This window comes from Buteo buteo, chromosome 11, assembly GCF_964188355.1.
Source record: "Buteo buteo chromosome 11, bButBut1.hap1.1, whole genome shotgun sequence".
Classification (NCBI taxonomy): domain Eukaryota; kingdom Metazoa; phylum Chordata; class Aves; order Accipitriformes; family Accipitridae; genus Buteo; species Buteo buteo.
In genome coordinates this window covers 42,670,633-42,792,528 of record NC_134181.1, presented here as the reverse complement: position 1 = coordinate 42,792,528, position 121,896 = coordinate 42,670,633, and the positions used below count along the sequence as shown (strand labels likewise).

The window sequence follows — 121,896 nt, the reverse complement described above, 5'->3', positions numbered from 1 at the left end:
CCTGATTCCCCATCAGCATCCCTTTGCCAAAAAAAACCCCCATCCCACCTCCATCAGCCCTGCTTAAAACAACAAAAAAAAAGGAAAAAATACCCACATCCCCCCCAGCCCACCACAATTCTCAGAGGGGATCAGAGCCCTCGCCACGAGCTCCATTTAATCTCCCGGGGTTTTGCTGCCGGTGAGAAGATGAACAAGTGCATCCATCGCTGAGTGCATCAAGCCGCAGCGGGGCCGGGGGGGCCAGGAGCAGCCCCCCCGGGGTCGGGTCTTGCCCAAGTGTTTGGCACAGACGGTGGTTTGGTGAAGCTGCACAGGCAGCCCTGACTTGGGGCTGGCAGCTCAGCTGAGTCCCCGTGTCACCAACGGGGTTTTATCTGTAATTAATTAAAAAATTGAGGTCAATGCAGCGTATCGTTTATTTATTCCAGGCAGGCTGAGATCAGGCAGCGTCAGGCAGAGCCCCAGGGATGGCAAACACGGGGATCACCCCCCCAGGGCACCCCAAACCCTGGGAGGGAGAAGGGCACCCTGCTGCAAGAGGGGATGGAGGAGCCCTGAGGGACCGGGGACAGTGGGACCCCCAGAGCGATGGGGAGGGGGGAGCCATCCCGGCCCCGCAGGGAGCTGCCAGAGGGATCCCAGGGCCGCAGCCGTGCTTTCCATTAAAACCTCCTCCTGCCGTTAACTGCGGCAGTGAAGGGCTTCGCGACGTTTTTCCCAAAGAAAAAAGACCAAACAAGTCCCAGCTCCCCCTCCTAGTGCTTTGAATTTTTATTAAAACAAAGGAGAAAAACGTTATTTCTTCCGAGTACAACAGTCCAGGGGAATGGGAAAGCGGCTGTGCCAGGCCACAGCCATTCGAATCGCAGCCACGTGCGGGGAGTCGATCCGAGGCAGCGCGGTTTTAAATAAAAAGGGTTCAGGATGGGATCTACTACATGCCAAGCCCCGGGGCTGACCCTCCGGCTGACTCCGGTGTGGCTGTAGGTCAGGTGAGGTTGTGGGATGGAGGAATTGGGGGTCCCGAGGGGATGCGGGGGATGCCGGGGGCAGCACCAGCTCCGTGAAAGGGCAAATTGCAGCTGGAAGGGAGGTTTCCCCCCCTTGAACAGAGGGCAGGATTTGGGACGGAGACACAAAGGAAAGGTCAGGGCATCCCCGTTCTCCCCGCGGCCGCTGCTGGGGGCTCAGAGCTGTGAGCAAAGGCACCCGCTTAGGGACAGGCAGGAGCAGGCAGCCCCAGTGCTCCCCTGCTAGGACACAGGCAGCCCCCCCCCGGCTCAGCCTGGGGAGGCTCAGAGGAGCTGGGGGGGGGCCAGATACCGTGTTACAGGGTGCTGGAGCTGAGCACCCAGTGAAAAGCCTGGCCCTGAGTCCCCAGAGACCCCCTGGCCTCAAGCTGCCCAGGTTTGTCACAGTTTGCAGGAAAAAAAAGGTTTCATTTGGCTGGCACTAGCTGTTCTCCTGCTCCTTATCCCTTGCAGAGAGGAGAAGGAGGAGGAGGAGGAGACCTTCCTCCCCACCTCCTGCCTCTGCCTCCTCTCCCCAGAGAAGCAGCAGCCCTAATCCCCATAGACCGAGGTCCCTGCAGCCGCTCTAATCCTGCTCCCTGCCCGCCTGCCTCCCACCTCTGCCGGGCGCTGGGAGAGCCGGCGCGACGGCCCCTGATTTACAGCACTCTACTAGAACATGCTCTGTGTTCCTAATGGAGCTCCAGGCACCGCCGGCGCGGGGCTCCGGGGCTGGCACGGCCGCTGCCGGCAGAAGAAGGGAGCCAGGAGGGATGGCATCCTCGCCAAGGGAGACCCTTCGGCACGCTCCTCCGCCGGCTGCCAGGCTGGGGGGCACGGCCGCAGCCCTGACCCCGGCACCAGGGGGAAAGCCTGGAGGGCTGAGCCAAAATTCTACGCTAGAAAAATAACAAAAAGGCTGGGTGGGGGAAAAAAGGTAAAAAGAGAGACAGGGAGGAGGATAAACGGACACTAAGCTAGAAAACATCACACAGTCTGTGGGCGGCCGAGCCCCGAGTCCATCGGCGTGCAGAGGCTGGTAGCACCCAGCGGGGACTGGGGGGGCGATGCCCGGCTCCCCGGCCCCGGTTGGGGTACGCCGGTCTTGGGGGAGAGATTCCGGCTGGTGGGGGAGCCGGCCGGCAGGCAGCAGCGGTGCGGAGCGGCTGGTCGCTTCCTAGAGCTCCTCGAAGAAGGCCACGCGGGACTTGGTGCTCTGTAGGGTGAGCTGCAAGAGAGCAGAGGGGTCGGCTGAAGGGGGACGAGGCTGACTCCCCCCTCCTTCCCGCAAGGCACCCAGACCCAGCTTCACCCCCTCCCAGGAGGGCACCGGGTTGAGCAGGAGGGAGCTGCTGCCCCTATCCCCTCCTGGCCCAGCCCTGCCCCTCCGAAAACACCAGGGAAGGCAGAAGCAGGGACATCGTGCGCACCCTCAGCAGCCGAGCCCCCGGCCGCAACAAGCACAAGCCCGAAGGCAAAGCACAGGGCAAGGGGAGGCAGGTTGGGCTGGGGCAGCGTGACTGCTCTCTGCGGCCGACACCACCTTCCCCTCCCAAAAAAAAGGCTGCTGAGGGGCCGCAGATTCAATCAACTTAATCAGCATGGCTGCAGCTTTCAGGTTGTGGGATACACAGGAGCCTGGACCAAAGGTGCCCATCCTGGGCATGGGATTGTGCCCCTTGCCCTGAGGGTGGGGGAACACACGGGGCTCTTGCAAAGCTGGAGGAGAAACAATCTCCATCAACTGAGAACAGAGGAAGAACCACGCTCGTCTCTAAACCAACAGCTTCCCCAAAGCCTCTGGGCCAGGCAGGTACCCGTAACCTCCGTCACCAGTTAGGGACCATCCTCTGCCCCGTGCTCACGTCCAACCCCAACCCACCACCCTTGCTGGGACGAGCATGCATGCCCGGTGTGCTTCAAGCAGCCACAACGCAGCTCGCCACCACCGCCGCAGGACCTGCGTGGGGCTGACGCCTTCCCCCTGCCCCGGGACCTCACCCCAGACCTGCTCCCTCCATCCCGCAGCAGGATGGAGCTGGAGAGCCCTCGCTTGCAGGACTGTGTCCTCGGAGCCAAGGCTCTGCAGGACTTGGAAACCTGGCCCAGAAAGGTTTTTTTACAGCGCTAGCGAGGCTATCTGAAAAATAATACTCCATGGAGGAACCGCAAGCCCATTTTCTAACGGGCCAAACGAGAGACGAAAGAAACATCCTCAGTGGCGAGGAAGAAATCACAGTATTTACAGATAACCACCCAGAGGAGCATGGTGGGAGAAGTGCCACCTTCCAGCCAGCTGCTGAATCACCGCAAGAGTTTGCCAAACCAGCCGGCTAATTGCGAAGGCTTCGTTTCAGCTGGATTAAACAGCGATGCTTTCCGCTGGGGACCTGGTTTTGCTGAAACAGGAATCCTAGGATCACGTTACAGTGAGTTAAGCCCCGCGATGGAGCTGCCAAGTGCTCCCCCCTCCCCGCTTCCCCCCATGGCCTTTCCTTGGTAATTCCTTCACAGCTCTAATGCCATTCTGAAAAAATCTGTACTGCAGAGGAAATTTCTGCAGGGGCTTAACACCCTTTGCTGGCAGCATCTCCTGGGCCAGGGCTGCCGCTCCCCCTCCTTAGCATGCCCCTGCTCCTCCAGCATCCCCTCCAGAGGTGGATGGTGGGTGGATGAGATGGGACAGGGGCTCTGTGTGCTACAGGCAGCTCTGTGCCTCTTCTTTCAAGGCTGGAGAGGGGAAAAAAAAAAAAAAAGAGCAGGCAGCCCCAGCCTGCTGCCAGCCCCACTGATGGCCCCAGCGCAGGCTTCGTTTCAGCTCTTCTAGCAGAAATCCTGCCTGTGATCCCAGGCAGACACCTGGCTGGGTCACAGGCCAGAGAATTTGGCGTACAAAACCTGAGCGGACATCGCGGCGCGCAGCATAGTCCTTCCCTTTGAGCAGGGCTGCTGCAACGACCTGGTGCGAGGATGGGGACTGCGGTCCCCCGGCAGAGAAGGGCGGTGGGCAAGGGGGCATCGGGGGGCAGGAGTGGGGTGGGTGAAGCTGAGCCATCCCATGCATTTGAGTGAGTGCCAGGGCTCGCACCGGAGCCCATCCACGCACCACAGCCCAAAATGGGGCAGCTTCGCTTTCCCAGTTCAGCTGGGGAGACCTCTGAGAGGCCAGACACCCCCAAGGAGGAACATTTACCTGCCAGCTACCTACTTCCTAACGCCCCATCACTGAATTCATCTCTTCTGCAGGCTGGATGGCGAATCAAAGCATCCCACCACCTCCCCAGCCCACGGCAGCTCGCAGTGCCACTCTGTTAAAGCGCAGCACGGGGAGATGCCCCCAGGTGCCCCCCAGCAAACTTAGTGCTCTGACGGAGAAATGAAAGGAGCCAGATGATGCAGAGAGGGAAGATGTTTCCCCCAGGCTTATAAGGAGATTTGACTATTTCGAGCCTGCTCTCTGCCTTTAGCTACACGCAGCTCTCCACTAATCCCCCGTGCACTTTTGCGGTCCCGGGGTACCTCAAAGCACTGCTCGGGCAGCAGCCGCTGTGCCCAGAGCTGTGCCTTCCTGAGCAAACGCTGCTGCAGCGCTGCGGGAAGCATGTGGAGGCAGAGCTCCGAGAGCATCCGGCACAGGCGCAAGGAGAAAGAAGAGATGCAGCCCTGCTCTTTCAGCAGAGGCTTTCATCCGTGACTTTCAAAGGCTCCCTGAGATGTTCCGTGTTAATTTTTTTACCTATCGAGGGAAACTGAGGCACGGGAAGAGCAGCCCAGCTGTGGGCATACAGGGAAAGGGAGCAAACACAGGTTCTTGGTAAGATGGGGTCCCACAGAGAGGTGAGAGCACTGAATTTCCAAGAAGGCCATGCCCCATGGCTCAGTGGCACTCGGCAGCGGCCAGATTTTGCTATTTGAGAGGCAAAGACCACAGGGATTTCAACGGTAACAGAGCAGGTACCCGCGCTGCCACTCTCACTCCTGCTGAGGAGCGGAGGCAGAGGCACCCCCCCATCTCTCATCACCCCCATGTTACGCTCTAGCTGTTCCTGAGAAAGCCAGGAGGCTCGTGCAGTGCTGGTGTCTGGGCAGGAGGATTTCTTCCCATTTAGGCTCCCGGGAGAGGAGCCTTCGGCTGTCTTTCTTCCCAGTAACCTGGAAGGTGTTAGAAAAGCATCACACAAGTGGGATACAGGCACAGTTGGCATATTTCTCATTAGCAGGAGCTGGGTTATGGCTAAGACCTTGGCAGTGGCCAGCAACTTGAGGCTGCTCTGCCTCCACCACCCCTGGAGCGAAGGCATCTCCAGCAGCCACCGCTGGGACCTCCCGCACCAGGAATTGGGGCTGCCCGGCAGCTCTCAGGCAGCTGCCTTCTCACATCGGATTACAGTCAGGCACATGGATAAACAGAGAGGAAATTAGGATTGCTCTTGACTGCACACTGACCCTCCACCACCGATGCTCCGCTGTGCCTGGAGGGAAAGCTCTCGCCCTCCCTTTTTCTTTCTTTTATTGTTTTTCTTGCTGTTGAGCACTTGCAGGCAGGGCGATCCTTGCTCCCACCGCAGGCCGTGCTCAGGTGAGGTGCGGTGGGAGAGCTCTGCCACCGGCCGGTGCGGTGGTCTCGACAGCGAGCGTGGCACGGCTGCAGCATCGACAAAACCCGAGGGACGCGCTGGAGGAAGATGGGCAGAGCCAAGGGAAGCTCTTGAGGGCAGCGAGCCCCACGGCAGCCTGACTCATCCCACCCAGCGCTGCGGGGGTACACGGAGGTGCTGCGTAAGCCAGTGGGCACGGAGAGCCCTGCAGCCGAGCTCGCTTCCCATCTGCTTTTGGCTGCAAAAGCATGAGCCCCCGACAGCTCTTTGCAGGGAAATCCCACTCCCTCGCGCAGGGAGCAACCGGGTTTGTTCTTTTCTTTTCTTTTCTGCACCAGGACGTGAAAGGGAAGAGGAGAGCAGCGGGGGAGGAAAGCACAGTCCTGCTCCGGCCTCTCCATCGTCTGCTGGGGGAAAGCCCTAAGGTGGCCTCCAGCATCTCTGCAAACTCTCCGCACCCTCTGCCTCCCCTTTCCCTGGCCAGGCAAGGAGAAATAAATATATATACACCCGTACCGTAATGTTGTGCAGGCAAGGCAGAGTGATTAAGAGCAAGTTACATTCTCGTCAGTGCGGAGAGGGGGAAAAAAAAAAAAAATTGATTTACAAGCAGTATTATGATAATCTCCTTCCTGCAGGAGGGAGGGTGGGCTCCACAATGCACTACCAGAGCCATCAAAGAAAATTTAGAGAGAGAGAGAGGGAGCACAATTAAGCGGCCAGAGCTCACATGAATCAAGATACAAGAAAGGGAAGAGTCCCACTCCCTGCATTCCTACACTGGGGTTCCTCTGAGCTCTGCTTTTACCCAGGGCTGCTGGACTGATTTGATTTAAGAAAAACAAACAAAAGCAACCCAATAAGTCCCTCATAGCCAAACGCGGTTTAGAGTGGCTAACCCAATAACCGCAGGCACATAACTTCTGCTGGCAGGGCAAACTGAATAGAGAGAAACCACCCGGGCTCTCAGCAAGCCCACCGGAGCCGGTGCCCTTCCCACGCACTGGAGATGGGGCACAGGCAGAAGGGGACTGCAAATCACATCAACCTTCCCCCCATCCTCCCAGCTCCTGAGGAAGGGGGAGAGGTTTAAAATTTCTCATTTCCTTGCTTTTTCCTTGCTTATCCTCCAGGCTGGAGGAGAGGGTGACCCGTGCCACCCCTAGTGGCATCACCTCACCCCGTGTGATGCTGGGGACATCTTCCTGCTGCTGGGAGGGAAATCTACAGTCCCTGCTAAATCATCACCCTGTGCTGCATAAAGTAAACCCTCTTTATTACCCCCCTGCTCCCTTGAACATCTTTCTCCATCCCTGCCCACTCCCCAGTCCCCACCAGCCAGGTGGACTTTTCAATTCCCACATTTACTTTTGAAACTGAAACCTTCTTATTTTTCCCTCCCCACCCCCTTTCCAGTCCCCACCTCGCCGTTTCTCTGTTACTCCCACGCTGCTGTTTATTCTCTCCCAAGCACAACTTTCCCCCGGCCTCCAATGCTTTGATGAGTGCGTTTAAAAGAGAGAAGATGACGCTCCATTTGAAGGAAATGCTTTTCAAAGGCTGTCACAAAAATAGCTGATAGGCCTGACGTTTCCCAGTTTCCTTTCGCTCCTTGTAAACAAGGAAAGGAGGCTGCCGTGTCCCAGTTTAGCTGCCAGGGAGTTTCACTTCCCAGCTCCGAGGAGAACCAGGGCAGAAAGAAAATGAACCTAGCAGGGACACAGCCTCGCACACACGGGTATGTGTGGGCAAGACCCACGTGAGATGCACCTCCATCTCCTCCTGCACTCAGAAAATGTGTGCCCAGAGGTGTCTAGAGCTGCTCTGCTCACCAGGTATCTCCTGGCTCTCGCCTGCATCCTAGCTGTGTGCCAGGCAGGGCAAGAAGCCAGCATCTTCGCTCATCTTTTCTCTCTACCCTCACAGCTCCTGAGGGGATGGGAAACGCCGGTGCTGCTTCTCCTGGGAAGTCCCTTGCTGGTCGTGTGCCCACTCTGCAGCATGCAGCCTTCCCCTCTCCTGGTGGGAGTGGATTATACAGTGATGCCACGGCAATGCTGCAGTTCTGCATGAGACTAAAGAGCACCTCATCTGTGTCCAGGCTATCACAGGATCCACAGGAAAGGATGGAACCACCTGCGTGCGGCTCAGCCTGCTCTGTACCACCCAGGCTCCCTCCTTTTGCCCTTCCCAGAGCAGAAGTATTTCTTGTCCTGGTCCCCTCCCTCTGCAGGATGAAGGTCCAGAGGCACAATAATGTTCTCCTTCCCCGAAATGGCTGTGGTCCTCCATCTCCCCAGCAAACCACTGGAGCAAAGTGGACCCATTTCACGCAGGGGAGTCTGCAGGTCCCAGAAGGGGAGAGGTGAGGAAGGGAGTCCCCAGAAGATGACAGAGACCCCACAAGATTTGTCGAAGTCCTCGAGGGACATATTTCAGTCTCCTTCCCTAGCAAGATGCTAGCCAGGCACAGCTCGAAAACGGGCAGAGGGAAGCTGTCTGCCCCAGCACCAGCCTCCTGAAAACCTTCAGCCTGCCCAGATGATTAAGTAGCCCCATGACATTTGGTGGTGGCACAGCAGCTTCATATCTGCATCACAAGAGGCTCCGATAGCACTGCCCATCACCAACTCAGCAGTGTCCTTACACTGCTGTAGAGGACAGACCACAGCATATCTTGAAGGTCAGAGGAGTGAAGACAAGCCTGCAGAAATCCTCTTTGCTCTGCCTCGCTCGCCCCTCCGTGCTTGGCAGCCAGGAGCTGCTTATTGCCTAAACCTGAAGGGGACGATGCTGCATCCATAGGAATGTGGTAGAACATGACTGTTCATGGCCCAATGATGGAGGAATCCCAGACTAGTCTACTGGTGATAAATAAGCAGATTTCAAGTAGCTTATCCAAACTCCAAGTGCCTCAATGATAGGAAAAAACCCTGCGTTACCCAAGTTGAGGGCAATGCTGCACCACAACCAGGATCAGCCAGCAGAAGAGCCGGCAAGAGCACGGTCAGCAACACCTCACCCCACCACCCATGTCCGCGCAATCCCTGTGGGCACCAGAAGTGCTGGCCCCAAGGAGCGAGCTTGAGCCCCAAAGAAACACTGCATCCGAGAAAAAGCTGAGAGCTGTCAGAGCCTGGCAGGGAAAGGCCAAGCCTGCCTGTTGAAGGACCAAAGTACTGCTCAAGGACAAAGCCGCTTGTCTGGAAACAGGCATGGAGATTTGCTCCTTGCCTGGATACTTCAAAGGGCTTAAATCACAGTAAATAAGCATGACTGTGCAAGAAGAAAGCAACTGGAATGAAAGACCCAATTGTGTTTTAGAGCAGCAGCCTGTCCTGGGAGTCTTCCTACACTGGAGGATGCAAGGAAGAAGTGGGTTTTTTCATCTTCTACCACAGCATAAGCGGCAAACCCTCCCGAAGCTGAGCCAGCTGGAGTTAGCAGCACCAACCCACAGCGCAGAGCGCTACGGAGAAGGGAAATCAGTTTCCAGATGAGGTACTTGTGCTGTGCCCACAGAGCTCATAAAAAAGGATTAGCATGTTAACCACGTAATTAAACATGAAAAACTTAGCAGGCGTCTTCAAAGGCAGGCAACAAAACCCAGAGGTCACACCACAGCACTTGCTGTGCATCTGGTTTAATTATGGGGGCTCCTCCCAGGCACCGAATCGCTCCCAGCTGCTGGATTAGTCTTTTCACAAACTGCCAGGGCTTCATTTCATCTCCTTATGCTGTGGCCACAAGTGGATTTCGCCCCAATTTCACCTGCCATGGATTTCCTCAAACCAGTGGGATCGGGACAGCGGGTTTCAACCATGGCCAGCCTGCCCCGAGAGACATCCAATGCCTCCCCCCAAGGTGGCCCAGACCTGCAGGATCACCCCTCATTTTAGCCTCTTTCCCAAGGAAATCCTTAAAAACAAGAGCAGCCTGTCTTGGGAACACCCGCAGCCCCCCAGAGAGCAACTGGCGGCAGCCAGCCGGCACAAAACCCTAACTTGAGTGATTTACAGTGCTGCCTGCAGCCCTGAAAGGGCTGGTCTATTCAAGAACGGCACAAACCTGTGCTGATAGCTTCTGGGTACCTGCCAGGGAGAAGTCTGCATCTAAAGCATCCTCCTGCCTCTGCCACAGAGCTCCAGAGGTGCGGGGAAATTGCTCCACGGTTGGCTGTACGTGTCCCCCACGCAGGCAGGGCTGTGCAAGCCCTTAGAGTAACTTTTAAAGAAAGCCTTTTCCAAAGGTGCTTACCACCAGGTTTACCACCCGCCTTCGTGAACGCTGCTACTGCAGCATCTGTGCCGTTTCTTCCCTTAGCGCTGCCGCTCGAAACTCACTAAACCCTGTGGGTGTGCAAGAACCACGGTCGAGGATAGAGCAAAAAAGCCTTCCCAAACTCATCCTCCTGAAGGAGGGAGTCAATGCTCTGCACACACACACAGCCTGCGGATTGAGGGCAAATCCTCGGAGGAAAGCAGGCTCCGGAAAAAAAGAGACATGACGTTAACAGAGCAGGAGTCACCAGCGTGCTGAAGGAGGCAGGGGACAGGCAGCGGCATCGCAGGCAGGCAGGAAAGCGGCTGACAGCCAGTGTCCCTAGGCGTGATGGTGACCAACGGCACTACCTCCAGCACAGTCTCCATGGACCACCCCCAGCTGCAGCCTTGCCTAAGAGCTACCTGCAGACACCGGCTGTCCTCAACCGTCTGCTTTATGTTCCTGCGATACTTCTCAAACAGGCAGACGCTCATAACGCGTCCACGTGCTGCTCCGCTCCTAGACAGAGGTGTGCATTTTTAGCCTGTTATGACAGTTTTGGCAGCAGAGGGTTGACAGTGTTTGTTTGGGTTTTTTTAAATCCTGAATTTCTTTCTGCGGCAAACAAGGGGGAAGGTCCTGGTTTACTTCACTAAAGAAATCTTCAAAAGCCACCCTGCACCTCCAATGTATTCCCAGCCACCAGCAGCACAGCAAAACCAGGCACGTTTAATTATTTAAGCATCTACGCCTGCACTCCCCAATGATGTTGCCAACTCAACTTCTGCCAAGAAAGACATTTCCCAACACGGAGGATCAGGTGCAAAAATGCAGAGAGACTGTGAACGCTACTGAGGGAGCGAGAGCTGGGCAGGGCGGCCGCCTGCGACATGCTGCACGGGTTCACCATGGGGACAGGCAGGGTGCTGCACCGCGGCGAGCCCGGTCTCACCAGCACCGCACCCCACTGCAGTGCATAAGGAGCATTGTAGGGGTGGCAGCAATGGGAGCTGGCTAGAGCAGTGCGTATCGCAGGCAAGCTCATGCACGGGTTAGTATTACAGCCAGTGATCCCATCACCCCACGCAGAGTACCTTGGAATAACCTACTTTGCAGTCTCAAATGCAGATAGGTCTTCTGCCCTGGGCTTGAGGCTAAACCAGCAAAATAAAATGAACAACAACAACAACAACAAAAAAATCCTCTGTGATACGAGTAATGTCAGGTCATTTGTGCAATCTGTACAGTTTGCCCAGAGCACTGAAGTGATCAGCGGCTTCCAGGTGGGGTAGAGGGTTTGTATTATTTAAGTATTGCTAAACTGCTATCCCCTTTTCCATTTCCAGTGTCTTGCATTTTCCTTTCCATCACAACTGCAAAGACAAAAGCCCTCCTGACCTCCTGGTGGCATGAACAAAAGCAGTCTGCAATTTTATTCTGATGTGCTCCACTAATAGACTATTATTTAAAAACCTTTGCTTCTCCGGCTAAGATGCAGGAGCCGGGCAGCCTCGGCTCCCTCCTGAAGGGAGGGGACAGAACAAGACTCGAGCTTCAAAGGAACGAAAACTGACCGCACGGTCCCAATTACAGCGATGAGCCCTGACAGACATCGAAATGATTGCCCAGCCACCTTCTTTAAGTGAGACAAATGGGACCATCAGCTCTCTATGAACTCGTCTCTGTCAGAAGTTAAAATTTAGCATTTTCCGTTTAAACCAAGGACTCTGAGCACGGAGACAAAACCTAACAAAACCTACTGGGAGCAGAAATGTCTTCAGATTCTACGATGACAAAAGGGCCTGTGATGATTTTTATATTCTCTGCTCTGGTGGGACAGGAACCCGAATAGCTCAAGGCTAGCGTGGGGAAGCCAGGAAGTGAGACCCGCTAGATCAATTTTCCTGCCCCAATTCAGTGATCATAAACTCCCACCCATGAAAGTCGGCATCAACCGATATTTTCAAATCTTTTCAGACGTAACTCTCAGCTGGGAATAGTAAAGAGAGAAGGATTTGGTTTTAAAATGTGGAGTTGTTATCACAGCCTGCATCCCGTGCCATACAGATTTCTGAATCCTTCACAAGGACAGCCGCTAGCTGAAAGCCAGCTGGCTAAAAGTCTTTGCAGGTGAGTGGGGCTGACCACTACAAACCACTGTACCAATTATGGATGTGCCCTCAGTCCCTCGTTACACTGAGCCCAACTGGGAGAACAGCAGAGCTATTAAGCAAAGGAAAAGGACAGGACATAAAAATAAAGAACGGGCTTTGTTGTGACCTTTCAGGAGTGACCCCCAGGCTAGCAGATCCAGACAGCCTAACTTTTTGGCTAAGTTACTCATCTCAACCACATTTCTAGAGGCAGGTGGTTCCAGGGTCCATAGCACAAGGGAGCAGACATCTCACACACACCCTGCTAGCAAAAGGTTTTGCTGTTAGTATTTGAAGCTGCGCTACAGGTTACTGGAGAACAGATTAAAAGAGAGGATGAGGCTTTTGACTTTTTCTACTGAGAGCCCATAAGTCAGGAGTGGTTTTGCCCGCATTATTCACCAGATAAGGTCAATGCTGCTTGCCTGTAGGGAATGATTGCAATAGGCAGGTAGGGCTTTTCCTGTTCCTGGGGTCACTAGGGTAGCAGATCCCTTCTAACAGCATCCCTGTACAGCTTTTGTTAAGGCTCAGCAAGAACTTCAAACCTCAAGACCTTTGCATCCCTTCACACAGCACTGAAGAGACAAGATTTGATTGTGGCAAATATAAGCAGGACCACCAGAAGCTGAAATTCTCTGCACCCTGGTTCAAAGCTAAGCAGCCCAGGAAGAAAGCCTAGATCAAACAATTTTATTATAACAACTTGTGCAAAAGCTAAACCAAACGGAAGGGTTATTTTGTTGTTGTTTTTAAAGGATTTCATCAGGCGAGATACAAACTGGAGGCCTCCGATACCTTTTTAATAGTGTTGTGCTTGCTGTTGCCTCGGCTGGCATTCTCGTTGTGCAATATATCCAGAGCTGTCTCTCTCTCCTTTAGCTTCAGTGCTTCAATTTCTGTCTTCAGCTCATTCAGCTGCTCCTGCAGGTGCTTGCTTTTCTCCATGTACTCTACCCTAGCATACACAAAAAAGTCCTGGGTTAGTGCTGGCCAGCGGCAGATAGTGACACGATCCTGTGGCAGCCGATAACGGAATTATAACAGAAAACCCTTAGCTTCATCATTTCTGGTGTGTGGAACTGACATTAGTTTACAGCACACAGTAAACTACTCTGAGCAATGACTTGTTCATTATTAAAAAGAGGACCCAGACTGCTGACCCAAGAACAAAACTGAGTTCCATTACTATAAAAAAATAAAGCCAAGCTGGAGCTGCTGGATGATGTTTGTAAATCTCCCCATTTCTGAGTGAAGCTGCACCATGACATAGGTTAACATTGCACAGTTTCAGTCTACAAGATAGTGGTTTAAGCGCTTCTCTACTCCACCGCTCCCTCTCTCAAACCCAGCTCACAAACTCAAAGGCACGAATCCTTTCAGTAAGGAAGGACCCTGATGTACTGACTTCTCATGTTTCAGAGGGATTCAGCTTGTAAACCGTGTGGGAGCAAGCACTGCCCCCAAAATATCAGGTATCTTTTAGACACACAGTATCCCTGGGAGAAAGAAAGGTCTCCAAAAAAAGAAAAAGAAAAAAAAAAACCCAAACCCAGCCACTCTCAGGACTTGGCCATAACTGCCTTCCACAAGGAAGCATTGACTGGAGAAAAATTACACCATGCCAGCCTTGTACTTGTGATTAAATACTGAGATCCAGGTCAAAGTACCAGCAGACTAACAAGAACCCTTTCAGAGTGCCAAAATTTGTAGCAAGGTTTATCTCAGCACCCAAGGAAGCCGAACAGTCCCGGAGAAGTCAGCAAAAGCATGCTATTGCTTTTAGCATTTGGCAGAGCCAGGCTCTTCCTGCTTAGGAGAGTGGGATGACCTAGTTAGCAACCTGGGTACAGGAATTATCCTGTTATTTTCAGCTTCTATCTTTTTCCTTCTGGCTTTAGGAAAAGTTTTTAACCTCTGTCTCTAGCATAGTGGTCTGTTATTTCATACATGGGAGAGGGTACTCAGCAGAGGCAAAATAAACCACCCTGTGGGATCCAGGGGCATTTCATTCCAGCCCCAGGAAGTTTTGGCCGGAGCGCTATGGCACAGCCCTTCTAGCTTTGATCTACTACCCAATCGATGAACAAAGTACATTATTACTACAGAGATTAAAATCTGATCTGCTTTGATTTCTGCTAAATTTGTAATTTTGAAGGCTACACTTAAACCCTCAGGAAAACACAAGATCAAAGCTCATAATCACATCCAAACTTGCTTGCACACACTTTTTATATATAAACATGACACAGATTTCAAGAAAAAGGGTTAAAGCCCTAACACGGGACCTTAGCGCACATTTTCTGGACACACTGCAAATGCACAAGCACCAGCCTGCAATAGCTCAGCAGTGCAATAGCTCAGTGCACCAGCAGTCAGACTGCTGTTAACTCTTTCTACCAACACAGACAATTCAAGCCTAAAACAAGAGTCAGGTTAACCATATGGAGAGGAATTGACGGGTGCAGGGCTCAGCATGCTTAAACTCGCCTTTAAGCAGGCAGCAGAGATGCATCTGTGACACCAGGTCCCCACCCAGAGAAACAGTCAACCAGTAGCTACATCATGCTCTGGGCAGAGCTACTAATGACCTTGGTAAAAGTGAATCCAAAAGACTTCTCCCCCTTCCACCTCACACCGGTGCTCGTCTGGAACCTAAAAGTTACATTCAGCCCTGGTGCAATTCCTCCCACTGCAACCAAGGCACAAATCCCAGCCCTGACCCAGACTGGACGCATGCCACATACTTCTCTTTCTCGATTTCCATTGAAAGCCTCTTCATGTCCGTATCCTTGAAGTCAAAGGACAGGCTCTCATTGATGAGGTTGAAGCTTGGCAGGTCGGTAGGCAGTGCTGTTGTACTTGAGTTCATGGACTGCTAAAGTGAGAGAGAGTACAAATTAATCACATTTGGCCACACAAGTGTTCCTATAGCAAATATTCTGTAACACAGAGGTAAAATCAGAGTAACACCTAAAAATGCAGCTCAAGGTGCTACTTACTAATGCTGTAATAAGGTCCTGATCTGCTACTCACAGAGGTAACAACACACTGTTCCTGGAGCTGGGTATATTCTACCTTGCAGCAGCACCAAACTGGAAGGATCTCATCATTTGCATGGGGAAAGGGAAGGCACACGTGCATTCCTGATGCAACACAGCCCACAACCCCATTTGTCTGAACCAGCCTCAAGCTTTCTGGAGAGCAGATTAGGAGGTTCTTTTGTAGCTGGTGATCTTTTAACACAGCGGATGGCAAGCACTCCAAGGTGCTGCAGAAGCAGAGCAAGAAACAAGCCCAACATCCCAAGCACCAGATCAGCCTGAAGATCCCCTTGCTCCATTCCCAATTTGCTCTTCAATTCAGAGCTATTGCTCTTCTGGGACCCTGCTCTCTGCAGTAGTAAAGAGAAGAAAAAACACCACCTGCCTTCAAAATCTATTGACAAAACTTGGTAAAATCTAGGTTTTATCACTGCTGTGCCACTTAAAACAATGTTGGACAGAAGCTGCCTCTTGGAAGACACCTGACAACTATTTAACATTAAATCAAATTTAAAAAGTGCAAGCTGTGAACAGGGGCAACACAAGTCCCTGTATGATAGCAGAGTCCTGCACTCCACCGCTCCCCAAAGTGTGAGCAAAGAACAACGTAACTCCAAGGGTTAACTTGGGATGCAATTTCATCAAGGTCCACAGAGATGCACCAATACATTTTCATCTTCACAGTAATTTACAGTTCCAAGCGTTTAGGAACCACTGCTAGATTCAGTTGGAAATGCAGAGATAACATAGAGAATCACTCATATCACACCTGAGCAAGGATTTGGAACTTTCTTCCTCCTGCAAAATGCTGTGATATTCCCCACTGACACATGCTGCCTGGCCATCAGATTTTATCTTTCCTTAAAAAAATGACCATTGTCTCAGTCAAAAATTCTGTCACACCTCTAATAAATGGGCTCATTACCAGTAGAGGAAAAGCATCCTGACACAAGTCATCACTCTGCTCTTGCAATACGTTAGATGAGGTTGCAAGCAGCGGCACACATCAAGGGTGGCAGAGTGGCTTCAGATGGCAGACTGTGCATGTGGATTTGAGTCAGAACTGCTGCCAGCATGCTTAGCCCTTATTTTAGGTATAAGAAATCCAATGCAGCATCCAAAAGGTCACCCACCTCTCTGCTAGATGCTCCTTCTTGCTTTAAGGGATTCCTGTAATGAAAACAACATGCCCAAACCAGCCTGGACTGGAGGGATGGCAGGAGATGGTGCTGCAGAGACAGGCTGCTCTGGCAGCACACACCAAAAGCTGGTGGGATGGTTCTAGGGTACCTGCTCCAACAAACGAGATCTTGAGCTTCAGCCGGTTATTTCCTTCCCTCATTTCTCCTATTTGGGATACTCCAGGGATTGCTGGCAGCTAGCTCTGCTTCGGCAAGAACCACTAGCGCTGGGGCAGTGACAGATTTACTCTGCACAATAACCTGCCTCTTCCCTCACTGCCAGCCTGGAATTCACAAACAGCCAGGGCTCGTCCCCCGCTTGCTCTTTGGCTGGACAAACCTGAGAGGGACGACATTTCATTTACCCTGCAGAAGCAAAGCTGGAATGCAAACACCTAGTACAAGCATAAACAAGGCGGCACCTGAAACTGCATTGCCTGGCCTGGCTGGAGCATTACAGGTAGGTTAGACTCACACAACAAGGAAACACGATTTCTTACTCCCCTTTGCGATCACTGCTAGTGCGGAACATAGCCGCATTAATTCTGGAACAGGCGCTGAAAGGGACAGCTGAGTACCTAAATTCCAGTCTCGGAGGAAAGGGGACAGGTCTGCCAAAGCACTTAACTGATTTAAATACTTGCATCACATTGACATTCAAGTCCCTTCCCTGTAAGGCACACAGGTGTTCGCAAAGCCCTTCCCACGTGAGGTTCTACGATCTCTGCTGTGCGGGGGAGCCAGGATCATCAGAACCAGCCTGCTGGCCTTCAAACAACCTTTAGCATTTTTTTCAGCACAAGCTTGTTGTTTTTTGTTTTAAAAAAAACCCCAAACAACAGCAGTAACAGTTGAGCAGGAATTTCAGTTGCTGCAATCATTAAGCCCAGACGCCAATCTGTCAGGGTTACTACAGCCACTTCCTCGCCTCTCCTCAGCACTACTCTTTCATGTAGCAACCAAAAATATTGGTGGAGAAGTCAGAAAGCAGCAGCAGTGAGGAAGAGTAAGGAAAGAGCAAAGAAAGAGCATGCTGAGGGCTTTCAAAGGCACAGGCTTAATATGTGGAGCAAAGCACTTCCCTGCCATTTGCAATAATCCTGGACAAGTCTTGCACAAGGTGCAGAGATTTTTAAACCAGGGGTCATGGGGTGTCACTGGGACATGGGGTGATAAAGGGGACACAAACGTTTTCCCTTATGTGTTTCCTCACCTGGAACAAACTGCGTAACCCTGTTACTGCATTAAAGCAATTTCCTGCAGTTAATAGAGGCAGGCACCATGCTGACAGCGGTCATCCCTCTGGAGTACAGAGCAAGCGAGACAGACGATAGAGGAAGCACAGAGCAAGTCATGTCATGAGGCTTCCCCCACAGGGAGAGCTCCTCCTGTTGCTGCCACTGCCTTTACTTTGCTGCTCAGGAATCTGGGCAAGCTCAAGACGGCCACTTACTACTTCAACAGGATTAGAGAAGAGACGACTGCCTTTAGTCTTGCCGTGAGTGGTACCTGAAGGGCAACGAAGGAGGCAAAGAGCCGTCACCAAGTCAGTAAAGAATGAATTGCTCTCCCAGCCCTGACGGCCTGAGACTCAGATTCACGTCTTCTTTCCCATGCATCACCTATCAGTCCCATCACAAAAGCAGCTTGGGCTTCAAGGACTAAACAGACACTGAAACAAACTTTAAAGAAGCAGGATGGGAGACTAGAAAGTTACCCCCCTCAAAAAAAAATTTAACTGTTTCTTGCCTTTTCTGCAATGCATCCATCCATTCCTCCCTTCCTCTCCTGCTCTTGTTCCCCCAGAGGGAAGTCCTGTCTAGCTCTCAGTGCCAGGGGACGACACAGCACAAGAACTGGGACCACAGAAAAGAACAAGCTCAGCGTTACACCCTCATTAAGGAAGAGAGGAGCTGGAATCTTCCACTGTTTGTCAGAGCTGCCATTCACCTGAGGGACACGAGCGTCCCAACAGCAGCCTTCAAAACTGCTTCATCCCTCAGGCCACCCTGGGCTTATTCCCTCCCTTGGGCTGCGCTTGCCCGCTGGGTTCCTCCGTGTGCTGGCAGGGGAGGAAGGCTCGCCCAAATCCAGCTCTTTGAAGTGGTGCACAGGAACAAGATCTCAGCACATCTCACTTGTCTGCCCCCAAACACACATGCAGCAGAGTGATGAGAGAGGCCACAGGGGAAGGGAGAAGCGAGGCAGGCCTAACAGGGGATGGAAAGCCCAGCAAGGTTCTGTCACCTGGATATGGGCACAACGGTCACGCTTGCATCCTCCTGACCTTGGAAAACAACAGCCATCGAGTCTGTGCGACACGGTGCTCCTCCCGAGGCTACAAGAGGGGCAGGAGGAGTGGCAGCTGCATGAGGGGACCCTGCCACCTAACTGGGGAGGAAAAAAGCATGTCCCCTTCCCTCCTGGCACCAGCAGCCATGTCAGGAAGGCCAAGGCTCTTTAGGGAAGGGAGAGGATGCAATGCCATGTGCCTGGATGAGGCAGTTTAGCATGGATTGCCTCCAGGCAGATGCAGCTGGAGGGGTGGAGCTGAGCTCCGTGCAACCCTACAACATTCCCACTAATGAGGCTTTAACTCCGCAGGCAGGAACACAACCACCCGGCTGCTCACCAGCACAGGCACGGAGATTTACACAGAAGGGCTCGCTAGCTGTGGTTCTGCCCATTTGACTAAGGATAGACACAGCAACATGAAGGAACATGGATGTGTAAGAGCTGCCCAAACATCAACATTGGGCTGATGTAGCCATGCAGTAGAGTTTCAATGAGGACACTCCACCCTGTGCACAAGTTAAACCCAGAATTAAAGAACTGGTGGATCTCAGAATCCTAGTGACTTGTAAAATAAGGAGCACTCCAAAGCTAAGCTTTATCAAGCACTGAGGTAGCTAGCACTTGACTGAGTGTCCCATAACTAAGAGCACCTGACTATTTTCCATCACTGTCATTTTTAAAAGCTTCTGAACATTTTTGCAGGGAACTTCAGAGAATTGGGATGAAAAGTTACTTCATCTCAAGCCCTCCTCAGTCTGCTCCTCAAAACTTTCCAGAGGAGGGGGGAAGGAGCCTGCAGGTGCAAATTTAAACTTCAATACTAGATAGGTCGATAACTCCCATGTATGTCTGTTGAGTCTATTCCTGAAGCTGTCAAGCTCTTCCCCTTTGCCTCTCAGGACAGCAAGGCAGCTGAACTGGCAGCTGTGGCAGGTGTGAGCCGCGGGGAGGGGAGCACTTGATGGGTTTTGCAGGTCCTACCACACAATTAGAGAAGTTGAGGAAAGGAACTGCCAGACGGATCGGAGCAATGGTCATTTAGTCTAGCATTTCCGACCCCAGCAGCAACTGGGACCAGATGCTTCAGACGAAGGTGTGAAATCCTCTTAATGGGCAATTAAATAATCCCCCTTCAAGGAAGTTTTTTTCCAGCACATAGATGCACAGTAGCCAGTTTATGCCCAAAGAATGAATTTACAGGTTCTGAACAATGTTTATTCTACCTAACAAGAATGAGGACATCCTCTGTTTCTAAGTATTTAACCTTATTTTAAAGGCTATTGCTGAGCTGGTACTCTCCACAAATGCCAGCAAAGCACGGCTCTGACATGTTCGTTAAATTGGTTTAAAATTTGCTGCCTCTAATTTCACCAGCAGCTCACTTGCTCTTGCAGCATGAGGCAGAGTAGGTGGGGGAAAGAAAAAAAGAGCAAAGTGATCTTCTGCTGGATAGGGTGCCTGGATGAAAAGGGCAAGCACTGCTAAGGATTTCTGAACAGCTGCTAAGCAAGGCAATGAGATAGTTCGTACCCCTCCACTGACAGGATGGAGATACGAGACTCCTCCAGGCTACAGAGGAGGGCATGTTTATGGGCTAGGAACTGGAGACCACAATACAGATTGCTCTTACCGTGTAGGATGACTTGCTGGTGATCTCCAAAAGCTTCTGCTTTGCTCTCCGCTCAGACTCGCGAGCCTCCTGAAGGTCTTGCTTTAGCTGATCAGCCTCCTTCGCCCTACAAAGAAAAATAGCAAATGGCAAATGTTAGATTGAAGTTGAGAGGAATGAGAAGATGGAGAAGCAAGATTACAGTGTAGGTGTGGAATAGGTTGAGATTTGTCCTGCAACAAGCCCTAAACTAAGAAATCAGAACCACTGACATGTGGGACATTTTAAGTAGCACAAAAATCCAAGCCACAGAAGGGCAGCTCTGACACGGGCTCTGCATGAGCATCAACGAGCAAGGCTAAGGGCTGGAGAAGCGTGCCAAGATGCCAGAATGGGGAGAACAACTTCGGAAGTTAAGTTCAGACTTACAGGAGGAGAGGCAGTTTTATGACAAGTAAGTCTCTACTAATGATTATTTACTACATTAAAAAAGCAAAAATTACCCAAGATTGCAAAGTTTTGCCTACTCGCAGGGCCCAACAATTCTAGAATTAGTGTCTACCCTTGAGGGTCAAGGACCCCCCACCACAAGAAGAAAGCCAAAGGAGGGAAGGACACTTTCTCTGCCAGATTGAAATTTGAGTGGAGACTTCACAAGATAGAGACCAAGGCAAGAAGAGAAGGACAAGGGCAGCATTCTTCCAAGCAGAAGGGCTGACACCGAGCAAGCTCTCACACGGAAAGGAGTAATCAGTTGGAAGGAAACATGGATGATCTTTTACTTGCTCACTACCAAATGCACCACGGGACTTGGGCTTTGGTATCAAGAGGATGGAAACACCAGTTTTAACAAGAAGCAAGGACTCCAGGAGCTAGGGAGACCTCAAGGCTAACCTGAAACAGAGACCTCACAACTGGTAAGGAGAACTAAACAACTGAGAGGTAAATAGAGGAATAAAGAGAAAATAGAAAATGTGAATCTACCATCCAGAAGAAAAAAAAACAAACCCAAGTGTTATGCAGTGGGTGTTTGCAAAAATCACCCAAAAGTAGAGCTGGCTCCCGCTTGCTGCTGTCAGGGCGTGAGAGGCGTGGAAGGCAGAGTGCCAAGGACCACAGTACCTTCTCCCCCACTAGCTGACGGCCCCTTTCCCTGCTGCTTTCACCACAGAATCTCTCCCAAAGAAGGCTTCAGAGAAGGGTCTCCAGCTCCGATCCAGGGAAAGATCAGAGCTACCACTGCCCTGCCAGCACCGTTTCCCACTCAGGGGCAGCCCAGCTGTGACAAACAGTGAGATGGAGAGAGAGAAACCAGCTGAGCCTTGGGGTTGTTTGCTGTTGCACATGCACGGGAGGCCAAGGGCTCACTGCAAACCGTTGGATGGACTAACTCAAGGCATGAGCCACTGTTTCAGCTAAGTCAGAAGGGGGTTGGAAAGCAAAGCAGAGGCAGCTGCAAGGTTGTACCCTCTGACCTCCTCTCCGACTCCTCCGCCATTTTCAGTGCCAACATCTCTGCCTCTAGCACCTTCTGTTCCATCAGCCGCTTCTCCTCCTCCGTCCGGATGGCTGTGGCTTTGATTCGCTGCATCTCCTGTTCAGCCTCAGCTGCTTTCTGAGCCAGGAGCTTGGCCTCCTCCTCCGTGATCTGAGCCTTCTCAGCCAGCAAGTCTGCTGTCTCTTCAGACCTCATCTGAGAATTAAGGCACATTAAGCCATCAAGCACACTGTATGTCTCCCCGAATGTGCTTACAACCCCCGGGGCAGGGCCCTGAGCTGCTCGCTCCACACGGCCGCCATGGCTCATAGAGTCCCTCCCTTCCATCAGGGCCTGCAGCCAAGACCTGCATGTGCCCAGGCTCTGTCCCAAATCATCCTCCTTTGTGCTCCTGCCACAGCAGGCTAGCAGGATGAAATCAACTCCATCCAGCCTCCTGATCACCGTCCACCAGCAGCAGTTTGAGAATAGGACAGTCACAGCGTGCCTCCTAAAATGCTTCAGGAGTGGAAAGAGTGAGGAACAGCTGCAGTGCCTCGGGAAACAACCTCCCAGAGACCTACCAGAGCCTCGTTGGCCATCGTTGCCTCCTCCTTTAACTGCATCAATCTTCTCTCCAGCTCATCCCTTGTCCTCTCAGCTTCTTCTCTCATTTGCTTCTCTCGGGCCAGGCGCTGCCGTTCCATCTAGGAAAAAGAGAATCGGGAAAGCAAGGAGAAATAACACAAGGCTTTCCACAGGATGAGAAAGGGTCACTACCTGGGGATCAGAGCACAGGACTGCACTGCTGCCTCCTCTCTGCTTATCAACATGGGGAACTTCACTAAAAGGGGGTGACCTGATGCACCCTGCTCCTTTGAAAAGTGCCATTCCTGAGACAATCCCCTATCCTCTGATCAGGCTGTTACCCACAGCGCTGCCCCATAAGCTGCCTGCAGGTGATTACGTCCCCAGACAGTACCCTCCTACGCTGGCTCACAGGGTGGACTTAGACAAGCAGGGTCCCAAGAGCTCGAGCTACACCTGGAGTTTCTTACGGCAAGTCGAACAGACAGCAAGACTGAGCTTAAGGGCAGTCTGAGGGCATCTTCAAACTATCGGATATAGACACGCCGCAAGGCAGGAACTTGAAGGAGGTGGATAGCCGCCACTTTTAATCAGACATCTGACCCAGCATGCTGGAAACTTCTCTTCCAGTCATCTATAGGGGAGGTCACAAAGAGTGTGACCACTTCTAGCAATTCCTAGATACAATAAACTGCTTCCAGCTCGGTCTGTAGGAAATAGCAATGCTTCTCCAGGAGGGGAAGATCCAAGCTATGCTGAGACAACCCACCAGAATCTGCCACCTCTTCCCAGAAGATGCTGAGAGTGTTGCGCAGACAGAGTGTGCCCAGCAACTGCCTCTCTGCTAGCTAAGCACCTAAAGGGAGCCATCAGGCTAATTAACACACCAAGTTTAAGCACTCCAGTACGACAAAGATGGGTGCATTATAAATATCCACACTGCAGCTAGGACTTGCAGCATTGCACAGGCCACCTGCTGGGTTTAATAAGGGAAATAAGTGCGACAAGACACATTTCTCTGCTCCTTGGACACCAACTGTGTTCTGAAAGCGGGACGCCCACTGCTCTAACAGCTCCGCTTCCTTCTATTAAAGGTTCTCCTCATTAATTATCATTACGATCTGCATCCCACTCAGGACTTCCATTAACAGGAATTCCCAATATAAAAAGACTATCTGGAACCAGTTAACAACTGTGGATCCTGGGAAGGGAGGAGAGAGCAGGCGAGACAGCACGGTGGCTAGCTCGGGAGAGGTCAGCCAACCCAAGCAGAATCCTGACCTTTCCCGTAGAGCACAAGTGCTCTGGATTTGAGAGCTCATGCAAAGCAATAAGTTTCTGCTCACCCTCAGTGCCCTCACCTCTCCCAGCAGCCCAGCTAAGCGCAGGATCTCAGGTCTTGCTGGCATTATTCAAATACATTAAAAACTCACAAGATTGTAAAACCTGTCCCTGAAGCCACCAGCGCTTGGACACCACGCTGCTCCTTCCAAGGAAGACTTTTTGCTCCACTAATGCCAACTCCTCACTGACCAGAGGAACGCCCATGAAAAGCAAGAAGCCCCCCTTCCCCAGAGGAGCTGGCCTGGTTACCCTCATAGTGATTCGTGTCCTATCCTGTCCTGCTGCCCCACAAGCTACAGGAATGACAACTGCTTCAGGAGGTGCCTGCAAGACAAGCCACGTCACATCTCCAGGTCAGCTGAGAACCTCAACACCAAGTCCAGCACCATGCAGGCACCTCTGTGGACATGCTCAAATCCATTAATTTAGCAGTCCCTTGAGCATAAGGCCCTCCTGGGTGCAAGCGACTGCTTTGGTTTCTTCTGCTGCTATCTAGCGGCTTTATTGCGAAAGGGACATTTATATTCTAAGCACCAGTACTCAGATTAGCTGTGCAGGTTGCAGTGAGTAGAAAAGGTCTACGAGCAGAAAACAATGATTCATACAATCCAATTTGCTGATATATGCTCATCGGCTACACGCTGCTGCCTCCAAAGAGCCGTTTTCGCCGCCTGGACTGACCTGCAGCAGATAAAGGAGGCCAGCACCGAATTAGCATGCAGGCTGCACACCCCGAAATGTCGTCGTGCATTCCATCACCATGTAATTAGAAAATGAGGCGAAGAACTACGGCAAAGCACAGCTCCCCCTCACAACCCCTGCTTTAATTACAAGCAACTACCCCAACATACTACATCTTTCCAGCTACGGAGCGCAGGCATAAACCGAGGCAAGGAAGATACACACACACACTTGTAGGACACCCAGATCAGCTCTTCCCTCCTGTCCTCCTGGTTTTGTTCCCGAGTGTGGGGGCAGGACTCAGGCTGCAATCAACCTACAGAGCCAAGCTGAGAATGACTGGCGAGGTGGGAGCAGGCTACTAAAAAGAGATGTTCAGCTGGACCTTCCCTCAAAGCTGCTCCGTGTGCTTGATGTCATTCTGGAGACTGTTCCTTCCCAAGTTCATTTGCATTTCTGATTTTGGCTCACGGTCTAGTTATACGAGATGTCTCTCACCTGCTTCCTGGCTTTCTCCTCCCTGGCCTGTGCCTTCATCTGCTGGACCTCCAACGAGTCTGCCTTTCTCCTCCTCATGAAGAGGTCGTGGTTTCCAATACACAGCTGAAGAATCTATTCCAGTCAAGGGTGAAGAGTGGAGAGAAACAGCTGTACACATGATGACGATGAGGTAGTTTGTATTCTTGACACACAAAAACACTAGAACTGCTTTGCTTTGGTGCTTGTAAGCACTTCCACCCACTGATCTCAAACCCTATGAGCTCTCATACCCATATGAGGGCCAGGGAGCCAAGGCATAGCCAAATCCCACACCAAACACCAGCTCCTGGGCTATCAGATCTTTGCAGAGACCAATTTTCTATTTTCTGTGCATCCAGCACAGCACGGTTCTGGCAAGCGTTAGGCCAAATAATGAAACAAAGACTTCTACAACTCTGACTGGTTCCCTGGTTCTCACTGCCCCCTTTCTTTACGCTCAAGATGAACTTGCACCTTCTCCCAACTGCATGTTTAAAGCACTGAGATTTTAAAAAAAAAAAAAAAAAAAGAAAACCCACTTTCCATCTTGGACAGACAGAAGGTTTATCAAAAACCTCCTTGGACATCTTCAGATACCTTTGCTGAAGGGTTTTGAGCACCAATGTGGTTTCCTCTGGCACTCAAGGAGCACAAGGAAGGTGGCAATACTACAGGAGGGTTAGCAAAGCAGTGGGTACACAGAAGAGCAAAAGTTCTTTTCAGCAATAAAAGCAGGTTTCTAAACTTGGATTCTTTTCTAAAGGACTGATTCACATGCCCGTCTTCCATTTCACAAGTCACAAATGACTTCTCTGGAGTCAGAGGAGCTACAGCACTATGAAACTGATGAGCGCAGCAAATGAGACCTTTGTCAGGAAGCCCCACTTCCCTATGGCACGTGAAATACAGGACAGCCTATAACCAGAACAGCAAAGTTCCCCTCCCTCTCTTATAAGGATGGGAAAAATATTCCCCCCTGCCTTCTGCAGGTCTCTCGTGTGACTTAACATGGTGCACAGCTACTACAGAATCTGGATCAAAACTCCTCCAGATACCAAATCCAGAACACTAGCTCTAGCTGGTGTCTAACATGGATGCTGAACACAACAGCTCAACACAGCCCCCTCCATCCTTGTACAAGGTGAGTGTCCTCGGACGGGATCAGCCTAGGAAAAAAACAGGACTGCAACTCTGATAATGGTACATCCCAAAACAGGGAGATCTACATCACAAGGCAGAATGGAAAAGATCTGCAGGAGAAGAAGGGGGATCTGGAGCAAAGATGAGGGTGACAAGAAAGTTTTACTTACTAAGTGCTTCCACCACGCAGGTCAGCTGTAACCTGAGAGCTCAGAAAGGGAGCACAAAAACAGGAGAGTGGGAAGAGGTTCTGTGAAGGAGCTTGCCTTGAGCTTCCCCCTTCTCTTCTAGAGGCTATGACTGAGCAGTAACTGCTATACCAAATCACATCTACAGTCCAGCCAGACCAGCACACTCCGTCCAGCTGCTCAAAGGAAAAGCCCCAAAAGAAACTACTGCTGCAGGCAATAAAAATTACTCTGTCTCTAGACTTACCAGCTTATTCACACGCAGCTTTGATGAATTGAATTTAAAAACATCAATCTTTTTGTCCAATGGCTTAATCGTAAACTGAAAAGGAAAAAATAAAGAGGGAGAGAGTTATCAGAGAGCGGTGCATTTAATAAAAACACAGCTATAAAAGTCTTACTGAAAGCTTTGGTTCAGAGGAGGTCAGCAGTGTCAGACAAACAAGGCTGAGAGCTGTCCCCGTGGCTTTTAGCCAAGCAAGAGAACTAGTATCAAAAGCAACCAAGGAGACAACTGTTCCTCCGGTCAGAAAAAAAGCGAGTGCCACACAGAAGCAGTAAGAGTGCTGTCCACCTACAGACTGCAATGCCCGACAGCCAGTGTCCTCTGCAGAGCACCTTGCAGAGACAGCTCAGCACCTCCGGAGGAAAGGCAAAATGCTGCTCTCCTGGCAGCTGTAGAGAACAGAGAAGGTACAGCAGAAACTCATGACACTTCTGAACGGAGGAAGAACCAGCCCAGCTGCCCAATGAATGGGCAAGAGGGTTGCATTAGAAACACAGCAACAGGAGCTGCTGTCCTTCCCATTAACACCTCCACTTGCAAGGGCTCCCCAAAAGGATTTTCCACGCATTTTGTTCTCCAGAAGCCAGCCATGTCATAAGACTGCTCCGCAATTCAAAATACTATTCCCTCGCTCTAACTCGTATTTACACTCCGCGTGCCAACCGAACAGCTGTAACCATGGCCTGGGTTTACCCTCTCCAAAGAGCCTTACCACAGCAGGTCTCTCAAGAGGGTATAGGTGGCATCGCCAGACTCGAGAGTTTCAGTAATACAGCCCCTGGATAGACAGACGACTCCGAACTAACAAAAGGATACTTGAAGAGATGGAGCGCTCCACAACACCGCATTTTTTAGAAGGCATGCATCTATTTCATCACTCCCCCACATGTTACAGAAATAACCAGCTGAAGAGATAGCACTCGAGCAGGCAGTCTGTGTCCATTAAAGTAGGTCTATTTGTCAATACATTGTACTGCCTGAAAAGGGCTCAGCAGAACTCTCCCTGGCAGTGTTTTGCTTTGTCAGTTTAAGAGCCAATCTTTTAAGACTTTCACACAGGCAGACATGCGTGAACGTCCCTGGACTCAGGCTCCGGCAGAACCCACACCAGTCATTGAGAGCAACAGTACAAATATGCCAGGAGAGGAATTTCAGTTCCACATAAACAGTCAATCTTTGTTACGATGGATTAAACCCCTCTGTTGTGTTGACATAGCTGTCATACCCAGCCATTAAGTAAGCCTGTTTACTATCACGTCAGGTCTACCTATGGTCGTCATCTTACGCAGATGACTGACCTGATGGAAGGTGGCAGTCCTTTCCCCCAAGAGAAAGCTCTATTACAGTCTTTTGTCAAGGCCTGGTTATGGAGGCTTCAAGCCCCAGATTTCTGAAGGAATGCCTGAGCAGACAGCTTCCACTGCACTCGTCTGTCACAGGCAGGAAAGCCTTTGAAAGTCACTAAGTGCTGGGCTGTTTTGCAGAGTTATGAAGCTCTTTATATTTAAGGAATAAAACAAGTGAAGAGAATTCCAGCATGGCCTTACTACTTATAAAACTTCACAAGACATGCAATAAATGCAGCTGATGAGAAACCTTTAGCTTTCACCCTGATCAATATCATGTTTAGATTAGGAAACAATTTTTAATTAAGAAGTTAATTTTCTTCCTTACCATGACGGCAGCTGGTTTCTTTGAGCAGCTCTCTTAGATTGAAAATTGAGCCAATCAGTCTTCCCTCCACAGCCAATTTCATTGCTGTTCTCAACTAGGTTTGGTGGCGAACAATTCAGAAGATTCATATTTACACTCTGAATTTAATAAATATCTATCCAATAGCGGGCTTAAATTACTCAACTTCCTAAAAAGATTCCAGCTGTTATGCCAAGCCCAGCAGTCTGAAAACTGAAGATGATGTAATGATATGGCAAGAGGCAAGAGCTCTTCTCACCAGGAATACATCTCACTATATTTCATAATACAGTATATATACACAGTAACATACAGTAAAGCAGATGTCAACTTCTGAACTCTGATATTTGGGCTAAGCACATCAACAGCAATTTTGGTCTTTTTTGAAAAAATTACATAAGACGGTTTGAATGTACTCTAAAACCAAACAGGAGAATAGCTCCCAGTTGACCTCTTGTACGCCCACTCCTGGAAAGTTTCAGAAAGGCTTGGAATTAAGGTTTCAATTAGAGAAGCTGAGCTGCCCTTAGCTAAGCTGGTGATAGCAAGCACAGCAGACAGAGAAGCTAAGAGAAATAATTTTAAATCGCAAATGTGTTCTTACTGCTCTCAGGGAAGAGGGGAGACGTATCCATACCTCTTTATCACTGTATGAGATATTCCGGATCTCGTTCCACGGGAAGGAGATTTTAGGGGTCAACCTGTTGTCAGGGTCATAAATATGAAGACCCAAGGCGTCAACTCCAAGGAGCAGTTCAGTGCCCTTTTTGTTCTACAGGAGGAAAGAAAAGAGCAGAAAACCCTTTTATTCCACTCGGAGGGTCTGACGTGAACCATTGTTAGCTTCATCAACCAGCCTTGAGCAGCGACCCACCAGCACCGCATATTAAAAGAGCTTCGGCGTCCCCTGCAGCTAGCAGCAAAGCACACTGCAGCAGGGACTCTCAACAACATGCCGCAGCCATCTCCCAGGTCTGCTGGCTCTCCAAGGCTCCACTCATCCAATCTCACAGCAACACAAAAGATGAAGACTAACACAAGAGCTATGCCGGCAAGAAAACATGATCCACAACCTGCACTCACCCTAATCGCAAAATAGTTCACTCCGTACATCTCCAAGTCCTGAGCTATCTTCAAATACTCCATTTCAGCTTCATCTCTGTCAGACAAAAAAAAGGCCAGTATTACGATGTTTGGTAGGATCAGAGAGAGGGAGATGGCTGCTCTTTCTGATCCTAAGCACACACAAGGCTTTAAAGCCTAGACTGTCTCTATCGCACAGGTCAAGCCCGTCTTTGCTGGCAGGATCAATAGAGTCCAACAACAAATCCCACTCTGCAGCTTGCCAGCATCTTAATGGCCGCTGATGCCTGCCTAGCGAGATGCAGCACTTCAAGTCTTGCTTTGTCCATCTCCCAATCTCTTAAGCATAAATAGGAAATCCCTGGCTGGGAGGCCCCTGTTTCAGATCCATCTGACTTCAGGCTTATCCCCCACAAGGAGCATTTTACCACTCAAGGCAGCAATACACCTCATCGGTCTGAATCCCCATTTCTTTTCCTGGCCCAAAAAGCACCCTGACCCCCTAGGCAGGCAGGATTGCCTGCCTCCCTGCCCCTCTGCAGGTAGTCCCCTACTGAGCGTCAGTCCTAAATTCTCTCAAGGACCCTGTCAGTGACCAGGGGACAGCAGGGCACATACAGAGCAATCAAAGAAAGCCCTTTGCCCTTCATGAGTCTGCTACAGAGGCGTGCTGGGATTGACCCTGCTGTCAGCAGAGCTCATCCATCACCTGCCCAAGCTCCCCAAACCCTGGTGACTCTTCAGGCGAGGGGACTGACCCTGACCCACCACTACAGCACACACTCACCTCGCTCTGCCTCGGTGCTCTGCATACCAGGCTGTTATCCTTTCCTCCCACATCTCTGGAGTCATCTGGTACAGGTTTATTACCTGAGATACACAGGGAGACAGAGACCAGGTCACACTGCCGCTCTTGTCCCAGCCCCCTTAGCCAGCAAACAAGCCAGAAACACCCCAGCCCTGAGCAACCCTTCCCCAGCACCACGTCTGACCTCAAGGCAAGCAACTCTCAGCAGGGCACTCTCAGCCCCGTGCCCTGTGATCGCCCAGCGCTCGCTCAACCCTCCCAAGCATGCAGCACAGGCAAACTGTCCCTAGGCCATCGCAAGGAGATGCAGGCAGGATGAAACCGTGAAAAGAATGAAAACATTTGCTTCTGTTTTTTATTAAAATATGTCAGAAAGAGTTTGAATTCTCCTCTCTCAATACATCTTTTTGGATTGTTTGCCTTGGTAAGGAAGCCCGAGCAAAGCAGCATGCACCCCGCAGGCAGTCCCACAGAGACCTTCTCTGCAAAGGGTTCTGTTACACAAAACACCACCAAGCCTGGAAACCTACTCCTCCACTTGGCCGAGCTCCTTACCCGCTTTGGAAGCAACTCCTCCTGTGCCAAGAAGCCTCGCTTGTGGACATTGGGATCGTAATCGCCATACTGGAAAGAAGCACAGACATCATGCCCGCCCCACGTTAACAACACGGTCAAGTAAAACTCTTTACCCTTACACATTCACCCCTTGGGGAGAGAGCAAATGCAGACTGCTTACACCCTTCACGTAACAACCTGTTAGAGCAGAGAACGTATGCTGCTCGGTAAATTTAATAACCATGTTTTCTTTGTCATTTGATTGCTAATAGAAACTAACACTTTCCTTCTACTCATACAGCAGAGGTAGAAGGAGAACAAAACTTCCCACCATCAGTTGACATCCACCAGTTGGACTAGATAATCATTGTAGGTCTCTTCCAACTGAACTATTCTATTCTACTCTAATTACCATGCCCAGAAGACATTTCCTCCAATGCAAGGAAAGACTCACTCTATAGTCGAGAGGTCCTTGCCCTCCCACCAGTAGTGGGACGGGGAGTTAAGATATGGGCAAAGACCTGTCCCCAAAGACTGATCAATACCAGTAATTCAGGTGAGGCAGACAGCAGTTTCTCTGTCACTGCTCACCACCCTGATGAACAAATATTTAAAAAAATGACAGGAGTTTGATAGACTCCTCTCAGGCAGGTGTCAGCTTTTCTGCCAGAGGGTCTGGTGCTCAGCTGGGTCATGGAATCCAATTCAGATTTGTTAAGTGCATCCAGTAATTACCAGTATTTGTTTAGATTTACATCTTTTTGAGCAGCATATAAAGTGACTGAGAAATACAACTGCTTATTAACAGATTGAAAAGCTGAGTGTCCCTGCAGTGCATGTGAAAATGAATTTACCTCCTGTACAGCCTAAGAGGGCAGGAAACCGCCAGAAAATGGCACCTCAAATAACCTAGCAAGTTGAAGAGAAGAGGACGATGGATGTGAGGCACGTACACGAAATGCTGCGATTTTAATTCACCTGGCAAACAGGACTTCTGCAGTGACATTACCAGATTACACAAGACACGGCAACGTTTGCGCGAGTCACTCATTTTGCAAGGGAGACAGCCCTTCCCTCCCTGCTTTTCTGAAGAACCTCAGCTCAGGAAGTACAAAATGGTGACAATTTTTAAAAACAAGACACACATGATGGTCATGCAATAAGTCAGGAAGCTTTCTGTATCAGCCTCCTTTTAATGCCAGAACCATCACGTTGTATGCTAAAACCAGAGCTCAGCATCAAAAGTCTACACATACATCCTCTCCGCAGCCCAGCGAGCAACGTTTCATAAACGACAAGCAGGGATTAAAGATGCAAATATTGATTTGGAGCCAATGCAGATGCGAAGGAAGCATGCAACAATCAACACTGACTCAGACTTCAATTAATATAACAAAACTGCCAGGGATTTCATTCGGGAGGGTGCTGAGCAGCAGCAACTGTCTGTCTTCCAAGGTCTACAGAAGCTTGGAGCTCCTCAGAAAGCAGCACATTGCAGGTACACATCCCTTGAACCCACATCAAAAGGGAACAGCAATAAAAACGTGGCACTGGCAAAGGAAACAACTCCAATAACCTTGGAGAGGCAGAAAAGAAATCATTTTTAGGTGATGAAAATAATAGCAAATAGGATTAAAGCGATTATTTTCTCTTGTGATCTACCGTGGAGATCCAAGACTAAGTATGGATTATGTGATTTTCATGTGGTGAAAAATATTGCCATGTCCCAAAGGAATATTTGTACTGAGAGGGAGTCTGGATGAGAACATTAATTATTCACAAGTCAAAAATCAACAAATGGCTTAAGTATTGCAGTATATGTTGGCTCAAATGATTTGGCAAACATACTTTTAAAGACCTTTTCAATTAAATCATTACTTCAAAACTGTCATGGAATTTCAGCTCCTGTTAATTGAACTAAATGATTAATATTCATGGTTACACATGGAAGTTGCCTTTACCTCATTCATACACCTGGCTGACGTTGTCCTGGATAAACACAGGCATGTTCAGCTTCAAACTATTAACACCAAGTATTGTTTGTTTTGGGGAAAAAATAAATAAGTAAATAAAAGAACCCTTTGCTAGTGCTGCAAGATTTGCTGTGCTGAGAGGGCTGCAGCACAGCAGCAGTCTGCATTTAAGGGACAAGAAATGGAAGAACCTCCTGGACATTACTATTTTCTGCCAGGACACACTTTTCAGTAGATTCCACGTTTCTCCCGGCTATTTAAAACCTGAACCGCCTCCAACATCTGAAAGCAGTGTGGGTGGTTTGAATGCAGGGCTAGAGGGGAAAACACATAGTAATTCCCCAAATGAACACAATGATATAGAAATAAATAAGCTTTTGTTTTTATGACCCACACGCTTACTTTGTTATTGCAGGTAGGTGTGCAACAACAGTACAAACCAACCTGGCTGTCAATCAAATGGCTATATCAGATGCAAACACACCGCTATGTCAGGCTATTATGCCCCTAATCATGCAAATCAGCACGTTATTAGCGAAATTACTGTGCTCAGTGGTCGCTTTCTTGTCCAGAAAGGACATCGTTATCCTATTTAACTGGAAGGAGATGACCTGCAACATCTTTCTTCCCAGCTCCGTACCGAAGACGTGCTTTCAGCTTTCTCCTTTGCTGAAGAAAAAGCAGAAGGGGAAACCCTGCCTGGAGGAGCAGCAAGGAAAAGCGATGTCTGATGCAGACACGAAAGCACATTAGCAAAGATCAGAAAAGGCATCCCTCTTCCACCTTCTCACAATCTCTGTGCAGAATCAAGACGTGCAAGGTTAGGAGAACTGCTCTGACTCTGGCTGACCTCCTCCAGACGACCGAGTGTTGAGCACGTCAAGTGTGCTACTGAGCGCAAGGTCAGCAGCCGAGCTGCAAGAAGAGAGAGGGGAGGGCACAACAGTCCTGTACCAAATTACAGCCTGTTCCTGAACGCACGAGCAGAAACTGTCACGGCCAAGAGTTAATAGCGCTCAATATTTACCCAATGGTTTATTCATTTTGGCAACAGGAAAAGTCATCCCCTATGTATCCTCAGCTCAGCAGGTCAATGGAGAAAAAGCCAAGTAAGTGTTTACTCATGCACTCTTATTAGAGTGATGAATGTTTCACACAAATAGAAACATTTCTAAAAGCAACTTGTCTTTCCCTGGCTGATGAGTCTCTCAAACAAAATACGGTTTCATCAATATTCTGACTAGGAGGACAAAACATCTTTTTCTAGTAAATTCAAACATTCATCATCAAAGAACACCGCTGCATGTCACCCAGGGCTGCATTCAGACAAACCAGGCGTGGACTAAAGGGTTATGAGGAAGATTATACATCAACCCAGAAAAAGCCATGGTTAAACACCGAGGACTGGCCTCTGTTTCCAACCAGCCTGGATCAGGCCCTCTCTTCAGGCAAGAGAGCCAAAGCCCCCCTCCTGCACTGTCAGCTAAGAGCTACCCTGCCTCTTCTAAACTGCTCGACAGTCACGCTCCTCAAGGACAGGCAGACAGGCCAGACCCAGGGCACGGCCACCTGCCTGCGAGCCAAAATGCATCCCTGAACTGCATCCAGAGAGTCAGAACCGACCACGAGGTTACAGCAATAACGTAGCTGGGCTGCGATCAGACTCCAGTCACTCCTCTCCAAAGACATTATCTTTACATAAACTGGAGATTAGCTAGAAGACTTGTTAATTGAGCAGCAGTACATGTTGTGCATATGCAGGGATAAATTACTTTTCCTCCTGCAAGAACGTCCCCACTTCTGAACCTTGGGCTGCTCCCTCTATCCCAGGAGTCCCTCTGCTGTGGGCTGCTGCAAGCTGTCCAAGGCTGCATGCTGCAGCCTGGAAAACAGCGTTCTCTTAAATAAATGCTCAGCAAAACACACTGACTCCGGGTCCAGAGCAGAATTCAACTGAGGAACGAGGAGAACTTAGTAACCATTGACTTCTTCCTCTGTCTAGTGAGGCCAAACACCCAAGATCAAAACCCAGATAAAGGGAGAAACCAGGAAGAGCCCTTTAACACTGCAATAACATTTATGTGGCAAGCTGTAGCACTCAAAATAAAGCAGTTATCATGATGACAAGTATTCTGGGGGAGCAGTGGAGCTGCGAGTTCCACGGCTGGTTTGCCTCTGGCTACAATGGCAAGAGCAGGGAGGAGATCCAAAAAAGCACGGGCTCAGGGAATTCACCTGCTCCAGTAGTAAGCCACACTTGAGCAAGCACTGCAGCTCATAAGCTGAGCGCTTGCTAAAGAATCCTGGAAAGAGAAAGCAAAAATCTGTCCAATGCCTGAAGGTAGCCAGGAACCAGCCATGCGGAGAAGGCAGTAGCGCTCGTATAGTCCCCTCACTTCCCAAGTTTTAACAATTTCCCTGCCTTCCCCTTCCTCAGGAGGTGGGTACATTGCAAAGCGCCTCGCTTGCCAGGAGCAATGCTAACCCATCGCCAACGTCAGCAGGCCCTTGGAGAATCCCTCTGTGCCTACCTTGGCTTGGACAGCATAAGAGGCCAGCAGGACAGAAGCTTCGGGAGGACAGTAGATCTTCTCATCCAGAATCTGCTTCTTCACCTGCACGTAGCGGTAAAGGACACATAACACACATTTAGTGGAGCAGTGCAAAACACGACTGTCACAGCAGATGGTTGCAGTTTGTTTTAACTTGAGCTGTCAACCACACAGTTAACAATTTTCCTAACACTAATTACAATTCAGGCCCAGGAAGTCTCTGGTGGCTCAGAAGGGAAGGGCTCAGGCTTTCATGGGCCACCTTTTTCACACAGGTTTGCGAGAAGAGCTAAATTTATACGTGGAAAATGACAGAACCTATATCCTATTGCTAAAGGCAAGGGGGGGGGAAAGTCTTGCATGTAAACACAGAGATAAAACCTCTTAAGGCATAAGCTATGGATTGATACAACATCTATACACACCACTAAACTAAAAAAAGAAGCTTGCAGCCAAGTCTCTGAGCACACAAAGGTTTTGCTCTGGGATATTTAGGCCTCATAATGAGTCAGTGCTCACCTGTGCTCGAGGCTAATTCCCTCCAATCCCACCGGCAACAAGGAGATCTGCTCCGTGGCAGTGCTTTTAGCAGCAGGCACAAGCCCTGCGCACACTCCCAGGAGAGCCAACGTGCAGTTCCCAAAAGCCACAGCTTTACATTTCCTGGCTTCTGTGCATTAAAAAATTAAACCTGTCATGTTCAATATTTTTTGGTTTTGCACACTTAATTTTCCTGAATAAAGATAGAAAAAAGCCCATACTATTTCCTGGGAGACTTAAATGGATTGTCACAGAGATGCAGTAACATCAATTTAAATTTATAACATGCTTTGAGTCCTCAAAGTTGGTTACAACATAATCACAGAAGATATTCTCCTGCATTAAGATAAAAACAGGAGAGTTTGCAAGCTTACGTGGGCTCCCGTTTCCCATATGTGTTACAGGAGCCCAGGCTCCTCTCATCATCAGAAATCCTAGTAGAAAAGTCACGGTCTGCATTCATAAAATGTAGCTGTAACTGCTTTTCCTCTCTGATTTTCCTTTTCAAAGATGCCAACAGCATTTTTCCTCATCAAGGATAAAGTCCATGGCAAATCAGATATTTAAAAACAGCCCTATGGAGACACTAGTGCACGAGACGGACCCTGCAAATTAACAGCAATACTTTGCATTTAGAACTCCTTTAGCTGTGAAGAACAAAGATGAACTTTAGAAGACTGCGGAGTACCAAGAAGCTGGTGAGCAAATTTTGATATCCATTTGAAAGAGCAGGGCACACTGAAGTCTACACTGGTATGTCCAAGAGCATCCAAATGCAGGTTGCCTCTACTTTGGTGTAACAAACATAAGTATCTTTTTTTATTTTTATAACTTATTTATTTTAGAAACTTCAAATTAACAGCCACAGAGCAGCTGAAACATCCCAATAAGAACCTAGGGGTCTCACTAGGACTAGTCTACTCCCTGTAACCGTAGTTGACACAACCCTTTATAAGAAATTGTTTCAGAAAATTGATCTTGTCTGAAAAAGAGCTCCTGTGACAGAAGCTCTTTGTTACCAGCCATGCAGCACTGCTACAGCAACATCAGCTGAGCTAATTTCTCAGGACATGAAGTTTTGTAGCGTACTTTAAATACAGAAGAAAAAAGCCTGAAGATGCATTCACCACAGTTTCCAAATGCTTAACGTAAGGGCAAGAGTTACTGGGGCGGGGGGGCGGGGACCGTTACGATTCCCCCTCTCCTCTGCTTTTGCCATCGGTCTCTGACGGAGCTGTACTTCTGGATTTTCTTCTGCTCCAGTTATTTGAAGGCTGTTTGGCAAAGAGGTGAACCTTGCTGTACAGCCTGAACATGAAACAGGTTGGCTGCATTCTGTTCTCGAGGATCAAATTCCCCTGCTTCACATAACAATGCTATCATGTACAAAGGCAATTGCTGTCCCTCAGCACAATTGATATCCACACCCTGCAGAGAGGTGGACTCCAAGGCTGTGTGTGTCATTCAAGCCAACATCTGACAGATTCATTTCCCCTAGCTACCACACACTAGTATTACAAATCACCTAATCATTCCTGACAGCCAGTTTACGAGGTCCGCAAGTCTGGGCATCTGTGCCTGCTTCATCCAGACAAACCATCTTTGACCTATTTCAAGAAGTTCTTGTTGTTGAAGACAACTCCCTTCAGAAAGGTGTGAACACAACGATGAGGATCCACACTCTGCTGACCAACTTTCTGACCCTGGAACCGTCTCGCACTTCTACTCATCCTGGTTCCTTCTCCCTTGGGTTGGAAAACAGTGTACTGACATGGCTCCTACCTGCAGGAAGAACAAGTGCTGTGTGATTTCCTGGACCAGTTCCTCCTCTGCGTTCTCAGGATAAAATTTGGCCAGGAAGTGAAAGGTGACAGGCTCCTCTGTCGGAACATCGTGATCCAGAACCTGTAGGATACAAGAGCCATTCAGCTACTCTTTCACCTTCTTCAGCACTCCGTCTCTTGGAGCCAAGACATAGCTCCCTACTGTTCAGATCAGCACATCTTTTGTCAAGCACTTTAGACATCTAGAACAGACAAACCAACCTAAGTAGTTCAGAAACCATAGTTAAAAAAAGAAGCTAAGTTTCTTTTTTTGTCTAACTAAACATAGTTAAAAAACCAAACATTTCTGACACTCCTAACAATGCAAGAAAACAAACAAGGCAGAAACAAACGGCATGCGAAATGAGACAGCAAAGGTTGATCCTGATCTGCTGCGCACACATTGCCTCTACTGAACCTCGCAGAGCGATGCTGTATCCTGCTGCGCCACCATACGACTTTCTCGTTGTTTCCCTGCACTGCCTCCTCTTGTATTTCAGCGTTGTTCCTCGCTACCTTTCTATTGTGCTGGCACTGTCCAGTTCAGATTCATGTTAGTTTAAAACCTTGGCATGACATGCGAGACACCCAGACCTCCCTCACAGTCTCGATTACCGTCTGATTTTAGTGTAACATCCTTTGGATGCAAACAGAACCACATCTATCACTTCTCTAACCCACCCCTCGGCAACCTTGAGGCTTGCATATTTGGGAAGGTTTCCTCCCTTATCTCTATCTCCTTTTCACTCCCCTGGTTTACCTCCTCCCTAGCTCTTTGTACATCTCAACAAAAAAAAAAGCCAAGATGCAACTTCACTTTTCTGCTAAAGGTTTTGTCATTCATGGGCATAGGAAGAGAGACTTTTATGTTTCATTTGCATTATAGTCACCCTGAAGTCCAGCATCTCAGCATGGCTGTCTCCAAAATGCCTTAAGGGCATTCAGTGTGCATGGTCTGAGGCTTCACAGCTCAGAAAGAGCTGGGGTGGGGTATCTCTGCCAGCTCTTCCCCATTTGACTACAGATGCCATGGGGATGAGATTTAAATACACTTCACGAAGTTCACTTTGATACCACACATAACACAACCTCGGGTAATCAAAGAAAGGAAAAAAGTACATTCGCCTTTGTCATCCCACACGACCTCTCAAGGGAAATTTGGTTCCAACCTTCTTGTCCATTTTGAGCCAAGCCACCGTATCCTTGATAGTGTATTGAAGCCCGAAGAACCAGGTTTCTCGGAGTCCTAGTGTCCTGCATACTAGATCGAACAGGTCCTTCCCTTTCCACTTCACCTGTAGGAAAGCAAACAGGAAGCAGAGTTATAAAGATGGATTTCAGAACTCCATCTCCATTCAGCCAAATCGATTCTTTTTTCGCCTCACAATGCCTTTGAGATTGTGGAGAAGGCATCTGGTACAGATAAGGAAACACCCTAACGAAGCATACTTTATATCCTTCCATCTGATCTCATCTGCCGATCACCAACTCCTCCCTCACTCGGAAACCCAGATGTGATTTTTTTCCACCCCTGCAAACAAGACTGCAAATAAAGCCCCCCGTTTCTTCCTCTGGCACCCCACCGATATTCAACAGAGGACGTGAAGGGTCCGTTGAGGTTCCTTTTGAGCCATGCACTGCTACAAGCAGCCTCTTTCCAGCAAGAAATGAAAATCACTCTTAACTTCCCCTTAGTGGCTTTAATGTCTCTACCTATAGCCCCAGGAAGCCCTGCACAAACTCCAGCATCAGCAACAGGGTTTCACAGATAGGGGCGCAACACGCTCCTGAAAATCAGGAGTGAAACAATCTGTGTACAAAGTGCATTCATCCAGAGCTACTGACCCTGCACAGGTAAAAGGGAAAAAGAGCTCAGAAAAAAAAAAAAATTATTACAGAAGTCAGTGGTTCTCTTGGAGCATGTTTTGATAGAGTCAAACTGCGTTTTCTGCTGAAAACGTTGATGACAAAAGCAGCTCAGAAGCAGAGAAAATTGGTCCTGCTCAAAGACCGTGTCCTTCGAGCAATCTTGCAGCCGCATCTATGTTGTTACTGAAGTTTGCTCATAAAAACAGAAGGCGTTGGGAGGCAGAAAGGTGAAGAGGGACATAAAACAGATGAATCTAATATGCCAAAGCCACTTCGGTCTTCCATCTGCACGGTGGAAACAATTGCTGGACCGAGACATATGGCCATTACTCTAAAGCCCTAGGGCAAAAGGATCTCGGCACATTCTCTTGTCACTACAACTCAATCTTGGTACCACCTGGACAGCATCAATATTAATGCTCAGGCATGGCAGGGACTGCTGGTGCGGGTGACGCGCCGCTCCTGCTGTCACCCACTGCCGCCTTGTGGGCAAAGCCATTGAGGACAAGCTTATTGCCATTCTGTTGGCTTTGATTAAACGAGCATATCGCTATTTTCTCCCCCTCCCAGGGCACACAAACACACATATGCTGACATTCCCAGAATAGAATAAAGCCGACGCTACCCTCCAAAAACCTACACCCCCGGACGGTTCACAACAGCCTCTCCGCAATTCCTATCAAGTGCTGTCAACACCTCGAGGTCAAAAACACCAGGAGGAGCAAGTTTCGCAGTGTTGTAATTATAAAACCTTAATTTCACACATTTAGCTAGCCTCCAGTCCCCATGATGAGCTCCAGCTCAGCACAGGATGGCTCAGACTGCAGAAGATCTTTTCCTGACTATTATTTTAAGAGGGAGGTTAATTCGAGGGTTCAGACAAAACAGAGCGAGACACATTTAAACAGCTATTTTGTACCATTTCTGTAGGCACATAAAAACAGGCTGCCATCAAAGGGCTATTTCTTAACTAGAATTAAACTGCTTGGCATAAAGCATTATCAGCTTTTTTTTCTTTCTGCAAGACCACATTTCAGCCTATTGCTTTAGAGGAGCGATGGGTGCCTGCGCGCACACAGCCCTGCACCAAACCTTTCCCAGGATGGGCTCCTGCGTGCTGCTGACGGGACCATCTCCTCCCCAGACACTGCTCCGCATCCCATGGGATCGGTGTTTTGAACAACCCCAGAGCAACCCCACTGAGTCCCCCCCGAGCTAGGATTTCCATCGGCTGCAGCTCCCCACCAAACCACCCCTGCGGAGTTTCATGCAGGCACCCAAACCTTATTCACCACACTGCACCAGCTGGCACGACCCAAAGGTTTCCTCCCTAAAAGCAAGCCAGCAGTTAGTTTTGAAGACCAGCAGCGAGCATTAAAGCAAGAGCTTTGTGTGCTCCCTGCTGCGCCCCCCCCCCCCCCCCCCCCCACAATTTTGATTTGGTGACGGGAATATTTTAAGTGATTGCTTCTGCTGCTAGATTTTACATCACCACTCTGTCATTGCATGCCTAAGTTATGGCAGAAATATATATTTAACATTCCTGCCTGCACGGTGCTAAAGTCTCCAACCGTAACATTGCACAGCCATCCTCCCCGACTGTGCTGAATTACCTTCATTAAATATATAAATGGAACAGCAGCCACGTTTATTTCAACATACATGATTTCACTCCACACCTCGGTACTTAAAATAACGATCTGCATTCAAGTGGCATCTTTTGACAGCTGAACTCCAACTGTTTTACAGACGTTCAGGACCTCAGACCTCCTTAACCTTACTTGATAGGCCTCGTATCATTAACTGCCACATTTCCTGACCATAAAAAACAAAAAAAAGACACCCCCCCAGGCACGAGGAGATGAAGAGGGCTGCTGTCCAAGGCTGGGCAGAGGGCCTGGGGGAGAGCCAGGATGGGCTGGCAGTTCCCCATCCCATCCTCTGCCCATAACGCCATTCCCCTGCTCTGCACTAAAGTGACACCTGAAGCACAAAGACAATTTTGCAAGCCATTATGAGCTCCTGAAAACAAAACAAAGAAGCTTAGAGCAGAAAAATCCCCTCTCAGCCATATGCCAGAGCGGCTGGCACGATGCTATAACAAAGCCCAATCTCCCAATAAAAAGCTCCATCACGATAACCTCAACTCGACCCGCAGGACGGAGCTGGATGCAACTGCATCGCTTCAGCATCCTTGATCAGCCACAGGCATCACCTCTTGCATTTGCAGCTTTGCGTTCTCCCATTAGCATGATCACACACACAGGTTGTTAGATATATTCGGCGAGTCGTTGAAGGAATATGTGGACGAGCTGCTTTATAAACAGGGTAAGCGGTGCAACGCTGTTATTCTGCAGAGCTGGAATTTATGTTCTTTACTAAGTACAGAGTGCTTAGAATTTATCAGCACAGCATTTTAAGTAAACAGCACTAAACACTTAAAACTCAGCAGCCAGTGGCTAGAATGGAGTACTTCCAGTACGGGTTATTGGCATCATCTTTTTCTCCAGCAGAGACGTCGCGTTTGGCATCTATTAACAGGGTTTGCATTATTTATTAACCTGCACCAAGAGTCATTTCCAACTAGCAGGCAAGTGGACAATTTATTTTGGTGCACAACCCTTCTGTCAAGTTTCACAACAACTCCTTAGCTAACAAGTCAATAAACCAGCCGCAAAATCAAGCAGAAGGATTGTGAGATCCTCTTGTCATGGGGTGACAAGGGGGGAGGCCAAGCACTACAAAAAATGGGTGCCAGGGCACGAGAGGGTGCAACCACTCTGCATGTAGAGGGTTGAGCAGGGGGGGTCTACAGAGAAAAGCGATTCCCAAAACCACTGGCACAGGCCGACACTTTTCTTCAGATTAAGGTTCCTCACATGAGAAGCAATCCTTGGACAACACAGAGGTGCCCAAACCCCAGGTGACAGAACCTGGCTCTGTCCAGGGATGGTGAATGGAGATCTCACCTCCTTGTTGTCACAAAAGCAAACCACCGGAGCTTCAGCTATCCCTGGGGCCAGGCTGGGGAATAAGGCACAAAGAAGTGACTGAAGGAGGTTAAGGCAGCACTCACCAGCTCAGCCGCGGCATGCTGCCTCCGAGAGCAAACCCATTGGAACGGTCCCTCCGTACCCCACACGACACAACCGCTTTGCGGGAGGATCAGTATTGGGTTACAGAATGACCTTGAAGAAATTACTAACACCTATAAAATATTTTACTGCACCAATTTAACCTTAAATAATGCAGAAAATGGCTTTTCACCTTAGCAGATCGTTTTATTAAGTGTTAGTTCTGTGCTAGAGAGGAGAAGAGAGCACTGAGCCCCTGTTGTGATGACACGACAGTCTAAAAGACCACGCAGAAAAGGGGACCAAGCCCCAGGAAGAAGTGCTCAGCTTCCACCGTGTGATGTTCTTCCCATTTAGAAGAACGCTTTAACATGAGGATGTGACACCTCCGCACTGAAACAGGGAGGGAGATGGCAGAAGGGAGAGGGCAGGGGCTGAGCAGAGCATCCCTCCACTAACTACCTGGGAAACAATAAATGGGTAGCCTGTATCTGTTCCTCATCCCACCAGGAGATGCCCGAACAAACCACCCACAACAACTTACAGTTGAAACGGAGATAACTTTCAGACTGCAGACCGCATTTATTTCTCCTTCTGGACTTGAATGGTAACAGAAGTGCCACAGATAACCATTTATTTGAATTTAAAGCCCATTTAGAGCAAACAGGGAATCAAATATGCAATATTCTTCCATTTTTTAAAAAATAAAGTGATGTCAAATACTTTCAATTGCCACTTACTAAGCCACAAGACAGGGCTGTAAAAGTTATTTTTATTTACTAATGCTACACGACAACTCGATAATGAGCTTTTAATTAAAATCTATTTCTGTTAACCACCGAGGAGGCCAAAAATGCACCCAGGCATAACAACGCAGATGGTGCAGCCAAGCACATTTCGTGGTGTCTGCCCAAGACAGAGACAGAGTGGGGTACATGGGAGAACAAGCTGCTGCGGCTCTGGCCAGCCGGCACCGAAGCAAGCGGGAGAGGCGGAGGGGACAACAACCGACGATGTCCCAAAGCCTCACCTCACCCTACAAGTTGGGGTTGCACAAATTAAAAGTTATGGGGTCAGCAGCTTAATGCAGGCGAAGAAGCTCCAAGAGGCCAAGAGAAGGATCTTGGTTCGTGCAAGAACCTCTGGCTTTCCTGTACCAAGGATGCACAGAGATATAACGTTAGACGGAGCCATCTCCGTGCTGCCGTCGCATGCTCTGCAGTACAGCACACTCCTCCTCGCCCTGGGAAGGACCGAGCAGGGTAGTGATCACAGAGCCAAGCCTTACCTCCGTGCCAGAGCCGACTGCTGACGGACACCGGGTATTTCAGCACAAGCCTGCCCTGCTCTAATGATCTTTTGCACGCTGATGCAGTCTGAAACCAGACAGCTTACCCCAGGGAAAGCTGAGCTAGGCTTTAAGAAGCCGGCGCTGTCAACCTTGGGACAGAGGGTTAGCCTTGCCCTGGCAACGGCAAGTTTACCTCTGAATGAAGCAAGGCTAACCACGTATACTGTCAAATGCCTCTCTTCCAATCTTAAGGGCTGTTTGATTTTGTAAGAGTGCTGCCTCCCAGCTTCAAGTAGATTGTTTCCAGGGCTGCTTCCCTGTTCAAGTACTTTTAATTTCAAGAACCACCTACTTGAAAGACACTGCCTGTACAAAGGAGAAGGAAAAAAAAAAAAAGAGAGGTATTAAACGGCATCAAAACTAGAGCCTATACATCGAAAGAGAAAGACTTTCTATCCCAAATGCCTTCCCTCCTTCCCCTTTGCATCAACACACCTCCTCCGGATTAACCAGAGACTGAGGATCGACAGTAGTTTTGAACCATCATTGGAGGGAACCGGATAACACAGAGTTTCATAACCAGCTTAGAAGAGGCTGCAGTGGGACACACGGGATCCAGAGAGCGTTTCAGATCCAGGGTGCAGGCAGAGAGAAGCCAAAGAGGATCTGTGTTCATAATAAGTCCCATGTGACTTGCGCACAGCTTAAGGGAATGCAGAATTGAACCGCATCAAGCAAGACATCTCTGAAAAATTAATTCCCAAATGACACTGTTGTGAATCAGCAGAATTTCTGACTCTTTTTGGCATAAACCCCTCCAAGACATGAAGTGAGAAAACAGCCCTTACCTGCCGCGTCTCATATTTAAAGAGAGATCAGCAGCAACCAAACAGCACCAAGCGCTCGCAGAGAGCCGACGCAGGATCAGCGCAGATGGGCACGCTAAGGAACCAGAACATTGACTTGACAGCTGGTATCCCAACAATTTACTGAAGATCATTTTGTAGCTGAGGGGGATTATTTCTCTCAGCTTTTTAAAATAGCTGTTACTGCCCACAGATTCGTCTTTTCCAGTTAACTTTCTGCCTGCTTGCAGAAGCTTAGCAGCATTGAGAGAGGTCACTGCCCCTACTAGCATCACTGAGCTGCTGCTAAACATTTAACCAGGGATGGAAGGATCTTTATAAAACTCCTTCCAAGTATCCTGTGACACAGAAAGAAGCTGGGGGCACTCCACTCCCTGGTTTCCTTCTCTTGCCTTTTTATTTTGGTACAGTCACTGGACAGAGCTCAAAACTCGACCCTGATTTACTGTGCCAGCTCTTACTCAAAACCTTATTTGGCCCCAGATTTTCACCACCAAATCTTCACTTGCTCTCATTTCAGAGGATGAACTTTTGCAACTCAGCTACATAACTCCCTATGCCTGTTAACAAAGAGACTAACGCTTGGCCGCATGCTGCTGAAATTGGGTCTCATCTACTTACAAGCAAAGAGAAAAGCTTTACAACCAATGTCAGCCAACTGGCCCTGCACCGAGTGGGGCACTGGGCTAAAAAAGATCCCTTCCAACCAAGATTATTCTCTGGACAGAGAGGAACAGCTTAAGCATTGAAGCAATAACAGGATGCATGTTTAGATCAGCAAATACGTCAGACCAAACTTGCCTCTTCTTGCTGCTTGAATACTTAAACTCTTTCTTTAGGTTGGCTGTAAAGCTTTTCCATTCATTTTTATCTTAAGACCCGCAGAAGTTCCTGCTGTGAAAGGATTAAGCTTGGAAAGCAGCTGGGTGGCTAGCTGCACCTTGGTGGAGTAACCATCCCTGCAAAAGTTTCAGGCCCAAGATCACAGGCACGACAGAAAGGGCTAAAAAAACCCCACACCCTTCAGAAAAGGTGCTGTGGCTCCAGAGACAGAGAGCCACTAACCCGACTGACCACTGCAAGAGGAAGAAATGGGCAAAGCCATGCACAAGACCAAAAGAAAGATTGATGGGTTTTCCTATCAGCCAGGGAACTTGGCTCTTGGAGGAAAAAAACTGCACATCAGAGTGGGTGAGACCAACCTGACACCAGCCACACTACGCCACTGCCATCCCACTGGAGGGACGGGATGAACGATGCCTTGGAAGACACGGACTCAAAAATACCACAGGGCTTTAAGATGTTATGCCAGAGATAATGGATAACCAACTACCTCATCTAGAGAGGCACCACCAAAATCACATTACCTTTGCCACATCGACTACTTTAGTTTGGTTCAGGGCCACTGTCAGCAAGTTGCACCATCGGGGTGGCAACGGCAGAGGAAACCATTGGGCACGGCAGCCTCCTGGCACTGCGCTCTGAAGTGACATCAAGCCATTAGTGCAAGTACCACACCCTGGCAAGCTCTGCTTTACACTAGTGCTGCTTAAAATAGCTTCCCGAATCGGTACTCAAGCAGTGTACGGCCTATTGCCGTGGTAATCGCAGGAAAACATCAACAATAAATGTCTTTCAACAAGATTTCTCCTGCTCTGCTTTCCAAGCACAGAAAGCCGAGGGACTGCCCGGGCTATTTGAGGGTGTTCTCAGGAAGGTGAGGCAGCTAGGGATTGGTTTAAGATGGAGATTTTAAGAGCTATGCAAATGTCTATCCTTCCTCAAGATGTTATCAATTAATTAGGTACCAGGCTCAAACAGCCACCATGGAAGTAAAAAAAAAAAAAAAAAAAAAGAATACACTCACTTTGTATCTTCAAGATTTCCCCAAACAAATTATAAGTCTTTAAAGTGAAACCCCAACTGTGATTATTAAACTTCATCGCCATGTTAGAAAGATTAAGATTTCATTTCCATGAATTATTTTAGATTTAGGCTCAATTTAGAGACATCATTTGCAGAGTAAACAGATGCAAAGCAGGTTTAATCTCTTAAAATACACAGCTGGGAATTTCTACGGGGCAGATTGAAAAATTAACACAGAAAACCAAGGTCCCCCCCAGCTACTGTGGTGTTGGTGGGGTCAGAAGAAGAAGGACTGCTGGGACAGGAGTTGAAGCTCTACAGTTTGCACCGAGTGACCTTCAGTCCAGTCCTGAGAGCCAGCCATCAAGCCAGAGCAGGTTACATCTTACACCCCGTGGCCTCCACCATTTCCAGCTGCCTGGCCAGCCTAGAGGTCTCGAGTCTCTGCTGTCACCGCCTTGAGGTGAGGATGTCACTTCTGTCCTGCACAGCGGGGCTGGGAACTCTAACTCGTGACAACACAGAGCACAACTCAAGAGCTCGGGAACAAAGTTTAAAGAAAAAAACATCAGTTACATTAATCTCACACAGAAAAGCCACTACAGCAAAGCCCTGATTGCTTAAATGTGTTTACCAGCAACGTGATCAATACTTGTCCAGGAAGCCACTGGTTAAACTGTGCTGAAGACCAGCACGTGTAGCATCAGCCTCCCCAGAATGGCCACACACCCCCTGGACCACTCACCAGCCATGCATCCAGCTTCTGAAGAAGAAAAACGGGGGAGAGAGCAACACGGCAATGCTTGGAGCAAGGCTGGGAGTGCAGAGGTTGGGCAGAGAGACGAGCAGTGGCAATTTGCAACGGGGTGCAGGGAGGATGGGGTCTTCTGGAAGTGGATGGGACAGAGGGCATGGCAAGACGGCATGGAAGGATGACAGAAATCAGGCTGCTCCGCCTGGACCACAGCCTCTCCTTCCCGGGGACCTGCAGCCCCAGCACGCAGAGGAAATTCCTGCTGCCCCATCCTGCTCCAAACACCCACCTCTCAGCTCCCAAGACTCAAACAAACCATGCTCCCCCAGGACAGCTGCTGAGCAGCCAGGGCTCCCTGGCAAGGCTGTTTGGACGGGCAACCTGGGGTGAAGCCAAGGCGGCAGCGTGGATTAGGCAGCAAAACATTCATGCTCTCCCTCCTCCCCCTGCTCCGCTGCCATTTCCCATGGGCTTTGAAGCCTGAGGCAGGGAGCAGGCTCCAGCACACCGGGTGTGCAACAAAACCCAACCAGAGTTACAATCCTGGGACTACTGGCCTTGCAGAGGAATTGCTGAACCCCCAGCTCATTCCCTCAGTGGAGCCAGGAGGTGCCCATGGCCGAAGAGCAGCAACGGCAGAGAGGGAAGGGAGGAGCACAGGCAGGTGAAGCCAAGAGGCAGCGGTGGTTCCCCCTGCCCGGCTTGGCAGGGAGCGGCATGCCCCCAGGAGCAGGCTCCCAACAAGACCTCCAACAAGCCACAGCTCTCTGTCCCTGTCAGCACAAGGTACCATTCACAGGCCACAAAAACGCAACTCAAGAGCCCCCCAAACAGCACGACAGCAAGAATCTCGCTGCCAAGACTCCTTCCACTAATCCTCTAAAGAGTGTTTGTGCAGCAGAGGTTTCCCCCTCCCCAGCCTCCTGCTCGGGTCAGCAGTCCTCCTTCCCGCCTGAAGGAGCCCACCACAATGAAACACACACAGATACTCAGGCAAACATAGCGCTGCTTGCTGCTCTCCCATCTTGCCCTTTCAGGGCCTGAGCCCAGCAAACCTTCGGACAGGGGCCGGATCCCTTTAGGGAGGAGCATGGTCCTCCACGGATCATCGACTCTCCCACCCCTTTGACTTTGACTGAGGCGGGGCAGCCGAGACCACCACAGACGCAAGCTCTTCTCCTGGCTCCAGGTCTCACCGTGGGCTGCCGTGGTGAGGATCAAGCCAAGCACTTCCCTGGGCCACCTTGCCATCCCCTCCCTCACATTGGCCCCAGCGACTCGAGGCCGCAGGGTGTGTCTGATCCGTCCGCAACGTCAGGCGTTGGGCTTGGTGTACTTCTGCAGAGTCAGCAAGCCAAGGAGCTTTCCCCAGAGCCGTACAACTACAAGACAAAGACAGGGGCAGAGACCTGGCCGGCGAGCTGGACTGCTCGAATAAAACTCGCACCTCAAGATGGGCTGCACGGTGCTTGAATAAAACACACCTGGTCTGCAGCAAGCATGGTGTGAAAGAGCCCCATCACCCACCTGCACCCAACTACTTCCCTCCCCTCTGCCTGAGCGCTCTGCACTGCAGGACGACGCCCGAATTCCCCCATGCATCCCTCGTGCGCTGGCTCTGACAAGATACAGGAGACCTGAGCAAGACCATACATGCAGCTTGTGAGCGCCTTCCTGCGCTTCCAGAAGGGCTGGAGAAGTCTATCTGCAGCGACAAGCTTTTTTGGCAGGAACCTCCGTGAAAAGTCATCTGAAGATGCATGGTCAAATCCCACCCGAGAGCGTTGCCTTACTGCTGCACAAACACCTTAATCCCAACATGAAACAACAAGCGACCGCACCATTAGAAAGAAGAATTACTTACTTTTCATCATACATTATTACTGGCAGCCTTGGAAAAACATGCAAGAACGGAGCCAGGACACTTAAACTCTCCTGGCAGCGCAACGGTGGGAAGCTCACACCACTACTGTCTAAAATAAATCCTTAATCCCTGGGAAAGGCAGAAAGTTCTTCAGAGCTGACAACAGATTTCAAAAGCAAGAAAATTTATGACGACAAACGCACCTCAGCTTATGGGCACTGGAGTTCCATCAAGATTTGGACCAAACTAATGAAATACGTAACTATTGAATAAAAAAGTTAAACTGGGTAGAGATGGCTTTCAATGTTTTTGTGTCCAATCGCTCTAGATCGGCTGAAAACGCAGCAACAACAAACCAGACCCCCGAGGCCTGACAGCAACCGCCCAGAGGAGAATGTTTAAGAATGACCAAGGGCCCCCAAAAAAAAAGAAAGTGTCAGAGAAAAACCAGAAACAACGGGTGCGGGCACCCGGACACAGCCCCCCAGGAACACCCCTCGTCCTCGGGACTGAGCTAACAACTCATGAAAACGTGAAAATTTCGTTCTCGTGAGTTTGCGGAGCGCTTCGAGTCGGACCCTCACGGATTCAAGCCTCACCACCTGGAATACCGCAAGCCCCGGCCTCCTCGCGACAGCCACCACACAGTGGGCAACTTCAGCTGTGACGGCAAAATAAACCTGAATTATAACCGGAATAAACCTGAATTATAACCGGAATAAACCTGAATTATGGGCCAGGCGTGCCCGCACCCAGCTGTCCCACCCGTGCAGCCCCCCAGCGGTCACTCCGTGACCGTGTGCCTCCCACAGGGGGCCGGGGAGCCCACCCAGGGCAGGCCTGAGGCCCCCCCCCAGCACCCGGGGCACCGGGCCGCAGCCCACCCCCTCCCCGCTCCCACCAGCGGCCCGGCCCCGCTGCCGGGCCTAAGGGGAAGCCGCCGGGGCGAGCGGGGAGAGGCCAGGGAAGGCGGCGGCAGGGGACGCGGCCCACCTCAACGGGACCCCCCCCCCCCGGCCCGGGAGCCCCGTCCCGTCCCGCCGCCGCCGCCCCGGCCGTCACCTCGCAGCTGAACTCCATCTCGGCGTCCATGGTGGCGATGCGCACCGTGAAGGTCTTGGGCTGCTTTCTCTTCAGCGAGCTGAAGCTCATGCGGGACGCGATGGCCCCGGCCATGGCGGGGGGAGGCGGCTCAGCGCGGCGGCAGCGCCATGGCGGTGGGGAGGGCCCGGGCCCCCGCCGCTCCGGGCCGCGCCGAGCTGCGCCCGCCCTCGCCGCCCCGCTATTGGTCCCGCGCCGGCCTGGTCCCGCCCCCGCCAGGCGGGTGGAGCGGCGCGGCAGCCAACGGGAAGACCGGTGATGGAGGAGAGGGAGCGGGAGCGGCGGTGATTGGGGGAAGCGGAATGCCGCTCAAGGGAAGGGGGCGGGGAGAGGCGAGGCCGCCTCCCAGCGCAGCGGGAGGCAAGAGGTGGGGCGGGGCGGTGGCGCCCCCTGGCGGCGGGCGGAGCGGGCGGCACGCCGCGCCGTGACGTGCGCGGAGGGGCGGGGCGTCAGGCTCATGCGTGGCAGGGAGCGGGAGGGACGCGGACGGGCAGTAGGACCCTGCAGCGGACGGACGCCCCCGGGACCCCCCCCACGCTGCCGGGGCAGGGCTGCCCCCCGGTGCCACGGGGTGTCCGTGACCCGTGGGCTGTCCTCGATCCGTGGGTGTCCCCGCAGGACGGGCCGTCCCTGGGTGACGCCGGGACAGGGGGTGCTGCCCCCAACCCCCCCGCCCCCCCCCGGGGCAGGCACCCACCCGGGACCTTCTGCTCCCGGGGGGACCGGGTGGCGGGGGGTGCCCGGGCGAGGGGTCCCAGGCGTTCCCGGGGGGGCCCAGGCGTTCCCGGGGCTCGTCCCGCCCCGGGCGGGCGCTGCCCAGTTCGGCCCCGGGGCGGGTGGGGGTGGAAACTGGGACCAGCGGGCGGGGACACGGGGAGGGACGGGGACCGGGACCGGGACAACGGGACAGGACCGGGACCAGTACCGGGATAACGGGACTGGGACCGGGACCGGGACAACGGGACAGGACCGGGACCAGTACCGGGATAACGGGACTGGGACCGGGATAACGGGACCGGGACCAGTACCGGGACAACGCGACAGGACCGGGACCAGTACCGGGATAACGGGACTGGGACCGGGATAACGGGACTGGGACCAGCACGGCGATAATGGGACAAGACCGGGACCAGTACTGGGATAATGGGACAGGACTGGGACCAGTACTGAGATAACGGACCAGTACCGGGATAACGGGGCAGGACTGGGACCGGTACTGAGATACTGAGATAACGGACCAGTACCGGGATAACGGGACAGGACTGGGACCAGTACCAGGATAACGGGACCAGGACCAGCACTGGGATAACAGGACAGGACTGGGACCAGTACCGGGATAACAGGAGTGGGACTGGAGGGCCAGGACCAGCACTGGGATAGCGGTATGGGACTGGGATTGGAACTGGGACTAGCACTGGGTAATGGGATAGGACTGGGAGCAGAACCAGCACTGCGGTAATGGAACTGGGACCGGGGAATGGGGACCGGCACTGGGGTTGATAGGATGGAGACTGGGACCAGCACCAGGGTAAGAGAACAGGACTGGGACCCAGGTCAGCATCAGGATGGCGGAGTGGGACTGGGACCAGTACTGGGATAACGCGATGGGACTGGGACCAGCGTGGAGATAACGGGATGGGACTGGGACCAGTACTGGGATAACGGGATGGGACTGGGACCAGCATGGAGATAACGGGATGGGACTGGGACCAGCATGGAGATAATGGGATGGGACTGGGACCAATACCGGGATAATGGGATGGGACTGGGACCAGCGTGGAGATAACGGGATGGGACTGGGACCAGTACTGGGATAACGGGATGGGACTGGGACCAGCATGGAGATAACGGGATGGGACTGGGACTAGCATGGAGATAATGGGATGGGACTGGGACCAGTACTGGGATAATGGGATGGGACTGGGACCAGCTGGAGATAACAGGATAGAACTGGGACCACTACTGGGATAATGGGATGGGACTGGGACCAGCATGGAGATAACGGGATGGGACTGGGACCAGCATGGAGATAATGGGATGGGACTGGGACCAGTACCGGGATAATGGGATGGGACTGGGACCAGCTGGAGATAACAGGATAGAACTGGGACCACTACTGGGATAATGGGATGGGACTGGGACCAGCATGGAGATAACGGGATGGGACTGGGACCAGCATGGAGATAATGGGATGGGACTGGGACCAGTACCGGGATAATGGGATGGGACTGGGACCAGCTGGAGATAACAGGATGGAACTGGGACCACTACTGGGATAATGGGATGGGACTGGGACCAGCATGGAGATAACGGGATGGGACTGGGACCAGTACTGGGATAACGGGACAGAACTGGGACCAACTCAGCATTACTGGGATGGCAACTGGGACCAGCATGAGATAACGGGACAGACTGAACCCCGGCAGGAGCAGGCAGGGGAAGGGGACCAGCGGGGGGTGAGAACCCCCCCCGGACCCTCCTGACCCCCCCCAGCCTGCGGGGGGGGGACCCAGCGTCCGGGGAGCAGCGGCCGCCCCCGCAGCCCGGGCAGGGGAAGAACGGGCCCTCTGTCCCCGCGGGGACAATGGGGACATTGACGGCCCCCCCCGGCCCCCCCCCGCTCTCCGCTGCCCCCGCAGGACCCCCATGGCAGACGGTGACGAGCCCCCCCGCCGGGCCCCCGCGGACACCCACAGCCCGGGCACCCAGGTGGGCACGGGGGGGGTGTGGGGGCCCAAGGGACCCCAGGGGTGCTGGGGGGGGTATGGGGAGCTATGGGGGGGCATGGGGGACCCAAGGGGGGGGATGGGGGGGTTGTGGGGAGTTAGGGAGGGGGATGGGGCACCCAAGGGAGCTTGGGGGAGGGCAAGGGGGGGCCATGGGGGACCCAAGGGTGGTCGGGGGGCTGGGGGGGGTATGGGGAGCTTTGGGGGGGGCATGGGGGACCCAAGGGAGCTCAGGGGGGCTGGGAGGCGCATGGGGAGTTTTGGGGGGGTCATGGGGGACCTAAGGGAGGTCGGAAGGGCTGGGGGGGGCCATGGGGAGCTTTGGGGGGGTCATGGGGGATCCAGGGAAGGTCAGGCGTCTGGGGGGGCATGGGGAGCTTCGGAGGGGTCGTGGGGGACCCAAGGATGCTCGGGGGGACCGGAGGGGCCATGGGGAACTTTGGGGGGGTCATGGGGGACCTAAGGGAGGTCAGAAGGGCTGGGGGGGCCATGGGGAGCTTTGAGGAGGGGATGGGGGGCCCAAGGGAGCCCTGGGGAGCTCGGGGAGGTCATTGTGGGGTGTACAGGTGAATTGGGGTAGGGGGGCTGGTAGGGACCATGACAGCCCGGGGGGGGCCCCCTTGGAGCCCCCGCTCTGGGTGAAGCCCTTGCCCAGCCCTGCCGGCCTGTGCCGCGGGTCCATGCCTTCGGAAAGGGGGGGCAGGCGCTGCGCAGGGACCCCCGTGCCCCCCCCGCCATGCGGGGCTGGCTGCACAAGCAGGTGGGGTGGGGGGGCAGGGGAGGTTATGGGGTGGGGAGTCCAGGGGGGTGTAGGGGGTTTAGGGGGTGCTGGGGGGGTATGGGATTTGAGGGGATCTGGGGTGGGGGGTGCTGGGGGGCATACAGGTTTTTGGGGGACTGGAGTGGGGGAGGCCTGGGGGGATTTGGGGGGTCTGGGGTGGGGGGAGTCCTGGGGGAGGGTTATGTGTTTTGGGAGATCAGAGAGGGGGCATGGGGGGGGGGGTATGGGGCTTGGGGGATTTATGGAGTTTGGGGGATCAGAGAGAGCTGGGGGGTCTGGGGTGGTGTGGGGTGCTGGTGGTTGTTATGGGGTTTGGGGGGATCTGGAGTGGCAGGGGGTGCTGGGGGTTTGCAGGGTTTGGGGGATCAGAGAGGGTTTGGGGGGTCTGGGGTGGTTGGGGATGCTGGGGGGAGGGTTATGGGGTTGGGGGGATCAGAAGGGTTTGGGGATTTTGGGCAGCATGGGGTCAGGGGGGGTGATAGGCTGGGGGGGCTCAGCCCCGTCCACCTCCTCCAGGACAGCTCGGGGCTGCGGCTCTGGAAGCGCCGCTGGTTTGTGCTGGTCGATCTCTGCCTCTACTACTACCGGGGTGAGGGGGGGTCTGGGGGGGTCTGGGAGGGTAGGACAGTCTGATGGCATGGGGACTTGGGGATGAGGGGGGGCTTGGGTGACCTGGGGTCCCTGGGGGGGATTGGGGGTCCCTGGGGGAGTCGGGGATCCTGGGAGATTGGGGGTCCCTAGGGCAGTTGGGGGTCCCTGGGGGTCTCTGAGGTCTGAGGGGCCCCGGGAGGTTTGGGGGCAGCCGGTGGACCCAGAGGAGGTCCCCGACGTCCCCCCGATCGTGCTGGGGGTCTCGGGGTGCCGATGGGGGATCCCTGTGGGTTCTCCCCACCAAGACCCCTCTGCCCCCCAGACAGCAGCGAGCAGCAAGTGCGGGGCGGCCTCCCCCTGCCCGGCTACGAGATCCACGTCCTGCCCCCCGCCCCCCGAGCCCCCCGATTCCTCTTCACGGTCAGCCCCGGCCCCCTGAGTCCCCCGATCTGGGGGTGCCCTGGGTGAGGGGCACAAGGCCCGGACACCTGGGTGCCATCCACCATGGGCCCCCCCCCATCCCTAGGCTGAGCACCCCGGGATGCGAACGTACTGTCTGGGGGCCGAGACCCCCGAGGAGCTGAACGCCTGGGTCTGCGCCCTGCGCCGGGGCGCATCGCCCCTGCCCGGGTGAGCGGGGCACTGGGGGGCACGGGGGGGCTTGGGTCCATGGGGAGGGGGGTATGGGGTGCCTGGGTAGTGGGGAGGTTGTGGTAGGTTTGGAGGATCGCAGGGGCAGGAGGTGGTTGGTGGCTTTGAGGGGATGAGAGAGGGTTTGGGGGGCCTGGGAGGGTCACAGAGAGTTTTGGGGGGGGGTCTGGAGGGCAGTTAACTTCTTAACCCCTCTTTCTTTCCTCCCCTCAGCTCCCCCCGCTCCCTCTCCCTGCAGATGCCCCAGGAACCCCAGAGTGCTGGTGCCCCCTTGCCCCCATTGCCTGCCCACCCGGGTGAGGACCTGAGGAGCCCCCCTACTCCCCCTCCTCGCCGCCCTCCAGTCCCTCCACTGCCCCCCAGCAAGGTGAGCTTGGCAGGGGGCCACTGGGGTGCTGACCCCCCCCGGGTGACCCCCAAACCAGCCTCCTCCCCCCAATCTGTGGCATTTGGGGACTGGAGGGGGTGGAGTAGGTACCCCCAACCCCCAGCCTAACCCCAGGTGCACCCCAAGCTGCTCCGACACCCTCTGTCCCGGGGTCCCATAGGTGGTGGGGTGCCCCATGGGTGCTGGTGGGTGCCATGGTGCCCCCGGGAGCAGCAGCTGAGGGGTCTGGCCAGGGTGACACCCCCATACCCACTGTGGGGGATTCTGGGGGGCCCTGTTACCCCCTCCAGCAGAGTACCTGGGTGACCCCAAACACCCCAGGGCAGGGCACCCCACAGGGCTATGGGGCAGGAAGGGCAATAGGCCAGGCTGGGGGGCTATGGGGCAGGATGGGGGGTCTAGGGGGTGCGAGGGGGCTGTGGGGTGGGAGGGGGCTATGGGGCATGCTGGGGGGGGCTCTGGGGTGGGAGGGGGCTATGGGGGGAAGCCGTGGGGCAGGAGCAAGCAGCGGGCGCCCCGTGTCCTCACGGCAGGCGCCCCTATCCCAGGAAGAGGCCCCGTCGCGGGGGGTGCCCTGCGGGACAAAGGACACCCGGGGGGGGCCGCGGGGGCCCCCCGTGGGCGCCGTTGCCGCCGCAGCAGGTGGGTCCCGATCCCGGTCCCGATCCCGGTTCCTGCCCCAGTCCGGGGCGCTCCCGCCGGCGGGACGCCCCGCAGCCCCGCCCCATCCTGACCCCGCCTCCCCTAGGGAGGAGCCCGAGGGAGCTCCGCCCTCCTGGAGCAACGACCAACCAGCAGCTGCCCCCTCTGGCCGGCAGGGAGTCGGATGAAGCGGAGCGAGACACCGCGGCCAATCAGACACTGCTCTCTCCAACTGACTCTTTTCATTGGCTGCTAGCATCCGAGGGCTCGGATGGGGCCCTGCCCTTGCCGGGCACCGCCCCCCCGCCGTCAGCCAATGAGACCTCGGCCTGGCCGCGGGCGGGGGCGGGTGGGCGGGGTTCGGGGCGAGAAGGTGTGGCCGGCCGCGGGTCTCGACGGCCAATCAGAATCACCCTTCTCCAGGCCAGCTTCTGAGGGAAGGGCGGGGCCGGACTGAGGGGTGGGGGGTTAGGGGGGTTGCAGCGAGAGAAGGGGCGGGGTTTCCCCTTAGCCACACCCCCCCACCCGCTAGGCCCCGCCCCGCTGCGGGGGAAGATGGCGGCGGCGTTGCGGTGGCTGCGGCGGGGCGGCGGTGGCGGGGTCCCCGGCGGAGCGCGGTGAGCGGCCTCCCCCCCCCCCCCCCCGGCCCCAATTCCCCCAGGCCCCGCGTCCCCGCTTCACCCCGGTCCCGGTTCCCCTCAGCTGGGCCGAGGGGCCGCTCCCGGCGGGCGAGGCCCCGGGGCCTGGCGCGGTGCCGGGCGGGCGGGGGCCCCCCCCCCCGCCCCGTTGTTAATGTCTCACCAGACGGAGCAGCCCGGCGGGCAAAGGTCCGGCCGGCAGCGCGGCCCTGGGGCGGGGGAAGGGCCCTGTGTGTGTGGCTGTGTGTCCGTCCCCCCCTCCGCATCCCCCCCGGACTCTGCATCCTTCTGGGGTGGGGGGGGGAGGCACCGGCGAGGCTGGGCCGGTGTCGATCCCACGGAGGAGGGGATCGCCGCTGGCCGGAGTGGCTCCCTAGGGCTGAGGGGGATCCCTTCCTTTTTGGGGGGGTGCCCCCCCCCGCCATGGGGCCAGGCCTGGCTCTGATCAGGGCAGAGTTGGCCAAAATTCCCTGTCCCCCCATGCCCTCCGGGCCTTCCCACATTTTCCCTGCACACCCCCTACACAAACGGGCCAGGCACTCCCCCCTGAGATGAACTGGATAAAACCCGGTGAAGCCCCCCCACTCCGAGATGGACAGTGCTCCCTGGCAGCAGGACGATGCAGGCAGCTGCCTGCGGAACCAGGACAGCAGGACCGGCAGCATGGCCTCTGGTTCCTGTTCGGCCCTCCAGCCGGTCACGTTTCCTCCAGCGAGGGGGTGTCGGTGGGTGCTTGCCCCAACCCCAGGCCCACGGTGCTGACCCGCTGTCTCGCAGGGGTTACTCGAGGGACGCCGAAGGCAGCTGGTTCCGCTCCCTCTTCGTGCACAAGGTGGATCCCCGCAAGGACGCCCATTCCAACCTCCTCTCTAAGAAGGAGACCAGTAACCTCTACAAAATTCAGTGTGAGTGGCCCTGCTGGGAGGACAGGGGCTGGGGGTGAACGCAGAGGGGGTGCACCCTGCCGTGCTGGGCCACCCTCACCTGTGGGGACACCCCCCCCCACCCCAGTTGCTCTCCCTTGGGTCCTGCTCCCACCCCAGAGCCTCGGCTCCCACCCCAGCAGCCCCTCTCTCTTCTCCCTGCAGTTCACAACGTGAAGCCGGAGTGCCTGGATGCCTACAACAGCCTGACGTGAGCCCTGCCGCATGTTGGGGGGGCTGCCTGGCATCCTGGCAGGGTCTTGGGGTGCTGCTGTGGACTGAGGGGGGTGGGAGGGCTTCTGCAGAGCTCCTCAAGACCCTGGGTGGGTCTGTGCCCCTGCTCCTTGCCTCAGTTTTCCTCCCTGTGAAATGGGTGCAGCCTCCAGGGCTGCTCCAGGTCCCGTTAGGTCAGACCTTCCCATGCCCAGACCCCTTGTACTGGGCTGGGTGGGCAGATGGGGGGATCGGGAGCATTTTGGGGTGGCTGCTCCTCCCCCCAGCTACCCTCCCTGTGCCCCCACAGAGAGGAGGTGCTGCCCAAGCTCCACTCGGATGCCGACTACCCCTGCGACTTGGTGGGGAACTGGAACACGTGGTATGGCGAGCAGGACCAGGCAGGTGAGGGCAGGCTGGCAGTCGCTCCCGGCGCCTCCGCTGCCGGAGGGGCTGAGAGCAAAGGTGAAGACCCCTGGTTGTGCCAGGGGTTGGCTGTCACACAGGGGGAGAGGGGTGTGAGCTGCTGGGTGGTCTTTTGGGGTGCTGTCCCCCTTCCCCAGCCCCACGCTGTCCTTCCAGTGCACCTCTGGCGCTTCTCAGGCGGGTACCCGGCCCTCATGGACTGCATGAACAAGCTCAAACAGAATAAGGTACCGCCGGGATCGGGGCGAGCTGCCCGAGCTCTGCCCCTCGCCTCTGCCTGACCCCCCCTGGCCCGGGTCACGCTCGCCCCCACCCCGAAACCCCCGGCTGGGGCTGTCCCCAGGAGTACCTGGATTTCCGCAAGGAGAGGAGCCGGATGCTGCTGTCCCGCCGGAATCAGCTGCTCCTCGAGTTCAGCTTCTGGAACGAGCCCCTGCCCCGCCAGGGACCCAACATCTATGAGCTCAGGACCTACAAGTTGAAGGTGAGCGGCTGCGGGGGGCCAACCCACACCTCGGGGCGGCCTTTGGATCAATATACCTGTGGGGCGGTGGTCCTGCCTGGTGTTTTGGGGGGCAGTCCCCCAAATTCCTCCCTCCTCAGTGAGGAGACCCCAAGCAGGGGGAGCAGATGGGATCTGGCTGCTCACTCTATTTTTTTTTTTTCTCCTCTGTTTTCAGCCAGGGACCATGATCGAATGGGGCAACAACTGGTAAGTGACTGTTTTCCCAGCATGGAGGGAGCCAAGGTAGGAAAAGGTCCCCCTGGAGCAGGGGAGGCCCTTGGGCAACTCCCCCCTCCATGTTTCTCCGCTGGAGCAGTCATGCTCCAAGTCCCTCCATGTTTCTCCTGCTGTGCGCCAGGGCTCGGGCCATTAAGTACCGGCAGGAGAACCAGGAGGCAGTCGGCGGGTTCTTCTCCCAGATCGGGGAACTGTATGTCGTGCACCACCTCTGGGGTAAGCAGGCTCCCTGCCACCCGTGTCACCCCCTGGGTAACCCTGCCGTGGGGGCTGTATGTGTGTGGGGGGGTCCTGGGTGCCAGCTCTGTCCCTTCCCCGCAGCCTACAAGGACCTGCAGTCCCGGGAAGAGACGAGGAACGCGGCCTGGAGAAAGAGGGGCTGGGATGAGAATGTGTACTACACGGGTGAGTGGGACCCCCTGCCTGCACTGGGGACCCCCTGCCCACGGCGGGGACCCCCTGCCCTCACCTCGTTCTCGCTTCCTTTTCCAGTCCCGCTGATCCGGACCATGGAGTCACGGATAATGATTCCCCTGAAGATCTCACCCCTGCAGTGAGCGGGGGTCTGCACCAGGCATCTGCCTGCACCCGGAGGGGCACGCTCCCTGCCTGCGCTCCCTGCCTGCGCCCCGGCCCTGCTGGGGAAGGGCTGGGGGTCTCTGCTCCCCCATAGCTCCTAGCTCTCCTTTCCCCCCCCACCCCATTTTGGGGTGCCCTGTGGGGGATGAGAGCGGGGAGGGGAAGGGTGGGAGCCCCCCACCCTGCAGTGGGTCCCCACCTGCGGCAGGGGACAGCACTGCCTGGGGGGGCTGGGCAGACTGCAGAGATGAGGGGGGGGTCTTAATTATTCCTGATGGGCCCAGTGGGTGCCTTTCCTGCCAATTAAATATTTAATATGCCAAAGCCTGGCCCTCTTGCGGGGGGGGGGGGGGGGGGGTAGGAGGCTGGGGGTGCTCAGCCCCCAACCAGGTCTCACCCAGGATGGCATGGGTGCCCCCTGCACCAAGGGGGGGCCACCCTGCACCAAAAGACTCCCACCCATGGGTGCTCTGATACACCGAGGTCTCCCCCAAATCCCCAGTGTGCCCCCAGTGCCATTGGGGACCCCAGACCATGCCCCCCCCAAGTCCATGGATACCCTCAGTGCCACTGGGGACCCCCCAACCAGGACCCCACCATGCCTGCGGGTGCCCTTCTCCACCAGGACCCCCCCCAAGCCCACGCGTGTGGGGGGACACCCCCCACCCCCACTCCAGCGGGGCTTGTCAATGGGGGCGCTGACCACGCCCCTTTGCCGAAAACCACGCCCACCGCCGCGCGTTGCTCGCGGTCCTCCGGCGGGAGCGTCCGCTAGGGGGCGCCTTCGGCCGCTGCCGCTCTGCCCCGCGCTCGTTTGCTCCGCCGGCCTCATTTCCGGGCGGCGCTGAGGCGAGCGGTACGGGGGGAGGCGGGCGCCGCCGGTTCGGGGGGAACTGGGCCGAGACGGCGGGGGAGGACCGTGTCCCTGGGCTTGGGGGTCTGGGGGTGCTCTGGAGGGGTAGAGGCCCCCGGGCCCGGTGTGCTGGGGGTCTGGGGCGGCTCTGGAGGAGTATAGGCCCCCGGGCCCGGTGTGCTGGGGGTCTGGGGCGGCTCTGGAGGAGTATAGGCCCCCGGCCCGGTGTGCTGGGGGTCTGGGGGGGCTCTGAAGGAGTAGAAGCCGCCGGGCCCGGTATGCTGGGCGTCTGGAGGGGCTCTGGAGGAGTAGAAGCTGCCGGGCCCGGCGTGCTGGGGGTCTGTGGTGGGGCTGAGAGCTGGGATGGGGGAATTTGGTGGGGGAAGCTGGTGGGGAGAAGGCGGAGGGGCTCGCTGGGCTGGGAGAACTGCGGAGTTCAAGGCAGGGTGGCTGAAGGGAGGCCAGGATAGCCCTGATCCCAGGTGGCTTTGGCCCCCCACGGACAGTGGCTTTGCCTCTTGTCCCCCATTGACTGGCAGCAGCACCATGTCGTCGGACTCCAGCAAGAAGAGGAAACCCAAAGTGATCCGCACGGATGGGGGCCCACAGGAGGGCAAGCGGGGCAAGGCTGATGCTGACCAGGTAGGGCACCTGGCTGCCCACATGTACAGACAGAGCCAGCATGCAGTGGCAGGGTGCTTGTATCCTGCCTTACAAAGGGCTGTTCTCACACCTACTCTTTTGCTGGCCTTAATCTCCCCTTTGGAAGTTCTGAGACCATTCCCCTAGAGCCGAGCCAGCTTCCAATGCCTCTGAAACTCCCGCTCTGAATTTCTGAACCTGTTTCCATCTCCTTCAGGAAACACAGTGCTTAAGGAGTCAAACATTCCTCTGGAGACGTAGGGAGAGTGAGAACAAGGCTGAAAGGTCCCATGGGGGTTTGCAGGTTGCCTTAAAACACTCCCACGAGCAGCGGGATAACCTGTGTTCAGCCAAAGTGGAGACTGGGGTTGAAGTAGTAGTCACCTTCCCTGGTTTATTCTCTGTAGTAATTCGGCTATACCTGGTGCAGGACAGATACCTGTTTAAATTTACGATAACTGTATGAGAGGCTGCCTGAACTTCCCAGGCGTTTTAATATGTGATGGTATTTGCAACCGGAATTAAGTGAGTCATCTCCCGTGTGTAAAGTCTACTTGGGCATGGGATTAATGGACAGAGCCAGGAACCAAGACCCAGCAGTTTGTTTCCTAGCGCCCTTTCCAGAGAATGTGGGAGGAGCGAGCCATAGAAGGTGCTTTCTGTCTTTGCAGGATGTTAGGTACTACAGCGAGGAGTGTGAGGTGGATCTCCGTGACCCTATCAAAGACTATGAACTCTACAGAGAGACCTGCCAGGAGCTTCAGAGACTGATGGCAGAAATCCAGGAGCTGAAGAGCAGAGGCATCAAGGACAACGTAAGGAGAAGCCTTGGTGCTTGATTTAATGTGTTCTGTTCTTTGATATTTTCCCTTAATCTAAGAGGAATGGGAGCAGAAGCTGCACGGTCTTGAAAATGGAACAGCCTCCCTTAAATAAAGGAAAATATGATTAGGCTGAGGCATTGGTCTTGACTGAGCAGATGGTATGCAGACCATGTTCTTCTAAAGCATGTCTGGGATCCTGATGGGTCACACTGATGGGTCGGGGGCTCCTGGGGAAGGAACTGAGCCTCTCCTGACTGCAGTGGGGGTGACCAGGCTCTCACTGTCCGGTGGAGCCTCGACATGGCTGGGGAAGGCTTGCGCTGCGACCACCCATGCTGTCCTCTGCACGGCAGGGTGGGCACTTCAGGCTCAAACGCCCCTGTTCCTACTGCTGAGAAAAATCACTAGAGTGAGCCCGGAACCCCCCTGTTTATTTCTAGTGGGTGATCTGTGAGTCTGGCAGCGGGAGGCTCCCTTGGAAGCCCTGGTGCTGTTAACTGTGGCTCCTTGGCAAAGTGTGGAGCCCCCTTTGTGACAGGACTTGCAGGAAGTCCCTGCAGCAAAGGGACTTTGTGGTGCTAGTTGTTGTCTTCTGCTTCAAACGCCTCTGTCCTGCCACTCAGGCTTCGGAGATAGATGAGCGGCGGATTCAGAGCTGCGTGCACTTCATGACCCTAAAGAAGCTCAACCGGCTGGCTCATATTCGGCTGAAGAAAGGGAGAGATCAAACCCATGAGGTACAGAGCAGGCTGGGGGGTGATGAATACAGGTTGGGATTTAGTGGGATCAGAGATGGTGCCATTTCTGCCTGGTCTGTGTACGGATGCATGCGCACACGCGTGGGAGGAATTAAACACCAGCTAGGTTGTGGTTGTTGAATTAGAGGTTTATCAGGAGATTCTACTGTGGTGCAGCAGAAGCTGTAATTATAATGAATAACGAAGGAGCAGTATCTGCTTCTGTCTCAAGTATAACGGGGAGTCAGAAAGCTCTGTCTTGGGAGTCCTGGCATGCTGCAGGCCTGAGAAATGTGTATATGATTGGCCCTGAAGCTCCTTATCCAGAGTTCTCGGAGAGCTTTTCACAGTTCATGACCAACACTATTTTCATCGTGCTGCGGATGAGACTGAGGCACGGGGATGGGAGGGGACTCGATCTGTGTGCCCCAGCAGGTCTGCCCTGTTCTATGCCTTGTCCCTGAAATGTGCTGGAAGGGAGCAGAATCAGTTTGATGTCAATGATTGTTTGGTTTTCAAGTCCTTGAAAATGTCTTTTTTTCACAGAAATAATTGTTGCATACCCTAAAACCCACTGTCCCTAGTTGGTATGGTAAGGGGGAAGCTTTGGTGACTCTTGCGGGGTGTGTTTACTGGGAGGAAGGTAACAGAGCTTCATCCCCTGCTCTGGCCATGTCTGTGTTTCAGGCAAAGCAGAAGGTCGACGCATATCACCTGCAGCTCCAGAACTTGCTCTATGAGGTGATGCACCTGCAGAAAGAGATCACCAAATGCCTGGAGTTCAAGTGAGTTTGGCTGGGGAGGACGGGGAGTGACAGTGTGTCTGAGACGGGGTGGAGGCCTCAAATGTTTGACATCTCTTGTCGCATTGCCTGAGCCTGCTGTGGGGGCAGAGCGGGTGCTCCAGATGCCACCACGCAAGAGAGACTGAGTGTCCCAGAGTTCTTGTGCTGGGTCACGGGGGAGGAGGCTCATGTAGGGAAGAAGGCATCTGTTGCGATTGAGGGACAGTGGAGGAGAAAAACAGATAAATGTCAAAGACATGGCTATGCTGGTCTCTTCAAGGAGACTCTGGCCTCAGGAGTTTTCTTCCGAAAGGCAAGCCTTCCATCATGCCTGTTGCATAGGCAGCGCTCTAAGCTGCTGCCAGGAGGGCTGTATTTATACTGATGCTTCAAACAGTGCTTTGGTTAACCATGTGGGGAAGGCGCCTCTGTGAAGAGGGGGCCCTTGTCAGACCCTTCTCTCCTCTGCTGTGGTTCAGCTTGCTGATACTGTGGTGGCTCACATAGCAGAGCAAAGCTGGGGCACAGGGCACTGTTGGCATTGACTGCTCTCCTGTGAGACACGGTTGAGTTTGGCCATGCTGCAGCGTTTCCCGCTCTTCCCCAATCTGATCCATCTCTCCTTGCAGGTCAAAACATGAGGAGATTGAACTGGTGAGCCTGGAGGAGTTTTACAAAGAGGCCCCCCCTGAAATCAGCCGGCCTGCCATCACCCTGTCTGAGCCTCACCAGCAGACCCTGGCCCGCCTGGACTGGGAGCTGGAGCAGCGCAAGAGGTGGGTCAGCGGCATCTCAGTTCAGTGTCAGCCTGTCCAGCGCTGAGCATGTGGCACATGCTAAGCTGCAGGGCTCTTGGCAGACCCGGGGAGTTAGCTGCACAGCTACTGGGTGAAGCAAACATGGGTGATAAAGGTTTTAACACCCTCTTGAAATAATCAGCGTAGAACAAGTGACAGATTTATTGTGTAACTGAGCCCTTGGCGTGGAGGATCACCTTTTGTGTAGAGCTGGGCTTGGTATGATCCTTGTTTTGTAAATCGGGGAGTTTTCTTTCACTTGCCTGATGTAAGAGAGCCCTGAGGGATCCTGGGGAGCAGCAGAGCAACTTCCAAACCAGTGTGAGAGAAGCCCCAAGGCAGCCACAGCCACTGTGCAAGAGGGGCTGCCCAGCTGGGACCATGCCTTGTGTTCTGGGTGATGACAGCAAAGGCAGCTTGGCTCTTCTGATAAGCCCACGTGTTCTGTCACTGAGGCAGTGAACATCAGCACTGGCTGTTGGGTACAATGGAAGAAAATGAATTTTATAGCTTGATGTTTCCCCAGCGTCTACTTGGAGATTCTTGCAGCAGGAAACAGGGATGCTGCCTGCCATAGGGGTGATACTGAAGGATAGGTGGTTATGTGCTTCCATCCAGCATCCATTTCGGCAAGACACGCCATGCAGGGCAAAGCGATCCCTGTTTTGTCTGCCACGCTGTGGTGCAAGGAACAAAATTAAGCCAGCCTGACTTTTTGGCACAGCCCAGTGCTGCTGCTGTTCCTGCCCGGCTGTGCTCCTAACTCTCGCCACGGTGGGGAGCTGCCTGCGCAGTGCTGGTCTTGGCTGAGCTGCGACAGGCACTGTTGTCCTGGTGCTGGCAGCCGCCTCCTCAATGCAGGCTCTAACCCCCGAGGTCCCTCAGCTGCTGCAGGCAGGCCAGGTGGCTCAGCTGCTTTGTTGACTCTTGCCCCATGCGAAAAGCAAACATGACGCAACGTTCCTGTGTTTTGATAATAGCCAGCAGCTTTTTCAGCCAGGCGGCAGCCGAGACCAGCCTTCCGGAAAGATCAGTCTGAGCCTGCCTGCACGAGCAGAGCAGCTCAGCAGAGCAGACTAGCGAGAGCTGCTGCAGGTGGGTGCTATGTGGCTCTGCTGCCTCATGCTTCATCTCTCCCAGACCCTTCACGTCAAACCCAGCTTCTTCTGCCTGGTGGAAAGCACCGTGTTCTTGCTACAGCCGAGATCTTCCGGACAGCTCTGCCTGCAGCACACTCTTGCAGGGGAGTGTTCAACCTGGAGATCTCTTAAGGATTCTCCTTTAAAAATGGTTGTTCATTGCAAACTGCGTAGTGGGCAAAGATGAGCTGAGCTGAGCTGACCCTGTCCTGCGGTTGCATGTTGAATTGCTGAGAAGCCTTGCAATTCCCAGTCCTTGCCCCATGGTATCTAGGGAACACTGCTGTTCCCTTCTCACCACTGTTGTGGTGGGAAATAGCCTCTTCAGCTGCCTCAAGAGCAGATGCTGGTAGTTCTTTGGGCACTTTCTGATGCTGGTGGGGTTGTTAGCATTCATCCATAACTGTCATGTTGTGGAGTACTGCATTTGTCTTGGACTCTATTCCAAAAGGTGCCTCTTGAATGACATTACAGGGATCTGTGCTGCTCTCACTAGCTTGGGGAGCTCAGTAAAGGTGTCTGAAAGCTGGACTTCAAAACTGCTCTGTGTAGGAGCCTGTTGTGGGGCGTTGACCCAACACAAATAGTTTTGCTTGGAAGCAGAAGTGTTTCAGTCCTGCAACGTAAGGGCTGTTGTTCCCCCTCAGAGGGGGTTTCTCTGCACTGTGGGTGCTCTTGTCCGGTGGGCAGCAGGGTCCTGAGAGGAGAGTGTGTGAGCTTCCCAAACCGCTGCTCCCCCTGCCATGGTGGTGCTTTGTCCTGGGCAGCACACCTCCATACCCAGCTTTCCCTGCTCCTGCTGGGCAAGAGGTTGCAATCAACAGCAATAAGGAGATTTAGCGTGTTCTCCCTAAACATGAGCCTATCCAGGGCTCAGGGCGTCGTGGTGAGCTTGCATTTTCCTGGGCTTTCTACCCAGTTACAGAGAAGCACTTGCTAGCTCATTAAACCTCGACTTTCGTGGTTTAACTATGGAGCTAATGTGATGTGAAGTGACTCTGGTGATACAAAGTGGAAAAACCTCTTCAGGAGCTTGGTGGGGTCAGCAGTGCTCTGTCAGTGTGGCTTCTGGCAGCAGAGGCTGGCATGGGAGCGGATCTGTAGGAAGATCCAGTTGCTGTCCCTTCTCCGAGCACAACATGAGGCTGAGCTTCCGCTTTCTCTCCCTGTTTGTTTTCCAGCTCTAATCGGTTCCTTTCTGCCTCCAGTTGCCCTTGGTGTTAAGAGCTCTTTGTTTGTAACTGTCTCTGAGCTCTTCTGGTTCCTGCAGTGACTTTTGCCAGGTCGGGTGAGTTGGAGCCCCAGGTGGGCCCTGGCAGGCTTTGTAGCTGTGGCGGTAACTGAATTCTCACCCTTAGGCTGGCAGAGAAGTACAAGGAGTGCCTGACCAGCAAGGAGAAGATCCTGAAGGAGATCGAGGTGAAGAAGGAGTATCTGAGCAGCCTCCAGCCTCGACTCAACAGCATCATGCAGGTACTTGAGCTCTGCAGGAAGGGGAAAAGGCCTTTGGAGCCCAGCTGAGGTCATGCTCTGAGCGCTGTGTTAGAGAGGTGCGGCCCCTGGGCTGATTCTGCTTTGGAGATGTTTCACTCCCAGTCAGGGTGGATGAGGGGTAGATCTGCCCATGCTGAGACTTCTCTGGAGTCTCCTTGTTTATGCGGCAATTCCCGCAGAACTGCAGATGGAGGAGTCATTAAATGGGCCTTTCCCTAGAGAGCGACACACGGTTCCAGCCCCTTGTAATTGCCTTGGGAGGGAAGAACAGGAGAAGGAACTGGGTTATTTTCAGATCCAAAAGTTTTCCAGCAAAGGAGAGCTGCCAGCCTTCCCCTGGGGGCTCGCTGTGCCCGTGGCTGTGTTTAACCCTGTACCATGGCTGCTGTGCTGGTTTCCAGTCTCCCACTTACCAGCTTGGGATGAAGGAGGGGGTGAGGATGGCGAGCTGTTCTGTTCCCAGTGATGAAGGTTAGTCCTCTTGTTTCCCCAGGCCTCCCTGCCTGTCCAGGAGTATCTCTTCATGCCTTTCGACCAGGCGCACAAACAGTATGAGACGGCCCGCCACCTCCCGCCACCTCTCTACGTTCTCTTCGTTCAAGCCAGTGCCTATGGGCAGGCCTGTGGTGAGCACCGAGGGGGGAGCACAGTCCTCAGTGACACTGCAAGGAGGTGTCATCAGCTGAGGCTGGGGGGCAGTGCTCCCCCCACGGGCCAGATTTCACCCAAAGCACTGCTTTGGGGACACTTTGGGAGGTCCTTTTCGTCCCATCTGCTCTGCAGCTGGATTCTGCTGAGCCCAGAGCAGCAGGGTGGCCTCAGGGCCCACACAATGAGGCAGCAGCATTTGAAACCTTGTTTGCTCAGCTCCCTTGCTGGAAGAACTGCTTGGGAAGCTTGCTTCCCACCTCTGCCCCCCCTTCTCAAGGTTAGTGGGGACGTCCCTGCAGCCTGCGAGCTGGCTCAGTGCTGACGTGGCCTCCCAAGAGCTGTCACCTCATGGGGTAGGTGCTACGTTGTGCCACTCGTGGGTGGTGGTGACTCCAGAGCAGACAGTACCTCTGCCTGCCCTTGCAGAGTTCCCTCCCTGCAGCACACTTGAAAGCATTCATCCCTTTAGGCAGCTTTGCATTCTGAGGGGCTTTCTGAAGCCTCCCTGAGTTGGGAGGGATTTCCCAGCAGCGCTCAGGATCCCCCTGGGCTGTCTGCATCTCCTCTGCGGAGAAGGCTGTAGCATAGTGTGAGAGCTGCAATCCCACCTGCTCTCACGCTGCTCTGGGAGTGGGGCAAGCGGCGGAGGAGCGTGGAAGGACAACACTGTGGCATTTGGCCACACCAGGTCCCTGCTAATGAGTACCTGCAGCCCTGATGACCCAGCTCCTCGCTCCCTGCATGTGCCAGCCAGACCCTAACCCCACTTGGCTCTTGATAAAGAATTGGCCTTTGCAGTTTCCAGGGACAGTCCCTCAAAACCCAGCATTTTCCCTTCTCTGACCTCATCCTACTCAGGAGATCCAGCCCTTAGGTGGCCCCATGGAGCCCTGTGGACAACTGCGTCTTCCCACTGAGCTTCCTCTGGCACAGGGCTCTGCCTTGTGCAGCCATGAAGCGGGAGCTTTCTGGGGCAGAAATGCTTCTAACTACCTTTCCCATACAGAAGCAGACTTCATAGTTTAGTTTTCATGTCTCCTCTGTAGATAAGAAGCTTGTGGTGGCCATTGAAGGGAGTGTAGAGGAAGCCAAAGCCTTGTACAAGCCGCCTGAGGACTCGCAGGGTGAGTTGGGGTGCTGTTGCTGCAGGCAGGCTGCCTGATGCCCTGTGCAGGCAGAGGGGTTGGGTGGAGAAGTGAGTGGGTGCTGAAATGGTGCAGTGCCTGGTGTCTGTGCTGCTGGCTGAAGACCCTGGCAGCTGATCCCCTCTATCCACAGCTCCTTCCTGAGAGATGTTCACAGCCCCTCATCTGTTGGAGTGACCCCTAGTACTGGGGACATGTTCCTGTGTGTCTGCATCCTGCTAGGGCCCTGCTTTTGTGGGGATGGTGATGTCTGGGGGAGCTGAGGTCTTGGAGAAAGGGCTGGTAGTCCTGCTCCTTGTGGGAAAACTGCTGAGCCCCAGGCAGTCCCCGCTTACACCCTTCTCTTTGTGCAGATGATGAAAGTGATTCTGATGCAGAGGAGGAGCAAACCACGGTAAGGGATAGCATTGTCCCTTTCTGGGTCCTTTCCCAGCACCATATCATGTGAGCAAACCAATCTGTGCCTGCTAACTGGGAGGTGTTGGGGGAGCAGGGCCTGCGTGGGACTGGGAACTGGTCCCTACGTGCTGTGAGTGTGTGTGGAAGTGCACTTTTGTTAAATCCAGCTGTTTCTTGGGAGGAGGGAGGTGCCATTTCCAGTTTCTGTCCCGAATGCAGGAGAGCCAGGGTACAAATCTGCCCCGCTCACATCCTACCTAGCCGCCTCGCAGGTCTCCGGCTGGAGCTGTTCCACTTTGTATAAATAGCCTCAGGCTGGGGAGGCTGGCTGGAGCCTGGCGTCCAGCAGGAAGGGATGCATGTCAGTCCCCTGCTGTCTTCCAAAAGCATTGAGCTGAGCTCTGCACCAGGGGTGGTTCAGCGCTCCCTTGGGGTGGTGTTTAGGTCCTACAGGTTGTACCTTCTGGATGCTGGGGAGAAGCTATAGGTGCTGCCTGTCCCCAGCATGAAAGCCCACGGGAGGTCTGTGCCACCACTCCCCACCACACAGCAGCAATGCCTGGTGTATTGGGCTGTAAAGGGAAGGGCCTCAGCTTCTGCCCCTCGTGGTGGGGAAGTTTTTGGGGCCAGCAGGTCCTTGGTCCAGTCCCACGGGGTGGGGGACAATCTTGAGAGCTGAAGGAACGATAGGAACCAGAGCAGCTTTGTCCTCGCCCTGCAGCAGGGCAATGGTTTCCTGCTCCCCTCCCTCTGCCATGCTGCTCCATGGCCACTGAACTAGGGGATTGGGGAACTAGACTAGAAGGAGAGAGCAGTGGGAGAAGAGGGTGGGGGCTGTGTGTTGCCGAGGAGTGGGAGGAGAAGGATCTGACAGCTCTGTTTCACCCTTCCCAGAAGCGGCGCAGGCCCACCCTGGGCGTGCAGCTGGATGACAAGCGCAAGGAGATGCTCAAGCGGCACCCCTTGTCTGTCACTGTTGACCTGAAGTGCAAAGGTAAGTGGGTACTGGTGGCCCTTGGCAGAGACCGCACAGGAGTGTGTGACAGCAGGTTTGGGAGCAACCCAGCAGCAGCTTGGGATTCTCGGGGAGAGCTCAGGGTGCGGAGAGGCTTGCCTGCCCTTGGCCCAGCTGCTCCGGCAGTGATGAGCGTGGCCTTCCGGAGGAGACTGAACAAGGTGGTTTAGTAGCTTTGTCTCCTGGAGCTCCTCTTGCTCAAGTGGGTGGGGTGACCTTGCTCTGAAGATTCCTCCATCTAGTTGAGAGCTTTTATCTTTTTGTGGTGGGGTCTTGGCCTGACAGATACAGCCTGGCAAATGCTGATGGGATGGCATTAGAGGTTACAGTGCATGGGTTGCCATTTACTGCCCACATTGCCTCTCTGCCCCGTTTGCTGACCCTCTGCAGTGTGGTCCAAGGTAGAGCAGACAGCAGTGTTAACTTCTCTGTTGGCACAGATGAGAACGTGCTTCACCTGACCTTCTACTACCTGATGAACCTCAACGTCATGACGGTGAAAGCCAAGGTGACCACTGCTGTCGAGATGACAACTGCCATCAGTGCTGGGTAAGGAGAGCCCTGGGGACACTGAGCCTGGAGCTCATCAGGCAGCGACCCCTCCACTTGCCACGGATACCCTGCCCTGGTGTCCTGCCATGCTCTGTTCAGAGTGACCCTTTGGCAGAGCAATGTAGTGCCAAGAGCAGCGTGTGGTGGCAGTGTCCCTCTGCTGAGCTGTAGCTCCTGCATCCAGTGGGCCAGGGGCACTCCATGTCCAGTTGCCCACTCCCAGCAGGTGAGGTTTTAACCTTAGTCCCTTAGTTTGCCTTACCTGGGTCATCTGAAGGGCCTTTGTGCAGAGCTGCAGTTTCAAAGTGCTGTCTTGGCTTGTCCTTTGATGGGTAAAGGAGACCCCAAAGAGCACAGCTCCATCTCTGTCTCTGGGGAGGGCTTTCACCTTGTGCATCCTCTGCCCTGTGATATCCTTCCCCTTAGCTCCAGGGCCTTGCCAGGAGCCCTGCCAGGCAGCTGCAGCCCAGGCAGCATCCTCCTCCTCTCCCTCTGTCATGACAAGACAGGGGCAGGGAGGTTGGGAACCTCTTAGGGGAGCAGTGCCAGACCTGTCAGGAGCTGGGGGAGAACATCTGCTTGTCACATTCAATCACCCTCTTGCAGCCAAACTGCTTTCCTCCCTCCTGCAGCCTGTGCCTGGCAGCTCCCTTCACCTGCTTGCTCTGCAGGTCACCTTGTCTTGAGCGCCAGAGATGCGCCTGCCTCTCCCTGGGCTCCCCAGAGACTGTTAGAGCCTGATTTGTGAGGAATAGCTGAAATGGCAGCTGTGGGAGCCTGCCTGGGGAGCTCCGATCAGCTGCCAGCTCTCCAGTGGCTCTCCCTGGGCCAGGAGGAGGTGCCTGAGGAAGAGGGAGGCGGGAGATGTGGGTCTGGGCTTACCTGGAAGCAAACGCTGCCTCCCAACCTGTCCCATATGAGGTCTCCCAATCCTCTTGGGGTTCTCTTTTTCCCTCTAGGTACCCAAACCCCTCTGTGACAGCAGCTAGCATCTCTCTGCAGGGTTTCCATGCAGGGTGCTCCCTCACTCGCAGCTGCCCTTGGCTGTATTGCCCCAAACCAGTGAGGCTGTGGCTTGAGCCACACCCCAAATCCTACAGCCCTTTATGCTTGGTCGAGCTTGTGAGTACAGTCAGACATGAAGAGTTTTATTTCATTAAGCAGAATTCCTCTGCTTAAACTTGTTAGGTGGCAAACAGCCATCAGACTGTGCCCTGCCTATGCTGGTGATATTTTCTCCACACTCGTCAGCAGGTTTTGGAGTTGGTGCACTGGAGTGAGCAGCTTCCTGGGAAACCAAGGAGCTGGCGCCCTGGGATACCTATCTTCTTCACAGCCAGGGAGAGACAGATCTCCTCTCAGAGTGGAATGAGGAGAAAGCCATTCTGGTCTTTAAATGCATCTCATGACACTTGTAATCCCCTTCTCTGGGCTTGGAACCTGTTAGTGGCTGCCCCAGAGAGATGTGGAGCCCAGGCTGCTGCTGATTAATCTCTTCCCTCCTCCTGCCAGTGACCTGCTCTCCCCAGACTCCCTCCTCAACTGCCTCTATCCAGGAGACCACGGGAGGAAAACACCCAATCCAGCCAACCAGTTCCAGTTCGATAAAGTGGGGTGAGTGGGGCGCTGCCCCACACAGCTGGGGCAGCTTTGCCCAGGCGGTTGGCGTGATGAGTGCTCTGCTCCTGGCACGGCCTGTCCCTCTCCAGCTTGTCACGGAGGGCTCGGTGGCTGGGAAGCTGGTGTCCTGCCAGTTGGGATCGGGTGGGCTCACCGGGCATGGCTTGGGGTGCAGGCGAAAGAAGCACCTGCTCCCTCCGGCTGGCTCACAGGTCGGGCGGTGGGCGGACAGGGCAAGGGAAATGCTCTGGGGTGGCGTAACCCTTCCTCATTGTCCCCACAGCATCCTGACCTTGAGCGACTACGTGACAGAGCTGGGGCACCCCTACGTGTGGGTGCAGAAGCTGGGCGGCCTGCATTTCCCCAAGGACCAGCCTCAGGTATGTCACGCCCCCTCCCCTCTCCACCAGAACTTCGAGCTGGGGTTTGGGGAGGCTTTGGGGATAGTTGTTGTGTTCTGTCCCGTCCCCCCATACCCCAGAACTCCTGGTAGCACCAGTTGCTCCCAAACCATGGTGCACCCTTGGCTGGGACGGGCTCACTTGGGATGAATCTGCACAGCAGGGCCATGCCAACGTATTTTGTCTCCAGTGTGCAATAGTCTAAGCCCCATTACAGGCACTGAGCAGTGACTCGAGCGTGTGCCTGCCCCCATGGCTGGGTGGGGTGGATCCCAGACTGTGGGGGCCCGCAGGCTGGCGTGATGGTGACAGCCCCTCCTTCCCACAGCACACGGTCACTGCGGACAACTCGCTGAGCGCCAGCCACATGGAGCTGACTGTGAAGCTGCTACGGACAAGGCTGCAGTCCCGCCTGGCTCTCCACAAGCAGTTTGCGTCGCTCGGTGAGTGCCTGGCTCCCCACCTCATGCCTGGGGACAGGGAATGCAGTAGCAGGGTCCTTCTGCAGAGGAGAGCTGACTGATGTCACCTTTAATGGTGCTACAGATCTGCAGTGCCACCCTCAGCATTCCCAGTTGTTCCCTCTCCTCAGTGGTAGCGGGGCTGTGAGGGCTGCCCTGTTTTGGGTGGGAGGGGAAGACTGTGCCCTCTTGATGCCCAGCATTCCTTTGGGACTGGCCTTCTCTGTGCTGGCAATTGATTGAGGCTGTGGTGGGAGGTGAACCACACACCCACGCATGTCAAGCAGGCCAGGCGTGTGCTGCCAGGCCTGTGCGAGCTCCAGTGGGATTGCAGCCGAGGCTTCCACTGCTCCGCTCTGGGCACCCGATGAAGGTGTCGGAAGGATAATGATGTCCCCAGGTCCTGGTTTTGGAGCATCCCCACCCCCGGACAGTGACAGAACTCTGTCCCCAGCCCTCCCCTGCTCAGGTGACCTTGTCCTTGGTTTCAGAGCACGGCGTTGTGCCAGTCTCCAGCGAGTGCCAGCATCTCTTCCCTACCAAGATCGTCTCGCGCCTGGTGAAGTGGACTGCCATTCCCTATGAAGATTACGCGGTAAGCGCCGAGCGTGAGGCTGTATCTCTTCCAGCTCCCGCACGGCGCCAGCAGCTGCTCACTCTTCCTGTCTCTTTGCAGGAGCTGCCCTACACTAAAGATGTGATAGAGGCTGGCTTGGCTGAAGACACTCACCTCTACTACATGGCCCTGATAGAAAGAGGAACAGGTAGGCATGTTTCCTTCCCCTGGCAGTTGCCAATTCCCACACCAGACACCCCCAGGGCAGCTTCTGGGGGTCTTTGTGGGAAATCCCTCCAGTTGGAGGCCCTGTGGGCTGCGGGTGACATTTCTTCCCTGCCCTACTCAGCCAAGCTCCAGGCAGCTGTAGTCCTGAACCCCGGTTACTCCACGCTGCCGCCCGTCTTCAGCCTGTGCCTAAACTGGAAAGGAGAGCGAACCAGCAGCAACGATGACAACATTCGGGTAAGCTGGAGTGGTGGGAGAGGAGAGTGGAGAACTGCTGGCTTTTGGGGGGATGTTCCCAGCAGTTCTGTGTCCATAATAAGCGAGCTGTTGGGGTGAGCTGGTGGCCGGGCAGCTCAGGGCAGGCCCGTGAGACCTGCTGGATGCAGCCGTGGGTCCTGGGAGGGCAGAGCAGAGACCCAAGCTTGCGCCGTTACTGATCCCTCTGCTTCTGTCAGGCCATGGAGAGCGAGGTCAATGTGAACTACAAGGAGCTGTGGGGGCCCAAACCGGGCTACCAGCTCCTCACCAACCAGCTGCAGCGCCTGTGCATGGTGCTGGATGTCTACCTGGAGACGGAGCCCCATGACACCAGCGTGGAGGGACCCAAGGAGTTTCCCCAGGAGAAGATGTGTCTGCGTCTGGTCAGGTGAGAGCCCAGCACCCTGGTGCAGTGAGGACCTAGGTGGGGGCTGAGGGTGCTGGCAGGGACCGCGGTGGCACTTCTGTCCCCTGGAGCACGGCCTTGCCTGACCTGGTGCCAGCCTTGAAGCCTCTCCTTTAGCTGCCTGTGGGGATCTGCCCCTCACAGCTGGGCAGGACCCCAGGACGAGGCCCTTTCTGTGGGTGCTGTGGGCTTCCTGACCCCCGTGGGTCAGCCTCTCCCTCTTCTCTTGCAGGGGGCCCATGCGCCTGAAGCCCTTCAAGTTCAACTACCCTCAGGGCTTCTTCAGTCATCGCTGAACACTGCCTGGGCATCGCTCTGGGATGGGCCTTGTCCTGTCCTCAGGGAGGAGTGTCCCCATCCCACCATTTCAGTTTATTTTCCAAGGTTTTGGCTTTTGTTTGAAGGTTTTGTAGACAAAGGGATTAAATGCTGAACTGAAGGCAAAGCGTGTGCGTGCCCTGTCTGTGCGGAGGGGTGGGATGGGGTGACCCGTGGGGGCTGCAGCAAGGCCTGTCCCCTGTCTCTGGCAGCCACCTTGCTGTTGGTGTGTCCCCTTGCCTGGGGCACTGCCAGCCTCCTGCCTTCCCTCCCCACCGCAGGGCCTCGGGACCATGGAACTGAGGTGGCTAAAAACTGAGATAGCTAAAAATAGCCCCTTTCCAGAGCCCGCACTGCAGCCCCAGCCTGTCCTTGCCTGCACTGGCTGTCAGCCAGCTGACTCGGCACAAACCCTGCAACGAGGGGGGGCTTTGCTGCTTCCCCGGGCTTGCAGGGAGGGGAGCAGAGCAGTGTCCTGTGAGAGGCAGGACCTCACGGCACCATGTGAGGGGTCGGGGCTTGGGGTGGGAATTCCAGCGCCTCACAGCTCCCCACCGTGGGTCCTGTCCCACAGCCAGGCTGGCAGAGTTGGCTTCCATCCCCACTCCCAAGGTCATTGTCCTTCCTGGCTGCCAGCCTCTCTGTGTCTCCCCCGTGGGTGATTTCTCCCCCAGGAAGGCTGACGGACCCTCCCTGTGCTCCCGTGCAGCCCCTGCTGTCAGCACAGTGCTGCAGTGCAGGGTTGTACCGCAGCTCTCAGGTTAAACCAGGAGACCCTACCAGCCCCCTGGGAGCCCTGCTTTAAAAAGAAAAGGAAGAAAAAACCCTCAAACAAACAAACAAACTCCACTACAATCCTTTGCAGAGCCTGGAGGTGGGGGGGAGGGGGCTGCTGGCCCTGTTTCCAGCCCCTGTGCAGGCAGGGATCACACAGGCAGCCCACCAGGACATGGGATCCTTTGTGCCTGCTGTGGGGTGTGCTCTCTCCAGGCAAGGGCTGAGCTTTCCTCCCTGGAATGCAGCTGGGGGTGCTGGAAAGCCCCATGTCACCCCCCAGCCCTGGGTGACAGATTCCAGCCCCCCCTGGGCCAGGCTTTCCTGCCTTCCTTCATCATCTCTTCCTTTCCCACCCCCCGCCACCCCAGAGAGGAGGCCACCAAGAGCCAGAGTGTCTCTGTAAGCACTTTATTTGGTTATTGCACAGAAAGCAAATAACAGTGGGTTGAGGATCCTAGTGCACTGTGTGTCTGTGAGCATCCCTGCAGTGCCCAGCCTCTCCCACCAAAGCCAGCTGCAGCCTGGGTCACCGCTCGGAGGGCCAGTCGTCACCCCCAGGCCTGGGAAGGACCTCGAGGACCCCGCCAACCCCCCCCTCCCAAGCAGCTAGAGCTCTGCATTGCACTCATCCATCAATTGCACATACATTAAATAAATGCACTTATTGGAGAAGGGCGGGCGGTTCCCCTGGGGTCTCTTCTCCTCGGTTATAATTCAAGTGTTTAAATGTGGCGCTCGGCGTATATCACATTCTGCTAGGGAAGCTATCGGCCAAACCGCCGGGGCAGGGCAGCGAGGGGCTGCGTCTCTCACACAGACATATTGCTAAGGTAAAGCCCGGCCTGGCAAGGGGTCCCCACGCCGGGTCCAGCTGTGGAAGGGGACCGGAGCAGCTCCAACACCCAGAAGTGCTCTTCGGCACCCAGGGCTCCACTCACTTCTTCCCCACAGCAGGTGCTGGCTCTGGGGCTTTGGCCTCCTTGCTGGAGGGGGCCTCGGCCTTGGGGGACTCTTTACTGGCTTTGGGCTCATCTTTGGGTTTTGCTTTAGCTTTGGGCTCCTCCGCCTTCTCCTTCTTGGGCTCCTCCGCCTTCTCCTTCTTGGGCTCCTCCGCCTTCTCCTTCTTGGGCTCCTCCGCCTTCTTCTCAGCCTTTGGCTTCTCAGCCTCCTTTGCAGCCGCTTTGCTGACCTCCTGCTGAGGTTTTGGCGGAGCCTCCTTCTCAGCCTTTCCTTCTTCCGCAGGTTTAGGGCCCGGCTTGGTGGTCTCCTTCACCTGTGGGGCCGGAGGCTCTGGCACAGCAGCCACCTTCTCTTTGGGCTTCTCCTCCACCTTGGCTGGGACATCTTTCTTGGGAGCTTCCTCTTTCCTGCCCTCCTCAGCTCCAGGCTTGGAAGGAGCCTTCACCTCCTTGGGCTGCTCTTCCTTTGCAGGGGCTTTCGGCTCCTTTGGGGGCGAGGGGGTGGGCTCCTTGGCCGGGGCCACTTCCTTCTGCGGAGACTTGGCCTCCTCCTTCACAGGAGATTTGACTTTCTCAGGCGACTTCACAGCTGGGGTCTTGGCCTCCTCCTTTGAGGGGGGTGTAGGTTTTTCTGGGGATTTGACAGCCGGGGTCTTGGCCTCCTCCTTTGAGGGGGGTGACGGTTTCTCTGGAGACTTCACCGCCGGGGTCTTGGCCTCCTCTTTCGAGGGGGGTGCAGGTTTCTCTGGGGACTTCACCGCCGGGCTCTTGGCCTCTTCCTTTGAGGGGGTTGCAGGCTTTTCTGGGGATTTGACAGCTGGGCTCTTGGCCTCTTCTTTTGAGGGGGTTGCAGGCTTTTCTGGGGATTTGACAGCCGGGCTTTTGGCCTCCTCTTTTGAGGGAGTTGCAGGCTTTTCTGGGGATTTGACAGCCGGGCTCTTGGCCTCTTCCTTTGAGGGGGTTGCAGGTTTTTCTGGGGATTTGGCAGCTGGGCTCTTGGCCTCCTCTTTTGATGGAGTTGCAGGTTTTTCTGGGGATTTGACAGCCGGGCTCTTGGCCTCCTCTTTTGAGGGGGTTGCAGGCTTTTCTGGGGATTTGGCGGCTGGGCTCTTGGCCTCCTCTTTTGAGGGGGTTGCAGGTTTTTCTGGGGATTTGACAGCCGGGCTCTTGGCCTCCTCTTTTGAGGGGGTTGCAGGTTTTTCTGGGGATTTGACAGCTGGGCTCTTGGCCTCCTCCTTTGAGGGGGTTGCAGGTTTTTCTGGGGATTTGACAGCTGGGCTCTTGGCCTCCTCCTTTGAGGGGGTTGCAGGCTTTTCTGGGGACTTGACGGCCGGGCTCTTGGCCTCCTCCTTTGAGGGAGACTCAGGTTTCTCTGGGGACTTGGCCTCCTCTTTTGCAGGAGACTTGGCCTCCTCTTCACCCTCTGCTTCAGGTTTCTCCTCCTCTTCTTCCTCCTTCTCTTCAGCTTTCTCCTCTTCAGCCTCTTTCTCAGCTGCCTCCTCCTCCTCTGTGACCTCCTCAGTCACCTGGATTTCCTCTGTCTGCTCCTCCACAATCACTGTCTCCTTCTCAGATTTTTCTACCACCTTGATCTTCTCCTCACTCTTCACCTTGATGTTGGCAGTGATGCTGGGAGCCTTGGGAACCACCTCAGGGAAGGAGAGCATCCCAAAGCCAGACTCGATCCGATATTCCTCCCCTTCCAAGAGCTTTCTGCCAGGAAAAGACCAGAGTAGGGCAGTCAGTGATGGCTTCTCACCCAGCTCTCACCTCCTCTCATGACCAGGAGCTGCCAGCCGTACCCTGCAGCTCCATCTCCCTCCTTTCCCAGATGCAGGCTGACCCTCCCACTCCTATGCCCTGGGCTGTGCAGGTTTCCTCACCCTTTCCTCTGCAAGCCATGTGCAGGGCTGGGTCACCCAGTTGGACGTTGCCTACCATGGTTTTGGAGAATGAATCATCTCTTTCTCACCAAGAAGGGCTCAGGTGTTAGCGAGGGCCCTTGAGGAGTGTCCTCAGACACACCAGCACTAGGGACTGTCTGAGACCCTCCCACCTTCCCCTTGCCCACCCCATACCTATAGGCAGCAATTTCAATGTCCAGAGCCATTTTGACATTGAGCAGATCCTGGTACTCCCGGAGCTGTGCTGCCATCTCCCACTTGGTGTTCCTCAGCTCGCTGTCAAGCTGCTGGATGGTTTCCTGTGGGCAGACAGAGCAACTGGTGACATGGGGGGAGGGCAGTCCTCAGGAGCAGGGGGATGCAGAGCAACCCCTAAATAGTCCCCTGGTTTCCAGAGGAGGGACTGTTCACCCAGCACCAGGGTGGCCTCACAGAGGGGTCCGCAGCCACTTTCCCCTGCAGACACAGAGGGAAGGGTACACGTCCAGGGGCTGTTTCAATGTGTCCAGTTCCCTTGGGGCACGGGCAGGAGCCCTGCATCACCTCAGAGGAGAGCTGCACTGTGGCCAGCTGACCCCTTAGCCCCCTCCCAGAGCTCACTCCAGCAGGGACAAGCTGTGGGAATGTCTCTAGGACTTGGGTGTGCCTGGTGGCCACCAAACCCCAGCCTGAAGCTGATGGGGCATCGCTCTGAGGACAGTGTTTCAGTCCATGGCTACCACCTGGTGTAGCCCTACATGCTGCAATTCCCAGCTCTGGGACACGAGATGTGGCCTGAACCCTGGGCACAGTTCAGTGGCGTTTGTGACCAACATCGTGGGCAGCTCAAAGCCAGGCAGAGACATGGGACAGCTCCGGCCTGGGTGCGGGACACAACAGTCTGGATGCAACCTCAGGCTCTGGGTACCTGGTCACCAGGAGCTGGGGAAGGCCGGCTCTACACACAACCCTGAGTATTTGCCGTAGGTCATCACCATCTCTGAAGCCAAAGCACCAGCGCTGCTCCTCCGCAGCAGCTGTCTGGTCCCTCCCCACCACACAATGACTGGGATGCTGCCCACTGCGCCACATTACCTGGTAGGACAGGACATCTGCATGATGGCGCTCCTCCGAGTCCTGTCTCTGCCTCTCCAGTGACTCCTGGGTCCCTTTGAGGGCTTCGAGCTCGGTGGTCTTGGACTGGAGCTGGCGGCGGTACTCGCAGATCTCCTCCTGAGCCAAGCGGATGGCATCCGTGTTCACCTTGGCAACCTCCGAGAGCTTGTCCAGCCTCACTGCAACAGAGGAGAGAAGAAGCTGCAGGGAGGGAGGCTGCAGTCTCCCCTTCTTGGGGAACTTAAAATCCTTCAATACTGCACACGCCGCCATGTGTGTCCTCAACAGAGCCAGCCCCGGCAGAGACTCCCTGGGTGCGCTGCCTTCACCAGCCCTTGCTCTGCCTGTGCCTGCACTGTGCCAGGGAAGTGAAGGTCCCCGGGCTGGGTGGGTGTTTCCACCATCCTGGACTTTATCCAGTGCAGACTCACGCTGCAAACCTCCCTCTCCCCTTCAGCTCCTGCCACAACCCCAATCACCTAAAGAGCTGCCTGCTCACCCTGCCCACACCACCTTGCCACGCCTGGCTTCGTCCTGGGGAAAGGCTTGTGGGGGGGGATGACGCAGCGCCCCGCAGCCACCCGGGGGGGGGGGGGGACAGGGACACGGGGGACGGGATTTGGGGGGACGACGACGACGACACAGAGCCCGCTGCTCCCGGGGGCAGCCCCCACCCCGCGGGACAGCGCTCCCACGGGTGCCGCGCCCGCCGCTCTCCAGGGTGCTGAACCGCCGCTCTCCGTGGTGCTGAAGCACCGCTCTCCAGGGTGCTGAACCGCCGCCCACCCATGGGTGCTGAACCTCGGGGTGCGGATTTGCCCCCCCACCCACCCCCCCGGTGGTACCGTAGTGCCCCACCCAACAGCGCAGCAGGGACACACCCTGCTCCCCCCCCCTCCCCCGCGTCAGGGATGCGGCAACCCCCCCTCCGCTGTAATCCCCTCCCTGCAGCGCACCGCAAACAGCGGGGGGGGGGGGGGGGAAATGTGGGAGTTGTCCAGTAGGACACCCTGCAGCATTAGGTGTGTGTGTGGGGGTCCGGCACCCCGAAAACTTGCGGGGTTCCTGGGCAGTGACAGTGCCACCCTCCCCGAGACGCAGTGCGGGGCGGGGGGAAGCAGCACACCCGCAGACGCTGGGGTTATACCAACGCCCTCCCGGGGCACAGGATATATGGGGGGGGTCCCTACGCCCCCTGGGCCGGGTTACCCCAACGCCCTGCCAGAGCACAGGATATATGGGGTGGGTCCCTGCTCTCCCCGGGGCGCGGCAGCCCAGGGGGTCCCCGCAGCCCCGGGGAATGAGGGGGGGCACTGCCAGCCGGCGGGGTCCGGGGATCGGGGCGAGGGGGGGGACACGGGGAGGGACGCACTGACTCACCGCGGAACCACTCCTCGGCCTGCAGGGTGCTGCGGGCCGCCGTCCCCTCCAGCTGGGCGCGCAGATCGCGGAGGGCGGCGGTGACCCCGGGCCGCAGGGCGGAGGGGGGCTCGGCGGGGGGCTCCGGGCGGGCCCCGCGCAGCAACGCGCCCACCTCGGCCCGGTGCTGCCTCCGCAGCAGCTCGGCCTCCTCCCGCAGGGCTCGGGCTCGCTCCTCTAAGGGGCCCCGAGCCCGTTCCTCCTGCGCGGAGCGTTGGGCCAGCCCGCGGGCGGCCGCCTCCAGCTCGGTTCGCTGCCGGGCCTCTTCCTCCAGCCGTCCCCGCAAGGCGGCCACGTCCTCGGCCAGGCGCGACCGCTCCAGCCGCAGTTGCCCCTTCTCGGCCCCCAGGCGCAGGAGGGTTCCCCGCATGTCGCGCAGCTCCCGCGCGTACAGCTCGCCCATGGCCGAGCGTCCCGCCTGCTGCTGCCGCAGAGCCGCCGCCTCCGCCGCCAGCGCCCGGTTCTGCTGCTCCAGCGCCCGCACCCGCTCGATGTAACCGGCGAAGCGATCGTTCAGCACCTGCAGCAGCTCCTTCTCGTTCCTCGCCCGCGGTTCGCCGTTCAGCGAGTCCAGGCTCTCGGTGGAGGAAGCGGCCGCGCTGCCGCCGCCGCCGCCCCCGGCCCGAGCCCGCCCCACCACCGGTCCCGGCCACGAGTGGAAGCCGCTGGAGGCGGCGGAGCGCGGGGGAACGCGGCCCGGCTCCTTGCGGAGCCCCCCCGGGGGGCCCAGCAGCGTCTCCAGCATCAGACTCATGGCGACCCCCGCCCTCGCTGCGGCACCGTCGCCGCCGCCGCCCGTTTTATAGGGCTCGGGGCGGCCGCTCCGCCCCGACACCGGCAATGGGGATGGGCGCCGGCACCGGCACCGCCCCGCGCCGCAGCCCCGCGGGGGGGGGGGGGAACGGGGCGACCCCACGGCCACGCCCCGGGTGGGGAGCGGGGCCCCGTGATGGGGAACGGGGGCCATCGGAGAAGGGAGAGGGGAGCCCCCAGGAATGGAGAGTGGGAGCCTCGGGAATAGAGTGTGGGACCCCCGGGAAGGGAGAGCGGGACCCCTGGGAATAAAGAGCGGAAGCCCCGGGAAGGGAGAGCAGGACCCCTGGGAATAAAGAGCGGAAGCCCCAGGAAGAGAGAGTAGGACCCCCAGGAAGGGAGCAGGACCCCCGGGAAGGGAGAGCGGGACCCCTGGGAATAGAGAGCAGGAGCCCTGGAAATGGAGAGTGGTACCCCCAGGAAGGGAGAGCGGGACCCCCGGGAATAGGGAGCGGGACCCCCAGGAAGGGAGAGCAGGAGCCCTGGGAATAAAGAGCGGGAGCCCCAGGAAGACAGAGTAGGACCCCTGGAAATAGAGAGCAGGAGCCCTGGGAATGGAGAGTGGTACCCCCAGGAAGGGAGAGTGGGACCCCCGGGAATAGGGAGCGGGACCCCCAGGAAGGGAGAGCGGGAGCCCCAGGAAGACAGAGTAGGACCCCTGGAAATAGAGAGCAGGAGCCCTGGGAATGGAGAGCGGGACCCCCGGGAAGGGAGAGCGAGACCCTCAGGAAGGGAGAGCAGGAGCCCCGGGACTGGAGAGTGGGACCCCTGGGAAGAGAGAGTAGGACCCCCCAGGAAGAGAGAGTGGGAGCCACAGGAAGGGAGCAGGACCCCTGGGAATAGAAAGTGGGAGCCCCAGGAATAAAGAGTGGGACCCCCGGGGAATAGAGAGCAGAAACCCTGGGCAGGGAGCCAGGACCACCCAGGGCAGAGCAAGGCCCCACCCCAGGGGGGTGGGAGAGTGGGGGGACCCCCTGGGGTGACACAGGACCCCCCGGGGTGACACAGCACCCCCCTCCCACGGCTGGGATGCCAGGGCAGGGACCCTGGGGGGGCTCAGCGTCCAGCCCCCCCCCCCAACTTCATACCCCCCCCGGGGGCTGGGCACTTTCCCTGGCTGGAGGGGGGGCCGGGGCTGCCAGGAGGGTCCCCCGGGACCCCCCGAGCGGGCAGGGGACGCCCCTGCAGGGTGCTGGGGGGGTCCAGGCAGGGAGGGGGCCCGAGAGCCGGGCCCGCCATGGCGGGGGACGGGAGAGGGGTCCTTGGGGGGCGGAGCCCAGGCCACCTGCCTGCGCGAACCGCCCGGCCAATCAGCACTCGCGGACAGCCCGGCCAGTCAGCAGACATAGTCCAGCTGGCCAATCAGCACTCACGGGCCACCCGACCAATCGGCACGGCTGCAGCTTAAGCCAATCATCACACAAAGAGCTCAACCAGTCAGCAAGTACCTGCGGCCCAGCCAGGCAGCGGCCGAGTGCAGAGAGTCTAGCTAGTCAGCACTCAGGTATCCGGCGCCCGGCCAATCAGCACTCCCGCAGCACCCCGGCCGGGGACCCTGGGCGCGGGGGCGGGGCGGAGGGGTGATGGCCGCAGCCCCCCGGTGCATGCCGGGACGGAGGCGGACCGCTGCGGGCAGCAGGGTCCCGCCAGACCCCTCCCGCCGGTAGAAGAACCGCTGACGGTGTCCCGCTCCCGGACATCCGCCACCGGCCCCGGGTCCCCGGGCAGGGGGGTCCCGGTGGGGTCCCCCGGAGCGGGGGGGTGGCTGCGGCGCCCGCCTTGCCCGGTGCAGCCGGCTCGGAAACGGGAGAGCGTAGCCCCGCCCCCGTGCTGGCCCCGCCCCCTCTGCCCCGCCTCCCCTGCCACCACCCCCCGTCCGCACGCTTTGTCCCCGCCCCTGCCCCGCCCTATCCCCGCCCATCACCACCGTAACCACGCCTCCGTCCCCGCCCACCCCGGCGGTAACCCCGCCCCGGAAGCGCTCCCCCGCTCTGCCCTCACTTCCGCTGGGCCGGTGGCAGCGGGCGGCGGCGGCAGCAGGTACGGGCCGGGCCGGGAGCCGGGGCCGGCGGCTGCTGCTCCTCCAGGCGGCCCCGCTGCACAGCCCTCCCCGGTAGCGGGGGCTGCTTGACGGGCCCCGGCCGTGCGCACCCCGGGCCGGGCCTTCCCCCCCATTCCCCACGCCGGCGGGCTTCGCTCCCTGTCGGGTCGGGCCGGGCCGTCCCCCTGGGCCTGGGACTTTCCTGCCCCTCCGGCCCGGCTCCCCCACCCCACCCCTGCCCGGGCGCGGCAGTACACGGGGCACCCTCCAGCCAGCAGCCTGGCTCCGGTCCCCACTCCCCACGCCCCTTCCCCGCCTTCAGCCCGGGCCGCATCCCACCCCGCGGGCACGACCCGGGTGGGCGCCAGGGCTGCGCCTCTGCCCGTGGCCTCCTGTAGCTCCATCGCCCAGTCCTGCCCTCCCGATCCGTCCCGGGTGGGTGCACGGGGTCAGCCCCAGAGTTTGTCCCCCCCCTCTACCCCCCCTGCAGCACCCGGGGGACCGTGTCCTCGCCGGCAGCCAGAGCCACCGGTGGGCATCATGCCTGGTGGGCAGAACCCGTTGGAAGTGTGGGTTTCCTTGCCTGCAGCAGGGGCTGGGAGCGGCTTTGGGGACTGATAAGCTGTTGCTACCGTCGGTGCCCGCTTCTCAGGGCTGCGGGGGTCTAGCCTCTGTGCAGGCACCGCCATGGCTCAGAGCATGGCAAGGCACCATGGGATCCCAAGATCCATGGGAAGAGGTCGGTACCAGGCTCTGCTGAGACACGGAATAAACTGGGAACCAGGCATGGATCGGACAGGCAGACACCTGGTCTGATATCCTGTGCTTGCTGCCTCCTCCGTGAAGGTTTTAGGGGGGCAAAACCCCAAAGTTTGATAAAAAGGAGTCTGTGAAACAGATTCTGCCTAAAGGAGATGTATTATAGGTGTTCTCCATCTTCTCTGCAGGTACTTTATATTGTACGGAGCTTGCCAGAGGTATAAAGCTTGTCAGGGGTGCTGTCCCTGAGTAGCAGTGGAGGATTACGTGGGGTTTTGCTGTCTGCTTTTGCTTGGGGCATGGAATGTTAAACGGGTGTCTCAGATAAGTAGTTGCTTCGATCTGGTTTGCTACCCCCCAGACCTGGCCATAGGAGCTGTGGGCTGCTTCTCGCATGGCTCAGGCCACTGGATTGAACAAAATTGACGCTTTGGGACCCCGAGGGGCTGCCCAGAGGTGTTGGTCCTTAATCGGATCAAGCTAGGCTGGGAACTTCGTGGCAGGAGGTATCTGGCCTCGGAGCCCTGCAGAGCCTGGCGTTCCTGGGAAGAAAACATCCCCTCTGCCGTGGGAAGCTGTTGGGGCTGATGCTGCGTCCTGTTACCTCCAGAACAAGGTCCTCGGCGTCTCTGAGGGCGCTTGGCTGGCGTGGGCTGGCATTTCAGGAGGGACACTGGGGGTGTTACCCATGCTTGAGGTGATCTCTGAGCTTATGCTGCTTAAAATCCCCCGCCACGGCTCTCCGGAGCATGATGCTTTGGGCCCTGCGATGTTGGGATCCCCGTGTGCTGCTCTGCCTGGCAGTGTGTGGTACAGGGGATGCCTCAGGACTTTCCTTTGTCTGTTTGTGGGTTTTATTCCCCAATTATTGGTTGATGGGATGTATCAGTTGCGACTCTTTTTTTCTGCGTACAGCTGCTCTCGTGGCCCTTCTGCTATCTGGGTTAATTAAGGCGCTTCAGGGTTTCGGATTGCTCAAGCGGCGGTTCGGCAATTGAATTGATCTGCCACGATTTTGGGCACCTTGCTAATGCTGTGGTGAGTTTGGCAAGGCTTTTACCCATGAGTTATTGAAAGGGCGCACCTTAACCTGTTGGTTGATGGGAGATGGACCCTCTTGGAAAGCCTGTCGGTTAGTCAGGAGCAGGTTTGCGAGAGGACACACTGGCTGCCAGCCTGCGGGGTTCACAGACCATTGTCTGCGCTTGTTACTGCTGTTAATTGGTGGCTCCTATTCTAGAAGGTGCAGGATAATTTGTGCTGCTGGCTGGCTTCGGGCAGTTCCTTTCAGGGGAATGCGGAGGGTATGTTTACAACTTAGGTTTTTATCTTCCCCCACTGGTATCTGTGCCTGCTCCGGGGGTTTTATTCGCCGAGGCCAGGGACATGCAGTGCTGCTGAGAGATGTGGGGGGCCATCACCACCTCATGCCTGCCTGGCCTTTTACGTTGGCTTGAACTTGCCTCATATCAACAGAGAATAGTTGTGTGAAGTCCCCGCAGCTTCAATTATCTGTCTCAATATTTAGGTTTTTTTTTAATCTGCCTTCATTTTCTTTAATTGTGCCAACTGGCTGGTTTTACTGATACACCTCAAGTGCTTTATTTGCAGCTGCAAGAGGGTGTGTTGCTTGCTTGTAGGAGTTTTCTTTCCCTGCTAACCTTCAGCTGACCCTCTGTTTTCTAGGTGAGCTGTTTCCTAGAAGCTTGCCCTTTGAGTTCCTGCTCCTCTTTGCCTCTCCCTCTGCTTTAGGTGCCAATGTATACTCCCCAATGTGCAGGGGACCCGTGTTTGTGCAGGGCTGGAGCGGATGCATTTCCCTGCATTTGCTTCCTTCCTTCCTTCCCGCCTGCCTCAGCAGACCCTCCTGAAGACACATGTCAGGCTGGGTAGATCAAAACTTACTGTCAGCCAGTAAACTCCTGTTCTGGGCCGTCACAGAGTCTGTAGAAGGATTGGCGGGGCCACGGTGAGCCCTCTCTCTGTAATAACTAGAGATCTAGGGTGTCTTGGGCACAGCTAAATGCTCATGTGATGCTTAGATGGCTTGTTCCTCTGGAAGAGTGGCAGCAGCAGCGCTTTCCCTGCATCCCTTCCCAGGCAACGGGTCTCTATTGTTAGAAGCTGAAAGACTCCCGTCAGCAGCATCTCAGCCTTCAAGGATGGAGGAATTGGCCTAAAACAGGGCAGTAAAAGTAGCTGAGGGTCGCTAACGAGTTTTCTTCTTCCACTTTCCGTAAGAGGATACGAGTGGCACCAGCGATGGCTTATTCAGCATTGGTGTTGTCCCTGGGAACCCGCTGGCAGCACCGCCTCGGTGAGAAGCACTGTGCCATGTTTCATGCTATATCTTGGTTTTAGGAGCATCTTATTCACCAGGGACAGCTGAATTTGGGAGCCCACTGGCATGGCAGCCGGGAGGAAGGGACAGTTGAACTCCGCCATGGTATGAACCTGAGGGCCTGAGATCCAGGAGGGGGTTTGCACCACATTGTGCCCATACAGGTGCGTCACCCAGCGGCTCTGAAATGCAGGTCCTGGGAGGAACGCATTGTCCTGCATTCAGCTGTGTGAGCTCAGCTGGAGGAACACCAGGTTCTCCTTCAGCCTCAAAGTGCTTTGCGAGCAGCAGAAAACCAGATGCTCCAAACCATGGTGCTTCTTCCAGCTGGGCCACAGGCTCCTTGGTGCTGCATTGCAGGAGCAAAATAATCTTGTTAAAGCTGTGTCCATCAAGGAAGGTGTCTGTAGCAGCACCTAGCAGGACCATTCTACTGTGTGTTGTGTGAATGTGGGCGATGTTTTCCACCTCAAGGCAGGTGGAGGGGGACTGTGGGAGGTAGAGTGGTGTGGCCACTGTCACACCGGGGTCTCAGGAGAGCAGCGTTGCTCTGAATCTTCTGGAGCTCTTGAATTTAGTCGTCCCAGGTGAATAAGATCAGGGATAAAAAATGCTTCGGAGAGCCCCTTTCCTCCCAGAAGCTGGTGTGGGGGACTGAGCAGGGCTGAGCTCCCCACATCTCCATATCGCTGAGCCTGGCCGGCGCAGCCTGCAAGGTGGGAGATAGAGGAGGGATTGCTGCTGGCACATGCTCTGGTTTCACCGTTAGTAGGGACTTTGGGGAGGAGGTCCCCCACTGCTGCTTGGCTGCAGGGGCCACCCGAGAGCAGAGGGCTTTGTTGCAGGACAGGGCTTGGATGGTGCGGGAGCCCTCGTGCCCTGGGATGGTAGATCCAGGGTCCCAGTGAGGATGCGGGTTTGTGCTGCTGCAAAGGCTTGTCCTCAAAATGGACCTGAGGAACCCGAACTAGGTGTGGGTGAGCTCTGGGTGCTCCCCTCCAACACCCAGCTGCTGTTTTGCTACCAGATCCTTACAAATGTTTTCAACTCCTTGAATTCAGTTTGCAAGACCGGCTTAAAATATGTTTGGCAACAAGACAGGGTAAAATTTGAGCCACCACAAGGTCAGGGACTTTTTGACTTCCTTGTTTGCTTGCCGCAAATCTTGCATCCTGCTTTTTCTGACTGCTGGTGCTGCTCCCAGCTGTTGGGAACTGCTGCTCCGCTCAGCCCCTAGCCGGGAGATCAGTGAGTGCTGGGACACTTTTCCCAGCCTGGAAAGGAGCTCGGTGGGAATTGCTGGAGTTGGGAGAGCAAACACCTGCACTCTGCTCCTGCTCTGTGCCACACGGCAAGCGCTTGCTGCCATCTCCCTGCTTGGTTGCTGCCATCCCTGTGCCTGCAGATGAGCTCCTGCCGCCCATTTTTGCCTGCCAGGTGCAGGTTGTTTAGCAAGGGCAGAATATTTGCAACTCACCATAATGACTCTAAACGGTCAGGTCTGTTCAAATGAGATGATTGAGGCTGTCGGCTCTGGATCTGACACCCCCTCTGCTCCTGTGTGCCAGAAACCTGCCTTATTTACTGTCGGGCTCCAGTTCAGCAGAGGGGACCCTGCCACATCCATCCCTTTCCCCAGTTCAAGGTGGACAAAGATGTGCATGGGAGAAGACAGGGCAATGCAAGAGCTGCTCTGCAGTCCCTGAACCGTTTCCTTTGCCCTCCTTAGAACTGGAGCCAGGCAGCAGCATTGGACCCTGCCCAAGGGCTGAGCTCGGGGGAAATCACCTTCAGCAGGGCTGTGCCAGTGGCGGTCGCATCCCCGGGCTGGCAGGCAGCCCTGCCTCGTCACTCTTGGTTAGCCTGAGGGGACGCACATAGTGCAGGGTGCTGAGCACCCAGCTTTGGCGAGTGTTTAGAGTCTTGCTCGGCCTCTCTTCACCCTGCTTGAGGCGCTGGGTTGCTTCAAGTCTGGTCCTGCCGCTGGGGTGGCTGAGGTGTTGGTGTGGGGAGTGAGGGGTGCGCCTTAATTCTGGAGCTCAGGCTGGAGGAGGCGGCAGTTTGCTTTTTGGACGCTGCTGTTGGCACTGCAGGGCTTAAAGGACTGGGGGAGATGGGGGGCCATCTCTGTCTCTGAAATTAGTGGGGTTTTGGATGGCTAAAACACATGCTGCGGTACCCGGAGGCTCTGGGAAACTGGGAAGCTGCAGGAAAGCAGCAGGCGTGATTCATGTCTCCGATCTGGCTGCAGAAATTCCCTGGTAGGCTTCAAGTTTGCTTTCCAGGCACTTCTGCAGAGCAGGGCTGACTGTGAGCCAGGTCGGTGAAATCGGAGGGACTGCAGTAAATTCTCCTTCCTCCTTCTCTTGCAGGACGGGATCTGCAGTCAAGCGCAGAGTGCTGCTGCGGCGCAGCCTGGGAGCTCCCACTGTTTACTGGAGAGCCATCGACCTAGGGGGGGAAAAAGGCTCTGAATAAATCCCAGGTAACTGAAGCAGGGAGGAGTGTTGTGTCTTACATGAGGCTGCCCAGGAAGCGGTTTGCTCACGGGGCAGCCTCGGCAGGGCTGGGGTAGTACAGTGGCAGACTTGCCCCCTCTGTAACAGCGTTGGGACCGCACTGCCAACACCCAAAGCGAGCCCTGAACTGATGCAAATTCTTTATTTTACTGCCTGCCAAGCTGGCTCTGGCTGTGCGTGCTGCCCAGCGGGCTCGGCCCCCAGATTTTATCCAGATTTTCTTTTTATCCCTGTTGGGGATCCCTATCCAGCTTGGACAGGGAACAGAGGGGACAGTTCCTCTGTCTGCATCTCGTGTACTTGCAGGGGATTGCTGCATTTGGCTTTCAAGATGCTCATTTACATTTTAAAACCATTTGCAAGCTCTTTTTTTTTTTCTTCTTTTTTATTTTTTTTTACTTGGCTTTGCTTTCTGTGCTCCTGCCCCTCCAAAACATCAAGGCCACTGCGGGCTTTCAAGGACGATCGTCTGGTTTCTTTGCTGTTGAAAGGAAGATGGGTGAAACAGCCGTAAAAGACAAATCCCTGCTGACCTTTAAGAAGGGCTATCTGCTGCCTGCACATCGGGCTTCCTCAGCCTGCCAAGCTGTAAATCTGCCCTAAACTGCCTGAATTATATAATATAGCCCCAAGTGCTGGGCGGAAACCCGTTGAATTTAAAGCAACACTGCCGGAGCAGGGATGGTTTCTGGAAAAGGTTCCTTTTGATCTTGCCGGCATGCTTGGTCAGGCGTTGCAGACTCATGCCCCGCTCGGCTGCACTGTCCCGTTGCTCCGGCATCGGTCTGAGCCTTGGGTTTTGCTTGGTTCCTCTTCCCATCCCAGAGCTGTTCCCTGTGTAAGAGTGAGGGAGAGCTGGGGGTGAATTTTCCCTAGAAAAGTGTTTCTCGGACAAGGAGACACAAACCCAGGGGAAATTGGCTGAGTCCTTGTGGCGGGGATGAGGGCTGCCCAGCTCTGCGTGGGATAGGGTGAGCAAAGTGGCTGCTGCTACTGGTGAGAGAAGCAAGTTGGGGCTGGAGCCTGAGCAGGGGTGAACACTGGCGTCTTCAGTGACTGCTTTCCTCCTCCTCCTCCTCCTCCACATCCTCGTTAGCAAACCAGCTGATTCCCCACTCATTGGCAGAGCCTGTGGTGCGCCGGCGTGGCTGCGAGGCACTCACCCGCCCCTGGGGAGCGGGCTCGACTGGCAGCGCGGGAGCCGAGGGCTTCTCTGGGTGCTTCATCTCCTTGTGACTCTTCCCATGAGAGCCCAAGCTCTTTCCCTCCCCTGGCTTTTCCTTCCCGGAGCTCTCCCTAGCAACCCCAGTAAGGAAACTATCAACCCTCAACCTCTCTGGTGTGCCTCTCCTCCCAGGGACGTGCTGCTAGCTGGAGACCACCATGACGGACTCGAAGTACTTCACCACCACGAAGAAAGGTAAGAGAGGGAGTGGGAGGGTCATACAATTTTTCCCCAAATAATCAGGCTCTTCTTGCACCTGTATAAGCCAGATGGGGAGGGCTGTCCCTGCAGTGGGAAGCTGACAGAGGTGCCAGCTCTCGTGGGAGTGCCCTGAGCCCACATGGGGTGCTGTGGCTGACACCCCGCTCCTTGCTCCGATGCAGCCGGGGTGGCTTCTGGGCTGCCATGGGGTCAGAGCACCTTGTCACCAGCCCCCTGAACCCAGACAAGGCTGTTGGCAGCTGGGTTATTCCCTTTAGCAGCTCAGGAGTGGCTGCGGGACACGGCCTGCCCCCTGTGATCCCCTGGGCTGGGATAGAAGCGCTCAGGGTGTTCGACTTAAGCACTTTCCAGACCAAGGAATTAATGTGGAGGAAAGCCGTGTGGCATCTTCCTCCTCAATCTGCCTGCCCAGGAGTGAATAAAGAGCTCAGCATGGCTTTGCATGGGCAGGAGACGATGCCCTTCAGCTGGGTCTGGAGCCTCTGCCACATGCAGAGTGGGATTTGGGAGCCACCATCCCTTGCATGGGCTTGAAGAGCAGTTCCCAAAATCTGCCTGTGTTCACTGCTGTTGGGTGCCTGCCGTCATCTGGGGTGCAGTGGGCTCCCCAGGTAGGGGAGGGCCTCCCAACAGCCATATGCAAGGCTGGGGCTTCACTGTGTGCTCTGATAACTGCCCCATGGCCAAAAATACCTGTCGAGTAAACCCCGTGTCCTGTCCTTGGTGTGTGGGGTGCTGGTGCTCATCATTCCTGCAGTGTCTGTGGTCCTTAAAGCCCTCTGGGGCTCTCATGTAGCTGGAGGAGCCACAGGGATGCACTAGCATGCTCATCTCCATTTCCACGGATAAGAACTGAGCCCCCAGAGCAGCTCTGGCCCTCAGTGAGACATTTGGGAAGTTAAATCCACCTTTCCAGCTCCTGGCACCCCAGAGCACCTGGGGTGGCAAAGGAGCCCCAGCACGTAGCGGGTGGGAGCTGTGCTCACCCTCCCCTGGAAGCAGCACCCAGCGGAGGGGTGGGTCCCCCATCCCCTAACCCCTGAGCTCCCCCTTTTCCCCTTCCTTCAGGGGAGATATTTGAGCTGAAAGCTGAACTGAACAGCGACAAGAAGGAGAAGAAGAAGGAGGCTGTGAAGAAGGTGATAGCGTCCATGACTGTCGGTAAAGATGTCAGGTGTGTGGTGGTGCTATGCAAGGGGTGCCTGGGCCAGACTGCGCCGGGAGGGTGCCTGGATGGCTTGTGGGCTCCCGTTTTCCCCCATTGCTTCCGAGGGGTTTTCGTGCCGGCTTTTGTCTTGGGTGAGGACTGAGAGAGCTCCTGGCTGCAGCTATACCTCCTGCTATGGGAGGAAAATGTTTGTGTAAGCATGGCTGTCTGGCACGCAGGGGCTTGCCTGGCTTTGATAGTAATCTGGCTAAAAGAGGATTGGTCTGGCCGCCAGATAAGTTGTTGGGATTATTGTCGCTTCCTTCAAGTGTTACTAAAAACAAGCGGAAACCCCCTCTGAGCCTTTATGGCAGAGGGTTGGTGTCTCTGCCTCGGTGTCGATAAGCCTTTTGCAGCCACTCCAGTCCAAAAGGTCGGGTGGCTGCTTTTCCCTCTTCTCCTTTATCCGTCTGACTGAGCAGCACGTGGCCTCTCCGTCCCCTCCTTACAGCACGGACCCGTCCCCACACACCCTTGGCATTACATGCCATGTCAACACTTTGCTTGCTATGGTGCATTTGAGAATAGATGGAGGAAAACTGTGGTCTAGGCTCTGTGTTTGGTAAACTGGTGTGTCCCTGGCTCCCAGAGCTCTCGCAGCAGCGGGTAACGCTTCCGTCTCGGGGCCGCTGTGGAGAAGATGACACCGGACATGGCAGGGACTTGCCTGAGGCTGGTCAGGACTCAGCAGAAGCTACATCAATTGGAGAGGAAATATCAGCTGTGGCAGCCCATTTTTTTGGGGGGTGTGTGCATATTTCAGGCTGCAAAAAAACTAAATTGCTAAATTCACCCCTCCCTGGGAGGTGCCAGGAAAGCCTGGTTTAGCCTGGGGTGAGAGCAGCCGAGGCGGGTGGCAGCTCTGCCGGCAGCAGGAGCTCTGCGAGAGAACTAGTGAAGCACAGTGCTCCAGGCTGAGGGGTGCCCTGGGTTTGATCCTGTAAGCGATGGCTGGGTTTGCGGTGGCGGAGAAGCTTCCAGGAGCCAAGGGACATCTGTCGGAGTGGGATAACTCCTGCATTAGCCCTCTGATCTTGATTGCTTCTCCTAAGGTGGTTTAATAGTCTAATTGGTCTGTCTGTATCTTTAATAGTATAATTGGTCTGTCTTTATCGTCTGTGGTGAAACAGCATCTCTGGCATCCCGCAGCTCTAGGGCATTTGGGAAGGGGAAGCCCCCAGCTCCATGCAGACAGCTTGGCAGCTCTGCTCTATCCTAGCAGAGCATCATTCTGCTGCAGGGCTTGCCCGGGGGAACGGGGCTGTTCCTTACACCCATTCCTGGGTGTTTACTTCTCTAACGTGATGTTTCTCATGTAGGATGTGGGGTGAGCGCTCAGCACTTTGCAGCAGGACAGGTTTAATGTCTGCAAAAGCAGGGGATGGTTTTGGTAGGGCTGTGTGGGAGGGATTGTGCAGAAGGCGAGGGGGGAATAGCTCATCTCCCACGTCCCCTCACAGGTGCCAGAGGCTTTCGCACCGTCCCGCAATAAGTGGGTGATGTTGCACCTTCTGCCAGGGTAGTGGACATGCACCAGAGCTGGGATACAGCAGAGCCATGTAGGAGAGCTCAGTTTTGGTCCATTAGGGGCTGTTTTGAGCTGCCCTTGGTACAGATGCGTAAAGAAAAACTTTCTGGGGGTGGGTGATTTAGCCGCATCTGCTGCAGGGTGGGCTCAGGTCCTGGGAGAGCCTGGGGTCTTCTGGCTTTAGGAGTGGGTTGAGCCATGGGAAGGCGATGGCCGCGCACCTCGGGAAATGTGGGGTCCCGTAGGCAGCGGCATCTCCTTCCCCCAGCTCCGCAGCACGGCTGTGTCCTGCCTTCACGGAGGTGCTTTGTGTTTCAGCGCTCTCTTCCCGGACGTGGTGAACTGCATGCAGACAGACAACCTAGAGCTGAAGAAGCTGGTCTACCTCTACCTGATGAACTATGCCAAGAGCCAGCCGGACATGGCCATCATGGCAGTCAACACCTTTGTGAAGGTGAGAGGAGAGGGTTGCGTGCCTGAGAGCCGCATGCTGCAGCGGATCGGTTCAGCCCACCACGTGCATCCCTGCTTTCATGTGAGGCTACCACACTAAGCTGCCATGTACCCCAGTCCAAAGAAGGGAATGTGGGCAGGTTTCCAAAGCCTCTATCTTTGGGAGTAGGGGCTCCCCTAGCTCTCGAGAACTGAGTGAATTTGTGCAGTAATGCAGAAGAAAAACATTTTCTTGGCAGCTGTACTGTGCCACTTGCTCTGTCAGTGGCAGCTTCGGTTGTGGGCAGCTCCCGTGATCAAACTGCCATCATGTGAGCTTACGTGCTGAAGTCTCTGCAGCTGAGAAGGCCCTCGTGATCTTCCAGTTGAAGTTGGGAACTGAAGAGCATGTTTGTTAGGAGCCAAAATATTGCCAGATCTCTTTGTGGAAAGGCTTGGTGGGCATTAGAGGGAGTTTTAGCTTGAAGGAAAAAAACCCACACAATAAACCTGGTAGATGCATTTCCAGGTCAGGTGGCTGTTCTGCAGGGTGGCAGCTGACTTCAGGTACTTGGTGTAAGTGATGGAGACAACAGATTCCTGGAGGTGTGTTTGGAGTGACAAATGATGGTGTTAAAACTCTGTGGGTGCCAGATTGCAGAACAAGAGATCAAACCTCTCTCTTGGGTGACTTGTTCTCGAGAGCCGAGTGTTAAAACCTCTAGACTTCAGGTACCCAAAGGAGAATGGAGGTCCCGAAGCTACCACTGATGCCTGTGATTCAAGGAGCAGTGGCCCAGGTCATCTAATCTCTCCCTCTCATCCCCACAGGACTGTGAGGACCCAAACCCCCTGATCCGGGCTCTGGCTGTGCGGACCATGGGCTGCATCCGCGTGGACAAGATAACGGAGTATCTCTGTGAGCCCCTGCGGAAGTGCCTGAAGGACGAGGACCCTTACGTGCGCAAGACGGCAGCTGTCTGCGTGGCAAAGCTCCACGACATCAATGCCCAGCTGGTGGAGGACCAGGGCTTTCTGGACACCCTTAAAGACCTCATCTCGGACTCCAACCCCATGGTGATTGGTTTCTGCCTTCTCCATCCTCTCTTCTCTTCATCCGAATGACAGTAAACGCTCTCCTTTCATCTTCCCTTCATCTTCACATGCTGACTCCCTTCCTCCCATTGCTCCCTTTCACTCTTTTTTTGGTGCTTAATAGACCCGCTTTTGGGGACAGCTGTTTCTGAGGGCTGCAGGCTATGTTCCTTGTCCTGTAACCCTGTCTCCTGGATGGAATGTTTCTCTGATTCCTTGGCAGTGTGTTATTAGTCTGTTCTGGCCAGCTTGGAGCAGGGGATGGTGGCAGAGGGGAGCTGATGCTTGGCTCTGATACCACATAGCTGGTGGCTTTTGCCTCTGGTGAGGGTTTCCTAGAAACTGGGCTTTGGCCAGCATTAGTGTCCCTGCTTTTCCCCAGGCTTGAGTGACTTTAAAGCCTGCTTTCCCTAGTAAAGCCTGCTTTCCCTAGGGTTTCTCTTCCCCCAGCCTTTGCTGCTCTTCAGGTCTTGCCACAGGCATAGCGGTGAGCCTGGGAGCTGCCGCAGAAAGCGATGGGGCTCCGCAGAGCTGCCTGGGGAAGGGGAACGAGAGCGGGTTCCTCTGCGCCAGGCATGGGGCCAAGGCTGACTCCTGCTGAACATGTGCGAACCGTTGGAGATGTGGCGTGGGTGGTGGGACCGTGCTGGTGGTGATTGCTCATCTCCTGAGGATCAGCTGGTGGGGAGGAGAAGCTGGTGCCCAGATGTCGCTGGGATGCGAGGTGCCGATATGGAGGATGCAGCTCATCCGCTTGCACCAGCTTTCCCCCAGGCTCTTGAGCCACATTTGGTGTCACCTAACACGTGTCCTGTCCCCTCTGGCAGGTAGTGGCCAATGCAGTAGCGGCTCTCTCAGAAATAGCGGAGTCTCACCCGAGCAGTAACCTCTTGGACCTCAACCCTCAGTCCATCAACAAGCTGCTCACGGCCTTGAACGAGTGCACCGAGTGGGGCCAGATCTTCATCCTGGACTGCCTGGCAAACTACATGCCCAAGGATGACCGGGAAGCCCAGAGGTGAGGGAGGCTCTGGGTACTGCTGGGGCAGTGCTGCCTTCAGGGCACCCTGGACTGGCCAGAGTGGGGCTGGAAAGGGGAGGGGGACAGGCAGGTATCGACTGAAGGGCCTTACACACTGCCCTTTCTCCTCTAAGAAGCTTCTTCATCCTCCTGACCCTTAGAATCCTGCTGTGGGAGGTGGGACAGTGAGCATCTGCTGGCCACCATGCCTTGGGCACAGCCATCTGGAGACTGCTGTGGTCCCGTAGCGAACCCTGTCCCTGTGCTGGCACAGGGATTGTGCTTCTCGAGCTGCTTCAAAATGTGGCCTTACCATGCAGCAACGGACGACAGGCACTAGGGAGCTCTGAAAGGGGGTCACAGCAACAGGGTTTTGTAAAGGGTGGGAAATAACCATCATCAGGGCATTTAAGAGCCAGTTCAGCATCTCTTGGGAAGGTCTTAAGTGCTGCTTAGCTGTCCTGCTGCAAAGTCTGCCAGTGCCTTGTTTTTCCATCGGTACTAGCAGCAATGTTTAAGCAGGAAGACAGGCTGTGATAATTTTCTTTCCCTTCACATTCCCTCTCACCCCTCCAACACCTCCAGCATTTGCGAGCGGGTGACGCCCCGGCTGTCCCACGCCAACTCGGCGGTGGTGCTCTCGGCGGTGAAGGTGCTGATGAAGTTCATGGAGATGTTGTCGAAGGACCTCGATTATTACGGCACGCTGCTAAAGAAGCTGGCCCCACCGCTGGTCACCCTGCTTTCCGCAGAGCCCGAGCTGCAGTACGTGGCTCTCCGCAACATCAACCTTATCGTGCAGAAAAGGTGGGTGCCACGGAGCAGCAGGAGGGACGGCCCGGCTCAGGCTCTCCCTCTTCTCTGTGCATGCTGCTTCCCAGTGCTTCAAACCCTCTGCAGCAGTGTCAGGGCTTTGCTGACACAACCTGTCATGTGGTTGTTTTTTTTTCTTCTTTATTATCTAAAATCCAAGGGCTAAGCGTAGAGAGTCAGGTGAGACAATGAGCAGGGAGCTAAGCTGGGATCTCCAGGAGGGGTTTATTTTAATTTATTGTTTATTTGGGGGAGCGAAGGATGGAAAGGCCAAAAGCTGAAACTTTGGTTTAGTCATTAAATGTCTAGTGAGGAATTTTTGTGATATCAGCTTGTTTCTCTGCAGCTGTCCTCTTTGAAAAAGTGCTGAGAGTCCTTTTGTCCCTTTGCTGATCTAAAATTGCTGGTGGGCAGGAGGTGTCCGAGGCCCCACACATGTGCCCCGAGCAGAACTGGCCAGCTGGAGAGCCATGCTTTGCAGTGACAGCCCCAGTCAGATGATTTGTCGTCCTACCAGCTATCACTGTGGTTGTCTATTAAAAATAGCAGCAATTTCTGGGAGAAGTGGAAAGCAATTAGTGTCCCTGGGAGCAGGAATATGGAAGGCAGGTTGACTCCTTGGAGCTGGACCTGGCCTATCTCTTTCCCAGCTTAGAGAGAGGATGATCTGGTGAGAAAGGTCCAGCCTAGCCTTGGGGTCTGGGTTTGCGTCCGTGCTCCCCCCAAGACATCCCTTCCAACCTTGGCAAGACAAACATCCCCTGTTGCCTTGCGTCTGGTCTTTGTTTGCGGCAAGGTTGTGCTCTGTCCCCTGTGTGCCAGCAAAGGGGAGCCAAGGGACAGAGTCCTGGGGGGATAGATAATCGTGGTATCTTGGATTCCTTGGCATTAAATGGGCCCCCAAAACCTTGTGCTAGTGGCCAAGGAGCCTCGTCCTCCTGGCCCAGAGCTGCTTGCTCTCTGGCTCTGGGTTTCCCCAGCTTATGTCCTTGGTGTCCTCAAGCCTTCACCATCCAGCTCCAACCTCAGCCAGGGAGTGATGATTCATGCTTGTAGCTGGCTAATGGAGTAATGAATTTGTAGGGACTGGGGGCATTAGCTGGCTGCAGGGTCAGGTGAATGAATCCCCATCCGTCTCCTGACCAGTGTGCAGCTTTCTGGGGAAAGGTGTGCTCCCTTTCTGCACTGCTTTGCCTGCTGATTGCTGCCTGGGTCAGAGCCTGGAGGTGGGAGCAGAGCTCAGATCTTGCTTCTGCCACTAGAGAAATCATCTGATAGCAGTATCAGGTGTCCAGAAAACTCTGGAGAAACCCATGGTTTCTGGAAGACTTTTAATGTCTCTGTGGTCAAAGTGAAGGAGCGTGTGTCTCCCTTAATCGCTCCCTCTCCTTGTCTTCCAGGCCTGAGATCCTGAAGCACGAGATGAAGGTGTTCTTTGTGAAGTACAACGACCCCATCTATGTCAAACTGGAGAAGCTGGACATCATGATCCGCCTGGCTTCCCAGGCCAACATTGCTCAGGTCAGGGTCTGCCTGATGGTGGTGGGTGGGCACCAAGGGGGGCATGCAGGGGGCTCCAGCCCTGTGGGGAGGGGATTTGCCTGAGAAATCCTAGACCCAGCTTTGCAGGATGTGGATGGGAGCAGCTGTACTGCTCAGTCTGCTTCTGCGGGATCACTGTTCCACTTTTCTGGTGGCTTTTCTTGCTGCTGGGCTCTCACTCTCTTGTCCTCTCTGGCAGGTGCTGGCAGAGCTGAAGGAGTACGCCACGGAGGTGGATGTGGACTTCGTAAGGAAGGCAGTTCGAGCCATTGGCCGCTGTGCCATCAAGGTGGAGGTGAGGGCTAGGTTGTTTCAGGTCCTGATGGCAACTGTGGCTAGGCAAGGCATCACTCTCCAGCGTGTGTTGGATGAGCTGGAGGTCATCCCACCCCAGGAGTTAGTGCTTCCCCGACAAGCTGGAGCCTTCGTGGGCCTGGGGATAAGCCACAGTTGTTCCGCAGGGCACGTACGGGGTGTAAGGAGGGCATTTCATCCCCTTACCGTTTGCTGCTGGAGCTGTTTTAGGATCCTTGCCTGCTCTGTGCTCCATTGCAGACCCGACTGCCTGCAACTGTGCCTGGTGTGTTAATGCAGTGGGTGATACAAGTGGCTTGTTCAGGGACCGCAGTGGGGGCTGGAAGGGAGCTAATCCCTTACCGAGGGGCCAGGAGGCTTTGCTTCCCCTTGGGGGTAATTTGAAGGGGGTTATCGAAAACCTTCCTGTGGCTCCGCATGGCCCAGGTACAGGCAGGCGCACAGACAAGGTCGTGTAGCTTTGAGCCAGCTGATATTGCACTGGATTTACTGCAGAGCATCCTCAATCACATGAGACAAACTGCTCGACGCCAGCGAGCTGGGCACTGGTGAGAGGCAGGAGGAGATGTGCTGGAGCTGGCTCAGGCTTTGCTTCGCACCAGGAGCTGAGCTGGCCCGGCTCTGCCGTTAGATCGATCCCTTCCCTCTGCAGTGAAGCCAACCTCTCCCGGGGGGATTTACTATCACGGCATTAGCTCTGTTCTTCCCTCTCTATTAATGCCGAGCTGTGTGGCTGTGCAGATCCAAACTAAGGCAAGGCGCAAGATGCTTCTGCCCTGGCAAGCTGAGGTCTAGGCTTGCTGCTGCGCTCCTGCACCCAATGGCCTGAAATGCATCCAGTGGGAGCAGGGAGCAAGCGGCTTGTGGGGAGAGAAAGCTCTGGGAGCATGCAGGGGAGATAAGCAGGAGCCAGACCTGGATGGGAAGGGGAGACCACACTTGTGCATCCCCCTGTTCTGGTCTGGGTTGGATTTGGGGCAGTTATGGAGGGGATAAGGCAGCAAGGAGGGGGTGTGGGAAGGACAGCGGAGGCTTTGGACAGGAATGTAAGAGCATCGCTGCTTGACTGACCGAGTCCCTCCGACAGCAATCAGCTGAGCGCTGCGTCAGCACCCTGCTCGACCTCATCCAGACCAAAGTCAACTACGTGGTGCAGGAGGCCATTGTCGTCATCAAGGACATCTTCCGCAAGTACCCCAACAAGTGCGTGGCGGCTGCCTGCGAGCCTTGGGTGGATGCTCCCAGTCCTAGACAGGCTCTTTCTGCCCCTCTGTGCTTGGGGGCTCTACAAAGACCCAGGCATGGGTGAGGGTGGGCTGCTGCTCCCCCCGTGGGATGGTTGGAGGTGAAGCAACCTGGAGCCTCCCTGCAGTGAAGGTGGCTTTGGGTTTTTTGCCAGTTGGGGTTGTGATCACCGGTTAGTGCTGCCCCAAGAGTTAAGCTGGGGGCAGGAAAGCCGTCCCCAGCCCCGGGAACTTCCCCAGCCCCATGATGGCAGTCCCAGATCCAGACACACAAATAGACAGGAGCTGCCAGAGACTTTGAGGTACCTCCCGTCAACATAAACTGTCTCTGGCTTTTAATTCAGTGCTCCTGATGCTTGAGGAAGGGCAGCAGGAGGAGAGGGGAGTGTTCCAGCTGAGCCAGGATGAATAGGCAACTGCGTGATCAGGAAGTCATGTACTGATAGTGGTAATAAATACTAATGAACTGAATTAGTAGCAAACAGGAACTCTGCACAAATAACCAGTGACTCAGGGCTGCTGCAGAGAGGAGGGAGACCAGATGCACAGGGCTGAGAAGTTAATTCAGCATCAGGGCTGGCAAGCAGGGGAACATGCTCCGGGACCAGAGAGGGATTGGTGTGGGCAGCATCACACTTTGCCACAGCCCGGGGGAGAGGGGACAGCTGCAGGCAGGTGGCAGGGACTGAGGGTGATGGGATGCGGTTTGGAGTTAGAGTGGAGGTAGGACTTGGGTTTCTTGCTTTCGGTGAATGCGTGTCCTCTCCTCGGGAAGGTACGAGAGCGTGATCGCCACCCTCTGTGAGAACCTTGACTCCCTGGACGAGCCTGAGGCACGAGCTGCTATGATTTGGATTGTGGGAGAGTATGCCGAGCGGATCGACAATGCTGATGAGCTGCTGGAGAGCTTCTTGGAGGGCTTCCACGATGAGAGCACCCAGGTGTGGTGGGACGGGGGAGCAGCCACTCATGCGATGGGGGGATCTGGTTGCCAGCAGGACCAGCTGGTTGAGGGGTGACACTGTGACAAAGCTTGTGCTAATCAGAATGTAACAAAGCAATTTGCTCTAGCAGGGTTGTGAAGATGTTTTTCTTGCAGGTGCTCGGGACAGCGGTGTCCCACAGTGGCTTTGGGTGTAGAATGTGACCCATGAAATGCCACCATGGTGGTATCCCAAGCACCTTCCCTCCTTAGTAGTTGGGAGGGACCAAGTGGTCATTTGGTCGTTCCTCTGTGGCAGGACAGGCACAGCCCTTTGGAGCTGGAAAACGGAGATAGGCAGCTGAAAGGAGCAGAAGGAACTGTGCCTGCCCCTTCTGCCAGGGCAGCTGAGGCCAGTGGTTTTGCCTGTGGAATTTTGGGGTGTTTCCATCTATGGAAACTTTCTATAACCCCACTGTGCAAAACATGAAACTAAGTTGTGGTGAACAGGGGAAATTCTATAAATACAGAATAGCAAAGCCAGCGATCCTGGCAGCCCTGTCTCCAGTCTAAAGAGACTGTCAGAGGTGAGTCGCTGCTGCTTATCCTTGTAAAAGTCAGAGGATGCTCTGGCCTTCACCCTTGTGGGACCGTGTAACCCCATCCCAAGATCTTGCCTAGTGACCTCTGTGTCAACCTGTGGCTCTTGACAGGCTGAGGGTGCGGTAATTGGCTTGAAACGAGCTGCAGACCTGGCTGGGAGCCATGCAAAGTCCCCTGACACTTGTCACTGCCGCTTAAGTGGTCACCACGTGTTTGGTCCCTTGAAAGGCAGGTTGGGGTTACGTCCTGGCAGCACATATGGGAGAATTCACGTGTTCTTGCACAAAAATGGTGTGATCTGTCTGTCTCTCCCTAACCCTGCTCCTCTGCCCACAGGTTCAGCTGCAGCTGCTGACGGCCATTGTGAAGCTGTTTCTGAAGAAGCCCACCGAGACGCAGGAGCTGGTGCAGCAGGTGCTGAGCCTGGCCACGCAGGTGGGTAACAGCTCCACACGAGGGAAGAGCTTCCCGTGGGCCTCACCATCCCCCTCAAGGCGGTGGGAATGGCTTGGTAATGCAGTACCCATAATGGAAGGCAGATAATTGGAGCTTAATTCTCAAAAAGCTGATAGTTAAAGTCCTGGAGAGCAAGGACACCATCTCCTGTAGTGCAGGAGGCATCTTGTGCTGTTTCCCTGCTAACCCTGGTGCAGCAAAGTGGTGTAGCCTCTGTACAGCAGAGATGTGACTTAAATAGCTTTAACTTTTATCCCCATGATCCCTCTAATACTACAGCAAGACTTAGATGGGGCCAAGATGCTCTGAGTTGCTCTACAGCAGCTGCAGCTTCCCCTGCCCAATGGTTTCGGCACTAACCTCCATGCTTCCCGAAGGACTCTGACAACCCCGACCTGCGGGACCGTGGCTACATCTACTGGCGCCTGCTCTCCACGGACCCTGTGGCCGCCAAGGAGGTGGTGCTGGCGGAGAAACCCCTCATCTCCGAGGAGACGGATCTGATCGAGCCGACGCTCCTGGATGAGCTGATCTGCTACATTGGGACACTGGCCTCTGTCTATCACAAACCTCCCAGCGCCTTTGTGGAGGGGAGCAGAGGGGTCGTGCACAAGAGCTTGCCCCCACGAACGGGCTCGTGAGTATCTCTGCCTCCCCAGGGTGACTCCCCCACCCTGTGCTGGGACTTCCAGGGCTGGATCCATGTGATGGGCAGGTTGGATGCTGAGCCAAGTGGCTGTGGGGCTGCCACGGCCACGCACAGCACTGTGCAGAGCTGGCTTTGCTGTGCTCGGAACTGAGCTGAGGGGCCCCCTTCCCAAGGGGAGGTTCCCCTGTAGGAGCAGGGCTGTATGGATTCAATACTGTCCTTACAAGGCTGAAGTGGAAGGTGATCTCGATGAGAATGTGTTGTGTTGGGAGCCATGCTGGGACGGGGTGTCTCTTTGAACGCTCTCTGCAAAGCGCAGCTGGGTGAACTCATGTCTCTAGTGGGACCTGTCAACTCAGCTGGAGCTCCTCAGCATCTCATGACTTTCCCTTGCCATTCCCTCTAGGAGCGAGAGCGCCGAGAGCCCCGACACAGCCCCCTCGGGGGTGCAGGCGGCTGAGCAGCCGGCCGTCATCCCCACTCAGGGTGACCTGCTGGGTGACCTGCTGAACCTAGACCTGGGTCCTCCGGTGAGTGGGCCTCCCATCGCCACCTCCTCCGTGCAGATGGGTGCTGTGGACCTCCTCGGAGGCGGCTTGGACAGCCTGGTACGTCACAGCCCCATGTGCTCCTTCCCCAATGCCTGGCTACCCTGGCGACATCGTGCTGGGTTTGATGCTGGCTCCTGTCTGGAGCTCCTGGGCATGGGATGGGCTTGTCTGCCTGGAGACATCTGGGTTAGTCCTTTCTTTCTACAGCTGGTGAAGACAGAGGGGCACTGCGCCCTAATTTATCTTGTCCTCATCAGATGGCTGGAGCAGGGCAGGGGGTTAGTGCTCCTGAGTGCCTTTTCTCTCAGTACATGAGGTCTGTGTAGATGCTCCCGCTGTCTGTGCTGTGCTGCAGGGGTGACTGCTCTTCCTCGGTCCCCCTCTGAACCCCACAGCTGCATGAAACGGGGATGTGCCCCAAGCTGCTGTGGGGCTGGGCCGAGATGTGCCTGCTCCCGGCCAGCAGGGTGCTTTAACAGTTGTCTCCTGCACCGGGAGATCTGAAGGTGACAGCTTGTCCTCCTGGGAATGCTAACCAAGAAGCAGTTTGGCCGCAGGGTGAGGAGGGATGGAAACCTCTGCCTGGTTGAGACTGCCTGCCCCACGTGTACCGGCGATGGTCCAGGCTCCCTAAAGGAAGAGTTTGAAGTTTTCTCCACTGCTCATAAAGTCCAGCAGATATCCCCCAAGGGGAGGCAGTGTTGCTGTCTCTTTGCCTGCTGCCTCTCCTGGTCTGTAAGCACCCAGGTGCTGCCCTGGCTCTTTGTGGGCTCCAGGGTTTGGTAACAGGCTGGCGCTGCATGCAGGGACGAGAGACCCTGGTCGTGCTCTGTCCCCTGGCTCTAGGGCAGCCACGGATGGACAGATGGACATGTTGGCGGTGCAGCAGGACTAACCTCTCTTCCCTCCTCCTGTTCTTTTGTCTCTGTTTTTTGTCTCTTCTCTCCTGGCTTGTCTCTGCATGTGGCTGGCTCTTCTCTTCGCCTTGCCTGCTTCTGCTTGGAGATGGGGGACGAGTCGGAAGGGGTATGGATCAGCCCTTTTCTTAGCCCTCTCGACCATGTGTAGCCCCAGCACCTGTGCCTACCCCTGGCTGTGCCACTGCTCCCCCCATGCGGCCTGAGCCTTCCTGTTCAGTGCCCCAGTGACACCTCACTTCCCTCTGGGGACAGCCAGGCCCCCAAACAGCTCCTGGCACACCAGGTCTGGGACCGCTGGAGCATCCCTACCAACTCTGCCCTCGCTAGCCCACACTGATGCTTTTAGAGAGTGCCCTTGATGGGGCATTTTGTGGGACCCCTATGCCCTTGGTGCACTGGCCCCTGCCCCTGCTGATGCCCCTTTCTTCTCTTGCAGCTGCGAAGTGATGTGGGAGGCAGCCCTGCTGTGAGTGTGCCCTCGCACCCGAACCCTTCTCTCACCCTCTGCATCCTCCTCGTCCTCCTCCTCCTCTCCCTCACCCTGTGGTGCCCCCCGTAACCCGCTCCCTTGTCCCCCACAGATGGGCGGCAGTGGCAGCTTCGCACCAGCGCCCAGCACCGCGGTGCCCGCGAACCTGGGGGCACCCCTCGGCAGTGGCCTGGGAGACCTCTTCGACCTCACCGGTGGAGTGGGGACCCTGTCAGGATCCTACGTGGCACCCAAAACGGTGAGTGGGACAGCTGAGCCCCAGCCACTGGCTGCTGGCAAAGCTCATGGCTGCTGCATTAAGGGGGGTAGAGACCCCCGTGCCGGCTCCCCGTGGCAGGGCCTCCCAGGGGGAGGTGGAAGACGAACCCCCTTTTCCTGGCATGGTAGCAAGCCGAGCGAGGGTGGTGGTCTGCAGATGGAGAAGATGTTATAGTGCTTGCCTGGGTGCGGGGATGCTGGGCAGAGGTGGTCTGTGTGTTCCCCCAGGTGGCACGAAGCCCTAAGCAGAGGGGAGAGCAGGGATCTGTCAGGTCACCTCTCTAATTTGAGGGCTGTGCTGTTTCCCAGTGTGCGGGGTGAGGTTTGGAGGAGGCAGCAGCAGCATCCCGCAGCCCTGGCTAGGGTGAGGGTGACTGTGCCCCTGCTGTCTGTGTTGGTAGTCGTGAAATGGCCCTGGTTTACAAACACCCTGCACAGCTCTGCCAGGTGGAGAGCACCAAAGGGTTCGCTTTGGGTAAAATCCCAAGGGTTTCTTGTCTCTTTAACCCAGGTCTGGCTCCCTGCCATGAAGGCTAAGGGGCTGGAGATCTCTGGCACCTTCAGCCGGCAGGTGGGCTCCATCTCCATGGACCTCGTGCTAACGAACAAAGCTCTACAGGTCATGTCTGACTTCGCCATCCAGTTCAACCGCAACAGGTGAGGTCTCTCCTGGGCTGCGTCAGCAGCGACCGGTGAAGATGCTGCGTGATGCCTCTGAGCTCAGCCCTGGAGGGGTTGTGTGTGGAAGAGGGTGGGAGGAAGGGATCGCAAGCTGCAAGGGCTGGGAACAGCCTCACATGATGACCTTCTCTCTCTGATGGCTGTGGTGGTGATGATCATCAAACCAAAGCCTCTAAGAAGTTGACTGAAGAGGCCGTTCCTCTGGGGGCTGACCACAGTCCCATCAGTTGTCCTCCCAGTGAACTGATGCTTCCTTTTCCCTCAAAGGGACACAACAAGAGATGGCCCTGAGGGAACGGTGTGGGAACGCTAAAAATGGGTGTGAGTCTGTGTAGGAGGAAAGGGTGAGATTTTTGGGCTACCTGTTATTGCCCCAGGGTGGGCAGGGCAGGAGCCAGCCTGGTCCTGGACTGTGCAGGGGCAGTAAGATGAGCTGGGGTGTTCCTGGTGTGGTCTGGGTGGAAGAAGGCAGGGATTCCCCAGTTTGGCCCAGAGTAGACGGGCAGTGCCTTCTGCCATCATCTGCTGCCCCCCTGACCCCCTGCCCTCCTCGGGTTTTCCCCCAGCTTCGGCCTGGCCCCGGCAGCTCCTCTCCAGGTCCACGCACCTCTCGCCCCCAACCAGTCTGTGGAGATCTCCCTTCCACTCAACACTGTTGGCTCTGTCATGAAGATGGACCCCCTGAACAACCTCCAGGTGCGGAACACCCAGGAACTCCTGGGAAGCTGGGGTGCTCTGGGGTGGGTTTGCTTCCTCGGGAGGGAGCCAGTGGGAGGTGTGACAGCAGGAGCCAGCCAAGAAGAAAGGCTCAGCTCATCATTTCTCTGCTATCAGAGCTCGGTCCGACTCCGATTTGACATCCAGCTCCCTGCAGGCTGCTTCCTGCACGGAGGAAGATCCTTGCTGACAGCGGCAGAGCTGAGCCTTGGCTGAGCAGCTGCTCGCAGCGTGCCAGCGCAGGGAGAGACGGTGAAGACAGGGCTGTAGTTCCCAGCAGGGAGCTGGAAGAGAAGGCTAAGGGGGTGCAGCCCCAGCAGCTCCCCCATTTCCCCTATAGACAGGACAGTGGCACGCCTGAGAGCATGCCAGCATGTGGGGCATGGATGCTGGCATCTCCAGCTCCTTCAGGCAGCTGCCAGTCTTTTGCCTCTGATGCTTGCTAGGGTGGGACCTGGCTGAAGAGGGATTGGTGGTGTACGGTGGGATGGGATGGGATGCTCGCTTTGGGAACCGCTTGCCTGCTGTAGGTCAGAGGAGGTGTTGACGTCCCCGTGTCCTTCTGCTCCAGGTCGCGGTGAAAAATAACATTGACGTCTTCTACTTCAGCACCCTGTACCCGCTGCACATCCTCTTCGTGGAGGACGGGAAGATGGGTGAGTTGGAGTGCGGGCAGCTGTGGCTCCTGCAAGGTGCACTTCTGCCACCAGTCTGTAGGTGCCATGCTGGCCCCTGAAATCCTCCCGCCCGTGTTCCCAGCCCTGGGGACGGACTGGGGAGCCGAGGGGAGCCAGATGCCCCTGGCAGTTGCAAATGGGAACACTGCCATGCCAGCATGACCAAGCTGTGGCTACCTGAGATGGCCTGAGCCTCCTTCTAACTCCTCACTGCCAAGGAGAGCTTCGCTCACTGTTTATTTTGCCTTTTCTGGCACTTACCAGCCTTTTCCCGGAGCCAGCGTAGCTTGCTAACCCCCCCAAAGTGGGTAGCTTTCCTGCAGCTGGGTGAGGTTGGTCGTGGGAAGCTGCTGGAGGGGGTGGCAGTGTGAGATCCCTTCAGCCGCCGGTGACGTGGCAGCATGGCCCCTGTGTTGTACCACCTTCGGGAGGTGGCGGGGCAGCCGGTGCTGTGGCTTCACTGTGTTGGTTTTGTTCCTCGCTGCAGAGCGGCAGATGTTCCTGGCCACTTGGAAGGACATTCCCAACGAGAACGAGGCCCAGTTCCAGATCAAAGACTGTTCTCTCAATGCAGGTGGGTCCAAACCCTTCAGAAGGACCCAGCTCAGCTCATGGCTGGCTACTGGTGACCAGCTCATCCCAGTTATCCCAGCCCAGGCTGCGGGGAGGTGAGAGCTCCTTCCCCCTGTGCCCGCCCTGTATCTCCAGGAAGGAGCTGCTGCTTTGCTTGCCATTGACTAGTTGTAGAAACTTGGCAGCCTCGGAGACGCTCTGCCTGGTGGGAATGTCCCTGCTGCTGAGGACAGTTTGCTGTGCCCACCCTGGGATCAGTCTCGGTGCAGAGAAGCTGAACTGGATCATGCAGCCCTGACGCTGCCCAGCCTCACAGCAGCCTGTCCCAGCCAACCCACAGGCAGGGCAGCGGTCCCGTGCTTGCAGGCAGAGCAGGCAGCCGTGGGCAGGAGCAAGGGCCAGGCTCCCTGGCGCCTTCTCGCTCCCCCAGCTCCTTCTCTGGGAGATCTGGTGCCAAGCAGGACGTGCAAACCCCGGGTGGGGACAGCCAAGTCTTTTCAGTCCCACTGGCAGCAGCGAGCTGACCTTTGTGGAGCGAAGCGGGGCGGCTCTGCTTGTGAATTGAGCTCTGGGCTGCTGCCTGCCCTCCCCGGGGAGGACCTGGGAGCCGAGTTGAATAGAGCCGTTCTCCTCGCTGTGTGGGGATGGTGGGTTTTGGATGTGCTGCATCACGGGTTGGGGAGAGGGAGGGGAGGAAGAGAATGGGGCAGGAGCAGGTCCAAAGGGAGCTGGTGGTCAGCCCAGTGCCCTGCCTCGAGCAGCCCCCGCAGCAGCTCTCCCCTCCTCCCACACAGATGCCGTTAGCAGCAAGCTCCAAGGCAGCAACATCTTCACCATCGCCAAGAGGAACGTGGAGGGCCAAGACATGCTCTACCAGTCCCTGAAGCTCACCAACGGCATCTGGGTGCTGGCAGAGCTCAGGATCCAGCCCAGCAATCCCAGCTTCACGGTACGCCCCTTCCCCTGTCTGCCTCTGAAACAGCCCCGAGGTGGCTCTGAGCCAAGGCTGCTGCCCACCCTGCTGCCCGCCCTGCCTTCCCCGCTCTCCGCTCGGAGCTTGGGTTGGGCTGGATGGTCCTGCGGCACATCTGCAATGGCAGGACCCCTGACCGGCTGCTGTTGGTGCCAGCTCCGTCCCCTGTGCCAGTCCTGGCATCTCTCTCGCATGCAGGAGGGCAAGACAGGGTCTGCTGGCCGGCTGGGCTCTGCAGCAACGTTCGGTTTCTGCTGGGCTGCCCTCCTAGCACCGGGGAGGCACCGTGGTGGCAGCTAAAGGAAGCAGAGAGGTCCTAGCCCAGCCACACATCTCCATTAAAATAAAAACCCCAAGCCTGTTCCCTTCTTGGGGCATCTCCGGCTCTGCCTGTGTGCTGGGCAGCCCAACTGCAGCTGCAAAGAGCCTCAGAGCAGAGGTCTGTCCTCGTGTTGGGCATGAGCCATCCCCATGTCCTGCTTTCCCCGGCCTGGCCCCTTCCCCACCTTCCTCGCAGCCTGTTTTCTTTGGGTTGGGACGAGCTGTGTCGCCTTGACTCACCTCTCTGTGTATCTCTGTACCTGCTGCCTGCCTGCCCTCGCCGGCCTGCCCGCTGTTGCAGGATTTGGAGGTTAGCAGACTGGTTTTTACCCCGGCTTTGGGCTGTCCCTGGCTGCTGCCTGGTTATTTCTGCCCTGATGTTTTTAGCTGCCTGCTGGCTGCCCTGCCAGCCCTGCGTGTCTCTTGGTGCCTCTTGCCTCTCCCTCCTGGCAGGGCTGGCACGAGGCTGGTGCCAAGAGCAGAGTTTTGTCAGAGGTGAACGTTTCGGAGGGTCAGGGTGTTCCCACCACCCTCCCGGGTTCACTTGGGATGCAGATAGCTGGCAATCCTTATCCTGGAGAATTCCCTGCTTGACACCCCTGTGCTGAGCTCTCCCTGCTCGCCTGCAGGCTGAGAAGCTAATTGAGTTCAGAGTCATTTAATATTTAATCCTTGAGCAAATAACCGAAGGGGGCTCGTAGCGCTTAGGAGAGGAAGATATCTTTGGGGAACTGTTCACCCTCAAGCTACAGGCAGTGAATCAAACCCCAAGACATGAAGTGTGTGCACGCCTCTGCCTGCCCTCCCTGCCTGTGCTGCATGTGGATGTCTTTGCTCCTCAACTGGGCGGGGGGAGCACCAGCAGTCCGGGGAGGACATTTAGGGGGCTCGGTGCTTTTTAATATCTTCTTTTATCCAGCCAAAATAAGGAGCTGGGGCCACCCTGTGCCCCGGGGGGGGGGGATGCTGCAGCATGCAGGGCTTTGTGCTTTGGGGCTGGTGGCTCACCGGCGTGGGGCGAGGTGCCATGACCCCCTCTCCTCCTCTCTCCCCCACAGTTGTCCCTGAAATGCCGAGCGCCGGAGGTGTCCCAGTACGTCTACCAAGCCTACGAAACCATCCTGAAGAACTAAGGTGCTGCTGCAGCCCATCCTCGTCCTCTCCTCCCTTTCCCGCCCGAGGATGCGGGGCAGGACCCGTGTGCATGTCTTCTTTCCTTCCTGCCAAGGAACCAGCCCCTGGGAATGTCCCTCCAGCCCTGGGGCCCTGAAAACGGAGCCGGTGCTCCCATCTCCGGCAGGGCTGGGGTGAGCAGAGGAGGGCAGGGGCACCCCAGCCAGTCCTTGCATTCCTGTAGAAATCTGTGTGTGAGTGATGCGGTGTCCTCCTTGCTGATGTTGCCCTGTCAAGAGCCCTGTTTCACCGTCTGGGTCCCTGTGACTGCTTTTTTTTTTTTTTTTTTTTTTTTTTTTAGCTGAGCTGCCACACATGGGGGGCTGTTCTCCTCCCCTGCGTGCCCCCAGTCCTGCAAAAATCCACCTCCCTGCTGGCGCTGGGTCTCATGGCTGCCCGTGGTGGTGTCTGGAGAAGGGTTCAGCACTCCTCAGCCCTGGGAACAGCACGCCGGGGCTCACCCTGAGCCTGTTTGGTGCTGGTTGGGGCCCAAAGTGCCGTGGGTTTGGGTGGCTCTTGCTGCAGATCCCCCTGGAGCCTTGGGCCTCAGGGCTTGGTGCAGCCTGGAGCAGGTTGGAAACGGCTTTGGCTTCTTCCTTCCCCTGCGGCAGCTCCCGCCTCTCCCCGGTTTTGTCCCCTGGTTTGGGTCAGGAGAGCCATGGGTGAGCCCCCAGCCCTTTGGAGAGGGTCTCCTCCCCATGGGAGCTGTTTCCAAAGGTCTCAGAAGGGCCTGAGGATCTCAAATTTGAGGCTGTACTTAACAAGTGCAGTAAAAAAGGGCTTTTCTAGCCCCATCCAGCCCCCGCAGTGGGGCTGGGAGGGCTCTGAGCATTAACTCACGCTGCCCTTGCCCCCTGTGCCCCCCGCTCCCCAGCCCCACGGCTCCCTCTGCTCCCCGCTGTCACCCATGGGTGCCGGGGAGGATGCGCTGCCTTCCCCTGTGGTGACACTACTCCTTCCCCCCCCTTCCCCCAGAAATAAAGCCATGGGTCACCCCTAACTAGAAGTGTTCGGTGCAGGAAATATCTAATATATAAAATATAAATATATTGTATGTTCACTTGTTTTAAGCGAACGTTGAATAAAGGTGACATCTGCCCATAGAGCTGCTGTTGGGGTGGGGGTACCCCAAGCTCAGTGCCGGGGTGCTGGCCGGTCACCCCTTAGGGAAGCAGGATGCTGTGAGCTTCCTCTCAGCAGTGCCCTGCCCTCGCAGGGAGGAGATAAACTTTTTCCAGGTCTGGTGGCCGTGGCCTCTGGTGCAGCAAAGCCTGAAGCAGCAAATTTCCCGGCGCTGGGTGTGTGGACAGGGGAAACGGGGCCAGGTGCCTCTTGAGGACGGGGTGGTCCTGGGGGAGCTCTTGGATTCTGCTCCCGGCTGATGCCAGAGCATCTAATGGCTCCGCCAAGGCTTGCAGCAGCCCTGTACTGGTGCATGGTGCCCAGGACCGGGGGGATGCAGAGTCCTCTCCCAGCCCCTGAGCCCCTCCTCGGGTTGGGGACGAATGCAGGGTCCCGAGGAAGTGCAGGTGGTCCATGTAGGGTGACAGTCCTGGCCCTGGTGCTGAGCTGGGATGGGCACCAGCACCAAACCCTGCTCAGGGTGCAGAACATTGGGGCTCACCCTCACCTCGGTTCTTCACTGCTTCCAACCCTCCTGGGACCCTGGCCCACCTCCCTTGGGCTCGGGGGGGGTCTCACATCCTTCCTCCTCACCACCGGCTTCCCCCCCAGAGGGTCTTACACCCCCAGGACAGATGACTGGACGCAGTGGGTTCAGCTCTGTTGGTCTTTACTGGCTTGGGGGGACATGCGGGGCTGGAGGGGTGGGAGCCGCGGTGGCCTGGGCAGGGGGCTCCACGCATAGCCCCGTCCCACATTAGGGACATCAACAGATGCTATGGACAGTGCTGTGGCCGGCCGGGGGCTGGAGAGGAAAAAGTGACACCCCCCCGCCTTGAAATACAGGTTGTGACAACAAGCTGCATGTCCCCAAGTCATCTCAGATGTGGAGAGGAGAAAGAGAAGAGAGGAGAGCAGAAAGTGGCCGAGAAGAACAAGAAGATTAGAAGAAAACAAGAGGAGAAGGCAGCCAAGAAGACAAGATGATGACGAGAGGACAAGAAGAAAAGAAGACAAGAGAAGGCAGCCAAGAAGAGAAGACGATGACGAGAAGAAGGACAAGAAGATGAGAAGACAAGAAAAGGTGGCAGCCAAGAAGAGATGATGATGACAAGAGGAGAAGGACAAGAAGGCCAAGAAGAGGAGGAGAAGACAAGAAGATGAGGAAAACAAGGAGAGGAGGAGAAAAATGAGGAGAGGTGAAGATCAGAAGAGCAGAGCCGGTTGCTCCCCAACCCGGTGCCCAGGATGCAGCTCTCTGCTCCGGCCACCGCCACCGTGGCCACCCCACCGTGGAGCTGCTCCCCATGGGACCGGGGGCTCGTCCGGGGCCCTTTGCCCCTGGTCGGGGCCGGGGGCTCCTCCTTGCAGACCCCAACTGCCAACAGTCACCGGCTTCCCGGCCACCCTGGATCCTTGGCGGTCGCCCGGCCGGGGGGGTCTCTCCGTGCGGGTATCGCCAGCAGCAGCTCCGTCACGTCCCCCGGGGGTGGCCGGGGGGGGGTGTGTGTTTGCTGGGGTCTTCTCCCCATCCTGCCTGCCACCCACGGCCACCAAGCTGGGCGACTCATGGCCAGGCGTCCTCTTCCAGCCCCTCGCGCTCCCGCGGGACCCAGGCGGGCTCCAGGAAGGAGGAGAGGACGCTCTGCAGAGCCCCCCAGGACTTGCGCTCCCCGGGCTTGGGGCTGCCGGTGGGGGGCCGGGGGGGGGCCGCCCCGTAGCCCCTCGGGGTGGGGATCCTGGAGGGCTTCTTGTGGGGCTGCGTGTCCAGCCGGGGCTTGGCCCAGGGCCGCGGGGGCTGCGCGGGGAGGGAAGGCACCGGCTCGGGGACCCCCGGCAAACCCGGGGGGCCGTCCGCCGTGGCGGGGGTCTCCTCCGTCTCCGTCAGGTCGTCCTCCCCCGGCGCCCAGTCGGTGTCGGACTCGGGGCCCCCCCGCGTCTCCCGGGCGTCCCAAGAGGCCGGGAAGCAGCTGCTTTCATCGGAGGAGCTGGAGAGGGCCGGCCGGCGGCCGGCGTCCGCCATTTCGGGGGCCGCCGTCGGCGGGGGGCCGACCCCGTTCCCGCTCCGCCGTCCGTCCTCGGCGGGGAGGCCGTGCTTGCCGAAGACGTTGAGGGAGGACGAGGAAGAGCTGGAGGAGCAGTAGGCCGAGTCGGCGGCGGCGGTGGTGCCGGGGGGCGGCGGGGGCGCGGGGGGGTTCTCCCCGTCTTCCAGCTCCTCCATCATCCTGGTGTTGGCCAGGAACTCCTCCTCCAGCCGACGGAAGAGCTGCTGCTCCTGGCCGGGCTCCAGCCGCAGCGGGGCCCGCAGCCGCCTCGCCAGCTCCTCCAGCTCCCGTTGCAAGGCCTCCCCGGCCCCGCCGCCGTGGGGGGTCTCTGCGGACCCCCCCGGCCGTCGCCCCCCGACGCTTTCCTCCAGGGAGGAACGACGCGGGGTGGCAGCGGGGCTGCGGGCGGCCGGGCGGGAAGGGGTCCGGCTACGAGCGGGGCTGCTGGGCCGGGAGGGGGTCTCTGCCCTCGTCCAGGAGTGCTGGCCGTCCCGTCGGCGGCTGATGAGGAGCAGGGGCTGGGGGCCGGGGCGGCCGTGGCTGCGGGCACGCGGCGGGGCACGGCCGGGTCCGTTGGGGACCCTCGAGCGGCCGCGCTCCTCCGGAGCCGTTCGTCCGGCCGGCGAGGGTCCGACGTCGCGGGGAAGTTGCGGTGGGACCCCGCGGTTGGATTCTCGACGGCGGGGGGTCCCCCCGTCCCGCGGGGCCGGGGGTCCGCTCTGGGCGGAGGAGGTCGAGGAATCGCTGTCGCCCGAACAGCGGCGGGCGCGGGCGGGAGCGGGGTCGCGGGGCCTGGGGGGGGGGGTGGAGAGGGGGCTCAGGGTGGGGGGTAGGGGGGGACTGGGGGGGCAGCGGATGCCTCATTGCCCTCCCCATTCCCCTCCCATTGCACCCCCCCATTGCCCTCCCCATTGCACCCCCCGTTGCCCCCCCATCACCACCCAACTCCCCTCCCATTACACCCTCCTATTGCCCCCCCATTCCCCTCATTGCCCCCCCATTGCCCTCCCATTGCACCCCCGTTGCCCCCCCATTGCACCCCCGTTGCCCCCCCGTCACCACCCAACTCCCCTCCCATTACACCCTCCTATTGCCCCCCCATTCCCCTCATTGCCCCCCCATTCCCCTCCCATTCCACCCCCCCACTGCCCTCCCATTCCCTCCCATTACACCCCCCCCCCGCACGCCCTTTCCCGCGCTGCCGCCCCCGCCCCGCCCCGCGCCACCAGGGGGCAGTCCGCCCCAGCTGCCAATCATCGCCGAGGGGGCGTGCCTGCGACAGGCCCCGCCCCGCCGCGCGTCGCGCATGCGCGTTGGCCGCGGCGGGAAGAGGCCGTGGCGGAGGTTGGGGGGGGGGGGGGGAATGGTGTGGGGACCCCAGAACACGAGTGGCGTGGGGCAGGGATGGGCAGAGCTGTTTTAGCAGGGTTGGTTCCCTCAAGGGAGAGCAGGCCTTTGCCCCACAGCAGGCCCCAGCCCCACGGCGGGGCGAAAGCCCCGCCGTGGGGCTGGGGCCTGCTGTTGGGCTGAGGCCTTGCTGTGGGGCTGAGGCCTAGCCGTGGGGCTGAGGCCTGGGAGGCGGTGTGGGGTCCTCAGCTGGGCTGGGCAGCACCCACGGGTGCCCTACCTGAGCGTGCCGGCTCCCCGTGGCTCAGCGGGGTTCCTCGAAGGGCTGGCAGAGGTGGGCAGGGGAGCCTGGCCACCCCCCCGTGGGGGCAAACCCTCCTGTTTTGTGCCGGACGGTGGTTTCGGGATGCCCGTGTCCCCGACGCCTTTCGGTTGGTGGCTGCCCCGCTCCGTTCTGGTGTGGTTGCCATCCCCACCGGCCGAGTGGGTGCCGGCTGCGCGGGGGCGGCGGGGGGTGCTGGGGCTGGGGGCACGGGGCGTGGGGGAGAAGCCTGGGGCGCGGGGCTGGGGCAGGCGGTGAGCTGGAAACAGAGAGAGATGCCAGGAGGTCAGGGCGGGGGGTATGTCTCTCGTCAGCCACCCCCACCCTCACGTTAGCGCCGGCACCTGGCTTTTCCAGCCAGGGTTTCCCAGGCTGTGGGTTAATCACCTTGGGAATTAATTTGTACCCAAAATCCCGCCTTTCCTCACTCCACTTTTCCCCTTTCAGCCGGATCAGTGCCCCGAGCAGCCCAGCCCCAGGGAAAGGAACCCCACGCAGAGCCAGGAGTGGTGAAACGCAGTGAGGTGGGGTAGCACCGGCCAGGGTGTGGGGGTCGGAGGGCTGGGGGTGGTGGGTGGGGGTCCCTGGGCCCCGACATCCCGCGGGGGCACTCACAGAGGGAGGAGCACCGGCACGGGTCGTGCTTGTCCAGGTAATGTTCCAGTGTGTCCCAGCCGCCACCAACACGCACCATCACATGGCTCCTCAGCACCTGTGGGCAGCCCAGTGTCCATCACCCTGCCCGCCCTGCCTGTCCCCCAGGACGTGGCCAAAAAGCCAGCCTGCTCCCAGGGTGGTGGAGCTACAAGCACCGGCTGCGAACGGCCCCCCCTTGTACCCGACGTGGGGCAGCTTGTGGGGAGTAAGTTCAGCTCAAGGCCCACCCCATTGCAGGGTCCCTCAGGATGGGTCCCCACTGTGCTGAGGAGTGGGGGAAGGAGGAAGGTGGTGGGGGGTCCCGGCATAAGAGGGGGAACACGATGAGGCGAGAGACACGGCGGCGGCTCTTACTCGGACGAAGATGAGTGTGCTGGAGTCGCCCACTTTGTATTTACCCTCGGAGACCTTGACCATGGGGAACTGTGAGGGGCAGGAGCAGCAGCCCAGGATCTCCCGCACCTGCCGGCAGAGAGGGGAGGGGTCAGTGGGGCGCGGACCCCCAGCTATAGGGCCAGACCCTATAGATAGGTGCATGCAGAAGGGCTGTATATAGAGCCCATGGAGAGAGGGTAGCCAGCTCGGTCCCGGCCTCTCGGCTGCACCCATTGTGGTGGGGATGCTGTGCCCCCCCTCCCAATTCTGGCAGCTCCCCTCCTCCTGCCTGTGCTTGCTTGAGGGGGCAGGCCTGTGGGCAGCGCACTGTCTGTACCTGCCAGAAAGCAGCTGGGTGGGTTTGCGTGGGAGCCCAAGCCGGCAGCTCCCACCGCAGCCCCAGGCAGTGGGGAGCACCCACAGCTCCCACACACTGTGGGAGAGGGGCCTGGGGGGCTTCCCACGGCTGGCCACCCATGAGCAGGCTGAGAACGGGCACAACTCTCTTCATCTGCTGCCAGCCCCACTCTCTGGAGCCCACCCGCTCCGGGACCCCCGGGTGTGGGGAGCTCAGAGCTGCCCCAAAACTGGGAATGAGGAGGCAACATCCCCCACCGACACCCCCCCACTGGCCCCTGAACCACAGGGGATTTGCCCCCCCCCCCGCACCCCGCTATGGGGCAGGGACCTCCAGTGCCCCACTGCACCCCACATGCACCAACAGAAAAGGGTCAAAGCCCCCCCCCCCCCCAACTTTAACATTCAGCACTGATAAAAAGCCAAAGGGAGGATTTGGGGGGGCCGGCCAGGAGGACCCCCCCCCATCGCTGTGGGGCTGCCGGACAGCGCTGCCTGCTCGTCGGCTGCCTGCTCGCCAGCTGCCTGCTCTATCTGGGGCGGCCGTCCTGCCCGCGGCCTGGCCGGGGCTGACGTCAGGGATTAGGCAGGGAGCCACGGGGGGACGTGGGGACGCGGCCGCATCCTGCCCCGGCCCGAGGGGGGGGCGGGGGGGGGCACAGCACTGCCTCCCTCACCCCTAAATTTGGTTGTTTTTTTTTTTATAATTCCTCTTTTGTTTGGGTTTTGGGTTTTTTTTCAGTTCTGCCTTTCTGCCCATTGCAGGGGTCCAGCCAGGTCAGGATCCGGCCGCTCCGGTTCCCATCCGGGGCAGCAGCCAAGTGGCAAGGTCAGCCCCAACTGGGGAAACTGAGGCACGGGAGGATGGGGGGGGCTGCAGTGAGGTGGGGGGGGTCCTGACCCTGCTGCCATCCGGGGAGTGGGGGGGGACGGGCCAGATCCGGCACCATCAGGCTCCTCCCTGGCTCCAGCGCTGCCCATAAAAGCCGATGGCGAGGAATTACGCAGCCCGGAAAAATGCAGCCGGGGTTGGCAGTGCCCAGCCAGGGGGGCTGGGGGGGCTTGAGGGGGGGCAATAGCAGGAGGTGGGGGGACACCCTTTGCAGCAGCACTGGGTGGAGAGGGGGTGCAGGATGCTCCCCCTCCCCCCCCCGGAGTATGGCTGCTGCGGGACTTACTTAATGAGGAATTGGGGTTTCAATTAAAAAACAGCTTTGAGCTTAGGGAGTCAGGGGAGGGCAGACCCCCCCTGTCCCCTCCCCATCCCCTCCCCGTGTTCCCCCCGTCCCCGTATTAATCCGCTGTCTCGCGCGCGGGCCGGATCCTGCACCCAGCCCAGCTTTAATCCCTCCTGAGCCTCCTGGCCCCGGGGCAGGGGGTCCCTACACCCCGGCTTGCGGACGGGACCCCCCCCTGCTTCTCAACACCCCGAATCGTGGCTGTGTCCCCACATCCGTCTGTCTGTCCCTGGGGACACCAGCCCCAAGGTGCTGGGAGGAGGAGGGACGGATCCGGGCAGGAGCAGGTTCCTGGGGTGGGGACCACTGTGTGCCTGCCCCCCCCGCTGCAGGGAGGAAGTGGCAGGGGCGGAGGTGACACCCGTGTCCTCCCTGTGATTATGGCCATGGCCACCAAAATAACCCTGTCCTGACATCAGGAGCCCCCACAGGGCACGGGGGGGGGGGTGGCTGGGCGGCCGAGGACCTCCCATTGACCACGGAGAGCCTGGTTGGGTGGCTGGAGAGGACCTCCCATGGGCCACAGAGAGTCTGGTTGGGTGGGTAGAGAAGGACATCCCATGGGCTGCAGCTGGCCTGGTTGGGTGGACAGGGAGGACCTCCCATGGACCACAGAGCAGCCCATCGGGCAGACAGAGAGGACCTCCTAGACACCATAGAGCAGCCCATTGGGCAGACAGAGAGGACCTCCCGTAGACCATAGAGAAGCCCGTTGGGCAGACAGAGGGGACCTCCCAGGGACCGTAGAGCAGCCATAAAGGCCCTCACCCAAGCCCAGGGCTCCCAGGGGCGCGTGTCTCACCAGCTCGTCCAGGTTCTTCAGGTCGCAGAGGGCGATGGGCCGGGCCCTGCTGGGGTAGGCAGGCACCTGGGGGTCCCGGCTCTCCTGGCGCGTGCCCAGCACGCCGTAGGCCATTTGGTCCCTCATCTCCTCCTCGATCTCCTCCTCCATTTGGATCAGCATGGGGGCCAGCATGCCAAACTTGGAGCCCCTCCTGGCCACCTCCAACAAGCAGAGGACAAAGTTCTTCTCGTTCTTCTTCAGCACCAAGTCATTGGTCTCAAACATGAGGACGTCCTGGATGCCGAGGTCCTGCCGGCACCACTGGATGAAGTTGGAGACGTTATCCCGGGCGATGAAGGAACCCGGCACCACGTTCTTGGCTTGGAAGACGACCTCGTTCTGGGGGACGCGCATTCGGGCGGCCACCTCGGGGTGCCGCTGCTGGAAGTCCAGGGCGATGCGGTTGACGTTGTTGGCATGTCGGCAGAGGTGACAACCCGTCTCCAGGCTCTCCAGGAAGGTGTCCACCTGGATGTCCAGGTCGTAGAGGGTGTTGAACCACTCGGCCAGGTCCTCCTTCATGGCCTCCAGGTACTCCTCGCTGGAGCGGAAGGGACGGATGCTCTTGGAAGCGGCCGACTGGATGTGGCTCGGGTCGGCCATGGCGAGCTGCCTGCCAGGGGCGGGGTTGGGGGGGCAAAGAGCACCGTTACGGGCAGGCAACACCCCGCAACCCCACCCCCCCCAGCAGCTCCTCCCCAGGCAGAATTTGGCCACCCGCTGTGTGTTCCCCCTGCCCCGAGCCCTGGTGACCCCTCTGTGCCTCAGTTTCCCCCACCCACCCCTTGCCCGTGGGCAGGAGGGGCACCCCCCTACTGCCAGGACCCACGGCACCGGACACCCCCGTGTCCCCCACCCACACCCTGTCCCCTCTGCCACCCCCTCCGGGTTAATGAGTCACTTGTCACTAATGCCCACCCCCACTCCCAGGCCTGCGGCAGAGAGGTCTGTGCCCCCCCCACGCCAAAAAGCTGCCCAGTCATGGTGGGTGTCACCACCGTGGGGTGTCATGAGCAGGTGACACCCCCCCCCCAAGGGACCACGGTGCCACCGGGGTGCCCCACGCCAGGGGCAGGGAGAGTGTCGTGTCCCCCCCCCACCCTGCTACCAACCGTGTTGGGCCTCAGTGCTCAGCCGGGGGGGGGGGGGGCTGCACCCCCACCCTCCCAGACTGGTGAACCCCCCCCACCATGCTGGGGGGGAGCCCCAGTGCCCCCCCTCCACTCCTGTCCCCAGCCCCACACCCTGGGGGGGGGTCCCTTTCCCTGGGGGTGTCCCTGCTGCCGCGGGGGGGCTGCTCTGTCCTGGGGGGGGGGTGTCCTTCCCTCGAGTGGGGTCTCTGCTGGGGGGGGTCCTCTCTGCCGGAGGGGGGGGTGTTTCTCCTGCCCGGGGGGGCCCTTCCCTGGGGTGGTCGGTCTGTCTGTCTGGGGGGGGGCGGCGATTGGGCGAGGGTCAGCACCTGCGAGGCAGATGCCGACTTGTGCGGGGGGGGGGGGGGAGGGAAACGGGACGCGGGTGGAGACGCGCGGGGGGGGGCACAGGGCCAGCCGCTCCCCTCTTACCCCCCATTATCCCCCCCAATTCCCCCCCGCACTCACCGCCGGCTCCGCGCTCCGCTACCGCCGGGCCGGGCCGCGCCGCCCGCCCGCTCCCCGCTCCGGGCCGGGCCGCGGCTCTGAGCGCCGGGGGGGCCCCGCCGCCGCCGCCGCCGCCGCCCGGCTCCGCGCAGCCCCCGCCGCCATCCGCCTCCGGGAGCGGAGGGGACCGGGACCGGGAGCGGGATCGGGAGCGGAGAGCGCCCGCCGCCGCCGCCGCGCCCCGGCCGGGAAGTTGGAGGCGGCCCAGAAAGGGCCGGGACGGGAACGGCGGGCGGGGGCGGGCCGACACGCGGGACACGGACACGGCAAGGGGGGGGGGCATACGGCGACATAGCGACACAGCGCGACAGACACCCTGCCTCCCCCAGCCCGGGTGTGATGTGACACGGGGAGGGGGGGGGGGCACACTCCCACCCCCCCCAACCACCCAGCCCGGGAGGGGGGCAGGATCGGGCCCCTGCTCCCAGGAGCGCAGACCCAGCAGAGGAGGGAGGTGGGGAAACTGAGGCACGGGGCAGCACAGCTGCACGCCTGCAGTGGGGTGACCGCACCCCAAGTGGGTGTGGGGCTGGCTCCCCCCACGGGGATGGGGGCGCAGCCAGCCCTGCTCCAGCCTGGGTGAGGTGCAGAGGCATAAGGGAGGGGGGCATCGAGGGGTCTTGCGGCTGTGGGTGGGGGCACTTCCACCCCAAAGGGGCAGAACAGAGGGACCCATCCATGTCCCGCCCCCCAGCCCCCCAGGATGCTCTCAAGAGAGGCCAGAAGTGGTGCGGTTATAAACATCGGGAATTTTATTTTTAAAAAACCATCACAACCGTTAACATCGTTACAGTCCATCGCCGCCCCCAGGGTTTGCGCACAGCATGCTCACAACAAGGGGGGGGGCACGCGGGGTCATTTTTTCCTTAAACAACCGTTTTTAAAAGAAGGGGGGGAAAAAAAAAGATAACGCGGCACGCTACCGTTGAACTTGGTTTTAATGTTTCTCCACAAACGGTGAAAAATACTAAAGTACAGACAAGGAATAATCATAATGTTGTGGCCAACATTATAAATATGGAATTATAAATTTAAAACATTTTTCTGGTTTAAAAAATAAATCTGGTAGTAAATGCAGCTCTGCGGGCTCAGTCTCTAGTAGGGCCGGTCTCTGCGCTCCTGGCGGTGCTCGCCCCTGTGAGGGGAGGGAGAAACTGGGTCAGTCACGGTGCCCCAGGGTGTCCCCCCCCACCCCGGGCTGGGGAAGGGTCCTCATCCCACCACCCAAACCCAACCTGGGTGCTGGGGGGGAAGGAGCAGGGCCCAGGTGCCACCCCCTCCCCTTTCCCCAGTGATGGAGCGTTGGGGTTTGCCCCTTCCCCAGTAGAGGCTCAGCTCCCCCCCGCCCCAGCCGCTCTCCGTCCCCTTAGTACGTACTTGTCCATCTTTCCCGGTCCTCCGCGCCGTCCGCCTCTGCCCCCGCCTCCCATCTGGTCCATCAGGGGTCCCGGGGGCCCCCCGGGTCCTCCTCCTCCTCGCCGGCCACCTCCTCCGTAGCCACCTCGATCCATACCCCGTCCTCCTCTGAATCCACCTCTGTCTCCACCACCGCGGCCACCTCTGAACATGCCACCGGGTCCCCCGCGGTCCATGAGGCCACCTCCTCGGCCGCCTCTCATCCCCCCGGGGCCGCCTCTGCCGCGGTCTCCGCCTGGGAGAGAGGAGAAGAGGCTCAGAGCGCTCCGACGGGAGAGCTGGCCCGCTCCAGATGCTCCTCCGGCCCGTCAAACCCTGCCCCGACGAACCCGGCACATCCAGCTCCGGGAGAAGGTCCAGGAGCGGTTGGGAACCCTGAAGGCAACCAAGGCTGCAGGGGAGTGCGGCAGGCACGCCTCACCCAGCACAGAGCCAGGAGAGACGGGGCTCGTTAAGAGGGCGCTGCCTAATGAGGTGAAAGCAGTGCTTTGGGGAACAGAAGTGCTCCAGACAGCCCCGAGGAAGAGCCTCGGCAGTTCAAGAAGAGCTGGGAAGCGTGGGAGAGAGAGAGGGCCCGGCCTCCATTTCGCGGCTCAAGGAGGGACAAAGCCCCAGCAGCTCTTAGGGCTG

General features: G+C 56.4%; 8 protein-coding genes, 1 long non-coding RNA gene and 1 other non-coding gene across 25 annotated transcripts in view; 6 read left to right on the top strand and 4 right to left on the bottom strand.

Moving 5' to 3' along the window:
* Positions 1 to 406: 406 nt before the first annotated feature.
* Positions 407 to 50,257, bottom strand: NF2 (NF2, moesin-ezrin-radixin like (MERLIN) tumor suppressor). Of its 6 annotated transcripts, none has more exons than XM_075041881.1 (17): positions 50,052 to 50,256; positions 38,575 to 38,700; positions 37,365 to 37,487; positions 35,022 to 35,105; positions 30,518 to 30,586; positions 29,942 to 30,024; positions 29,155 to 29,230; positions 28,709 to 28,843; positions 26,341 to 26,415; positions 24,745 to 24,858; positions 22,218 to 22,340; positions 21,632 to 21,849; positions 20,178 to 20,283; positions 14,775 to 14,902; positions 12,826 to 12,985; positions 10,984 to 11,028; positions 407 to 2,241 (listed from the first exon to the last, which is right to left on the bottom strand). In XM_075041881.1, exons 1-16 carry the CDS (start codon positions 50,163 to 50,165, stop codon positions 10,993 to 10,995), a joined length of 1,770 nt encoding a protein of 589 aa, XP_074897982.1. In that variant the 5' UTR covers positions 50,166 to 50,256; the 3' UTR covers positions 407 to 2,241; positions 10,984 to 10,992. The 6 variants fall into 6 exon arrangements, with proteins under 6 accessions (XP_074897982.1, XP_074897981.1, XP_074897979.1 ...); XM_075041880.1 differs by having other exon boundaries at positions 10,969 to 11,028; positions 14,775 to 14,905; positions 50,052 to 50,255; XM_075041879.1 differs by having other exon boundaries at positions 408 to 2,241; positions 14,775 to 14,905; positions 50,052 to 50,254.
* Positions 50,258 to 50,569: 312 nt separating this feature from the next.
* LOC142037436 (uncharacterized) lies at positions 50,570 to 56,304 on the top strand. Of its 7 annotated transcripts, none has more exons than XM_075041871.1 (10): positions 50,570 to 51,145; positions 51,312 to 51,472; positions 52,730 to 52,799; positions 53,472 to 53,576; positions 54,114 to 54,186; positions 54,511 to 54,608; positions 54,715 to 54,818; positions 55,053 to 55,206; positions 55,761 to 55,869; positions 55,976 to 56,304. In XM_075041871.1, exons 3-10 carry the CDS (start codon positions 52,737 to 52,739, stop codon positions 56,302 to 56,304), a joined length of 1,035 nt encoding a protein of 344 aa, XP_074897972.1. In that variant the 5' UTR covers positions 50,570 to 51,145; positions 51,312 to 51,472; positions 52,730 to 52,736. The 7 variants fall into 7 exon arrangements, with proteins under 7 accessions (XP_074897972.1, XP_074897973.1, XP_074897970.1 ...); XM_075041872.1 differs by having other exon boundaries at positions 50,570 to 51,253; positions 55,776 to 55,869; XM_075041869.1 differs by having other exon boundaries at positions 50,570 to 51,253.
* A 99-nt stretch (positions 56,305 to 56,403) lies between these two features.
* NIPSNAP1 (nipsnap homolog 1) lies at positions 56,404 to 59,714 on the top strand. The gene is made up of 10 exons (XM_075041876.1): positions 56,404 to 56,486; positions 57,285 to 57,412; positions 57,596 to 57,641; positions 57,954 to 58,048; positions 58,226 to 58,296; positions 58,413 to 58,553; positions 58,750 to 58,781; positions 58,933 to 59,027; positions 59,133 to 59,216; positions 59,304 to 59,714. The coding sequence occupies exons 1-10, from the start codon at positions 56,425 to 56,427 to the stop codon at positions 59,366 to 59,368; spliced, it is 819 nt and encodes a 272-aa protein (XP_074897977.1). The 5' UTR covers positions 56,404 to 56,424; the 3' UTR covers positions 59,369 to 59,714.
* Positions 59,715 to 60,202: 488 nt separating this feature from the next.
* THOC5 (THO complex subunit 5) lies at positions 60,203 to 74,792 on the top strand. 2 transcript variants are annotated; one of them, XM_075041867.1, is made up of 20 exons: positions 60,203 to 60,246; positions 60,783 to 60,885; positions 61,557 to 61,700; positions 62,333 to 62,446; positions 63,134 to 63,231; positions 63,861 to 64,007; positions 66,526 to 66,640; positions 67,155 to 67,287; positions 68,359 to 68,436; positions 68,811 to 68,851; positions 69,751 to 69,850; positions 70,312 to 70,420; positions 71,936 to 72,037; positions 72,327 to 72,423; positions 72,773 to 72,887; positions 73,397 to 73,500; positions 73,582 to 73,669; positions 73,811 to 73,926; positions 74,145 to 74,335; positions 74,586 to 74,792. In XM_075041867.1, exons 2-20 carry the CDS (start codon positions 60,790 to 60,792, stop codon positions 74,647 to 74,649), a joined length of 2,052 nt encoding a protein of 683 aa, XP_074897968.1. In that variant the 5' UTR covers positions 60,203 to 60,246; positions 60,783 to 60,789; the 3' UTR covers positions 74,650 to 74,792. The 2 variants fall into 2 exon arrangements, with proteins under 2 accessions (XP_074897968.1, XP_074897969.1); XM_075041868.1 differs by having other exon boundaries at positions 60,223 to 60,246; positions 60,786 to 60,885.
* Positions 74,793 to 75,851: 1,059 nt separating this feature from the next.
* On the bottom strand, positions 75,852 to 81,585 carry NEFH (neurofilament heavy chain). The gene is made up of 4 exons (XM_075041866.1): positions 80,787 to 81,585; positions 79,386 to 79,585; positions 78,486 to 78,610; positions 75,852 to 78,120 (listed from the first exon to the last, which is right to left on the bottom strand). The coding sequence occupies exons 1-4, from the start codon at positions 81,577 to 81,579 to the stop codon at positions 76,383 to 76,385; spliced, it is 2,856 nt and encodes a 951-aa protein (XP_074897967.1). The 5' UTR covers positions 81,580 to 81,585; the 3' UTR covers positions 75,852 to 76,382.
* A 2,047-nt stretch (positions 81,586 to 83,632) lies between these two features.
* AP1B1 (adaptor related protein complex 1 subunit beta 1) lies at positions 83,633 to 110,966 on the top strand. 2 transcript variants are annotated; one of them, XM_075041864.1, is made up of 24 exons: positions 83,633 to 83,678; positions 89,152 to 89,264; positions 90,656 to 90,718; positions 91,814 to 91,919; positions 93,799 to 93,934; positions 94,744 to 94,989; positions 95,835 to 96,025; positions 96,614 to 96,835; positions 98,242 to 98,362; positions 98,583 to 98,678; positions 99,786 to 99,901; positions 100,718 to 100,883; positions 101,804 to 101,902; positions 102,301 to 102,560; positions 102,979 to 103,180; positions 104,129 to 104,149; positions 104,480 to 104,509; positions 104,625 to 104,771; positions 105,303 to 105,448; positions 106,039 to 106,168; positions 106,761 to 106,845; positions 107,354 to 107,440; positions 108,234 to 108,388; positions 109,792 to 110,966. In XM_075041864.1, exons 3-24 carry the CDS (start codon positions 90,682 to 90,684, stop codon positions 109,864 to 109,866), a joined length of 2,874 nt encoding a protein of 957 aa, XP_074897965.1. In that variant the 5' UTR covers positions 83,633 to 83,678; positions 89,152 to 89,264; positions 90,656 to 90,681; the 3' UTR covers positions 109,867 to 110,966. The 2 variants fall into 2 exon arrangements, with proteins under 2 accessions (XP_074897965.1, XP_074897966.1); XM_075041865.1 differs by lacking the exons at positions 104,129 to 104,149; positions 104,480 to 104,509.
* Positions 105,572 to 105,675, top strand: LOC142037487 (small nucleolar RNA SNORD125). Its single transcript, XR_012652394.1, has one exon. It is a non-coding gene; the product is annotated as a small nucleolar RNA SNORD125 (small nucleolar RNA).
* Positions 110,967 to 111,681: 715 nt separating the features above from the next.
* GAS2L1 (growth arrest specific 2 like 1) lies at positions 111,682 to 120,550 on the bottom strand. Of its 2 annotated transcripts, none has more exons than XM_075041860.1 (6): positions 119,812 to 120,550; positions 118,172 to 118,826; positions 115,754 to 115,861; positions 115,358 to 115,454; positions 114,701 to 115,001; positions 111,682 to 113,865 (listed from the first exon to the last, which is right to left on the bottom strand). In XM_075041860.1, exons 1-6 carry the CDS (start codon positions 120,528 to 120,530, stop codon positions 112,596 to 112,598), a joined length of 3,150 nt encoding a protein of 1,049 aa, XP_074897961.1. In that variant the 5' UTR covers positions 120,531 to 120,550; the 3' UTR covers positions 111,682 to 112,595. The 2 variants fall into 2 exon arrangements, with proteins under 2 accessions (XP_074897961.1, XP_074897962.1); XM_075041861.1 differs by having other exon boundaries at positions 118,172 to 118,822; positions 119,812 to 119,926.
* Positions 115,037 to 118,551, top strand: LOC142037431 (uncharacterized). Its single transcript, XR_012652374.1, has 3 exons — positions 115,037 to 115,266; positions 116,897 to 116,960; positions 118,415 to 118,551. It is a non-coding gene; the product is annotated as an uncharacterized LOC142037431 (long non-coding RNA).
* Positions 120,551 to 120,770: 220 nt separating the features above from the next.
* EWSR1 (EWS RNA binding protein 1) overlaps positions 120,771 to 121,896 on the bottom strand; it is a 15,039-nt gene continuing 13,913 nt past the window's right edge. For both annotated transcript variants that reach the window (XM_075041862.1, XM_075041863.1), the window contains exons 13-14: positions 121,228 to 121,501; positions 120,771 to 120,985 (exon numbers count right to left, since the gene is read on the bottom strand). In XM_075041862.1, the coding sequence (XP_074897963.1) occupies positions 120,946 to 120,985; positions 121,228 to 121,501 (314 nt within the window). In that variant the 3' untranslated portion in view covers positions 120,771 to 120,945. The remainder of the gene's footprint in view (positions 120,986 to 121,227; positions 121,502 to 121,896) is intronic.

Coding starts and splice junctions, on each gene's coding strand:
- NF2 (XM_075041882.1), bottom strand. CDS start 50,165: ATGGCCGGGGCCATCGCGTCCCGCATGAGCTTCAGCTCGCTGAAGAGA. Junction 28,844..29,154: donor TGAACTATTTTGCGATTAGG/GTGAGTGCAGGT, acceptor TTCCTCCTGTAG/AACAAAAAGGGCACTGAACT. Junction 22,341..24,744: donor AGGAGAAAGCCAGGAAGCAG/GTGAGAGACATC, acceptor TCTTTTTCCTAG/ATGGAACGGCAGCGCCTGGC.
- LOC142037436 (XM_075041871.1), top strand. CDS start 52,737: ATGGCAGACGGTGACGAGCCCCCCCGCCGGGCCCCCGCGGACACCCAC. Junction 53,577..54,113: donor GGGGCTGGCTGCACAAGCAG/GTGGGGTGGGGG, acceptor CACCTCCTCCAG/GACAGCTCGGGGCTGCGGCT. Junction 54,609..54,714: donor CCCCCCGATTCCTCTTCACG/GTCAGCCCCGGC, acceptor CCCCATCCCTAG/GCTGAGCACCCCGGGATGCG.
- NIPSNAP1 (XM_075041876.1), top strand. CDS start 56,425: ATGGCGGCGGCGTTGCGGTGGCTGCGGCGGGGCGGCGGTGGCGGGGTC. Junction 57,642..57,953: donor GATGCCTACAACAGCCTGAC/GTGAGCCCTGCC, acceptor GTGCCCCCACAG/AGAGGAGGTGCTGCCCAAGC. Junction 58,297..58,412: donor ACAAGCTCAAACAGAATAAG/GTACCGCCGGGA, acceptor GGCTGTCCCCAG/GAGTACCTGGATTTCCGCAA.
- THOC5 (XM_075041867.1), top strand. CDS start 60,790: ATGTCGTCGGACTCCAGCAAGAAGAGGAAACCCAAAGTGATCCGCACG. Junction 63,232..63,860: donor ACCAAATGCCTGGAGTTCAA/GTGAGTTTGGCT, acceptor CTCTCCTTGCAG/GTCAAAACATGAGGAGATTG. Junction 69,851..70,311: donor TGTTGACCTGAAGTGCAAAG/GTAAGTGGGTAC, acceptor CTGTTGGCACAG/ATGAGAACGTGCTTCACCTG.
- NEFH (XM_075041866.1), bottom strand. CDS start 81,579: ATGAGTCTGATGCTGGAGACGCTGCTGGGCCCCCCGGGGGGGCTCCGC. Junction 79,586..80,786: donor GGCCGAGGAGTGGTTCCGCG/GTGAGTCAGTGC, acceptor CCTCTGTTGCAG/TGAGGCTGGACAAGCTCTCG. Junction 78,121..78,485: donor ATTGAAATTGCTGCCTATAG/GTATGGGGTGGG, acceptor TTTTCCTGGCAG/AAAGCTCTTGGAAGGGGAGG.
- AP1B1 (XM_075041864.1), top strand. CDS start 90,682: ATGACGGACTCGAAGTACTTCACCACCACGAAGAAAG. Junction 98,679..99,785: donor GCTGTGCCATCAAGGTGGAG/GTGAGGGCTAGG, acceptor TCCCTCCGACAG/CAATCAGCTGAGCGCTGCGT. Junction 104,772..105,302: donor CCTACGTGGCACCCAAAACG/GTGAGTGGGACA, acceptor TCTTTAACCCAG/GTCTGGCTCCCTGCCATGAA.
- GAS2L1 (XM_075041860.1), bottom strand. CDS start 120,530: ATGGATGGGTCCCTCTGTTCTGCCCCTTTGGGGTGGAAGTGCCCCCAC. Junction 115,862..118,171: donor TGAAGAACCTGGACGAGCTG/GTGAGACACGCG, acceptor CTCTGCCGGCAG/GTGCGGGAGATCCTGGGCTG. Junction 115,455..115,753: donor GCACACTCATCTTCGTCCGA/GTAAGAGCCGCC, acceptor GGCTGCCCACAG/GTGCTGAGGAGCCATGTGAT.